The sequence below is a fragment of the Pimephales promelas genome, chromosome 4 (assembly GCF_988280905.1).
Source record: "Pimephales promelas chromosome 4, fPimPro1.hap1.1, whole genome shotgun sequence".
NCBI classification, from domain to species: Eukaryota; Metazoa; Chordata; class Actinopteri; order Cypriniformes; family Leuciscidae; genus Pimephales; species Pimephales promelas.
In genome coordinates, this window is record NC_142772.1 from 719,229 (window position 1) to 863,407 (window position 144,179).

The 144,179-nt window shown below is 38.6% G+C and overlaps 5 protein-coding genes and 1 long non-coding RNA gene across 13 annotated transcripts in view; all 6 read right to left on the reverse strand.

The window, feature by feature from the left end:
* Positions 1-2,085: 2,085 nt before the first annotated feature.
* On the reverse strand, positions 2,086-48,377 carry nup214 (nucleoporin 214). 6 transcript variants are annotated; one of them, XM_089129796.1, is made up of 36 exons: positions 48,193-48,377; positions 46,697-46,892; positions 46,093-46,244; positions 44,594-44,792; positions 44,037-44,107; positions 43,142-43,205; positions 41,513-41,616; positions 41,230-41,336; positions 41,084-41,150; positions 40,610-40,736; positions 39,353-39,511; positions 36,669-37,386; positions 35,962-36,095; positions 35,616-35,674; positions 34,500-34,577; positions 33,076-33,225; positions 32,091-32,249; positions 29,654-29,757; positions 28,655-28,837; positions 28,419-28,504; positions 26,458-26,541; positions 24,608-24,847; positions 24,199-24,360; positions 22,492-22,594; positions 19,782-19,848; positions 19,614-19,680; positions 18,516-18,594; positions 18,306-18,358; positions 15,850-17,307; positions 13,734-13,795; positions 11,818-11,977; positions 11,526-11,678; positions 6,434-6,605; positions 4,357-4,487; positions 2,379-2,412; positions 2,086-2,286 (listed from the first exon to the last, which is right to left on the reverse strand). In XM_089129796.1, exons 1-36 carry the CDS (start codon positions 48,232-48,234, stop codon positions 2,250-2,252), a joined length of 6,021 nt encoding a protein of 2,006 aa, XP_088985922.1. In that variant the 5' UTR covers positions 48,235-48,377; the 3' UTR covers positions 2,086-2,249. The 6 variants fall into 6 exon arrangements, with proteins under 6 accessions (XP_088985922.1, XP_088985918.1, XP_088985919.1 ...); XM_089129792.1 differs by having other exon boundaries at positions 11,818-11,983; XM_089129793.1 differs by having other exon boundaries at positions 44,594-44,795.
* A 959-nt stretch (positions 48,378-49,336) lies between these two features.
* Positions 49,337-84,175, reverse strand: nacc2 (NACC family member 2). 2 transcript variants are annotated; one of them, XM_039662440.2, is made up of 6 exons: positions 84,014-84,175; positions 64,411-65,144; positions 60,633-60,806; positions 57,712-57,817; positions 56,053-56,150; positions 49,337-55,415 (listed from the first exon to the last, which is right to left on the reverse strand). In XM_039662440.2, the coding sequence occupies exons 2-6, from the start codon at positions 65,066-65,068 to the stop codon at positions 54,958-54,960; spliced, it is 1,494 nt and encodes a 497-aa protein (XP_039518374.2). In that variant the 5' UTR covers positions 65,069-65,144; positions 84,014-84,175; the 3' UTR covers positions 49,337-54,957. The 2 variants fall into 2 exon arrangements, with proteins under 2 accessions (XP_039518374.2, XP_088985923.1); XM_089129797.1 differs by having other exon boundaries at positions 84,115-84,173.
* A 2,383-nt stretch (positions 84,176-86,558) lies between these two features.
* On the reverse strand, positions 86,559-89,754 carry tmem250 (transmembrane protein 250). Its single transcript, XM_039661721.2, has 2 exons — positions 89,655-89,754; positions 86,559-87,177 (listed from the first exon to the last, which is right to left on the reverse strand). Exon 2 carries the CDS (start codon positions 87,014-87,016, stop codon positions 86,597-86,599), a length of 420 nt encoding a protein of 139 aa, XP_039517655.1. The 5' UTR covers positions 87,017-87,177; positions 89,655-89,754; the 3' UTR covers positions 86,559-86,596.
* A 5,225-nt stretch (positions 89,755-94,979) lies between these two features.
* On the reverse strand, positions 94,980-96,629 carry LOC120471835 (uracil nucleotide/cysteinyl leukotriene receptor). The gene has a single exon (XM_039661755.2). It carries the CDS (start codon positions 96,606-96,608, stop codon positions 95,697-95,699), a length of 912 nt encoding a protein of 303 aa, XP_039517689.2. The 5' UTR covers positions 96,609-96,629; the 3' UTR covers positions 94,980-95,696.
* Positions 96,630-125,499: 28,870 nt separating this feature from the next.
* lhx3 (LIM homeobox 3) lies at positions 125,500-139,570 on the reverse strand. 2 transcript variants are annotated; one of them, XM_089129798.1, is made up of 7 exons: positions 139,300-139,570; positions 135,875-135,880; positions 132,892-133,063; positions 131,879-132,081; positions 129,676-129,827; positions 128,540-128,711; positions 125,500-127,255 (listed from the first exon to the last, which is right to left on the reverse strand). In XM_089129798.1, exons 1-7 carry the CDS (start codon positions 139,367-139,369, stop codon positions 126,834-126,836), a joined length of 1,197 nt encoding a protein of 398 aa, XP_088985924.1. In that variant the 5' UTR covers positions 139,370-139,570; the 3' UTR covers positions 125,500-126,833. The 2 variants fall into 2 exon arrangements, with proteins under 2 accessions (XP_088985924.1, XP_039517649.2); XM_039661715.2 differs by lacking the exons at positions 135,875-135,880; positions 139,300-139,570 and adding an exon at positions 136,447-136,593.
* A 3,702-nt stretch (positions 139,571-143,272) lies between these two features.
* LOC148981530 (uncharacterized) overlaps positions 143,273-144,179 on the reverse strand; it is a 16,609-nt gene continuing 15,702 nt past the window's right edge. The window contains exon 3 of the long non-coding RNA XR_016168207.1: positions 143,273-144,045. This is a non-coding gene — a long non-coding RNA (uncharacterized LOC148981530). The remainder of the gene's footprint in view (positions 144,046-144,179) is intronic.

Below are 144,179 nucleotides of genomic sequence, written 5' to 3' on the forward strand. Positions count from 1 at the left end.
TGTAACACGTTGGCCCACTCTTTTTTGTAGGGAAAGTGTTGGATTTTTATAATGTAATAAATGCTAAGTGGGATCTCCATATCTCAGCTCTGGAAGGGTCTAGAGCCTCCATTTTGGCACTCAGGTCTAAGTCTCATGGCCCTCTATCAGAATCCAGAGTTTCAAGAAGATCAGAGAAACTCAAAAAATTCGACCCCAAAAAAAATTGACAGTGTTTTCGGTTTTTTTTTTGGGGCGAAAAATTAAGTGTCTCCAATCTTCCCAAAACTCTGGATTCTGATAGAGGGCCATGAGACTTAAACCTGAGTGCAAAAATGGAGGCTCTAGACCCTTCCAGAGCTGAGATAACGAAACTCAAAAATTCGACCCGAAAAAAAAACGACAGTGTTACCCCTTTCGTTTTTTTTAGCATTTATGCATTATAAATATCTCAATATCTCAGCTCTGTACCACTGTCGTTTTTTTTTCGGGTCGAATTTTTGAGTTTCGATATCTCAGCTCTGGAGAGATATCGAAACAATTCGCAAGTCGTTTCCCATCATGCTTTTGATCAGCGCAGTCGGTGGAGACCAACTGCGCGCGACTGCAGAATCCGACAGGTGCGCCTTGCGCTCGCGAGAGTTTTTTGACATACGTCGACATGACATCAGATCCAGGCGGAATGTTCTCGGACACATTTCTAACCGGCATGCATCTCGCGCTGATCACCGGTGATCGGTTCTGCGCAGATTTTGCTCATGTCAAACAAGCCTATTGAGATCCCACGTAGCATTTATAATACACCTTAACACCGACATCAGTGATGCTAATAATGGAGCGCGTTCATGTGGGATCCAAACAAAACCTTTCCATGAAGACATGATTATAAATTCCAGCAAAGACAACAATTAATAACAAAAAATATATCACACTGCTGTAGCCTACTGTACTGAGGGGTTCAAATTAAATTAAAATAAGCTTATTATCTTCCCTGTTTTTGACCCATTTCCTTAATAAGGTTGTGACACAAAAACTATTAGTCGAACTGCTTTTCATGTTTTTTAGTCTTACAGTAATTTTCAGTAATAATCAAATGTAAAATAGCTCTACATAGTCTTCAGTGTTTAAATTAAATATAGGTGAATCCTTATTAAAGTTATTCAGTCAAGAGCAGAGGGATTTTTTTGTTTGATTAGCATTAAACACATTATGCTGCTGTCACTTTAAGAGCTCATACACTTAAACATGTGTTTGGTTCACTTACTTGCGTTACTTTAGTCTGATATTTTCTTTTCATGGTCACACTCTTTAACGCAGGACGGATTTTGATTGGTTGTCATTATTGTTTTTTGTTTTCAATCGAGATAGTTCCTCTGTCGTTATTGTGTGGAGTTCGCTATTCTCTTTAATAATCGTAGCGAGATGGAGGAGAGAAACACGCAGAGAACTGAACTCTGATATTAATAACATTATGTCTGATCTCATGTTCATCTCTGCTAATCCCTCCTGGATAATAAGAGCAGGATTATTGACTGTGCTTCATCATCTTCATCTTCCTCTGCGGGGTCATGTCAGGGGTCAGCTGAGGTCAGAGACGCAGAGACTCCACAGTTCACAGAATCTCTTCTAGAGGAATCCGAGTTCCCCTCTTCAGTAGAGCGGCTGATAAGAGCTGGAGCCACTGTGACATTCCACACACACACACACACACACACACACACACGTCAGATGTCAGGAGAGAACACACAAATATTTGGATCTAGGTGTGGCAGGGGTTGGTTGAGTGTGTGTGTGTGTGTGTGTGTGTGTCTGTCTGGTGTGGATAATCATATTGATCCGCACAAAACATCCACAGCAATGTTCTTCTGCAAAACACATGCAGTTCCACGTTTAACCACTAGAGGGACACACACGTTTCATAGTGCATCTTTAAATAAAACCAAAAATAAGCAAATAATTGAATTAGCATAGTTGCTTTTGAGTGCAGAAATCTGATTTACAAATGTGCAGTTTGTTAAAATGGAGTAACCTATAATTATGATAATTTTATAATCAACTCAAATGCATAAACCTACACGTCAAAACAGTAAAGCACAGACAGACGCGTACGGTACACAGCGCTCGAGTTTATTTCTCACAGTGCAGTTTAAAGCAGAACACACACACACACACGTGAAGATGACCAAACCTCACGGCGTATTCACTCACACACACACACACACACACTATAAAATGACATCAGCGTGTCGGTGGAAGTCAGAGTCCGCGGATCAACTCCTCCAACTGTTGAAGGTCTGAGCCGACGGTCTGGAAGACATCAGAGACGTGAACATGACACGGATGGTCACGTGACCACCGAGATGATCATCTGTCAATCAACCACATGACGTGCCACTTACTGGTTGGTGTTCGCGTTCCCAAAGCCTCCAAAACCTACGAGCACAAGCAACACACACACACACACACACAGAGTTAGACTTCATCACGTAATGGAGTGTGACCAAGCGTTAACCGTCTCTCTCTCTCTATAACCAGCACTGAGAGAGTTCGCCTGCAGTTCCTCCTCTGGCCACTAGAGGCGCTGCAGACGAAAATCACTCCCATAGACCCGCATGTTAAAATGGCCGACTTTACAGCAGAAATAAACATGTTCACAGTCTGATCTAAAAGTGGTTTTGGTCTATATCGCTAATGTTGCCCTTCATGACGACTGTGAGGGGGAATTATTTTATAACTCATCCGTTTAAATTATATTAAGCCTTAAAGTTCTGCATAATTAAGGGTGAGTGACAGGTGGATTGCCGCTGATGTCACTTGTCTGCTAGCCTCAGCTAATCCGTCTCGCTGCACGTTCGTTTATCCGCGAGTGATGCGCAGCCAAGATGGCGACGGCAGGCTCCGCCCACTTTGAGTTCAGAAACACTACGGGTGACGTCACACACACACACACACGTTATACAGTCTGTGTGTGCCACTGAACCGGCTCTCCTGTCACACTGTGTGTCCGTTTACCTGATTACGGAGTGTGTTTACCACTGTAACTGGGAAACATGAGCAACACTCGTGATAAACGACACAGACATCAGCTTTCTGAGAACGAGGACCAGCTTTAAATAGTACATGGCGCAGAAAACAAGGTGTTCAGGTAATAATGTGTTGATTATTTGTTTATTAAAGTCCCCCTGTGGTGTAAATCCAGCATTTAATGTTGTTTATGTGTGTGTGTGGTGTGTTTAATCCGCTTATACACCGTGTGTGTGTTGATAAGTGGACATCATTGCTTAGTATTTCCTCCTTAAAACTGCAGTGAACCAAAGACAGTCTCAAAAACACGCTTTGGTGTTTCTGACGTCACAAACCACCTTGTAACCAATCAGATCAACGTGTGATCGTCAACCGGAGAGTGAGTGAGTGGAGGCGGGGCTCATTTCCATATTCATAGAACCACGCATACTAAATGAGGCGAGGGTGTCGAGTTACATTCAAGATATTTTTGGTTTTATCAAACGATTAATCGCATCCAAAATAAAAGTTTGTGTTTACATAATATGTGCGCACTGTGTATAATTATTTTTTATATATATATATATATATATATATATAAATACACACACACGCATGTATATTTAAAAAAATATATTATTTATATATAAAATATTTATATATAATATAAATTATAAATACATCTATAGATCAGAGATGGGTTTTAAGGTATATACATGAAAATATTTCTTAAATATACACAAGCATGTGTGTGTGTGTATTTATATATATAAAATAGTTATACACAGTGCACACATATATTATGTAAACACAAACTTTTATTTTGGATGTGATTAATCGCGATTAATCATTTGACAGCCCTAATTTAAATATGATTTTTGTGATCAGAGATGAGTTTTAATCGATTTAATGAGTGACTACAGGGGGACTTTAAATTAGATGAAAATTTGACTGAAAACTCATTCAGGTCGATCCGAACCAAACCAAACTAAGCAGTTTTTGTGAGAAAAAAAAACACGAAGAGAAACACAAATCCAGTGTATTCTGAATGAAAACCGTTAGAAACGAATGTCTGACGTTCACACCGATCTCTAAATCAGGCTCTGCTGAAACTATCGAGGGAAGGACAACACAAGCAGTGAGCCTGAACTCCTTTATTTATACAGCTTTACAGAGACAACCGGACAATAATGCAACAGTTTGAGTCCAGAAGAGAATAGCGTCAGTTCAGCGATGCTTCATTTCTGTTGTAAAAGAGTTATTCATTTAGTTGTGGAGTAAAGCGTGATGTCATCGTCAGCTCTCATATAATGCTGTCGATGCAGGAGATCAACAATACTGCTGGATATTAAATTAAATGTGTCGGGATCTCACCTCCAGACGAGCCGAAGCCGGGGAACGCGCCGGTCTGAGCGCCGAATCCCGCCGGGCTCCCGAACGACGGAGTCGCTGCGCTGGGATTGGCTAGACTGCCGAACGACGGCGCATTAGGAGGAGACGCGAACCTGGAATGAGGAGAACAGGCATTGTGTCAGAGGCAGAACATGATGAACAGATGGCAGTGTTTATTTGGGCGAGTTATGCGGCACAGGTGCCAACACACACACACACACACCAGGATTAGATCATAACACAGAAATACACAGCACCCCTGACCCCATCTGTCACTCGACTGCTTTACTACGTGTTCATCTTTCGGTAATGTTGATGTGTGATCATGAGAAGCTCCAGTTCCTCTCTATATCAGAGTCAGTGCTCCTGAAACGCCTCCATTAGTCTCGAATATTCCTCATTATCATAATTCATGCGCACAATAAAGGGGCGGGGCCTGGTTGAGTTAGTTAGTAGTGTGTTAAACTGGCAGTTAAGGAAAGGGGCGGGACATTTCCAAAACACACTCGAAACGCTCGACCAATCACAACACACTGATCCAGCCGACCAATCAGAGCACAGTGTGCTTTTCAGAAGGCGACAGGAAGTAAACAGAGCGGTACTGACAGACTGGGAAGAGAGGAGCCGCAACAATGGAGAATATGAGGAGAATAATCAACATTCAAGCAGGAGAACCTGTTCATTTATGAGACGCTTTTATTGGTTCGAGCTTTACTCTCTTCACTGTAGTAAGAAATTGCACGTTTTTAATGTCTTGTATCTTTATTTCCACCCTGATCATTAGTGTTTACTTTCCATCACACGGGGCTGTTGTAGTGTTCTTCAAACGCTGTGTGTGTTTACTGTGATTCTGCTTGATGATCAATATCTCATGAATTATTCCTCTAGATTACACGTCCCTCAACGCCTCGTCTCTCATCATCACTCGCGTCGCGATGCTTCAAAATTATTTTTTCCTCCACTTTTAATATAACATCCTTTACTGTGGCAATGTCTGTTATGTAGAGAAACTTTCTTTATATATACACACTGTATATATATATATGTAAATGTTGGAAAGGTTCAGGTTCAAGCATTAGTTCACATCCCAATTTTTTATTTCATTTACTCAAGATTATCACATTTATTATAATAATAAAACATTAGTATTCTAATTTTCTAGTAGTTAAAAAAATATTGCATACTCTTATTTACCAGTGAAATATTACAATAGCAATATTTTGTAATTTACTTTTTTTAGTAATAATGTTAATAAAAGACTTAATTATTATAGTCAAATTGATACTCAATCAAATGTTTTATTCATTATATACATAGGCACTGAAATGTGTGTACTAATATATAAATACAAACACATTAATGGTCGATTGATATTGGATGTTTTCTGATTAATAGCATGTTTAAAGAAATACAATTAAAATATATAAAATATTATTTTGCCTGATTCAAGTAAAATCTTAACATTTTGAATTAACAGCTCTCCGACGTGCAGAAGCCACACGTGACACCAAATTACCAATAACCAGAAAATATATTTTATGCATAAGGCAGGACTTTTAATTATAAACAGGCCCAAAATACAATGGGACTTTTATTTTGAAATGTATATGCTCATTCAAACGCACATGGGCCATTAAATATGCACTTTTAAAATCACACATGGGATATATTGCGGATGATGGAGTCGATCCGGTGTGAAGGATCAGTGTGTGTCGAGTCCGCATCGGCCCGTCTGTAATCACACACACTCATAACTGTGTTTAACGCTGAGAATCACAGACGTGTGCTGATCTCTAATCTCACACACAGATAATCTCTGCATAACCTACATCCTCCGACACACACACACACACACACACACACACGACCCTCTGCCGGATGAAAATCACAATAATCCAACATTTAATTTCCCCGTACAGTCAGAGTCAGCCTGAGGTTAACCCGCTGTTTGAGAGTGTGTGTGTGTGTGAGAGAGATTGAGTGGGTGTGTGTGTGTAAGGGTGTGTGTGAGTGTGTGTGGAGATTTCAGCACAGCATTAGAGACGGTAAAGCTCCTCACCCGAATCCCCCGACATTAGCGGCGGTGGTTCCCTCTCCGAACACCTTCCCTCCCGAGGATCCCATTGGTGCGCTGAAGGAGGGGGCGGAGCCAAAACCTGCCGACGCCCCAAACGCCGGAGATCCACCGAACGTAGGAGGACTGCCGAACACCGGCGCGCTCCCAAAACCAGCTGCACACACACACACACATTTATTAACACACACATATATATTTATTACACAGCTTTGTGGAATGCTTGACTCTGATTGGTCGATCGCTCATCCAGCGGTGTATTATTCCCAGATAACAGCAGAAACACACACTCATCCGGTCACTGACATCATCAGCAGCACACACTCGCCAGGAACAGGCTCTGCGTTTGATGAGCTGATCAAATATTAAAAGCCGAATCAATATTTAGCGTACGGTTATTTAATTAAGCCCTCCAGTGTCGTGGACTCGCTTCACACACACACACACACACACACACACACACGACGGCCGTTCTGTGTCTACTGTTCTGTTCACTGTCGGATTATGACACAAACATGTACGGTTATAAAACGGTTTAATCTCAAATCAATATCTCAGATCTCCAGAATCATTTGGTGTTACGACTGTAGACCGTATCTCTTCCATGTCCGTCTAGTTTGATCAGCTCTCAGTTTAAAGAGGTGTGTGTGTGTGTGTGTGTGTGTGAGATTTCAGAATAAACCCCTTCAGGTGTGTGTGTGTGTGTGTGTGTGAGATCTCAGAATAACTGGGTGGATGTACATTATCCCTTACATATCAGCATAGGTTTCTTCAGAAGTGTAGTACACACACACACACACACACACACACACTCGCTCAGGTAGTTGCTGCTGAAGCACAGATGTGTCTCACTGAGAGCGTTCTGAAATTACAGCCAGCCGAACGCGTGTGTGTGTGTGTGTGTGAATAATTCAGCGAGACGCGTCATTGAATTACACTGCGCATCGCAGACCTTAATGTAAACGAGTCACGCTGACGGTGGAGGACTAAAGAAATATAATTATAGTAATAATAAAAAATAACAACATAAAATACATCTAATATTAATAATAAACATCAATAAAAGATAATAATAAAAAATGCATTAATAACCATAAAAAAATTATACAATAAAAGCTATAATAATAGCATATAATAACATTAATAATGATTTAATAAAATAATAAATGACAATAAAATATAATAAAATTCATAATAATAAAAATGAAAAAAATACTAATCATAATAAAAAAATAAAATATAAATATAAAAATAGTAAAATGATTATAATAAATGACAATCATAAAAGCTAAAAAAATAACAAAATAAAAATAAAATAAATATAATAAACTGTAATAATATAATAATATTAAAATATATACACTGCCGGTCAAAAGTTTTAGATCAGTAAGATTTTGATATGTTTTTAAATGAAGTCTCTTCTGCTCACCAAGGCTGCTTTATTTGATGAAAAAAAATGACAAACAGTAATATTGTGAAATATTATGACAATTTAAAATGACTGTTTTCTATTTTTTAAAATGTAATTTGAAAGCTGAATTTTTAACATCATTACACATCAATTTTTCAGTGTCACATGATCCTTCAGAAATCATTCTAATATGCTGATTTTATGCTCAAAAACCTAAATTATTATTTTCAATGTTGAAAACAGTCGTGTACCATTTCCCCCCAAAATTCTATGATGAATAGAAAGTTCAAAAGAACAGCATTTATTTAAAATATAATCTTTTCTAACAATATAAATGTCTTTACTGTAACTTTTGATCAATTTAACTCATCCTTGATGAATAAAAGTAATTTCTAATTTCTGTCCCCCAAAAATAAAAACTAAATTCTGACTGACCCCAAATTTTGAATGGTAGTGATTAATGTTACAAAAGCAGATCAATTTTGTTCTTTTGAACTTTCTATTCATCAAAGAATCCTGAAATAAAAATGTAAAAAACTGTTTTCAACATGGATAATAATCAGAAATGTTTCTTGATAATTTCTGTAGGGTCATGTGACAATGAAGACTGGAGTAATGATGCTGTAAATTCAGCTTTGATCACAGGAATAAATTACACTTTACTATATTCACATAGAAAACCACTGTTTTAAATTGTAATAATATTTCACAACATTATTGTTTTTTTTGTTGTTGTATTTTTCATCAAATAAAGCAGCTTTGGTGAACAGAAGAGACTTCTTTTAAAAAAATAAAAAATCTTACCGATCTAAAACTTTTGACCAGTAGTGTGTGTATATATTTATATAATAATTTGTTTGCTAGGTCTAGATATTTCCCGACTCGGCACCACCAGTCTCCCTCTGTGGGTCTGTTTTGATACCCTGTGGTGCCCCTGTGCTTCACTCGTTTGCCCGACCTCAAAGAAAGTAGTTCTCAGCTTCAGATTCATTCTTTATTGTCCCCGAAAGACAGTACCAGAAGCACGTATAATATTCACATACTGCACAATACACACACAAATATATAGTTTTAATCAAAATTATTCAACCCTCACTGCAAATCAGGTTTATTGGCAAGATTTACAGACTTTCAGCTGTTTGCAATGAACAAATCAAACATAAGTAATTGAAATAGCTCAACACAACAAGTGGTTTCCGCAAATTCAACTGAAAATGCAGCTTTTAATGACTTCAAAATTAGTCAACGCCCTGAATATAATCCCTCACAGCAGCACAGAACTGCTAATCAAGGGCTTCATGAGCGGCACCAGGTGTGCTTGAGCTAGAACACATGAAAAAAAAAGGCGAAAAAAAAAATTATATTAAATTTTCTGCATTTTCTGCTTACGGAGCAAGCCTTTTGAACGGCGACTGACAATTCAGAGCCACCGAATCACCAATACGGAGAAACGCATTCGAAAATTTCGTACTCGGGCTCGTACTCAGGCCGAAAAGTTCCAGTTTTGTGTCATTGCTCCACAGAACTGAATCTTATATGATCTTCTTGTGCTTTTGGGTCAGTAGTGGCGTAGTAGCTTACTGTTCAAGCTCAAACCTGTTGCCATCATTGCCTATCAGGAAATCCTCAGAGAAAACGTGAATGCATTAAAAGCTGCATTTTCAGTTGAATTTAGGGAACCACTTGTGTTGAGCTATTTCAATTACTTTTGTTTGATTTTATTATTTCAGAAAACGTAGTCTATTAATTTTGCCAATAAAACTTGAATAATTTTGATTGCAAATGGACATACTACACAAAAATGGCAACAGAAGAAAAAGCGTTCCTGGAGCTCTAACAGTGGAGTGTTGGAGGTCATGGGTTCGATTCCCAGGGAAAGCAAGAACTGATCAGAATGTAAATGTGTACCTTGAAATGCATCTGCCAAATGCATAAATGTAAATGTAAAACCGTATGAATGCAATGCTAGGCCCCTCGCTAACGCTTTCCCAGGCATCCCATCTTGCCCTGATGGACCCTTAGACCATGATATGATGTTATCTTTGTCCAGCCACAGATACAGGTTTGTAGACTGTAGTGTCCTGTTAGTAATATAATAATAAATAAAATATAAATATAATAAAAATATAGTAAGAACGTTAACGATAATACAAGTATAAAAAAAATAAATAAAAATATAATTAAATTAAAATAAATAAATAATAGTATAATAATATATTAATAATAAAAACTTATGAGACTAAATGTGGTTAACAAAATGCTAAAATGTCTTCAGTTTTTTTGACCAAAACGAGACATGACGACATGTTATTTAACGTTATTTCGTCTCGTTTACGTGCGTTATTATTATTATTATGCAGCATTTCTGTTTCCTGTGTCACTTCAGGGGCTGCGTCAGATCGCACGACATCACTTCCTTCCGCGGCATTATTAGAAGATGCGGCTGCGCGAGTTACAACTGTTTCACACACACTCCGTGTGTAGTGCGTGTTGTGTGTGTGTGTGTGTGTGCATGGATGCATTCTTGAGTTTATAAGGTAACAATAATATAATAAGATAACTATAATAAGATAATATTTATGTTTGAAATGGGTTTGGCTAAAAGAAAATGTTGGTTTTGTCTTTGCTACTAGGCCCTTATACTATATTGACTGGGTTAAATAAAACTGCATTACTAAAAAGAGACTAAAACAATATTAATGGGCTAAAATGTCATCAGTTTTCGTCAACTAAAACTAGACTAGACTAAAAAGAGTATGAACGTGACTAAAACTAATAAAAACTGAAATAACAGCTCGACACAAACACTAGACTAAGGCCGCCAAAAACAACACTAATTGTTAGTTGATGTTAGTTAATACATTAATGTTAACTAATGAACCTTGTTGTAACGTGTTACCATATTATCACATTTGGATTTTATAGATGCATTTCTTATTCAAACTAAACTAAAATCCTCATCCTTTTCACACAAAATGTGTTTTATGTGAGAAAATAATGCATTTTCTGTTCACCGAATGCTTTTTAATCTTCACTATTGCTTGTGCGGTCATGTGTAGCGTAGTGACGAGTGTGTTTAAGTTAGCAGATATGAGCAGATTCTGAGCAATATTTAATATAATCACGATGACTCACGAGTAAATCTGCACGGATCTGACTTGTGCACGAACTTTCCAACAGAGAGAGAGTAGACAACAAACATTATAAATAAGTCAAGCTGATTTTAGAAGTCAAGTGTGACTAACTGACCTTCACTATCAAAAACAGAGCCAATAATAAAAATAAAGAAATACAATAATTATATTAATAATAAAAGCTAAAAAAACTCAAATAAAATTAATATAATAATATATAATATAATAATAAAAATAATATAATAATATTTAAATATAATAATAAAATAAAGAATATAATAATATAATAATATTACATAATAATAATAAAATATTTTATATATATATATATATATATATATATATATATATAAATAAATAAATAAATAAAGAAATATAATAATTATAAAAATAATATAATAATAAAAATAAAGAACTGACAATAAAATATAATATTAATAAAAATAATAAAAATAAAATAAAATAACGTCATGTGCTGTCATGTTTTTTTTTTTTTTTATTGTTTTTTTTATGGTGTGTGTGTGTGTCTGACCTGGTTTGGTGGGAGTGCTGAAGGAGCCGAAGCCCTGAGTCGACACAGACCCGGCTCCGGCGCTGAAGGACCCGCTGGGCTTCTGTTCCCCGAACGAGCTGTTGGAGAAGCTGAAGGCCTTCGCTCCGCTGCTCCCAAACAGGTTAGCCGGACCTGAGACACACACACACACACACCACAGCTTCAGCAGCAGTCTCACACACACACCCCCGTCGAGCTGATGCTTCCCGCGCTCCCGGTCGCTCTGAAGTGCCGAATGAGTGTAATAATCCTGGGAAGTGTGTGTCGATACCTGTGTTACTCTGCTGGCCGAATCCTCCCGCGGCCGGCGCTCCGAACGGGTTCTTGTTGGCGGCGTCTTCGCTGGGTTTCCCTCCGAGACCACTGAAGAACCCTGACCCCGAGGACGTGTTCCCCGCGCTCGAGCCGAACAGACCAGCGCCGGACTGAGCCTGAGCCTGAGCACACAAACACTTCAGATACTTCACACACACACACAGGAATTATTATAGAGTGTGTGCAAGTCAAGTCAGCTTTGTTGTGTGTGTGTGTGTGTGTGTGTGTGTGTGTTTGAGAGCAGCTTTGAGTCCAGAAGAGAATAGCGTCAGTCCAGCTCAAGTCGGTTCAGTGATGCTTCATTTCTGTTGTAATAAAGTTAAGTTCATTTATCTATAGATGTAAACAACACTGGGCCAGAAGCACTTCCTGTTTCAGTTTTTTAACACTACATAAAAGCTGGGATAAAATACAACCAACAGAACATTTAAAAAATCTTTAAGATGTTTTCTTTACACGTGAAATAAAGAAACAGGAAGTGTTTCTGGACCAGTGTTGTTTATATCTTGCAAAATGGTCTATACAGCGGCTCTGGAGAAACCGTGATGTCATCGTCAGCTCAGTTCAGTTCTCATATAATGCTGTCGATGCAGGAGATCAATAATATTTTTGAATATTAAATTAACTTAACCCAAAGGTGCTCTTCGGTCATTTCTGATCGAAAAATTTTCTGTTTTGAATTTTTAAAAATCACAGCTTCATCTCAATGTTACGAAACTTGGTGACTTTTATGGCATTATGTATGCGAACACACAAAAAAAATTGAAATTAAGGTCATGATCCGAGCATGCTAAGTGGTTTAAAAAAAAATAGTCACACTTGTGGTATCTGGTCAAAAATGACCCCCATAGGAAATGAATGGGAAAAAAAAATTGTGAATATTTGTCATTTTTTTTATAAGAAATAGTTTTTGAGATTGTTTCAACTATATATACGAATCCACCACCACCACCACCAACAAAAAAATAATGTGTTCATAAACAGCTGGGGAATTCACATGCTTCTCCATAGAGAGCTGTACATGCCATCTAGTGGTCACACCATGATTCTACACCTTTTCTCAATACTGTAACCAGATGGTGCTAATTTTCTTCAAAAAAATATTTTTTTTCTGAAGGCCTAGACTCGGATATTAAACTAAAATACTGCATTAATATTTTTTTGAAAAAAAATAATATATATATATATATATATATATATATTTAAATGGCAAAAATAAACCATAAATATTGCATAAATATTAATAAATTAAATTAAATTGTCTCAAAATACTAAATTAAAAAGAATAAATATTATAGAACAAAAATAAATTACATTGGTTTTACTGGGATGGAAGAAGTTTCATTTTTAGGTGTCCGGGAGGATAACAAGTGTGACTCCGAAACAAAGAGCACCTGAGGGTTAAACTAAGCAAGTGAAAAGCCAAAGGCGACAGTGACGGAACCAAAACTCAATCAGTGACAGAACAGAGACAAAAACCTTGCTACTGACACACACACACACACACTGTGAGTGACAGCATTGGTTTTCAGTGTGAATGCTGTGGAAAACACACTAAACACATCTAACACGGGAAAGAGCTTTGAGATCCACTGTACAGACAGATATGACAAGAAACCTGAGGTGTATTTTCATACCTATATTTCACCCTATATACTGTGTTTTATATATATACACTATCGGTCAAAAGTTTTAGATCGGTAAGCCAAAAACGGAAGCATCTCATTGGGTTCCTCGAACTGACAGCTCATCAGGTTTCAGAAGCCTCTGTGAAACTGCGTGTGAGACTCGAACACACGTTCATAACTCATTACAGTCAACCTGTGTGTGTGTGTGTGTGTGTGTGTGTGTGTGTGTGTGAGTGAGCTGTACCTGTCCGAAGACGCTGGGCTGCTGTCCGAACACCGCCGAGCTGGAGGTGCTGCTGCCGAACCCTGGATACACACACCAACAAATCAAACATACAGACACACACCAACTGTGTGCACAATCATCACTGAACTCGATGAACGCTGCCGATGTATCTGGATATCCACAACCAAATGCGTTTCTGTGAGATGTACAATTAGATCTGTTTCTTTTGTATTAGTGCATCATAATTAGTGCACGCAACAAGCAGATGTGCATTTGTGGAGCGAGTCGCAATGATCTTTATAGGATACTAGTTATAAAATTAAAATTTCTGGAGCGTTTCAATATGAGTGTAGAGACTGTGTGTTCGTGTGTGTCGGACCCGTGCCGCTCTTAAAATGACCGCACTAATATTCCTGCCGTCTCTATAATCACACACCAGAACACTGAACACACACTCGCTCTACACTGGATATCTTTTATAACGTGTATTTAATTGTGTAATTTTACATTTGATTACAGTTTCTGAACACAAGAAAATCTTAAAACACTGTTTCTTTCAATTGTATCTTTGTTCAGTTTATAAGTGTTTATTGTCTTTAATAATGCTTGAAACGTATATTAGTTTGGCTAGTTGTTTTTTTAAAGTGTTTTTAAACCACAGGAAAAATGTTTGCGTTTCCTCACATTGTACTTTATAAACCAGAAAGCAATGCTAGCGCTGGCGATACGTTAGATTGTTGACCGCTAATGCGCTAATTCAGTGTAGCAGTGTGTCGTGAGCTAGTGTGTGTGTGGGAATGTGCATCAGTCTCGGGTGTGTCTTCCTCAGGATTCCTGTGACGTCCACCTTATAAACAGCTGAGTCACTGACCTCTGACCCCCAGTGCACACCTGTTTATGTTCTGCGTGTTTACGCCCACATTAAACCCTAAAGAATGTGCTGATTGAAATTATGCAAATGTGACTGCATATTACATATTATGTGAATTATTGACGCTTGCCATTGTTTCCAGCCTAACTCACTCAGACTGACCGAGCGAGCGAGCGTTAAAGCCAATGTCCAGTCAGCCAATCCAATCTCAAAATCCAAATGAATTAAAGTTGGGTATCGTTTGAATTTTATCGATTCCTAATTTCGATTCCAATAAGGTAAAACTAACGTAGAAATCATTCACATTTAGTCTCATTTCCAAACATTTAATTGTAGCTGAATATCATCAACATGCTAAATAACTCTTACTCGAGTTTAAGAAAGACAGCTAGCCGAACTAATATACATTTCAAGCATTATTAAAGACAATAAACACAGAGCAAATTAAGATACGATTGAAATAAACAGCCATGTATTTTAAGGCATAGAAACTGTAATCAAATGTGAAATAACACTGCACCTTATAATTAAAATCACATTATAAATAGAGCCCGACTGATAAAGGATTTTGAAGGCCTATACAAATATTTTTTGGTTTTAAAATCCAATATATCGGCCGATATTTTTTTATTTTTATTTATTTCAGAAAGGCACAACAAAACATTAATAGATTTCCCTAACATTAGTTATTTATGAGTTAACCAAAATAATATGATAATGTATTTTAAAGAGAAACTTTCTAAAAGTTTCTTTTATTGTCACAACAGAACAGACTGACGATAGTGGCGTTAGCTAGCTTATTTGAGTTTAGAGAACTGATGCGGATGATCTTTTAATTGTTATTCAAGCAATGTATGTATCGTGCCCAACTCAACGAGTGTTGCCAATGGGAACGGTGTAGAGCGCCCTCTGGTGGACAAACTACACAACACTCATGACATGGTTCAAGCGCGTTTCGTCCGTTTTCATTTTATTTTTGAAATATTCATTTATCGGCCATTATAACCGCCGATACCGATAGTTTGGAAAATGCCTAATATCGGCCGATAATATCGGTCTGGCTCTAATTATAAATAAAGTTAAATTAGTGCCGTCACTTTAAGAGCGGCACGGGTGATACACACAGTCTCTACACTCAGGAATCGATAAGAGGTGTCGAACGTTTAATTTTATAACAAGTATCCAATCCCTGACCCTACATCGTCTTGTGGGAATAAACTACCCTGTGATTGTCCAGTCTCGAGTGCGTTTGTTGAAACCCACCTGATGCTTGCCCAAAACCGAACCCAGAGGACGCGGTGGTGGTGTTGCTCCCGAACACGGACCCCTGGCCGAAGCCTGCGCTGGGCTGCCCGAAACCAGGAGCGCTGCTCTGGGAAAAGAGTCCAGTTCCGGTGCCGCCTGCGAAGGAGAAGGAGCTAGCACTGTTAGCGCTAGCGGCTCCAAACATCCCTGCTCCTCCGCCGGTGGCCGTCGAGGTGGTGGAGGTCGTAGCCGGCGTGCCAAACCCAGGGCTAGCGCTAAACGCCGTCCCACTAAAACTGAAGCTGCTAGCAGAGCCGGAGGCGGCGGGCTGGCCGAAACCAGCAGGACTCTGTCCGAACGCAAGCTTGCCAAAGCCAGGGGTCGAGGTGGCGCCAAACGCGGTGGATCCGAACGCTGCGCTCGGACTCGGAGCGGCGGGTGATTGTCCGAAAGTAGGAGCTGCGCTGGTGGTGACGGCTGTGGATGGCGCGGATGAAGCCGAAGTAGTGACGACTGTGGAGAAACCGACGGTTTGCGCGTCCGACGGCGGGGCAAAGATTGAGCCTGGTTTGTCAGACGCTGAAGTTGCTGGAGGCTCATGGGAAGAGCTGCTAATCGTCTCAACAGCGGGATTAGCGACCGGTTCCGCTAAAGGAGGCTCGGAAACAGCCGTCGGCGTGTCGGAGGGTGGAGTAACTGATGGAGGCGGTGCGGGCGGGACGTCCAGAGCTGGAGGAGTCGGAGGTTTGCTGGAAGTTGCTGTAATGGTTTCTGTAATGATGGGAGCCGCGGCTTCAGTGACCGATGCGATTGGCGCGCTTAAAGCTAGCGGTTTAGGACTGGGCGGTTCTTTAACTTCTTCTTTAGCCACCTCGGGTGTAGCCGCCGCTGCCGCCGTCGTCGGGAGGGAGTTTGTCGGAAGAGTTGTCTCTTGTAGAGGTGCGCGGAGAAGGCTGCCGAAAGATGTGGCGTCCGCTGAGAAAGTCGTCGAGGGAATCGTAAAAGTTGGTTTTATTGCGGGAGCCGCTGCTTCGTGCGGTTTAGCGGCGGGTGTGGGCGTGGCGAGAGCTTGTGGCGTAATCGTTTTCGCAGCTTCTGTTGTGGCGCTTTCTACTTCGGCTGTTGCACTTCCAGTTTCTGCGGGCTTGATTTGCGGGGAACCGAACGTGAACCCCGCGGATCCGTTGCCGGCTGATCCAAAGGTGAAACCGAGCGCGGGTTTGGAGGCATCCTTGAGCTCCTCGCTTTGGCCGACGCGCAAGCCGGAGAAGCAGCCGAGAGTTTCTCCTTGGGCTTTGGGAGCGGGAGGGGGTTTGGGAGTCTCTGGAGGCGGGGTCGAGGAGCTCGCGCTCGGCGCGGGAGAAGCCAGTTTCGGGGTGAAGGAGAAAGGCTCCTCGGATCCACCGGGGCCAAACGGCATCTTTGATCCGGCACCGCTAGCGAAGGAGAACTTGCCGGGCGGGCCAGAACTCTTCGCTGTTTGCAGGATTAGAAGAAAAAGAAAAGAAAGAAATTTACTAAGAAGGCTGTGAAAGAATCTGTAGAAAGTCCAATTTGATTTATAGCTGTTTTCAATGATTGTTTCGTCTATTTTAAAGTCCCCCTGTGGTGATTAATGTTGTTAATGTGTCTATGTAGTGTTATTAATACGTGAGTTTAAGGGATTAAACAGGGAGACTTTAAAGGAGGAGTTCACTTTTAAAAAAACTTTAGCTGATAATTTACTCGCCCCCGTGTCATCCAAGATGTCCATGTCTTTCTTTCTTCAGTCGAAAAGAAATTAAGGTTTTTGATGAAAACATTCCTGGATTTTCTCCATATAATGGACTTCAATGGGGACCAAATGGTTCAAGGTCCAAATGAGAGTTTTAGTGCAGCTTCAAAGGGCTTTAAACGATTCCAGACGAAGGGTCTTATCGAGGACCCTTTGAGTCATGACTCGAAAAAAAGATTTGTTCATATTGATTTGAACAAGAGAGTCACGAACGCGCATCACAGAACAGAGCAAGGTGAGCATTTGAGCTTATAAAACTTAAACTTTGTTATTTATTTTTTAAATGAGCGATCGTTTCGCTTCATAAGACCCTTATTCACCGTCTGGTGTCGTTTAAAGTCCTTTGAACAGTTTGCACTGAAACTCTCATTTGGACCTTGAACCGTTTGGACCCCATTGAAGTCCATTATATGGAGAAAATCCAGGAATGTTTTCATCAAAAACCTTAATTTCTTTTCGACTGAAGAGAGAAAGACATGGACATCTTGGATGACACGGGGGCGAGGAAATTATCAGCAAAAGTGAACTACTCCTTCAAGTCATCTAGAGCCCATTTCTGCAGCACTGACTCCTGGCCATCGGAATGATACTGAAAATTTACATTTTCTGACAATTACAGTGATAAAAAGGAAGTCTAAAATGCGTAAAAATCAACTGTTTGCATCTGTAAATGGAGACGAGACACAAATGGAGACGATACCTTGAGTGCTGTTGGGGTCGGGGGATGGAGATGCGAAACTGAACCCTGATGACCTGTGAGACAGCAAAATATGAGTCTTTTATTTATATACAATTAAATATGAAGACATTGGACATGACATCAGAAGAGTTTTGATGTGACGTTTTCGATCTGTAAGATTTTTAATGTTAGTGTATATAGAGGTTGAGGTAGTTTTTTTTAATAACTCACGCTCCAGAAAACGAGAAGGCCTTCGAGCTCTTCTCACTGACGGATGAAGACGCCCCTGCATCGGGTTTTGCTGCTCCGCCTGTCACACACACACAATATTAAACATACTTTTATTCAGCAAGGATGCATTAAACCCTCATCCTTCCCTCGTGGCCTGTAACAAATCTTTAAGCCCTAAAATTATACTTAATTTTTTTTCTGTCCAAAAAACCTTATTTATTTCATTTTGATCATATTTCTTTCTATTTTTAAAGCAATTTGATCAATAATAATAGGGCTGTGCAAAAATTAATTGCGATTAATCGCATCCAAAATAAAAGTCTGTGTTTACATAATATATTTGTGTGTGCTGTATAGAATTATTTTGTATATATAAATACCTATGCATGCATGTATATATTAAAGAATTATTTGCACTTAAATTCTGTATATATATAAATACATGATCTATATTATATAAATATTTTATATATGAATAACACATTTTCTTAAATATATACATGCATGTGTGTGTATTTATATATACAAAATAATTATATACAGCACACACAAATATAAATATGTAAACACAGACTTTTATTTTGGATGCGATTAATCGCAATTCATTTTTGCACAGCCCTAAATAATAATAAATATAGTCATTTAGAAGCACACACACCTCACATTATTTCAAATTAAATTCAAAATAGCTCACAATTTCATGCAAAACCCTTTTAATTCGGCTCACATTGGGAGTCTTTGATCTCTTGTGGAAAATAAATAATAATAACATGATATTTCCTAACTCTAGATGGGCTTATATCTCTATATGGAGCAGGAGCTGTTCCGCTGGGTCCTAAAGCCAGTTCACTCCAGTGTGCATTCACACACACATGTACACATTATACAGTTTTAGCACTTTTAGTTGCATGTGTGTACTGACCGGGTCAGATCGACCCGAGAGGGAAGGATGAGTTACTTTTGAAATCTCAACCACAAAACTTCTCGAATCCATCTTTGTTTTTAGTTGTGTATTCGTGGTTCAAGAGACAATTTTGCGTGTCAAAGCGACCCGAGGGAAGGATGAATGTTAAATTGCTCAAAAGAACTCGCACTTACCGAACACAAAGCTGGAGGACGTGACCTGGGCCGGCGACTGGGCCTTTAACGCGGCTTGAAAGGAACTCTGTGAAGAAACGGACACACCAAACGCCACACGTTAGACGACGGCCATTTTTAAAAGCAGAGTCCTTGAGGTGTAACTAGAGCATCTCATGCCAGACTCACTTTATTGGCCTCCACCGTAGCCAGAACCTGCTGAACCACCTGAGCCGCCGGTGCTGGAACAGAAGCACTACACACACACACACACACACACACACACGAACAATGATCATTAACACACTATCATCCGAGGGACAGAATTCAGCCATAAAAACAGGATTTTAAGCATAACTGACTCTAAATTTGACCCTTTTTGTATGAATAAATCAAAAGTAGGGATGCACACTTAATCAAATTGCAAGATGGACTCGTGATCGTGAATATTAAAGGCTATTAAAATCTGAAGTTTCACTACATGAGCACATGATGACATGAACTTCATGTACAGCGCTGATCTGAGTCACTTTAGCAGAATTTCATTTGAACACACACACACACACACCTCTTCAGTTCAACTCGCCAAAATACAAGTTCGGTTTAACTTGATGAAATTATGACAGAAATATATTACTGTAGAGCTCAATTTACCTCTCAAATGAAAATGCACCGATTTATTTTATATTTTGGTAAATAACAGGTTTACTGTTCAAATTATAACTTGCAATTGAATCATTTTATGCTTGGTATTGGTAGGAGTATGAATTTAATTTATTTTTGGAAAAATTAATTATGCTTTGATTATTAAAACGTAATTAAACTATTAAAATGGAACCCAGAAAAAAAAAAATAGATCAATAAAAAAATAAAACCGATTTTTATATGCCCCTAAAATGTAAATTGTTCAACTTTTAATAAACTATTGGTAATTAGAACATTTCATTATTTCAATTAGCTACATAAGACTTTTAATTACTAAAATGGAATTTAATGATAAAAAAAAAAATAATCCAGAAAAAAGTTTAACATTTTTTTTTAAGTATTTCAATTGACTCTAGGTCAAAATAGACCCTTAGTGAACAGTGTGTGTGTGTTTGAAAAGCCCATTTTTCCAGATGAATGTCTCTGTGTACGGCATGCTGGGATACATCATAGAAACAGCCGTAATAAAAGCGCTGTGATGTTCTGCGTTCACGTCTGAGACTGACGAAGATCATGCGGAGTGTGTCCTGAGGGAAATCTCTGCCACTGCTCACACACACACACACACACACACACGATGGTCATGTGAGGATGATGAAGAAGATGAAGAGCGGTAACTGGAGCAGAGGAAGAGGAGAGATATGCTCTGATAAACACAGTGACATCATTACACTGGTCACCTGACCCCGGCATGGCGAACAAACCAAACACACACACACACACACACACACACTCTTTCAGCATCAGTGTGAAAGATCAATACAGACAGGAAGACGCTCAGACACACTCACAAACGAGTGTGTGTGTGTGTGTGTGAGAGAGCAAGTGAGTGTGTGCACGCAAGGTGGTGTGTGTGTGACTGCCTGGGTGTGTACATAAGTGTGTGTGTGTGTGTGTGTGTCTCAGGGCGAGCAGCTCGAGCGTTAATAATGCATTTGTCTGGGTTAAAGGTGCGTGGTACACACTGTCTTGAGCATTCACACACAGATGAGGTATATCACGTGTAACTAAACACAGGAAGTGATGTCAAATAATCATCACCACAAACTCTCACATCCTGCAGTGTCTCAATACGCAAACGAAACCTCCAAACACTACACACTCTTTCACATCAGAACTGCAGCAGGAGATATAATAACTATAACCACTATCACACCTGTAATAATAACCATAATAACTACTGGTCAAATATGACAACGATACTGTTAACGATAATATAACGATAACTCATAATAACACGATCTGTGTTATATCCATCTGTGTGTCCATGTCTCTATCAGACTGAAAGACTATAGTTGATGGATCATCACTGCACAGATCAGCACCTGTCAATCATCTCTGATTCAGACGCACACACACAGATTCATAACCTCAACCAAGCTAATGTCACACGTCGAGAGGTCGACACACACGTGACTGTTGTTCATCAGATGCGAGTGTTTGATCGCGGTCTGAACACACGCCTGGGGGAAGATGAGGTTAAAACAGGACACCGCACACACACACACTGACCCTGACCTCATTTTAGAGGATTTCACAGTGCGAGTGGATTCATAGAACACACACACACACACACACACACACACACAGCGCAGCGAAGCGAATGAACATCACATGTGTTGATTTGTAATGAGTGTGTATTTCTGCCGTGAGCGAGTGAACGACGACACAACAACATTCAAGGGTTTCATGATCCTGGAAAAAAATAATATCTTTTTCTGCACACACACACTGAACACATACACGTGTATATATATATATATATATATATATATATTAGGGTGCATCAAAAAACCCACGCATACTAAATGAGGCGAAAGTGTCAAGTTACATTCAAGATATTTTAAGGCGTAAAAAACGTTTAAATGTGTGATTTTGGTGATCAGAGATGAGTTTTAACAGATATAATGATCGACTACGGGGGACTTTAATCATTCCAGGTGCAAAATAAAAATAGCTAAAAAAGCTGTAAAATATATATTTTACTCTTTTAAATCGTGTGTAGAATTAAAAAAATATTTTTACTTCATATAATAAAACAAAAATTTACAATACTAATATTTCTGACTTTCTTCATTCTTCAATGCTGAAGCATCAAACTTTTATTTTGACGGGTTGCCGGCTATCATGCAGCCGTAATGCATTTTCAATCTTTTCTGTTCCGTAAAACCGCCCCATAATGCCCCTCTCTCACCTGATGACGGTGGACACGGGTGTGTGTGGACCTTTATCCTTCAGCTCCTGAACGTTCACCACCTGAGGAACCGTCTTCAGCGTGGACTCGGTCAGACACGCTCCTACAAACGACAGACAGACACAGATCAGATGTGCTCGTGATGTGATGATGATATTAAAGAGTCTCTGATGTCCCCAGAGTGTGTGTGTGTGTGAAGGTTTAGCTCTAAATACCCCACAGATATTTTTATAACATGTTAAAATCATCCCTTTTTGAGGGCGAGCAAAAACGTGTCGTTTTGTGTGTGTGTGTGCGTGTCCCTTTAAATGCAAATGAGCTGCTGCTCCGGCACAGGGGGCGGAGCTACAAGAGCTTGTTTGTGTGCGTTAGCAGCTCTGATTACCTCACACAGACAAACACTAAAATGTCACTGTGCTGATGATATTAAATTAAATCACATTTCAAATCAACTGCATGTTAACGACAGCCATCAACATGAGCACAGGAACAGACCACAATAACTTAATATATAATGCAAATAATCAATTATATAACGCTTGTGTCACGCCGTGTCAATCTAGTGTCCCGATTAAAGATAACGACAGCTCAAACTGAACTCACTGGTGTTTTAATAAATACTCTATAACTGATCGTATTAACAGAGAGAAACACAGAATATTAACACATCGAGTTTGGGATAATTAAGTTTTTAATGCTTTTTGAAAGAGTTCTGCTCACCAAGGCTGCCTTTTTTGATTAAAAATGTGTTAAAAACAAGGAAATATTATTGTAATATAAATCAACTGTTTTTTATGTGAATATATAATAAGTGTAATTTATTCCTGTGATTTTCAGCATCATTACTCCAGTCTTCGGTGTCACATGACCCTTCAGAAATCACTCTGATATGAGGATCTGATGCTCAAGACACATTTATAGTTATTATGCTGCTTCGTATATATATATTTCCATGATTCTTTGATGAATAGAAAGTTCTAAACATCCAAAATATTTAATATTTGTAACATTATAAACGTCTGTAGTCACTTTTGATCAATTTAACGCATCCTCAAATTCTGAAAACATAAAATCTTCTGAGGTGTAGTGTGTATTATAACAATAAATTGAGAGAAAACTAATGTCTTTGCCGTTCAGAGTCGATGGTGTGTGTCGCCCCCTAGTGTGCATTATTATAAAAACCTGATAATAGGGATTTTATAGTATATCGTGTCACAATATATCTCAATACAAAAATTACTGTGTGAGAAAAAAAGTTTCAGAGTTTTAGTGTCAGTACTACATTAAACTATATATAATGTATAATAATGCAGTGGGGGAATACGTGTGTGTCCTGATAATACCAGATGTTTACAGTAAAAGTGTCCAACATTATTCTATATATATCTACTCAGTGACAGATATTAAACATATTCTTCTAAAATAATTCTGTATTTTTAGCTTCAGAATCATGAATATTGTTATTCTGGCGTCTCTATTGGGTTTCAGCACCAAGTCCAAGACCATTCATTCACACACACACACACACACACACACACACACACACACACACACACCCATGTAATACCAAATCTAGCATTTTAAAATCAACTACATTTTTTGCTAACCCTTTATCATGTCTTGAAGTTGTTACACCCCAGCCTGATAATACTAAAGATCAGCTCTAAATATTTTGTTTATTTGGTGATTTTATTGTTGTGTTTGTACCGGGTTTCTGGCTGGTCATGTGTCTACTGAGGGCGGCTCTTCCAGCAGCCTGAGGGGCGGGGACTGAGGTGGGCGTGGCCTTCTCTGTGGGCGGGGCTCCGTGCTTCACTGTTTTTGTGGCTAGCGCTGTGCTATCGGCACTGTCCATGTTGATCTTCGGGGCTGCGAAACATTCAAGAGACTCAGTCAAACCAAACTGGTCACTGGTTGAGCTAAACTGGTATTATCTAATTGTGGAGTTCAATTTAACAGATATTCAACATAATTCATGTGTGAGAGTCCAACAGAAGGTCAAATATCCACTGAGTTCTGCTCACATTCATCACCATTTTCTAAACTCTAGCGCATAAACTGATGATGTGAGATGTGTACGGTTCATGAGTGTGTGTTGAGATGGGACGGGCCGCACCGGGGCTGATGATCGGGACTCTGCTGAAGGGACTGGCACTGAAGCCCGGCTGTATGGAGGGCGTTCGGACCACGGTCGGGTGTCTCGGGACGCTGGGCATCAGAACCGGCTCGTCCCCGTCCTCGGCCAGCGCCAGCGAGTCCTCGGGCTCCAGAACCTGAGACAGAGACGAGCTCGAGCTCACCTCGTCCAGATCCTCGAAGAACTGAGGACACAGGAACGCGGACCGCGACAGGTTGGCTGAGGAACCAGACACACAGAGAGAGATCAGACCGCTTCAAATGCAAAACTATGTGAATTTCAATGAGTTTGATAGACAAATACACAATATTAGAAGGTTAAATTACTCACTGAGTGTTTGATTTGTTCATTTTAAATGAGTTTGATTGACAAACACACTGTATTAGATGGTTAAATTACACACTGAGTGTTTGATTTGTTCATTTTAAATGAGTTTGATTGATAAATACACAGTATTAGATGGTTAAATTACATACTGAGTGTTTGATTTGTTCATTTTAAATGAGTTTGATTGATAAATACACAGTTTTAGATGGTTAAATTACACACTGAGTGTTTGATTTGTTCATTTTAAATGAGTTTGATTGACAAATACACAGTTTTAGATGGTTAAATTACACACTGAGTGTTTGATTTGTTCATTTTAAATGAGTTTGATAGACAAAGTCACAGTAATATATGGTTAAATTACTCACTGAGTGATAATTCAAAACAATAATACAAATGTGATGAGGCGTTGCTGAGAAAACAACGATTAATTAAACCTTAATGCAATGATTTCTCTAACTCATGTGCAATTGCATAAACTGAAAGACTTTCTGAACACACTGTATATGCAATAATCTTAAAACACTGTGACATAAGATTTATAGACAAGCACTTTGTCTGTCCAAATCAGATGCGATTTGCATATTCATTGAACCGCGCATACGAAATGAGGTGAGGGTGTCGAGTTATTCAAGATATTTTGAGGCATTTCCAAGGAAAAACCTGTTAAATATATACTTTCAGTGATGAGAGATGAGTTTAATAGGGTACAGGGGGACTTTAAATAAAGCGCATTATCAGCAGGGTTGGGAATCGAACATCGGATCGGATACTTGCTATAAAATTACAATTTCGATCCCTCTAATCATTTTTTTTTTCTGGATAACTTCTGTGACTATATTTATAAAGTGCAGTGTTATTTTATTTATTTTATTACATTTGACTTGATTACAGTTTCTGTACCTTAAAATACCTGAAAATCTTAAAACACTGTTTATTTCAACCATGTTTTTTTGATAAGTCGTGTCTATTTGTTGCGATTGCTATTTTTTTTTTAATCACTGAGTGTTTATTGTCTTTAATAATGATAAAAATGTATATTAGTTGGGCTAGTGGTTTTCTATGGTGTTTTTAAAGCACAGGCGAACGCTCCTCGAGTAAGAGTTATTTAGCTGATGATGATATTCAGATGCAATTAAGTGTTTTGCAATAAGACTAAATGGGAATGGCATCTAAGTTTTCTTTTTTTATAATTTTATTTTACAATATTGGAACTGAAATTGTTATTCAAACGATACCCAGCCCTAATTATCAGTAGCTGAGATTATCATCGTCATATTTGTATGTGGTTGTTGTTGCTTAAAAATAGAATAAATCACAGATAAAACAAAAACACCAGTTAACATGGAAAAGACTTTGGTCAGGTTAGGACACAGTGTTTGGTGAACCAAATTATGAATAATTTCCAGGCCTTTAAAACAAGTTCTCCATTTCTGGAATCTGATTATTACTTAATCTCTAGATGACATAATAACACACATAATGCAGAGTTCATGACGTACCAGGAGCCGTGGATCGAACCGGTGGAGTCTGTCTCTTCGACAGGAAGTTCCTCAGCTGAGACTGCTTGGCTGGGGTCATTTTAGCTGCACACACACACACACACACACACACACACACACACACACACACACAGATCAACATCTCACTTATCTGTGCAGAAGCGTCATGATTGTAATGGCATTGACATGTAAAGCCGTGTCTCCACCACAGGAACGAGGGCCAAAATCATCGTGATCATCATATTTATCATCATGGTTTTGTTAAAATGAGATAAGTGTTCAAAAAGACCCGATGCTCACACTGAAAACATTTCAACAAGTTCTATAGTTGAAAATCACCAAACAACAAATAAATACGCAGCTCTATGTAGTTAAAAGCAAGATTACGTTCTGTGGCGTTTCTTCTTTATAACGGCCGTCGTCAATAGCAACGCATTATTACACCGCGCACATGCATATCACAGCGGGCGCGCGCTCGTTTCGTTCAAACACAACTTGCCGTCTCCCGTTTTTGATTGTATTGAAAATCAGAGTTGATTTATTGTGTGCACAGTTTGATGATATCTTTGTGATCATCTTGTCTGGACGATTGTTTTGTCCGCTGTAGGAAATGGATTATAATCGGGTAAGATTTAACACTGCGAACTTCTCTTCGCGGAAACTACACGTCTATTTCAAGTGAGTGAGGTAAAATAGTTCAACTCAAAACAACATTTTGTGCCCAATTATTTCCCAGACGTAGTTTTAGTGTTGAGGTCGAAGTTAACTTGCCTTGTGAGACGATCGGCAGATCTGAGGCGTGTTCGCCATCCTCGATCGAGTTTCCCTCAGGACTTTTGTAAAAACCAAAACATGCCCACACTCAGATTTGGTCCTCTTAAAAGGTTCAGGCCTTATTAAGATTATATATTCTAGAATTTGGGATCATTTCTCTAACTCGTTCGATCTCGTTTATCAAAATGAACACATTTTTTTTTCCAAGTCATTTCGTTCATTCAAGTGGCCTTAAATGTGCCCTAGAATGTTTTTTTTTTTATTATTATTTTGTTTCCTGGGATGCCCTTATAATGTTAGTATGTTTTTAGATCAAAAATAACTTTAGTCATATTTTAGAAATAAAAGGCATTTTTCATAGCCTGTAATAAATAAAATAAAATTTTCTCCATATAATGGACTTCAATGGGAACCAAACGGTTCAAGGTCCAAATGAGAGTTTCAGTGCAGCTTCAAAGGGCTTTAAACGACACCAGACGATGAATAAGGGTCTTATCAAGGACCCTTCGAGTCATGACTCGAAAAAAGATTTGTTCATTTTGATGAACGAGTTCGAACAGGAGAGTCACGAACGCGCATCACAGAACAGAGCAAGGCGAGCATTTGAGCTTATAAAACTTAAATGTTTTTATTTATTTTTTTAATAACCGATCGTTTCGCTTGATAAGACCCTTATTCATCGTCTGGTGTCGTTTAAAGCCCTTTGAAGCTGCACTGAAACTCTCATTTGGACCTTGAACCGTTTGGACCCCATTGAAGTCCATTATATGGAGAAAATCCTGGAATGTTTTCATCAAAAACCTTCATTTCTTTTCGACTAAAGAAAGAAAGACACGGACATCTTGGATGACACGGGGGTGAGTAAAATATCAGCAAAAAAAATTTTTTTTAAAGTGAACTACTCCTTTAAATGTTCTGCTTGAAACAGCCAAATTTCCCGAACAACGCAATCATATTCTGTAATGCAGGCAAAAATAATATACAGGGAACAATTACTTTACCTCCCTCCCGAGTACTTTACCTACCGAGGGTGAAACCATAAAGTCGCACGCTACGTCACCGTGCTAACTATTAGCCTATAATCCTCGCGGTGCTTAAGATCGCGGTGGAAACCATTTCCTGGCTCAAACAGTTTGGGTGGAAACGCGGCTTTAGACACATCGTCTCCTCACTCCTGCGACTCTTACACGGGGATTTGTCTTGAGCTTTGGGTGCCGTCTCCAGACTGGCCTTCAGAAGAGCTTCCTTCAAACTCTCCAGCTCGCGGTCCAGACTGAAAACACACAGAAGCATGTGAACCCTGACAAACACACTCCCTCAATATCCTCATGCTTGATTCATCATTGATACATTTGCAATACAAAAGAAATATCATCAAACTAGTGGTTTTAGTGGTTCAGGTGCGACAGAAGTGTGTGTTCACCTCTGTTCTGAGGGTGTGGAGGGCGTTCGGCTGGCGAAGCTCCACGCTGACGTTCCTCTGTAGAGTCTGAGCTTGTGCAGGTCACCTGACAGACGCTCCAGAACCGTCTTCTGCTGGTTGATGATGTCCAGGTTATTGGCCAGCGCTGCAAACAGAGCCTCTCTCTCGGGGACGATCATGTGCCTGCGGGATCCAAAGCTGCGGGATTAGCTTACGCTCGCGCAAAACATTCGTGAATAAAGAGAACAAAATCATCACTTCCTGTGAAACTGGTGCAGAGTATCAGTAATAAAACTGTAAGTTGCTTTAATGTGGCTGTTTTCCCTCTATCATAAACGAGTGTGTGTCGAGCGTCAGACGAAACACAGCAAACGCTGTCGTGTTCTCTGGTGTTCGGGAACACACTCGTGTGTGTGTGGGAATTACACACTTCGACTCCGGCGTTTCAGAAACACCAACATTAGAGACGCTGCGACGCCATTGGTTACTCCGGTTATCCAATCACAGCTGATGCATCATGGGATTTATTCAGTAAATGTGTTTCCATCGCAGTTATTCGCACGTCTTCTTATCGGATAAAAAACATGAGCGCTAGGGCTGTCAACATGGCTGAAGAGCTACATCTGAATTTCTTTATTAAATATTAGCAAAATTCTAATGATAAAGGCAATACTTAATGTTAGAGGAAGAGGGTGCTGTATTGTCTCCTGTGTCCACAAGAGGGCGCAATGAGCATATAATTACCTTCATATACTGTGTTTGTGCATCAGTAACCTGAGAAACACACTTACACACAGCGTAATGAACTACATGAACACACAACAGCATTCAGAAACACACACTTCTACTAGTTCATCAAAAACACCAGACGCTGAACTTGATCCGAGCGAGTTAAATTACGCACACCTTGCTGTTTCCATCCAGCGTTTTTAAATGCGATATCCCGAAATAGATGGCTGGATTCTGTTCCCAGGAAACACAATAAGCACAGCCGCTCACCTCTGCTTCTTCTTCTTCTCCAAGTGCATCTCCCACTCCACGTCTAAAACGCCATTCACGTCCTCCATGGCGAACTTCACGTACTGGTACAAGCGGCGGATCTCCTGTGACACAAACACACTTTCAGGCGGCGTTCTAGGCTAGTGTTTGACAGCTAATAGCGCTCTAGGCTACTGTTGGACAGCTAATAACGTTCTAGGCTAGTTTTAACAGCTAATAACGTTCTAGGCTAGTTTTAACAGCTAATAGCGCTAGGCTAGTTTTTGACAGCTAATAGCGTTCTAGGCTAGTGTTTGACCGCTAATAGCCCGCTAGGCTAGTGTTTGACAGCTAATAACGATCTAGGCTAGTTTTTGACAGCTAATAGCATTCTAGGCTAGTGTTTCAAGGAGTGCTCTAGGCTAGTTTTTGACAGCTAATAGCGTTCTAGGCTAGTGTTTGACGGAGCGCTCTAGGCTAGTTTTTTACAGTTAATAGCGTTCTAGGCTAGTGTTTGACGGAGTGCTCTAGGCTAGTTTTTTACAGTTAATAGCGTTCTAGGCTAGTGTTTGACGGAGCATTCTAGGCTAGTGTTTGACAGCTAAAAGCGCTCTAGGCTAGTTTTTGACAGCTAATAACGCTCTAGGCTAGTTTTTGACAGCTAATAACACTCTAGGCTAGTTTTTGACAGCTAATAACGCTCTAGGCTAATGTTTGACAGCTAATAGCGCCCTAGGCTAGTTTGACAGCTAAAAGCGCTCTAGGCTAGTTTTTGACAGCTAATAACGCTCTAGGCTAGTTTTTGACAGCTAAAAACGCTCAAGGCTAGTTTGACAGCTAATAGCGCCCTAGGCTAGTTTTTGACAGCTAATAACTAGGGGTGGCACGGTACATGAAAAAACACCCGAACCGTTCGGTTCGCTTGTCTCGGTTCGGAGCGCGTGTGCGTCTCACGGTTCGACGCATGCGCAATGTAACCTCGTGCACGTATGTGACGTGTGTTTTCTTTTCGCGCGACATAAACTTGTGCGACTTGGACCGGCGCTCATCAATAACATCAATCTAGCGCGATTCGGCTCCGTATGCATTCATCACTTTCGCGGTATTTGATGTCATTACCGATCGCTCTGTGCAGCGCCGGTTCAAGTTAATAAACAAGCCAGTAAAAGTGGAGTATGGAGCGCTGCAGGTCACGGCACGCGGAGAAATGGCAAGTGGGAGAGATGAGGGAGTTGGAGGATGCGCCAGCGTCGTATAAGTCTATGGTATAAGTCCGGTGTGTGGGAACATTTTGGATTTCATGTTATGATATTTTAATTTAACTACAGTGGCACTTTATGTATAGATAAGAGCTTCAGTCATACGTTTCCAAACCCTGCACTTTAATTTTAAGTGGAAAAAAGTACCCTCACATTTTGGGAATAGAAGCATTGTTGATACTGTTTTTGTGTTGAGGTTGAATTTCAATTTCACTTTATGTTTATGGCCTTTGCTATTGCTATAGCTTAATTATCTATAGGCAATGAGGTTTCATGTATATTGACATTTAAAAGACAGTGTTTTAAGAGTTCCTCTCTTTTTCTTTTAAAAGATAGAATTTTGGTAAGAGCTACAAAAGTTAGCAGTTGATACATGAAAGTTAATTTCTTTGTGTAAATAAGATTTATGTGATAAAAATGCACAAGTTCTTGTAGAGATAGTGATACACATTCTCCTTTTTTGCCAAATAAACAAAAAGCATGTCAATTTCTTCTCTCTTGCTGTATCTAAATCTCACCTAGCTTTCCTCTGAGATAGTCCCCAAATGTGCTTAAAGTCAAAGAGTCAAATTCAGTTTGTGCATGATTGCATGAATATAATATATATTTTTTAATACTGTATCCTAAAGTGTGGATAATTAAGCTATAGATCACATGCTGAAGTACATTTCTGGAGTGTTAAAGATTAAAAGAAAAAATAACAAGAACCGTACAGAACCGAAAACCGTGACCCTAAAACCGTGATACAAACCGAACCGTGGGTTTTGTGAACCGTGCCACCCCTACTAATAACGCTCTAGGCTAGTTTTTGACAGCTAATAACGCTCTAGGCTAGTTTGACAGTTAATAGCGCTCTAGGCTAGTGTTTGAGCGCTAATAGCGCTATGGGCTAGTTTTTGACAGCTAATAGCTCTCTAGGTTTTTAATCTTAATTTAAAATATTATTTTTCTTATCACATTGGTGGATAATTTTGCTCGTTTTAAACAAAAACTCACTTAATTTTTATTTATTCCCCAGAAAACAAGACATAATGTCACATTTTTACAAAATAGACATTTGAACTGGAAACAAGACAAACACTAAGTAAGAAAAAGTATTTTTGCAGTGTGTCCGCTGTTATAAACTACAGCTCAGAATCGGTTCGAGAGAGTATCGTGATGTTTTCGGGAAGCGTGCGTGTGTGTGTGTGTGTGGACACCTTGAGCTGCTCCTCTCGCCGCGGGTCCAGGGGTTTCTTGTAGAGGAGCTGGAGATAGTCTTTGTCTCGGTTGAGTTCGCTCTGAGCTCGCGCCTCCTCGGCTCCAGCGAAACCCTCCAGCAGGCTAGTCTTTAGCGCGCTAATGTCCCCGTGAAGAGACTGCGAACAACAGTTCAACACGGTCAATCACACATCTACAGTTCATCATCATCCACCTTATTCCTGCGCCCCATGATGCTTTGCGAGAATTATGGGTGTAACTTCCGTTTAGCTGTAGACAATCAGTGAAAGGCTCGCTCTACGAACACAATTATACGTTTAAATAAAAATATGTCCCAATACGACGACATTATTGTACTCATCCATTGAACATTAAAGGGATATTTAAAAGTGTAAAAGCATCAACCAAGTATTTCGATTTTTTTATATGGTGCAAAAGTTCAGTAATTCAACTTAAAAGGTGAAACTAATATATTATATAGACTCATCACATGCAAAGTGAGATATTTCAAGCCTTTATTTGTTATAATGTTGATGATTATGGCTTACAGATATGAAAAACTTTTCACAATATTTTAATTTTGAATTTGGGGTTTTCATATCTGTAAGCCATAATCATCACAATTATAACAAATCTGGGACACTGGAGATATCTATATTATATATTAAGCTTCTTAAAATAAGACACAAAAGAGTCGGAATGATCCGATGTGTCGTGTCTTCCACGTGTCCAGGGGTTTACGAAGCGGTTTGGTGAAAAACAAATGTATTATTTAACAAAAATGGTGACCTTGGCCGTTGGTCTTGTGCGTTCATAACACAAGTTGACCGCACACAAGTTGTGTTTAAATCAAGACTAAGAAAAATGTGACTTCAAAATAAAAATAATGAAATAAATTCTCTTTTTTGTGTTCCGCAAAAGAAAGAACAGCGCCAGGGTGAGGTTAGCATGTGATCCTGATCTCCCTGTAGGTGTGTGTCGTACCTCCGTGGTTTCCTTGATCTCCAGAGTGAAGGCGTGGAAGTTCTCCGAGTCTTTCCTCAGGTCTCTCATGTCGTCTTTGCTTCCCACCCGGAAATCAGCATTCCTGCAGCGGGTCTTCAGATCGTCCAGCTCCTTCTGGAAGTGAGCGATCTGAGCAGAGAACACGACCGGCCAATCAGACGCGAGCATGTGATCATCGGCTCTACCTCAGAGCGGGTCCTAACCAGACGCGATAAGATTCAAGCGATACATAATTTGTCTGTCCACACTAGACACGACTGTGTGCGTCAAAATCAATCAAATCCCACAGCCAATCAGAGCAGTGTGTGGGCGGAGTCTCGCGACACCAGAGCGTAATCGTCACAAGAGAATGGATAAGTAGCAATAATCAAACTCACAAATATTACACCATTTAAAAATAGATACTCTAAGTTACTAAAACAATGTTTTGTTTGTTCACAGTTTGAACGTTCTTTTATTCAAACTGTTCACGTTTTACGGCTGCAAAGCTGGACATTCAGAGTCACATGACACGCTTTTAACAGTAAATAAAGCACATGAACAGTGAGGTTATCAGCCACACTTTGTGCTTGTTGTTCCAGCGCGACGTTGCAGAAAAATAAAACTGTTTCTAAATCGTAGAATCGTCGCGTGTCGCGGCTGGTTAGCACAACAGCTCTGATTAACGTGGAAAAGAAGCCTTTTATCGCGTTTTCACAGGTTCGCGTGTTTAAGTTTGTGCGGAGATGATACGTTTGTATTTATTTATTTATTATTTTACATATTTATTTATTATTTAATATAAATGGAGACTGACTTGATAAAACAATTATCGATGCATTTGTTTTATTTTTAAATAGATAATTTCTCACTGTGTGACAAAGTACTTTTAAAGCAAAGTATTTGTAATGAATTTATTTCCACTACATTTTCTCAATTAAACGAATGGAAGTGATTTGGCAATAAATGTCGCGATAGAGTTCGTCAGCGCTGGTCGATCTGCGAGTGGTTTATAACATAAATCTGCGTCGAATTTGAATTCTTCCAATTAGAATTGGTATTAATTGTGCTGTGAATTCAAACGCTGGATCTCCCAGCGCTGAGTAATAACTTAGTGTCGCGTGATTGAGATCGGCCCACGAGTAAACCTGTCCTGAGCTAGCGCTAAACGTCCGCGGATTCGTTTAACACCATTCCTGGAGCTCAGACAGTAGAGCGTTCGCGCTTGCAACGCCACGGTCATGGGTTCGATCCCCAGGGAAAGCAAGAACTGATAAGAATGTAGAGCACTTTTTGCGTTACGTCAACATTACGTTATCAATTAACATTCAGAAAATAGATTATTGACATTTGTGATCTGATTCACAATCGTCCACGTCTGTGATGCATCTAAGAATCAATGAACATGTGATCATGGACTCTACCTCCTCCATAATTCCTGTCATGACGGGGTCCGACTCCTTCTGCTGAAGCGTCCTCTCCTGGGCTTTCACAGACACCACCTGCCATGACAAGAAACACCCTGGTCGGTCAGTGAGCGAATAAAGCGTCCTACTGTCCGCTGCAGTGCTCGATCTACGGCTGGTGTTTGATTATCTCTATCATGGTAGTGTTCGAATGAAGCTGATGTTCTTCATCATCACAAAAGTTGATTATTTTCATGCTTTTTAACCCATTGCCAGTACCAAAAACAGCTTTATTAGGGTGAACGTAAACAGCGTATGTGTATCAGCATATTGGGATCGTGCTTTTGGTCTTAAAGTGACAGCAGCCTAATAATCCTGCAGCTGTCTGTGTCATTACTGTCAATCAAACTACAATCTGCCCTTGACTGAATGACTTCTGTGGCTTTAATAACAATCAATGTATATTTAATTAATGCAGTAGACTATGCAGTTTTATTTTTACGAGTGCTGGGCAACAATTAATCACATGCAAAATAAGTTTGTGTTTACATAATGTATGTGTGTGTGTGTGTACGGTGTACAATTATTTTGTGTAGATAAATACACACATGAATATATTTATTTATATATAACTTATAATATATATATGAAGAGTTCAGATGCAAAAGCCTCTAAATGCCATTTGAAATTTTCTTCTTTAATGATGATTTTTTATCAAACTTGTATATTTAAGTTCAGTCATTTCAATTAAATAACAATTAATAGGTAATTATCATTGCCATTTAAGTGAAATTACTGAACTTAAATATACAAGTTTGATAAAAATCATCATTAAAGAAGAAAATTTCAAATGGCATTTAGAGGGTTTTGCATCTGAACTCTTCATATATATATCACTTAATCACTTATTGTGCATTAACAGTCAAATACACACAAAATAATGTTAAAAATGGCGGTCTTGGTGAGTAAACAAGTTAACATAAAGAGTTGAGAAAGACTCTGGATCTGTGCATCAGGTCTTAAAGTGACAGCAGCCTAATAATCCTGCTCACAAATTATGAGATGATATTAAAAACCACATGCATCAATGATTGGTGAGTAAAGCGTTAATGTGAAGGCTGTTTGGTGGTGTACCTGTGCTGACGCAGGGGTGGCGACTGAGGCGGGCTTATGCAGAGCGGCGCTGCGTGACACTGAAACACAACATCATCATCTGATTTAATGGCTCCAGGGGCCTCACATTTATAAAGACATTCACCGCAAGACCCAACACGTGAAAGTATGACAATTTCATCCATAAAACGTCCCACTTTATTAACAGTTTATCTTAAATTCAAGCACAAAGCATGTCATATCCAGTTTAAGAAATGTAAATCAGCTTTTCTATGTGAAGATAAAGTAAAGTGTAATTTATTCCTCGGATTTAAAGCCCATCATGCTTGCCATTTATAACCGAGGAGCTGGGAATGTGGGCGTGTACCTGCAGGAACGGTTGGTTTGGGCGCGGGTCCCGTCGGGCCGATGACCTCCGCGGCTGTCGGTTTGGGAGTCGAGGTCAAAGAGAACGGCTGGGTAGGAGTCGGGACCGACGTCACGGTTTCCACCGCCGAAAACCTGCCGCAAAACACGCCAAACGCTCATTCAATCATTCAGGATTATCCAGGAAATGAAATATTGAGATCAGGCTAAGCGTTAACCGTCTCTCTCTCTCTCTCTCTCTCTCTCTATAACCAGCACTGAGAGAGTTCGCCTGCAGTTCCTCCTCTGGCCACTAGAGGCGCTGCAGAAGACACTCACTCCCATAGACTCGCATGTTAAAATGGCCGACTTTACAGCAGAAATAAACATGTTCACAAAGGTGGTTTTGGTCTATATCGCTAATGTTGCCCTTCATGACGACTGTGAGGGGGAATTATTTTCTAACTCATCCGTTTAAATTATATTAACCCTTAAAGTTCTGCATAATTAAGGGTGAGTGACAGGTGGATTGCCGCTGATGTCACTGCTAGCCGTTTGTCTGCTAGCGTTAGCTAATCCGCCTCGATGGTGTTCCTTTATCTGGGGGTGACGCGCAGCCAAGATGGCGATGGCCGGCTCCGCCCACTTTGGGCTTCACAAACGTTCTTCAGAAACACTACGGGTCTCGTCACACACACTACAAACACACTTTATGGAACAGGCGCTCACCTGTCGGTGAGGTTCATCCTGACGGCAGGCGTTGCAGGCTCCGCCGGGGCTTTGGGGCCGCTGATGATGGGAGAAACAGCGGGAGGATGCTGAGGAGCAGCAGAGGAAGAGAAGGAGAAGGCAGAAGCGTCTGAGGAGGGTTTGGGAGCGGTAAAGGAGAAACCAGTCGAGGCGGAGCCGAGAGAGAAGCTCGAGGGAGCGGCGGATCCCACAGGAGGAAGAGAGAACGAGAAACCTGAGGAGGACGGATAAGGGGGCGGAGCTGAGGAGGCTGGGGGCGGGGCTGTGAAAGATGATGAGGCTGCGGGGGGCGGGGCTGTGAAAGATGAGCCTGATGAGGGCGGGGCTCCAAAAGATGATGAGCCTGCTTGTGGCGGGGCTGTGAACGCTGGGGGCGGGGCTCCGATAGATGATGAGGCTGCTGGAGGCGGGGCTCCGAAAGATGAGGCTGCTGTGGGCGGGGCTGTGAACGTTGATGAGGCTGGGGGAGGAGCTCCGAACGATGATGAGGCTGCTGGGGGCGGGGCTGTGAAGGATGATGAGGCTGGGGCTGTAAATGCTGGGGGAGGTGCTGTGAATGATGATGTGGCTGCGGGCGGGGCTGTGAAGGCTGGGGGCGGGGCTGTGAAGGCTGGGGGCGGGGCTGTGCCAGGAGGTGCGGAGAACGATGAGAAGATTGAGGACGGTGCAGAAACGGGAGCAGCAGAGGAGGTCGACTCTGAAACAAAAGATTTAAAAAGATATTAAAAGTGCTACAACTGAAAATCAATCAGCATTAGGGCTGTCAAATAAAATTAGAAAAAAAAAATTTATGATAAAATTTGAATTTTAAATATTTGTAGAAAAAAAAGTGCATTTAAAATGTTTGGAGTGAGTGAGTGTGTGTGTGAGTGAAGCCCCGTTCACACCGCCAGCGACACGTAGCGACAAGATCCCATTCATTTCAATGGAGCGCTGGTGACATCCGGCGACACGCGCGTCAGAATGTGGGCGTGACAAGAGACAAAAGTTGAGAATTTTCAACTTTATGCAAATGAGAAGCGATTTTCATGAGCGACAACCAATAGGAAAGAAGACTGTCTTTCAGTGGAGCTCACATCACCGTCTCGAGTGCAGACAAGACAAGAGAAGAAAGAGTTCGAGGACGATTTCACTGTTTTATAAGATTTGACTGTAACCACATACATGGATAATAAAATGATGCATGGAAAAGAAACTGTCGACAGTCTCCGTGAGTTTAATTCATACATTTAACGTGATAGTTCGAGTGTTGTAAATTTATTAATGCACGTTAAGCACTGCTGCAGTTCATTTTACCATTTCCCATGCATTACGTTGACTATAGAGAGCCTAAGTCCCGCCCCTCTGCTTCCGGCTTTTTCCTTATTTTCGTAAAAAATATGAATGGTAGTCAACGGCGAGAGACAACTTATCTTTTTATTCCGACTGAACTGTGCCCTCAATTACACATATGATGTTCGTCAATTTAAAAGATAATTCTGAAAGTCAAAAACGTCGCAGTTTGCCATACAACAGAAGAGTAACATTTAGTTTTATGTGAAAATCGGTCTATGAACTACATCTCCCGGGAAGCGAAACAACGAGCGAGATCTGCTGCTCGTGCGTGTGCACTCAGGTATGACGCCGTAACGTTACGATTATAACGTAGGACTATAGAAACAATGACAGACAATAGCCTCGGTAAAGTTAGCTTCATTCATTGAGAGAAAATGTGCACCTTTGGGGTTTGTAGTCTTTGTAATTACGTATTTTCACAGTCTTATACCTCAACGGTTTTACATCAAACTGTGACTTTCTTTACTTTAAAATGTTTCTTTTAAATTTACAAACATCATATGTGTAATTCAGGGCACGATTCAAACCAGATCAAAATATTTGTGGTCTCTCGCCTAGGGATGCACCGATATGAAAATTTTGGCCGATACCGATAATACTTTATATTTGAAAGCCGATAACCGATATATCGGCCGATAAACTTAAATCCAAATTTTAATCTAATTTTGAGAGCCTGACTACAAAAACAAAAGTCTCACAATTAAATCCATGTCCATGTTATAGTGTTGTATAGCCGATATGACATGTTGTACTGAACCGTATTTTCATTTTTTTTGAAGAGATTTCAATCACATTTCAAGAAATTCAAAAACATAAACAGTGCTCAACAAGTGTCTCAGCTGAAGGGAATATTCCATTTCTTATCGGCTTTAATATGTCGGCCACATTTTCTTACCAGGCTGATAAGGATAACATTAAAAATGAACATATATCGGCCGATACCGATATGCCGACCGATATATCGTGCATCCCTACTCTCGCCATTGACTACGATTCAATATTGGTGGTCGACTGGAAGGGCAGGGACTTAGGCTCTCTATTAGGCACAAGAAAATTGATTATTTGTCAAATTCGAATAACGTTTTTATAATTTGTGCCAGTATGAGTGAGTTTAATTTGTTGATTGATTCCAGCTGATGTAAATGATTTAATCCACTGAACACTGCTGTGGTAATATAAAACACTCTCCCAACAGTCTCTTTTTAGCCTTAAAAGTCATTTATTCCCATAGTTGTATACGTATATCGCTTGTGATGGTCTTTTGTATAGATATGGCCAGAAGTGCAGTCAACCAATAACATCAGAGCGTCATGAGTGTGACGTCTTACGGGCGGCGGGCGCTCTCTCTCCGTCCTCGGGCAGTGGGGCCGCAGGAACGCTCAGCTGTTTGGCCCCGGCGTTGAGGTTCAGTAACGAGAACGGACACAGAACTCCGTCTGTAGACAGCAGCATCAGCGTCGGCGCCGGAGGCAGGCGCTTCTCATCCGCTGAGGACCACAGGAACACAACATTACAAGATATTACACCGTGACGGACAGTTATCAGCTGAGCAGAAGTGTAATCTTTACCTCAGTGTAAAGATTTAGAGGTTTCACATGTTCGTAGAGTTAGTTCCTGGAGTAAATATATCGGCTATTATCTGTGCGTCTTTTGCTGGTGTTTCACGGGCGTTCAGCCAATCAGAGAACACCACCGTCACTGTAGATCTATCGCGCTGGTTTAGACGACTCTGGAGGAGGAGTTAGAGAGCTCCTAGAACTACAATAGATCCCACTTCCTGTGGTGCGAACGCGCCGAATGTTTAAAACTAGGGCTGGGAATCTTTTGTATTCGATTCAAAACGATTATTGGTGTCACGACTCAAAATCGAGAATCAAATTTCAATTGGATATCTGCGTAGTGTTAAAGCTACACTGTGTGATTTTTACCCCCATCTAGTGGTGAAAAGGTATATGACCATCCAGTGAATATTAGTTTCTGTTCCTCTCAATTCTGATTTCGTTTTAACTCCTACGGTGGCCAATGTAGTCCAAGATTAACATGGCTTCCGGTTCGACCTCGTCCATGAGTGTTAAACGCGAAAGGCGAAGCTTGAATTAACGGGTATGTCCCTCTTTGGCTAATGTACTTTCAAGATGGAGGGGCAACATGGCGACCGACATTAGAAGCCCTCACCCGTGTGTGTTTTCAATGGCATATTGAATACTTTATTACTTGAACGAAGTAAATATACATTAATGAGCACATATATTTTTGAGTGTTTTTAGCTACGAATAAACTAAAAGATGTCATTGTTACAGAGTACTTGTATATTTATACGTACTGAGTAATGTTAAGTAACCGCATATACTCACTATAGGGTTTGGTTGAGGGTTAGTTGCATGTAATTATCCATAATTTACTGTTATTCCTATGGTAAGGACACTGCAAAATGAAATGGCAATATATCTTGTAAAATCATGGCCGTGAGATCGAAGGCTCTGCATGTTTTCAGAGCGCTTTGGTTCACATTAAATGTCTCTCCAACTCCTGTATTTTTAACGTGCATTTTGGAGGGCAAACACAGAAAAACGAGGAGCGCTTACGCAGCTGTATGTCCTCCTGGCTGGTGTAGTCGATGGCCACGCCCACAGGAAGTGTGTCCTCATTGTTCTCGGTGACAGGAAGCTCCGCTCGACTGGCATCTTCCAGCAACCACAGCTCCCAGTTCACCTGCACACACACATCACATCAAACCTCAGCGACAAACGGTGTGTTCAAGTCCTCTTAGGAAGTCACGATGTACTTACGATGTACTTTTAATGCATTAATGTGTAACTTTAACCCCACAACCCCTATATAATCCTTACCTTTTCCTCCTAACCATCTCTCAAACTCATTAGCAGAACAATCAAAGAATAATCCAGTCTTGTAATATTCAGTTACGACTGTTTTATAAGCTTACGGTTCACCGCAGGAACTCAACAAGTGTTCAGTTTTTAAAACATTAAAAGGGTAAAGAAGGGTTATCTTTTATTTTTAAACGATAATAACTTTGGTTTTGGAGTGTTTGTGTTTACCTTGTCCTCTTGTTTGGCGATGATGCTAACTTCAATAGCAGCGGCGGACGCGGCCAGCACCAGATCCCTGCGCAGGACAAACCAGTTTCATTGATTTACTCACCGACTCCAGTGAGTGTGTGTGTGTGTGTGTGTGTGAGCCTCACCAGTCCTCGATGTGGCACAGGTAGTAGTGATGTTGCCTCTCGGTGCACGTGCCGTACACCAGATCGTTGAAGTTCAGATAGCGCTCGCCTCTCTTCTCGTCCTTTTTCTGAAACACACACACACACACACAGGTCTGTTTTGCTATTCTTTACATGGGCGTAATGGTTTTATACTGGACCAGGGAAAGCAAGAACTGATAAGAATGTAAATGTGTGCCTTGAAATGCAGTGTAAGTGGCTGTGGATAATGTGACGTGTGTGTGTGTGTGTGTGAGTGACTCACGGGTAACGACACCACCACGAGCTCAGGGGGCGTCTCCAGAGAGCCGTCAGCCGCCGCATACGCCACCGCGAAGGTAAACGTGCTCAGCCACAACACATCCAGCACTGAGAGAGAGAGAGAGAGAGAGAGAGAGAGAGAGAGAGAGAGAGAACAGAATGTTCAGAATGTTTAATTTTTTCATGGCAAAAATTAAAGGGACAATGTGTACTTTATGTGTTTTATTATTTAAAAATCAATATTTAATTTTTTAAATTCATAAATATGTCCTCAATGGTGTACAAATGGTGTTCGCAAACAAACACAACAAGTCATATTATACTTTTTTTAAAATTTTTATGAACATGATTTAAAAAAAAATCCAAACCCTTTTCAGGCATAATCTTACTAAATAAATCCTTAAGGCGAGACACGGCAGGCACAAACATCGATTTTTCATGTAGATTTTGGGCTAGTTTACTCCTTCAATAAGTGTGCTTTCAAGCTGCCATAAAGAAAACGTTGAAAATATACATTAAAATGTTTATTTTATACATTTAGGTCACTCGCGGCAGTAAATTTCTCCCGAATTTATCAAGAAGTTAGCATTCCAGCGCCGTGTGTTTACTGAAGTCTGTCATGAGTGGTGTCGTTGGTGCACAACGCTGTGTAACCCAAATATGGGCATTTCCTACAGTACAGTAACCAATCACGAATGTCCAAAGGGTGATCTAAAGATAATGGCGAACTCTCATTGGCTACTGCTGATGTAATTCGCTCAGACGCATCACATGGTGTACTCTGCCAATGTTAATTCATTGATTTACTGCAGTTGTAAGCCTCATATGCCCTGCCATGTTATTAAATAATCAGTTTTCATGAGCTTGAAATATTATATATTATTATTACTAAGGGCCTGAGCATTTGTTCTGTTTTTGAGCAATTTGTTCCCAATAGAAATGCATTAAAATCCTATGCCTTTTTCTCAAAATGAGTTGGTCATTCTCCAGTAGAAACGTCTCATGCAGCCCCTGTGGACACCAAACTCTCCAGTTGTACACTTAGCAGTCATCTGAAGATATTTTCAGAGCGATTTGTTAATAAATCATTCTTGGCCTGATCTATGTGACATTTTAATTTTTAAAAAATTTGAACTTTTATTTTTCATCTTGTGTGTAAACAAAACGCTAAAATAATTTTGCACCTGCATGGCTTTATCATATGTTCAGATCTATCTACCAAAAATACATTGCGCATATTTAATGAGATAATACCTAATTTGCATGATTAAACACACAAATTTCAAAAACGTATAACTCATTTTTTTAATGCTTTTGTAAGTTTCATGGTGATATATATTATATTATTTAAAAACATTACCCTATTCACCTGTAGCGTCTCACCGTAAGTGAAATAAGTTCATAGAAGAGCATTATACTTATATTAAACCCAGGACGGTCTAATAACATGTTTAACAGAGAAAATCTTACTAAACATGCATAGAGTAGGCACCTTTAACCCCTTAAGGGTCACGTAAATCTTTATTTAGTATTTATAATAATCATTTTTATTATTATAATTGTTGAAACGCAGTTCGATTATTTCCCTAACGATGTTCATACGGTCACGCGCTGCACAGACACACAGTCGTACCTTTGACGGGATGATCCTGGCTGTAGAAGCTGGGACACGGGATCACCTTTTTGGCCTGTAAGGTCTGAGAGACACACACACACACACACACACACACATGAGACAGAATCTGGACAATAACTTTATTCTAGATCTGCTGTAAAACCTAAGTGTCAAAGCGCTGTATAGATGAAGATGCCTTGACACGGGATTAAAAGCCTGTTATTCGTTCATGTTTTATTTATTTGGATGTGAAAGTTCATATTGATGAACGTACAATATAAGTTGACATAAATTCGCAGGATAGCGTTCCAACACATAGAAAAAATAAACATACATAACTAACAGACAGGAATTAAAAGTATCTATACAACATACAGTACTTGATATAATAATTATTTAAAGTGTGTATTTTAAATGGCCTGTGCACAGATATCCCAAAAGGCTTGTTATAAATATATAAATCCACCTCTCTGAAAGGGATTATGCACAGTAGACTTCCTAAATTGTACTTCACGTGATAACAATAAATAACTATGAATGATAACTGTTGATTATAAGATTTATTCCAGCTGAGGGACGATCAGCCAATCAGAATCCATCCTGCTTTAAAGAGCGCAAGCTTTAAAGCGATCTGAAGGACTACAACTCACGGCTGGTAGGAACTACAATGAGCCTCTTCACCGGTTAGTGACATCAAAACTAAAATTTGCATAAACCCCGCCCTCGGGAAATCATTTTAGACGCATTTGCATTTAAAGGGACACACACAACGTTTTTGCACACAGTGACAATTTTAGAGATCTGTGGGGTATTTTGAGCTAAAACTTCTCACACACACTTTAAATAGTGTGAAAAGAGCATTATGGGAGCCCGTTAACAGACGACGAGTGTAATCTGGAGAGAAGACACTTACAGGAGTGAACTGAACCACTGTGGCGTCCTGTTTTCCAGCAGACACTTGCTTTCCTTTGGGACTCCAGCAAACTGCAACGTGAGAGAGAGAGAGAGAGAGAGAGAGAGAGAGAGGAACAAGGGTGTAAAAAGCTCTTTTTTTTAAACCAATATTGCGATTTAATATGCGATTATTTTTTAAGCTCTTTATCATCTTGTATTATTCAAGCAATTAGTCACTGTATAGTCAGGATGGGCATTTTTAGGCACATCCGGATCCAATCTAATCTTATTAATAAAACTTTAAAATCGTTACTTAATTACATTGTCTATATAATTATAAATATGTTTATAATAAAACACTGACACAAGCAACAATAATATTCGCAATTACATATTTTACTGAATAATTAAGCAAACCTAATTTTCTTAATCTTCTTAATCTAATCACTTCCGGGTGCAATTCACCACCTCACCACTAGATGCGCTAAAGCTTCCACACTGCACCTTTAAGCACTTGGAACGAGTCATTACTATGAGATGGCACTAATAATCAGGGTAACGCTAGTTAGCACTGACTGGAGGTGATTCCCACGGAGGCAGGGAGTTGAGCGAACACACTGACGGAGTCCTGCACGTCCAGCACCATCATGCTGCCGTCCGACACACACACGGCCAGACGGGTCGGGTCCACCGGACTCCACTTCAGATCCTGGACCAGCGAGTCTCCAGAGGACGGGGGCCTGAAGGAGGTGAAGGGACGCTTCTCCTGTCGCTCCTGCTGCAGCAAACACACACACGTCAACACACACGCTTTTCTTTAAATTAATGATATTTTATTGCAATGAAATTTATTCTTATCATTGTCCCCCTGTGGTGTGTTTAATGTTGTTTATGTGTGTATGTGGTGTGTTTAATACGCTTTAACACACACTGTGTTTTTTTTTTAAAGAAAAAATGGTAACACTTTACAATAAGGTTCATTAGTTAACATGTACTAAGAATGAACAATACTTCTTCAGCATTTATTAATCTTAGTTAATCTTAATTCCAACATTTACTAATACTTGATTAAAATCTTGCTAACATTAGTTAATGCACTGAACACACAATGAACAGCTGGATTTATATCAACTAACATTAACAAAGATTAACAAACACTGTAACTAATGCATTGCTCATCGTTAGTTCATGTTAGTTAATGCATTTACTAATGTTAACTAATGAACATTATTGTAAAGTGTTACCGAAAAAATGTTTAAATATATAATTTTGTTGATTAAAGATGAGTTTTAAGGGATAACTACAGTTGGACTTTAATATATTGTATTTTGAGGGGATTTTATTATACTACACAATATTCACCACTAAATTATGAACCATTTATTTCTATATAAAAACAAAATATTAAACTCATATTGATGTTTAAAAAAAATTGAGTTTCAGCAAAAATACTTCATATGCAGTGCATGGAAGGCAGATTACAGGGAGAAATAAAGAAAATCTTACGTTAAACAGTGAGGTCACCACTAAATGCCTGTATATAAAAAAATATATAAAAAGGATTACTTCTTAATTTAAAAAATTAACATGTACATGCCTTTTTGTTTTTAAATGTTACTTTTTTAAATTAATTCATTTTTATTTAAAACTTTTTAAATCTGTGCATTCCCTATTTGCATTTAAGAGTATTTTCAGACATAGTTAGTAATATTATTAACTTTTATTACGTTGCGCATGTGGATATATATTTCAGCATCTTTGATATATTATCGTGGCTGTTTGTAGAGGTTTACTTTTACCCCGTAAAAATTATGCATTTTCACATTTAGCATATTTCCTGTTCATTTATCATTTTTTGACTGCAAACATCACAAAAGTGATTGTTTGGCATTTTCTATTTATGTCCATAATATATATATATATATATATTTCGGTCTGAAAGGATATTAATGAAGGTGTAAATAGCAGCACCTCCCATCATCATCATCATCATCACATGGACACATTTATGAAGTCATTAAGAATAAAGGCCAGTCTCCGCAGTGTGAGAAGAGGTGTGTGTGTGTGTGTGTGACCTTTTTGAGGAAGGAGCGCACGTCGTAGAAGTCCAGCGTGAGGTCAGAGGCTTCGCTCGCTCCACACACACACAGCGTGAGCTCGTCGCTGCTCAGGGCTATGTTATGCATCGCCACGGCAACGGTCACCGTCGCGGCGCTCGGGCACTCCACTGATGAAACACACACACACACATCAGTCATGTTTAATATTCTTTCATAATATGCTTTTATTCATTTGTGTTGTATTTTTGCTTCATTTTCATAGGTAAATTAGGCTTGCTTATATTATTTGTCTTGTTGCCTATTGAGCTAGACTATAGCTGGTGTTTTCTCCTCTATTGTGTCGTAGATCGAGTGAAACACTTCTGGAACGAGAACACATGTGGGCGGGGCTTGATTGTGCCCACGTGGAGTTGATTGGATGGTTGTGGTTTGCTATTGGCTGATCTCATGTGAGTGACAGGTTATAGCCCCGCCCACATCATCAGGAACTGATTCTGATTCAGTTATTAATTATTAATTATTTATGACACACACTGTAATCTGCCCTAACCCAGGCCTCATCAGGACCCGCCTCCGCTAACTCCTGCTCCTGTTCGGATGCGTGATGTGTGCGTCTCACCGGTGTTGTTGGGGTTTCCCTCCTGGCGCCCCGCGGCGATGACGTCTCTGGTCCAGAACACCTTGAGCGCCCGGTCCCGGCCCGCGAACGTCAGCCCGTATTTATTGGAGACGGACAGAAGACTGGAGCGCTGCTTCGGCAGATCCGCACTCGCCTCGAACACGCGGATCTTCTTCATCTGCCGGAACTGGAAGTCCTGGAGAGAGACATGAGGACATGTGACCACTTATATTACTACACACCGCCGGTCAAACGTGTTTTAATGTTTCGGAAAGGCTGCGTTTATATGATTAAAATACAACGACAACAAAACAGTAATATTGTGAAATATTCTTCCGATGTGAAATAGATGTCTTCAATGTCACTCCAAATCACTCTAATATGAGGATCTGATGATCAAGAAACATTTATGATTATTATCAGAGTTGAAAACAGTTATTTACATTTTTATTTCAGGATTCTTTGATGAATAGAGAAGACAGTTCAAAAGAACAGCATTTATCCGAAATAGAAGCTTTTGTGACATTAAACACTCCCGTTTGGGGTCAGTAAGAACTATTATTTTATTTTTAGGGGGAAATAAATAAATACTTTTAGTCATCAAGGATTAATTAAATTGGTCAAAAGTGACAGTAAAGACTTTTATAATGTTACAAATTAATCTAGCTCAGATAGATGCTGTTCTTTTAAACTTTCTATTCATCAAAGAATCCTGAGAAAAAGAAGAAAACATTTTCTCAACACTGATAATAATCATAAATGTTTCTTGATTATCAGATCCTCATATTAGAGTGATTTCTGAAGGGTCATGTGACACTGAAGACTGGACTAATGATGATGGAAATCACGGGAATAAATTACATTTAAAAATATATTAAAATAGAACACAGTTTTTTTTTTTTTTGAACCGTCATAATATTTAACAATATTACTTTTTTTTTTTTTGTATTTTGGTATAATCAAATAAACACAGCTTTGGTGAGCAGAAGAGTCTTCTTATAAACATTAAACATCTCACCGATCCAGAACATTTGACTGGTCGTTTATGTGATAATGATCATGTGACAGAAGTGAAAAGAAATGAAACTAGAAGTGAAACTGATTTTATTTTATATAATGAGTGACTTTAAATCTATTACTTTTCTTTAAATTTCAGAGAACCGTGTCAAATAATAAAAGTCATAATGAAATGAACCTACATGTAGAGAAAATATTGTGAAGTTATGACACTTATATATATATATATATATATATATATAGCGCTAATGTAATTTACATGTGTATGTATAATATCTTCTTACTCATTATATTCTCCAAGGATTAAAGCTATTTACAAAAATTACACTAGACCAGTTAACAAGAGACAGTAAACACACTGACACGAACTAAATATATTCAAACGAACTATACCATCTTTATCTGCCAGAGAACGTTGTAATAGTAATACTTATATTATTCAAAATAATAATAATAACACTAGCCGGCAAGTGTCTCACCTTCATCTCTCTCTCTGGAATCGAGTCCGGATCGTCTCCCATCTTCACTAAGATTCCCCCTCGGGTCGTCAACAACAATAACAAAGAAATATGTAGGTAATTCCGTTATTAATGAGGAATTAATACATTTATTCTGCTCATCTCAAACTCTCTGCGTGTTAGCAAGAACCCGCGTTACTTTGGCAGGAAATGACGCGTGTTTTGAAGCGGAAACGTGTGTCGCGAGCATCTCGCCAGACAGTGCCCTCTACTGGCTAAACGCAGATGAACAGGATTTATTTGTAAACAATTTTTATTGAACACTATGTCATGTACAAATAAACAGGAGCTGATAATTAATAACCAATAATAATAAAGGGCGTTTCAATCTTTCAGACACAGATATGAGCGGGACCCCATCCTAAAGTCATATGAGCATAGACAATGTAGGCTATACTGTGAAATATATATATATATATATATATATATATATATATATATATATATATATATATATGTTTATTTTATTCATTTATTTATTTTTTTTTTCTCCACAGACCCCCTAGAAGAACCCATTTATACTGTGAAAAATAATTTGATAAATACAACTGGAAAATATTTAATTTATACAAGTAGAAATATATAAAGTATATATGTGACCTAATTTATACTGTGACAATTAATATCATAAATCTGTGTGTATATATTTTTCATACCGATTATATTACTTTATTTAGATTTTTTTTCTACTCACAATATATAATTTATTTATTTTGAACTTATTTGTATTTATATTCGACAGTTTTACTCTAAATTTTCCCGCTGAATTTCCTGTTTACTGTTTGAAAGAATCATAGCTATATTCACATTATCGGTAGAACTTTATAACATCTTGCGATTTTAAATTCATAATGACGTTTTAATAAACTGTAAAACGTAAGTATTTGTATTTCCATAATGTATGTGTCACTGTTAAAAGTCTATCATTATTAAACTTATGTCTCTGAAGGAACAACTGGTTTTATGCGCCGCAGGATAATCATATTCATCCGCACAGAGCCGAAGCACAACCAAAACAACAGTGTTCTTCCGCAAATGCGTGCAGTTCTGTGCTTTAACCACTAGAGGGACACACAGAAACAAGAATCACACAACACAAACACACTGGGAATGAAATACATTTTATTTGTGATGTATTGCAGTAGACATAATTGTTTCTTAGTTCAATAAAAAAGCAGTTTAATGGTTTATTATAAACTCTCTTAAGGAACCAGTCTTTAATGCAAAGCATGAAGGCGCATCGCTACAGGCAAAGCTCGAGCTATCGTCTTTGAGTCGCGAATCGCGATGTTTGAGTCGTTGTGTTCAGACGAGAAACACACTGAATAGCAGAGATCCTGAAAATACTTCTTCTCTGATTGTCGGCGCTCAAGGCTTTTTAAAGCTCCTAGTGAATTGTTTCACACGAACTGTGAGGCGTTTAAAGTGCTGCCGTTATTTACAAGGGGAAACACACACACACACACAGTGCGCATGCGCAGATGGACTCCAGCATGCGGTTATCAGCAGAGAATTAATGCGCATATTAATTTGAATAATTAAACATTACGTCATTCGGTTGCACAGAGCAATATGCAATTACACTACAATGCTGTGGCGATGGGCGAATCTTCGGGGGGTTTTCACTCCAAAATCAAGGAATAAAACATGAAAGGCTCAATCGCATGAAGAAAATTAAACCCATTTTTTAGGACCATTTTTTTTTTTTTTGCATTGCTGGGTCATTCCTACAGTCCCCATGAATCAATACTGCATATTTTACATGAAATGTTGATCAACCACATGCATAGATGTACCCAGTCAACAAAATTCAAAATTAGTACCTAATAATAATTAAAGCTGCAGTCCATAACTTTATTCATGTTCAAAATTAATATAATAAGCGAGTACAACGTGTGTTTTCATCTTATCCTGAATCACTACGGTACATCTATAATAAGTGTTTATACTTGGACTATTTTAGACAGCATGTGTGACTCGCCATAGACATGAACAGGGAGAAGTAGTTCCGGCTACAATGTTCTTCCGCGATACTAGTGTTTATTAACCGCTAGAGCACCAAAAGTTATGGATTGCAGCTTTAAAAAATAAAAACTTTTTGAAGCACTTGACAGGCAATTTTCCATGTCCTCAATCATGTTTCCTCAACTCCACTTTGAAAAAAACAAAGGCTATATTTTTCTAATAAAATTAGCAATTTTGAGTATTATTTACCAGGAATGAAGTAAAAATATCAGTCATAAACTTATCTCTCTTTCCCTAATTTTTTTTTTAGAAGATCTTATCTAATAGTGTATCCATTTATACCGGATATAAAAATGTTTGCTTGTTTAAATTTTTTATTTTTTTATTTTATACAGCTATTAAAATTTCTAATGTAAATCTTCTGCTAGCATGTTTTTTTCCTAGCTATAATGTGCTTTATGAGCTTAAAACATCCACCCTGTTGCACTGTTAAAATGTCATGTAACAGGGTGAATAGTCATTGGGCGACACTAGCCTGAGCTTGACTAGTTTTTATGATTGACAGACAATTTCTCACAGTGAAAGGACAATATATATATATATATATATATATAAATTTATTTTCAACAATGCAAGAATGACCCTGCCTCGTTTTCTTTAAGGCCCATTCACACCAATAAAGATAACGATATCGTTGTTTATTATGAGCGTCTGTCTCTTTAAATGCTCGCGCACTTTAGAGCAGGCTGGATTCTGATTGGCTGTCAATGTTTGGAAGAAAAAAAATCTTTCGAAGCGATTCCAGTCAGTGACATTTCTCTGTCTAATTATCTCATTATTATTATTTTTTATATTTAGATCGATTTTTAGCACTATCTTTATTTAGATCGATCGATTTTTAGCACTATCTTTATCGTTATAGTTGGTGTGAACGGGCCATAGTGTGTACGTACGTTTTTACTACATTCAAAGGCCGTTTCCGTGATATCTGTCCTCGGGCAGCAGCCAAACAAACACCAAACGATACACATGAAATTATAGACTGATCTCTGTCTAACATGTTCAGATTAACAGAGTTTGCATTTCATATTCATATTAACGTGGAGCTGCTCAGACTCAAACACTCGTCTCTCTTTCTCACAGACAAACTAAACCTCACATCTGTGTGCGCAAAAGCTTTCCATTAGACATTATTAGTGCTGATATCAGGGAAAAGCTCGAGCTCACAGAAATCGATAAATTAGCACACGATACATTCATTCAACAACAACAGGCTGCCGGAGGACATTCTCCCATATATATCCACTTCATCTAGTGCAACATTTTGCATGAATTTAGAGCCACATACTAGGCTTTAAAAATAAAATAAAATAATATACGTAAAAGGTTGGCATAGACACACGTCTTTTTCTTTTCGCAGGGGGTTTCTGGGTAAATAATGGCTTCCGGTTTCATCCATTTCGTTAGTTTTTCTGTACAAACACAACTGGTATTCTGACTATATTATTTTAATGTTTTGTCCCAATGGCCCTGTAGTAGCGCGTTTGATTCCTGAAGAATCGGTCATTCACATGCGTGCTTGACAACACTAGTGTAAGAACTGGCCTTATAGTGATCATATATTAGTTCCAGCACATTTTAGTGACTCTACACCTTTAGAAATGTATTGCGATCGCTCTAAAAAGTCACAAACTACATACACATGAAATCTAATAGCATCTTCAGCGACCCATCAGGCGGTTCTGCTCAGAATCTTCAGGTTATTAAAACAACACAGCTGATAAACAACAAACAGAACTTTTTTTTGCATTATAAGGTTTGATCATTATTGTAAATAAACCCCAGACAGCACCATAGTGTCGGTACCAGATAACATCCACATGTCCCGGATCCGGGCCGACACCGTGCTGAATTTAGATGGTGTCAATGGTCACAATAAGGCACAAGTTCTTCCGTCTCTCTGTGAGATATGAGTCAGCATCTTGATGCTCGGGCCACTGATGATAAAACAGCAGAAGAGAGTGATGATGTTGATTAGAATCATGACAGCTGTCAATCAACAGCACTGACGAGGCACTTTAACAACAAATAAACCAGATCGAATCAAATATAACCCAGATCTCACTGAAGATGGATCTCGACACACCTGGAGATTCTGACGACTACAGCATTAAACGCCTGATAAAGACTGAATATTACTTTTTTTTTTTTGCATCATTAAATGTGTAAGAGGTTACACTACCGGTCAAAAGTCTGGATTTTGTTAAAGAAGAAATATTTTTTTATCAATATTCGGGTTTTTTTGCGGAAATGGTGATACACTAGCATTATTTAAAGGAGTCAATAAATTGTTAAAAAAAATTATATTAATGATTTCTGAAGGGTCATGTGACACTGAAGACTGGAGTAATGATGCTTTGATCACAGGAATACATTTACTGTATATTCACATAGAAAACAGATGATTTGAATTGTAATAATAATAAAAAAAAAAAAGCCTTGGTGAGCTAGAAGACACTCTTTCAAAAACATAAAACTTTCCAAATTATACTCCAAACTTTTGCCCACTAGTGTAAAACACACAAAAAATCAAGTGCTTTCCAACTTTGCTCCTGCAGAACCGCCGACACACACATTCTGGGTCTCTTAAGGCCAAAGATCACGGAGATTTGTGTTTGGATGAAGGGCTCGTTCTATTCAGACTTCAGCCGCTCTCGGATCGCTCCAGCATCCGTGGAGAGCCGGCCGTGCAGGTTATATCCAGGCTGGATCAGATTTGGCATGCATGCAAGCGGTGGAGGAGGCGAGCGCACATACATCCGTTGGTGAGTGATCAGACGGTCAAACACACACAGGAATCTGAAGCGCACGGACACCAAACACACCCTAGACCAATCCAAGAACACCATCCAATGAAAATTAAATCGGATTCTCATTATCAGAATGCTAAATAAATCCTAAAAATACAATAAATATGAAAATAATTATGTTTGCATTGTACAGTAGTGCTCAAAAGTGATGTCCAGTCTTGGAAAACTGAGTTTTATTCAAGTTTTATTAAAAATTGTGTGTTTTATTTGTAACAGGAACTCAGTGAAAGATGACGAATTGTGCATCATAATGTTTGGCCATGCTGTCATACAAAGAACACATGCAGCCACAAATCAAATATTATTAATAACTCATTATGTTGTAATCAATCTATATTTGCATATTTTTTTGCATAGTGATATACAGGTGAAACTCAAAAAATTAGAATATTGTGCAAAAGTTCAGAAATTCAACTTAAAAGGTGAAACTAATATATAGACTCATTACATGCAAAGTGAGATATTTCAAGCCTTTATTTGTGATTATTGTGATGATTATGGAATACAGATTTGAAAACCCCAAAGTCAAAATTAGAATATTGTGAAAAGGTTTTCATATCTGAAAGCCATAATCATCACAATTATAACAAATAAAGGCTTGAAATATCTCACTTTGCATGTAATGAGTCTTTATAATATATTAGTTTCATCTTTTACGAACTTTTGCACCATATTCTAATTTTTCAAGATTCACCTGTAGAACCGGTCACACTTTTCCCCCCTAATATTGTTAGTTTAATACCTCAACCAAGTGTTTAGTGTTTTGTTATTCCCTCATATTTAAAATATATACAATATTTCCCTCATATTTTGATGGTTTAATCCATGCAGGGTCATCACTTTTTGGCCACTACTGTATATATTGTAAAAAATACAATTTATTTCTAAACATTTATGTGTTTATTCACATTTTTTGACCTGTATATTAGATTAATAATACTATAATGGGGCTTAATTGTCATAAATAATGGGTTTGTTTACATGCACTGGAACGAGTCCAGAGATTTATGATTTTATGGACCATAAACGTGTCACGTGCTTTGGCGATATTTATGGCAAAGTGATCGGAAGACCGGAACATGCGTAATATAACGTTCCTCGCGGAGGTTATCGATCGCGGCGACCGTGACTTCTGCTGTCCGGGGAAACGCCACCGTCCGGATGATTTCAACTTGAAATAGTTTCCAGGAAGTGTTTTCTACAGATGCCTGTGTGTGTTTGGCCGTCTGAATACACACACTCTTCCCTTCAGCATGTATTCACACGGTGGATAAGAACTGAAAGGTGGTCACGCTGCAAAAATATGCTTTTCTTACTTTTAGTATTTTTGTCTTGTTTCCAGTTCAAATATCTAAAAATACTTAAATCAAGATGCATTTACTACGTGTAATGTCTTGTTTTCAAAATTAAGCGATCTGTTGATATATTATAAAAAGGATATTTCCGATCCTTGATTCCGATTGGTTAAGCCGTTGTGAATTACTCAACAAACACACATTATATTAGTGTTACTGCGCAACTGCCGTTTGTGATGCTTAATAATGTGTTATAATAACGTTATATTTTTTGTTGCTGGTGTTTATTTTATTTTATGAATATTTTCATGGAGTAACCGTTTAATAATGGTGTGTTTTTCCTCCGCTTAGCTGTTCTAAACTCACGGCTTCAAGCGGTTTACTGCTTTAATAATCTTAATTCAAACAGAAACATTATTTTTCTAACCCCACTGCCAGATAAATTACCTCGTTTTAAGCAAAAACTCACTTAATTTTGATTTATATCCCCAAAAAACAAGCATTTTACTCATCTAGTAGGCTAAATGCAGCTTGATTTAAGAATTTTTAGATATTCGGACTAGAAACAAGACTATTTTTTGCAATGCTAAAGGAACTCATTGTCCGTTTATTCTCAGGCCGTCTACAAACTCCGCCTCCTCCTCGTGCTCATCGGGGGGCGTGGCCACAAATGCCCCGCCCCCAACCCTGACAGGCCCCGCCCCCATTGTCCCATCTGCGCTGTCATTCTGAGCTTCTTCTTCTTCGTCCTCGTCCTCCTCTCCGGGAATATCCACGCCGTCTCCATCCAGCGTTAACACAGTTCTGGCGGGCCGTTTGCGCTCGAGCCGCGGCTCCAGATTCAGGCCCGCGGGAAGCAGGTTCTCGAAGGGCATCTGAACGCCCATATTCACGCCCGCGACCGAGCCCTGGTACACCTCCATCCCGTCCGGCAACATGGACTGGATCTTGGGAAGCCAGCGCTTGCGTACGCGGCGAGCGTTGGTGCACATATCCGCCGCGATCACGTTCATCTCGCTCTCCTTGAAGTTGGGCGCGAAGTTCTGACAGTAAACTGGAGAAAACACACAACGTTATTAGGAGATTTAAAGGGCCGGTTGATTATGATTGCACCTTTTTAACCGTCGTTAGTGTGTAATGTTGATTTTTGATCATAATCTGCAAATATAAAATCGAAATCGACTACAAACGGGTGGTAGGGACTATAATGAGCTTCTTCACAGGTTAGTGACATCACTAACCTTAAATTTACATAAACCCCGCCCCAGTGACTAGAAGATAGTTTGGCTACATAGTCATCAACAAACCATTCAGAAATTTCCTGTCACTCACTCAGTCACTCACTCACTCAGCTCTTGTAGCTCCGCCCCCTGTGCCGGGAGCAGCAGCTCATTTGCATTTAAAGGGACACACACAAAAACGGCGTGTTTTTGCTCGCCCTCAAAAAGTGACCATTTTAACATGCTATATATATATATATATCTATGGGGAATTTTGAGCTAAAACTTCACACACACACTCTGGGGACGTCAGAGACTTATTCATTATAGGACCCCTTAAATAGAACAAAGCGTCCCTGATGAACATTGAGTTTTCTAGGAGTGAAATACAACAGGTTTCCTCACAAGACTAACACCAGCACAAGATCTTCTTCTAGTCTTAAAAATGAATGCATAAGGAGCGTAACGCACGTTTGACGGCGTTTAGGACCCGACTGTCCAGTGGTTTCCGGCTGGGGTCGCTGGTTGAAGACCGGATGCCCGTCCCACAGCTGTTCGCTAACGTGTTTCTGCAGGATCAACAAGCACAGAGCAATGAGGAAACACTCAATATCTCAATAACTGCACTTCAGATCAATCAGCTTTCATGGTTTACTGAGTAAACTACAACTCTGTCTGTCTTTACATAAAAAAGTTGGTTACACTTTATAATAAGGTTCCACTTATTAACATATACTTCAAAAGTTCCGTTGTGGTAAAAATTAGAGCCAGACCGATATAACGGCAGACCGATATTATCGGCCGATATTAGGCATTTTCTAAACTATCGGTATCGGCAGTTATAATGGCCGATAAATGAATATTTCAAAAATAAAATAAAAACGGACGAAACACGCTTGAACCATGTCATGAGTGTTGGAGTTGTATAGTTTGTCCACCAGAGGGCGCTCTACACCGTTCCTGTCATCCCCATCAGTTCTCTAAACTCAAATAAGCAGGACAACATTTGAGACTATCATGTCCAGTTAAAAAATACATAAATAAATAATAAAATAATATATCGGCCGATATATCGCAATATCGGATTTTAAAACCCAAAAAATATTTGTATCGGTATCGCCCTTCAAAATCCTTTATCGGTCGGGCTCTAGTAAAAATCTCATTTTTAATGTTGTTTATGTGTCTATGTGGTGTTATTAATCTGCTTTAAGACAAACCATGAGTAAATTAATTTCATTTTCTCCTTAAAACTGCAGTGAGTGGAGGCGGGGCTCATTTGCATATTCATAAAACCAGACATACTAAATGAGGCGACGGTGTCGAGTTACATTCAAGATATTTTAAGGCATGAAGACATTTTTTTCAATTATTTACTACATGAGGACTTTAAGCATTTATTAATCTTAATTTCCAACATTTACTAATGTTAAAATCAAAAGTTGTGTCGTTAATATGATTTAATGGACCTGAGTTAACATGAACAAACAATGAACATCATATTTTTATCACCTAATGTTAACAAAGATGAATATACTACTTTAAGAAATGTTTTGCTCCTTGTTAGTTAATGCTTATTGTGAAGTGTTATTAAATATTGCAGAAACACTAAATAAGGGAAAGATTTGAAGTGCTCTTACTTTAGGATGCAAAATATTTTAATTGAAAACTAATCTCATTATATATTCACTGCAAAAGTTGTATTTTCAGTCTTTCCACTTTAAAATTTCACGTTTAATCCAATACGTTTCTTGCTGTTTCTTTAGTAATTGTTTGTGAAATTTACTGGCGATTTCTGAGTGTGAACGTTTCTAGTTTTTTCCCAGTGTGTTTTATTCATTGAAGTCTTGAGTTAAGCAGTCAATTATCCATGATCTTTTGACGTATCAGAGGTCACTGTAGAATGAAAACATCCCGTAAGTTCACTTGTAGATCTAAATATATTGCTATACTCGAGACACGATTAGTTCATCTCAGCGGCTGTAATAGTAAGAACAGTAAATGTTTTCGAGAGGGTTCCACATGTATTACTCATTTCATATGCAAAGATGTAAGCCAATCACAGCAGTGAGTCTCGAGCAGACACGCCCCTTCAAACATCACTATTGATTATTATTATTATTGATCACAAACCTGTCGAAGAAGGTGGCGAGGAGCCTCCGCAGCAACACCTTGTGTTTGACGCCGGCGCACAGATGGCAGTTCATCAGCTGACCTCTCGTCATGAACACACTCGTGCCTGAACACACACACACACAACATCAGGAACACCAGTGAGCTAACAGATATCACTATAGTTTGCCTATTACATTCAGACAATTGTTTTGAATTACAAGTTTTCTGGTTAATTGAGTATGTTTTACAAGAAAATACTATTTCAGTCTTTCTACTTTAAAAATGTATTTTATTGCATTACTTTGCATTCATTTATGAACATTACGCGCAATTTACATGTATGCATTTTGTCAAAGTGACTTACATTGCATTTCAAGGCACACATTTTCATTTACATCAGTTCTTGCTTTCCCTGGGAATCAAACCCATGACCTTGGCGTTGCAAGCGCAAACTCTGTTTACGGTTTAGAGTAAACGCATTTCTTTTTATTTATAAAGTAATGTGTTACTTTATTTGTTACATTAAAAAGTAATATGATTACGTAATGCATTACTTTATTTGTTACATTTAAAGTAATATGTTTGCGTAATGCGTTACTTTATTTGTTACATTAAAAAGTAATATGATTACGTAATGCGTTACTTTATTTGTTACATTAAAAGTGATATGTTTGCGTAATGTGTTACTTTATTTGTTACATTTAAAGTGATATGTTTGCGTAATGCGTTACTTTATTTGTTACATTAAAAAGTAATATGATTACGTAATGCGTTACTTTATTTGTTACATTAAAAGTGATATGATTACGTAATGCGTTACTTTATTTGTTACATTAAAAAGTAATACGTTTGCGTAATGCGTTACTTTATTTGTTACATTAAAAGTGATATGTTTGCATAATGCGTTACTTTATTTGTTACATTAAAAAGTAATATGTTTGCATAATGCGTTACTTTATTTGTTACATTAAAAAGTAATATGATTACGTAATGCGTTACTTTATTTGTTACATTAAAAGTGATATGATTACGTAATGCGTTACTTTATTTGTTACATTAAAAAGTAATACGTTTGCGTAATGCGTTACTTTATTTGTTACATTAAAAGTGATATGTTTGCATAATGCGTTACTTTATTTGTTACATTAAAAAGTAATATGTTTGCATAATGCGTTACTTTATTTGTTACATTAAAAAGTAATATGATTACGTAATGCGTTACTTTATTTGTTACATTAAAAGTGATATGATTACGTAATGCGTTACTTTATTTGTTACATTAAAAGTGATATGATTACGTAATGCGTTACTTTATTTGTTACATTAAAAAGTAATATGTTTGCATAATGCGTTACTTTATTTGTTACATTAAAAAGTAATATGATTACGTAATGCGTTACTTTATTTGTTACATTAAAAGTGATATGATTACGTAATGCGTTACTTTATTTGTTACATTAAAAAGTAATACGTTTGCGTAATGCGTTACTTTATTTGTTACATTAAAAAGTGATATGTTTGCATAATGCGTTACTTTATTTGTTACATTAAAAAGTAATATGTTTGCATAATGCGTTACTTTATTTGTTACATTAAAAAGTAATATGATTACGTAATGCGTTACTTTATTTGTTACATTAAAAGTGATATGATTACGTAATGCGTTACTTTATTTGTTACATTAAAAAGTAATACGTTTGCATAATGCGTTACTTTATTTGTTACATTAAAAGCATAGGCGGAAATCGCGGGGGGGTCGGGGGGGTCAGGACCCCCCCTATCTGAGGGTTGTCCCCCCAAAAAAAAACCATTAAAATATGTGTAATTGTAAATAATGTAATGATATATTCTTATAATAATTAAGAAATAAAATAACACAAATGCAAACGGGGCAATTACGTAAAAAGCGTACTAAACATTTTGAGACCCCCCTCCCTTGCCTCACAGTGCGTTGGTCCACCGCCTCCGTCCCTTTTACCTCAGACACACACATTCCGGTGGCGGGAGAGAAAAACATAGTGTTTGAATAGTTGTGGAACTCCAGTACAGTAGGTCGCACACCGGACGAGAAGCGTAGCGGCGCGTCGCGCAGCGCCACGTCTTTAAAATTCGAACACATTATTCTCTATGAGTGTACACACACCGGCGGCGCCGTTCGGCGTCTGTCCGCGGCGCCCAGCAACGGCTCAGGACCGTGTTCAAAACCCTGCTGCGCCACAGAGCGCCATTTACATAGTTTTATATACAATTTTAATTATTTTTGTCTCAAATCGTTGCTAATAGATCCTGACTTCGCCCTATGCTGCAATATACATTTAGTTTTGCATTCATTTACAGAAATCAGCTGCTTGAATGACAATTGCTGATGTTATTGGATTTTTCAGGTGAGATTCTCAATTCATTCAGTTAACGGATGCTCTTCAGACCGCAGACTCAGCAACGATTGTATTTAATTGTACATAACAATAATAACAGACACTATCTTCATGTCATTAAACATTACAATATTGCTGGCCATACACTGATGAGAAAGTCCGGGTGCGCTGTGCATTTAGATTCTAACGCTTTCACTATGATTTAGTTGGTTTATATCATGTAATATAACTTAGTTAAAGAATGAGTCAATGAATGAAATGAAATCGCTGCGCTGCGCGAGGAGAGTATGTAAACAGATTCGCCGCTGGCTTAAACCAGAAAGAAATTTTAAGAAGTATAATGAAATGGTCTCCATGCTACACTAATAATAGTAGTAAGGCTTTCCTCTGTATTTTTTTGCCTGTATTATTGGTGTCCCCTTCAAAATTTGCTCTTGAGAATTGTTATGTTTATTGTCCCCCCCAACATTTTGATGAAATTTTCGCCCCTGATTAAAAGTGATATGTTTGCGTAATGCTCAGTACTTGTAATGCCAACATTAGGGAATGAGTGATTTGACGAACCTCCCACTAGCTCCAGCTTCTCTCCGGGGTCTCCCTCGGTGTATAGTTTGGGATGACAGCGGTAACCGATCTGACTGATGAGACTGGCCGGCAGCGCCACCAGATCCCGGCGGATCAGCACACAGGAGCGGTTCTCCAGAGACACGGGCATCACCAACTCCGGCCGCTCCGACACTGCAGAGGAAGAGTGACAGGAGCGATCAGACCCAAGCCGTCTCTGAGAGATGAGGAACACTGGAGCGCTGCGGCACTGCTGATCTCAGACAAAACATCTTTTAAATTGTAATATTATTTGACAGTTTTACTGTATTTTTGATCAAATAAACACAGCCTTGGTGAGCAGAAGAAACTCTTTCAAAAACATTATAAAAATTCAATTATTTCAAACTTTTGACCAATAGTGCACAGGAGAAGATAAAAATCTGTTAAAATGACGTTGAGAAAAAAAGACTCAATGTGAATCATTTAAGGCAGCAACTAAACAGAAGTTTAACACAAAGGAAGGAGACCTAAAAGTGTTAACAAATGTTTTTTACAGTCACTTTATTCAGGGAAAGATCCGCCGTCTGCTTTCGAGACGCATCCGATTGCAGAAACTCAATAAAGCTCTGCACCGGCACACACACACACACTGGTTAACTATCGTTGTGAGGACTCCATAGATGTAATGGTTTTACACTGTACAAACTGTATATTCTGTCACCTTACACTAACCCTACCCATCACACACACACACACACACACTCAAATAACCTACAATGTGACCCTCTCGAGGGTGACTGATTACAGACAGAGTGCATTTCACAATCTCTGACACCCGAGTGCGGGACTAGAGATGCATGATGGGAGATTTCTACACAACAATGAAGTGGATCCGAATAAACGGTCATCACAAGACAAATCAAACTGAGAACACAGACCGGCGTCTTACTTCATATGCAGTCATCAAACTAGCAAAACATTAAAGTAACTGGCTTATTTAGACATTGTAAAATAAAGTGTTTCTAATAATAGTGTCTTTGCTGCATGCACTTACCATAGTAATAACAGCAAATTATGCATAATTACATGCAACTAACCCTCAGCCAAACCCTAACCCTAGAGTATGCACACGCAGATACTTCATACTATATAATTACACTGTATCAATGACACTTAAAAAGTGTAACCCAAACCCTTTAGTAAGTACACGTTGTTACTTAATATAACAAATCTTTTCCCGAGTCAATTCGTAGATTTCGTTCGTTGAATGAACCAAATGATTCTCGGAAAAAGATTCGTTCATTTTGATGAACAGGAGAGTCACGAACGCGCATCACAGAACAGAGCAAGGCGAGCATTTGAGCTTATAAAACTTATTTATTTATTAAATGAGCGCTCGTTTCGCTAGAAAAGACCCTTATTCACCGTCTGGTGTTGTTTAAAGCCCCTTGAAGCTGCACTGAAATTGTCTTTTGGACCTTGAACCGTTTGGACCCCATTGAAGTCCATTATATGGAGAAAATGATAGAATGTTTTCATCAAAAACCTTAATTTCTTTTCGACTGAAGAAAGAAAGACGTGGACATCTTGGATGACACGGGGGCGAGTAAATTATCAGCAAAAGTTTTTTTAAAGTGAACTACTCCTTTAATAATGTCTAATTGTGTTGAATGATCCTCTAATGAAGCGATGATTCACCAAAAGACGTTCTGCACAGAAACATCAGGTTATGTTTAGCAGTTTCACAGTTCAACAGACGTCAGTGTGTTGTTTGTGTGTGTGTGAGTGTGTGTGTGTGTGTTATCTCTCATAACAGCCGCTTCGACAGCGTTAACTCTCTCGTTCGCTGTTTGATCGCCCATGAGCTCAAAGGGGGGTCGAGACTCTCTCTGTTGCTTAACCACGCCACCCAAATATATAATCATGTGTGTCAGTTTCACTTTTGGCTCTGGCTCATCTTACCCGACTTCACACACTGACACAAAGTCTGTAATGTGTTTAACAGCGGCCTCTGGTTTTGAAAAGATTCAAAAATACATTAAAAACTGTGAAATATTATTCCAGTGTAAATCAACTGTTTTTTATGTGAATATATAATAAAGTGTAATTTATTCCAGAATGTCCATCATCATTACTCCAGGCTTCAGTGTCACATGACCCTTCAGAAATCACTCTAATATGAGGATCTGATGCTCAAGACACGTAATGATTATTAACAATTTTGAAAAGACTCATATTTTGACTTTGATGAATAAAAAGTTAATGAAAAGAACAGTGTTTGTTTGAAATATATAAATATGATATTTTGGAACATTATAAACATATTACTGTCGCCATGATGAATGCATCCTTGATGTATAAAAATACTAATTTATTAACATGAAAAATCTTACTTGCCCCAAACATGAACTGCTGTTCAAAAAAATTATTACTATTTTTAATCAATTCGGTATTAAAAATCAATTTGGTATTTTTAATCAAATAAAAACATAAGAGAAGAGTATATATATATATATATATATATATATATATATATATATATATATATATATATATAATAAAGAATTTTAAATAGTTGTATTTATCATTATTACCATAATTATTATTATTTTGAATAATATAAAATCAGACAAATATTAAACTTCCCTTCAGAGCATCAGAGAGAGAGAGAGAGAGAGAGAGACAGAGAGAGACTGGGATTCTGTAGGAGTGTGTGTGTATATATATATTAGTGTATTATTATCAATTATTTTTTATTAATGAATTATTAATGAATAATTATTAATGAATTATTATTTTTATAATTAGTGCTGTCAAACGATTAATATTAAATTGTGATTAAATCGCATTAATGTCATAGTTAACTCGCGATTAATCGCATTTAATAAACATTTTCATCTATTGTAAATGTCTTTTGATTTCTTTTTGTCCCATTATTTTTTCCCTCATTTTAATGTTCTTATCAACATGGAAAAGTGGATCGGCTTGCTGTGTGCAAACGTTTTTTTATTATGTGTTCAAATTCACACTAACATTCTCACTTGGAGCAAATAATCTCTCACACAATGTAACACTGTCCATCAATAAAAGTGAAAGAAATATTGACGAGGGGGCGGAGAATTCTCATCAGCTGTGAGTGTGTGTGTGTGTGTGTGTGTGTGTCCATCAAGCAGTATTTCAGACTAGACGTGCTGCGATGATGATGATAGCTCAGTTCACAACGACAGAACACACAGATCATTCTGGTCTAGTCCATTGAACCATTTGACAACTTTTTAAAAGTACACTCTTAGAAGAAAAGGTTCTATATAGAACCTTAAAAGGTTCTATCAGCGCTACGTATTTGGAACCCCTAAAAGGTTCTAGACACTCTTAAAAAAAGGGTTCCTCTGGGTTCTATATAGAACCCTGGGCCAATAGAACCTTTTACCAAAAAAAAAAAACGGTTCTATATAGAACCATTTTGGAGTTCCATATATGAAGCGGGGGATGGAACCATTTCTGGTTCTAAATAGAACCATTTCTTCCATTCAAAATCTTATTGGCATCCAATTCGGTGTCTCACACTCGTCATCCACTCAAAACGTAACGTTTACCAACTATTTGGTCGGCTCGCAAACCCAAAGGAGTGTGTGTGGCGTCGTGCCTATTGTTTTGTTTCCGGTCTAGCTAGATCACTCGCGCTTTGGTCGGCGAAACAACAAAACGTCCAAACATCCAAAAAAATTGACGCCGTTAAACGGGGTTAATAACAAACACGTTTAACTGATATAAGAGAGAGAGAGAGAGGGATTACCCCCGTAAGCGTTAGCGGCGCGTCCGCACTGATGGCTGTAGCTCTCCTCGGTGTCGAAGGCCTCTTCCTCGAACTCCTCGTCCTCGTTCTGGTACGAGGTGGGGCTGTCGGTGGTGGGGATGCTGGAGGCCCCGGGACTGGCCCGCTCCCCGACACACACGCGCCCCGCTCGCCGCGGCTCCTCCAGCTTGATCCTGCGGGTCGGCACCAGCGCGGCGGCGTTCGGGCTCTGCGGCCCCGAGTGCGGCTCGTCGATGGACGCCGAGGCCGAGTCGCAGTGAGGAGAGCTGGCCTTGAACATCAGGTCCATCCCGCGCTCCACGATGTGCTGGATCTGCAGATATCCGGCCGTGTACATCAGAACCAGCTGTTCGCCGGCCGCCATGCTCAGCTTCCCGGTGTAGCAGAAGCCCAGGATCTGCTGGAAGCAGCCCGGCGTGACCGAGGACGGCAGCTCGAACTGGGCTTTGGTGCTGGCGCTGAACAGGTCCCGGAAGTACAGGCTGCTGGCCGCCAGAACCGCGCGGTGGGCCTTGAACGCCTGGTTCTTCACCACGATGGACACGTCGCAGTACTGGCCCTGCAGACGCTGCTCGTTCAGGCAGCCCAGGACCATGTTCCCGAAGTTCGGGATCTCCATGTGGAGCATCTGGGACATGATGAGGAGGAGGAGGATGAGGATGATGATGACGGCCCGCGGGTCACACCGTCCACCGGGCCGGGGAGAGGGGCATCTGTGCGCACACACACACACAGGAGAAACACGGTTACACAGCCATATATACATACACACACATTAACATTATTATAGAGAGGGGCACACACACACACACAAGAAACACATCAGTTACTCGTCCACATCAAAACACAAACATTCTGAAACATTTACTGAAATAATGAAAGTTTATTAATATTTTAAAACTAGCTCCCAAAGCCCATATTTCTCATTTTCATTTAGTTTCAACTTTTTAAATTTTTTGTCTGTATAATTTTAATATAATGTACAGTTTTTACTTTTACTACTTCAAGTCAAACTAGAATGAAAACGGGAAATAAAAACTAAAACGTCTGTGTTGGGATTGGGAATCATACTTTTGTAAAGAAAAAAGAGCCGAGCTTAGGCTAGCATTAAACACAGAATACAGTGACTATAACAGGGATGTTTGCAAGGTTTGTACAGTTCAATAATTATATAAACGAATATTAGCGGAATGAGATATGAGAACATTATTACTATTATTATTGCAATTGCATTTCTATTATCAGAATAAACCAATGAAAACACTGATGAGGATCTCAGGATGTCAAAATAAAAGTCCTGCTCAAAACTCTTATCTGCCGAACAAAAACACACGAGTGACCGACAGCAGTGGAGAAGCTCTCAATGGCCTCAACAACAGCTGATAGACACACACACACACACTCCACAGCATCAACACACTTCCAGGAACAACTAACAAAGTGTGTATGTCAGTCCTTCAAGAGCGTTCTGTGTGAGAGATAAAGCTGCTCTAGCTCAACTCAACAGCGCTGTGTTTGCATGCTGAACACAATCAATGCAGCAATGCTGAGAGAGAGAGAGAGAGAGAGAGAGAGAGAGAGAGGGAGAAAGAGAGAGAGAGAGCTTCACTTCCTCACCGAGTGCAGCAAGTATAAAAACATCAGAGACGCTTATTTCACACAAATAGCACAGATTGTACCTCAATTCCAACAAGCGAGCCCCATAAACAAACTGTCTTATATTTTGGGAGAGAAAGAAGAGTGTGTTCACCTGGCAGCGCAGTACGTGTTGTATATATCTTTTTTTTTAATCTATTGTGGTATATTTATGCATAATATGGAAATGTTTTTTTTATTGTTGTTTATTTTTTTATTTTTTTTTATTTTTTCACTTTTATTTATCTACATATATGTTTATATATTACTATTGCTTTGGCAATATTGTGCTATTTTACAGTCATGCCAATAAAGCTCAATTGAATTGAATTGAATTGAGAGAGAGAGAGACAGGCAAGAGAGAGAGAGAGAGAGAGAGACGGGGGAGAGAGAGAGAGAGACGGGCGAGAGACAGAGGAAAGTAATTTCAGGACAGAAGCAGCAAAGAACAGCATACAGCATGACACACACACACACACACACACACAATGCCGATTTCAATGTAGGCAAATCATGCTGTCCTGAAGAGACCATGCGGATGATTTTCATGTCAATTGTTGTGACAATATGAATATGAAATAACTGATACAAAACCTCACATCTGCCAGCGTTACTAGATTAAACTAAAACCTTAAAAAAATGTTCCTCCAAATAAAAGAAATGTTAACTGGAATAAAAAAAATAAAACATAAAAACTAAAACTTATTAAAGCTAGCCGCCAAAGCAACGTTTCTCTTTTTTACTTAGCTTAATTTTATATACTAAAATAAAACATGAAATAAAGAAAACAATAAAAAAAAAAACAATAACTAAAAGAAATGACAAAAATCACAACAAAAAACTAAATGACAATACTAGAATAAAACTCATTCTATATATATATATATATATATATATATATACACATTGTAGGTGGTTTCCAGAAATTATTTAATTAAAAAAATTGAATATAATCCCTGAATATAATCCCTCACAGCAGCACAGATCTGCTAATCAAGGGCTTCATGAGCGGCTCCAGGTGTGCTTGAGCTAGAACACATGAAAAATCAGATCTGGGGAGGTTTGTTGAGCGTCACGTTCGACTACATGTTAGAAATATGGTAAAAGAATGTCCCTGTTCACAAACAAGTAACAGGATACTGAGAGAGAGACTGAGAGAGAGACTGAGAGAGAGAGAGATAGCACTGAAACACTGAATTGATTCCTCTTTCACGTTTACTTTACACACAAAAAGATGTCTAAATCCCCGTCTCGGCAAGTATTCCCTCTGTTCGGTCATAAGTGAACAGTTGAGAGAGAAAGCGGATACGTGTCAGTTTATCCGGTCCGTGCTTTCAGTCTTAAAGTGACAGTAGCCTAATATTCCTGCCGTCGCCAGTGTCGTTAATGTTAATAAAATTAAAATAAAGAATCCTCATCATCTACCATGTTCAAACGAAATGAAGATAATGGGAAGAGCAGTCAGGAGAAAAGTATAGAGTACATATATTTATACACACATACATACTGTATATAAGAGGCAGTGACTTTTTTATGTTTGTCTTTGTTTGTTTTCCATGGAAGAAACAAGCGCTGGTTTGAAGGCGTTTGCAACATTGTAAAGTAATTGTGATGGAAACAATGTATTAAAAAACAATGTTATCATTATTATGGCCTTGATTTCGTGTCTCTCCTCATGATTCTGCAGTGAAACGTGAGCATGATGTGTGCAGATCGCTCATTGGTCTGGACGAGATTTCATGCAGCTTCGGTGAGAACATTCAGACATTTGCACAGATGTGAGACAACAATCATGAAATAAAACGCTGGTGATCCAAAGTGACATTACTATTACTAGTACTTTTGTACTAGTAAATATAAACTCATAAACTCATGTTCCCGGTAATCTTAAATCAGAATCAGTTCCTCTCGCAGCATCTCTTCTCTGATGATGTGGGCGGGGCTTTAACCTGTCACTCACATGAGATCAGCCAATAGAACACCACAACCATCCAATCAACTCCCTACAGACACAATCAAGCCCCGCCCACATGTGTTCTTGTTCCTGAAGCGTTTCACTCGATATACGACACAATAGAGGAGAGAAGAACCGCGCATTTAAATCATTTAAACCGAAATATACTTTATAGGAAAATAAGCAAATCTTAAAGGTTTTTATATTAAGTTAGATCAACAATTGTCTTTGTGATCGTTTATATCATCTTGAAATGTAAATTACGTTCGGTTGAAATATATTACAGTCGAGTTTATTACTATTCACTCGCGTAAAGTGATTTATAACATAAAGACAGATTGTTTATCGTCGCAAAATCTACTTATATTATCACACGGTAAATGTTGCTTTAAGACACGAAGATCGTAGTCAAAAACGTTATCCTTTAAAACTCATCTTTGATCAACAAAATGACACATTTAAACGTTTTTTACCTGTTAAAAAAGTCTTCATGCCTTAAAATCGCTTGAATGTAACTCGACACCCTCGCCTCATTTAGTATGCGCGGTTCTATGAAAATGCAAATGAGCCCCGCCTCCACTCAGAGATCCACTGGTTGACGATCTGATTGGTTACAAGGTGGTTTGTGACGTCAGAAAGTGTGTTTTTGAGACTGTCTTTGGTTCACTGCAGTTTTAGGGAGGAAATACTCATCAATGCTGTCCACTTATCAACACACACATGGTGTATAAGCGGATTAAACACACCACATACACACATAAACAACATTAAACGCTGGATTTACACCACAGGGGGACTGAACATATTATAAACATCATAATTTTGTTGTGTGGAGGCTTGATTCCACTAAAACAATAGAGAAACTGACTCCGCATTATTACTGCAGTGTGTGTGTGTGTGTGTGGCGTGTTGAATGGGACAGGTGTTCTCACACACACACACACACAGGAATAATGCAGAGTCCGACACACTATATATAGACTTTGCACATCTTTGATAAGGAACACACAGACGTGAACTCCATAAACTCAGCCGAACCATTGATTTATCAGCAGCTCACGTCACAACCGGACCATAATGCACTGCAGCAGACACAGAGATCATCAGACGGGGGGAAAACCGGACCATAATGCACTGCAGCAGACACAGAGATCATCAGACGAGGGGAAAACCGGACCATAATGCACTGCAGCAGACACAGAGATCAACAGACGAGGGGGAAACCGGACCATAATGCACTGCAGCAGACACAGAGATCAACAGACGAGGGGGAAACCGGACCATAATGCACTGCAGCAGACACAGAGATCAACAGACGAGGGGGAAACCGGACCATAATGCACTGCAGCAGACACAGAGATCAACAGACAGGGGGGAAACCGGACCATAATGCACTGCAGCAGACACAGAGATCAACAGACAGGGGGGAAACCGGACCATAATGCACTGCAGCAGACACAGAGATCAACAGACGAGGGGGAAACCGGACCATAATGCACTGCAGCAGACACAGAGATCAACAGACGAGGGGGAAACCGGACCATAATGCACTGCAGCAGACACAGAGATCATCAGACGAGAGGAAAACTGGACCATAATGCACTGCAGCAGACACAGAGATCAACAGACAGGGGGGAAACCGGACCATAATGCACTGCAGCAGACACAGAGATCAACAGACAGGGGGGAAACCGGACCATAATGCACTGCAGCAGACACAGAGATCAACAGACAGGGGGGAAACCGGACCATAATGCACTGCAGCAGACACAGAGATCAACAGACAGGGGGGAAACCGGACCATAATGCACTGCAGCAGACACAGAGATCAACAGACAGGGGGGAAACCGGACCATAATGCACTGCAGCAGACACAGAGATCAACAGACAGGGGGGAAACCGGACCATAATGCACTGCAGCAGACACAGAGATCATCAGACGAGAGGAAAACCGGACCATAATGCACTGCAGCAGACACAGAGATCATCAGACGAGGGGAAAACCGGACCATAATGCACTGCAGCAGACACAGAGATCAACAGACAGGGGGGAAACCGGACCATAATGCACTGCAGCAGACACAGAGATCAACAGACGAGAGGAAAACCGGACCATAATGCACTGCAGCAGACACAGAGATCATCAGACGAGAGGAAACCGGACCATAATGCACTGCAGCAGACACAGAGATCATCAGACGAGGGGAAAACCGGACCATAATGCACTGCAGCAGACACAGAGATCAACAGACGAGAGGAAAACGGCTTTGTCGGGATAAAGGAGAAGTCTGGGACATTCTGTTCCTCCTGATGAAGCATCTGTGGCAGAACCTGCAGAACAGCAGTCAATCCAGGACTAACGTGTGTGTGTGTGTGTGTGTGTGTGTGTGTGTGTGTGTGCTACTCTCTTCACATGAAGGATCTGCTTTATAAATATTCAAGCACTGCAGTCGAGCTGAAGTCGAGGTCTAAATGCACAGACAGACACCAGACATTCAGTCCACGTCGAGACCAGCTCCCCGGCAACAGGCCGACCAATCAGAGCCCAGCGTGAGGAACATAAACACAAACTCCAGCCAATCAGAGCCCAGCATGAGGAACATACAGAAACACAAACTTGTTTCATTTCAGAAAAAGCAAAAGCAACATCTCTCCTTTTCATTAGTCAAACATTGTGTATTAAAGATACTAAAACTGCAATAAAAATATGAATAAAAAAGAACAAGAATTATAGACATATTTAAAAACAACCACTTAAACAAAAACACAATTCCTATTAGAACTAAAAAAATAAATTAATAAATAAAATATAAAAAAATGTATGTGTCATTTGGTTCATTCAACGAACGAAATTAACAAATTGAATCGGAAAAAGATTTGTTCATTTTGATGAACGAGTTTGAACAGGAGAGTCACGAACGCGCATCACAGAACAGAGCAAGACGAGCGAGTACTTTTTTAGTACTTTATTTTTTAATTAGTAATAATAATGATTATTATTATTATTTCACACCCATATTGATATACAGTTAAAACAATTTTTAAATGCATTTTAAATTGCAATCATGTTTTCTATTTAGGCATTTTATACATTTATTTAGTAGTAATAGCATTATAAGTAGTAACAACAATAATATAAATTATTATTGTTATTTCATATCCATATTGATATATAAATCACAGCATTTTTGCCAAGTTGTGCAGCCCTTGTGCAGATTGTCTAAAATCACAATCATGTTTTCAATTTTAATTTATTTAGTATTATTATTATTATTATTTATTTAAGTGATTTTTGCATATTTATTTAGTAATAATAATAATAATTTGTACCCATATATAAATCACAGCATGTTTTGCCAGAATTTATTTCAATTGCATTTGATAAAGTTCATCAGGTTTCCCTGTGCTTTATGATTATTAATGCAAGCATGTGTGTGTGTGTGTGTGTGTGTTATACACTCATACATGTGATGTGTAATCTGAAGTGCATGAAACATGTGTGTGAGGATCACATAACAGACACACGCAGATGTCGAGTTATTTTAAGCACATGCGATGGATCATGAAGGATATGTTTATGGATATGCATAACTCATAAACGCCTAAACTCTGTGTACGGAGAAATCTGGGCGTGAAAACTTGAAATCATCTCTCCTGTAAACTCTCTAAACTCAATTCAATTCAATTCAATTGAGCTTTATTGGCATGACTGTGTAAAATAGCACAATATTGCCAAAGCAATAGTAATATACAAACATATGTAGATAAATAAAAGTGAAAAAATAAAAAACTCTCTCTACCGTAAACTCTTTCTTTCCTTTGTCTTGACAATTAATAATAAATGAAATATCTCCCGGCACAATCATTGTCATTTCTTAATTTCAAGTGTACGTGTAAAGATGTCGTGTGCACTCGTTATTATGAATGGGAGAAAACGTGCAGAACACACACGTGGCGGAATAAGCCCCACCCTCTCAATAAAAGAGCCAATCAGCAGATGCTGACGCGATGATGTCACTGCAGCTGCAGAGAAACACAAGCTTTCTTCATTAACACTATTTGTTACTCTCAGCATTAATAATAATAATAAAAAAACGGATAAAAAAAATAAAAAATAAAATAATAAATCAATAAATTAATAATAATAAAAAAACACTATTTGTTGCTTTAGTTTGTTTGAGGCGAGTGAGTGCCATTCACATTCATGCGTGTGTGTGTGACTTACTTTGTGTGAGTGAGTGTGTGCGTGTCTGACTTTGAGTGTGTGTGTGTGTGTGTGTGTGTGTGGCACAGTTTTCAGTTCTCAAGATATCAAATCAAACGTGTCTGAAAGTGACTCAACACACACACACACACACACACCCACGTTTCTAACAAACACTCCTGGCGTGCTCCACAAACACTCTCTCCTCCGGTTATGAATCAGTGTATGAGTGTAGAACTGGTTTGTGAAGTCCAACATCAATATTTAGCCGTCGCTCACACATGAACAAACCCCAGATCGTCACCACTTACATCAAGACTTTCCTTCATACAAACACATTTAATTTATGCTTTTATTTAGTAAACATTGATCAGTGAATGAATATAAAGCACTTAAATATGGTGACCAGAAAAAGAACAAGCAAGCGATCGTGATTAATAAATAAATGGCAAATAAAGAGCTAAATAAAAATAAGTATAAAATAATATTACATTAATTAATTCAATCATTTTAAATATTTTTTTATTTCAAATTAAACTTTTAAAATTAACAACTTTATTATTAAAAGTCAAAGAAATTAAAAAATAAATAAATACAAAATATAAATATAAAAAAGGATAAATAATTAAATAGTTTGTAATATTTTATTCAGTATTAAAAAATTAAATCATTTGAAGTTTAAATAAGTAAAAAAAATGTAAATAAATAAGACTTAATTAGGATGAAACTGTGGTTGGATGCTTCGTTTTATGTAAATCTGAAATCAATAGTTCTTGGTTATTTCCAGGATGACTGGTTTGTGTAAAGCACGTTATTCACCGCAAACACTGATCAGTGTGAGCAAGTGTGAGAAACAGTCCAGATAACATCCAACACGAACACAACGAGTCGTGAGTCTCCCTCCGTAGACCTACAGAATCATGTTAAAGAGCCTATAATGCAGATCTAGAGTTGTTTTGGCGTCTCCTACAATATATTTAAAAGCATTGAAGGTCATAAAGCACTGATTTCCTCCTAATCTCCACTGCAGCATCAGCTCTTTCCTCTCAGTGTCTGAAACGCTTCAGTCTCTCTAAGCTCCGCCTCTCTGAAGCTGCTCTGCTGTGATTGGTCAGAAACCGAACGCTCATTATCATATCTGAATCTCAGCTCTTGATCACAGTGATACGAACAGTAACGATGGCGTGGGTTTCACCGTATCAAACACCAACAAACTCTTCCAGTCTCAGATACACTACAGTGTTTGAGGGCGGGGCTAAGAGACGCACCTCAGCCAATCAACACCAGAGGTGGGCATTATGCAAATTAGGGTGTCAGAAGTGTAAAGAGGACCTGAAAAGCACACTTGAGTAAAAGTACAGATACTTTACAGCACAAATGAGTCCATTACAAGTTACAAATCCCCGATTTCAAGACGACTCGAGTAGAAGTCTTTCTGGAGTATTTCACTCAAACTGAACGTGAGCTCACAGTAAACACACACCAGTGAAAAACAACAAACTTATGAATATGAGAAATATTTCATTACTAAATTCTAAATAAAACTGAACTTGACTAAACTAAATCACAACAGCATCTCAAACGTTCAGTGCTCAGAAAGCCCAGAAGTGAACAACAAATATCATCAATATAACAGATAAATAAAATTATAATAGGTGCCAAGCCCAGCCTAACGAGTAATTGCATTAATCTTCACACGTGTGTTGGAGTAAAGAGTTTATACCTGTTCAAAAACTAGTCAAGTAGAAAAGTTGCTAATATCTTTGATACTTGCCTAAAAGATACTCAAGTACAGTAACTAATTACATTTACTCAACACAACTGTGCAACATTTAACAAGGGATCAGGGCAAAAAATTACACCGAAATCACCAAAAATAAGAGGAATAGAAATGAATGAAAAGTGATGAATTGTAGAATCATATTTAGATCTGCTAATGTTTAATTCCCAGTTTAAACAACCAATTTGTTTTTCATGCCAGTAAAATAATTAATGAACTCTAGATTCTCTAATGCACAAAAAGCAATGAACTATTTCACAAAGGCTGAGTAGTCAGAATATGACTTCGATGCCTTTTACCCTTTTGCAGTTTATTTATTGGCTTAACATTAATATCAACAATGATTTTTGTCATAATCTTGGAAATGAGTTCCAATTTAAAAAGGCTTACTTTATATAAGCCGAGATAAATTACATTGATCTCATAATACCATAATGCAAATGTTGTGCAAATACATTTAAGCCGCATTAAATGAGTGTAAATAAAAACAGACTGACACTGAAGATGCTAAAAACTGTTGATGAAATATTAACCATATACAGCGTTTCAACTGGACGCTCATCCACACAAATATAATAATAATTAAACAAACGGCTTTCACAGTGAACTAAGATGATTGTTAGTTCTGTGAATTACTTATGTTAATCTTGTGTTATTGATCATTATAAGTCCGTAAAGAACATTAACAAGGAACGACACGCGGATCACGGATGCAGACAGTAAAGCAGACGAGAGAGACGGGATTTTTCAGACGTTCTCCAGGAGCTCAACCAAAGATCCGGATCACAGCCGGTGTGTAAAACAGGAGATTCATAATAATATGAAGATCTGTAACGCAGAGCATTACACTTTAGCATTACACTGCTGAAGAAAGAGTGTGTGATGATGTTTGCCCATGCAGATATTAATGTTGAGTCAGAATTTCAGGCTTTCAAACTCAGATTTCTGAAAAAGTGAGAATTGCAAGATAAACACAAAATTCCAGGGAAAATAGTCTGAACTGCAAGATTTAAACTCAGAATTCCAGAAGAAAAATTAATTGCGAGATTTAAAGTCAGAATTCCCCCAAAAAGTCAGAATTCCAGGTTTAAACTCAGACTTCTGAAAAACAAAAAAAAGAGTCAGAATTGCAAGATTTAAACTCATAATTCTGGAAAAAAAAATTGAGAATGCCAGGATTTCAACTCAGAATTCCGAAAAAAGGTCTGAATTGCGAGATTTAAACTCAGAATTCTGGAAAAAAAAAGTCAGAATTTCAGGCTTTCAAACTCAGATTTCTGAAAAAAGTGAAAATTGTGAGATATAAACGCAAAATTCCAGGGAAAATAGTCTGAACTGCAAGATTTAAACTCAGAATTCCCCCCAAAAATCAGAATTCCAGGTTTAAACTCAGACTTCTGAGAAAAAGAAAAAAAAAAAAGAGTCACAATTGCGAGATTTAAACTCAAAATTCTGGAGAAAAAAAAAAGAGAATTCCAGGATTTCAACTCAATTCCAAAAAAAAAGGTCTGAATTGCGAGATTTAAACTCTGAATTCTGGAAAAAAAAAGGTCAGAATTTCAGGCTTTCAAACTCAGATTTCTGAAAAAAGTGAGAATTGTGAGATATAAACACAGAATTCCAGGGAAAATAGTCAGAATTCCAGGATTTAAACTCAGAATTCTGAAAAACAAGAATTGCGAGATTTAAACTCAGAATTCACCCAAAAAGTCAGAATTCCAGGATTTAAACTCAGAATTCAGAGAAAAAAAAGTCAGAATTTTAGGCTTTCAAACTCAGATTTCTGAAAAAAGTGAGAATTGTGAGATATAAACACAGAATTCCAGGGAAAATAGTCAGAATTCCAGGATTTAAACTCAGAATTCTGAAAAACAAGAATTGCGAGATTTAAACTCAGAATTCACCCAAAAAGTCAGAATTCCAGGATTTAAACTCAGAATTCAGAGAAAAAAAAGTCAGAATTTTAGGCTTTCAAACTCAGATTTCTGAAAAAAGTGAGAATTGTGAGATATAAACACAGAATTCCACGGAAAATAGTCAGAACTGCAAGATTTAAACTCAGAATTCTGGAAAAAAAAGTCAGAATTTCAGGCTAACTCAGAATTCTGGAAAAAGTGAGAATTGCGAGATTTAAACTCATAACTCCCCCCAAAAGTCAGAATTCCCGGTTTAAACTCAGACTTCTGAAAAAAGTGAGTGAGATATTAACACAGAATTCCAGGGAAAATAGCCTGAACTTCAAGATTTAAACTCAGAATTCCGAAAAAAAAAAAAGGTCTGAATTGTGAGACAAAGTCACGATTGCCTTGACTGTTTTACCCCATGACAGAAACCATGGTTCACAGTTTTCCTCGTGCACGGTGTGCCACAGAAGAGAGGTAGTGTGTGTTCTGGTCCAGCAGGTGAGAGAACGCTCCATCAGAACACACCTCTCCTCACCGAGGAATCATTCATAATCAATGCTGGACCACTAATGAAAGGGTCACTGTGAGGATTCCTCACGTCAAATATGATGACAAAATCCTGTGTAAACAAACGAAGAACAACCGTTAGCATGCTTGTTTTGGCGACAGCATGTGTGTGTTTGAACATGTGTATCACACACAGATCCCTGTGATAAAAGCAGCTCAAACTGTCCTGAACAACCGTGAGCTCTGCCCTGCTGGAGTTATACAATATACACACACAGTCATTCATGTGGAATTATTCACACACACACACACACACACACACACACACGTGATCATGCCAGGCGTTGTGCCAAAGGCCAGTCATGTCACTTACCAGAAATCACAAAGACACAGAGGGGGAGGGAGAGACAGAAAAAGCCTTTTAATTTAACAAACTATCAAACCTCCAGCACAAGTTTGACCGTGAATCTGTGCCACATTCCTCTCGTATCGTGGTTTAATACGGCCAAAAAAACACACTTATTGTTCTGTACAGCCTTGACCTCCTTCATCCCTGATTTCCCTCTCACAAGTAACACAAGTAACCGTCAGCCGTCGTCTGTGAACGGCACACACACTGTTTACACAACGACCAAGCCACAAAAAAGGTCATTACACACACATTTCATTCCAGAATCTGCCTCAACAGGTTACTGGAGGGACTATACGACTCAGTCAGATATTAATAGCCCTATTCATCAAGGAAGCATTTAATTGATTAAAAAGTGACAGTAAAGACTTTTATTATGTAATTCTATTTTAAATCAATGCTGTTCTTTGAACTTTCGATTCATTAAAGCAGCCTGAAATGTAAAACGCATGACGGTTTCCACAAAAATATCAAATATTGATAATCATGTGTTCAAATCAGCACATGATTCTTCAAAAATCATTAAACATTGTATATTTAAGTATGATTTTTTTAATTAATGTTAAAAAAATTATATTTTTATACATCAAGGACGCATTCAATTTATCAAAAGTTACAATAAAAACATTTATGTCACAAAATATCTCTATTCCAAAAAAAACACTGTTCTTTTGAACTTATTAATCGAAGGATCCTGTAAACTAACTACAATGTTTCAGTTTCCACAAAAATATGAATGTTTTTCAACACTGATAATAATCATAAATGTTTCTTTCTTGAGAATCAGATCATCATATTAGAGTGATTTCTGAATGTGACACTGATGCTGAACATTCTGAATAATTGCTTGAATAATAATGCTGAATAATTACACTTTACTGCATTCACATAGAGAACAGATGATTTACATATTAATATTCCACTGTTTCACTGTCCTTTTGATGAAATAAACACAGCCTTGCTGGGCAGAAGAGACTCTTCCAGAAACATTAAATCATACCAACACCAGACGTTTCAATGGTAGTGTGTGTGTGTGTTTAAAGCAACTGCACTTGATTTGAATTGAAATTTGAATGCAGAGGATCAGAGTCCAGGATCAGAAGCAGCGACAGGTGTGTGTCGTGTCTATTAATACACACGTCGTGGGGTTCAGTGACTGTAAACAACATGGGCTACATGCTATCCGAACTCTAACCCTCTCTGGCCCAGATCTGGCACGACACGCCAGTTTCTCTCTCACACACACACACTCACACACACCAGCCTCAAAACTTCAACTCGGTCATGGGAAAGAAATCCTTTTGTTTTTACAGGAATAATATTGATCTTGGCACAGCGGAAGAATCCTGACTGAAAATAATGATATTTCAACGATATTTGAGAGCTGCGGTTGTTATTCGTTTCTTACATCCATTCAAAAATTTACACTATTTCTCTCATTATAAAAATGTGTGTTTGTGTGTGTCTATATATATATATATATATATATATATATATAGTGCTTGACATTAACACACGCCCAATTTGAAATATAATACATGCGTTCTCAATTGATGTCTTTTAAAAAGGCATCTGAAATATAAATAAACCAAGTGAAATCTAAAATTGATTTTTCGATTCTGAAATATCTGAAATGCTTCCAATTCTCATTTTCCACAGAAAAAAATAAACAAAAGCAGCGTATTGCGCATAATTTGACTTATTCCCAGAGATTTTGAGCTCACACCCAAAGTTTGCACACATAAAGCCTCCTCTCAGGACTATACCAGTTATTTTTGCTGCTTTTTGCACTTTAACGGTTAAATAAACACATAATAATGACAAAATATAGGTAAATATTGGCCGATACGATAATCCTTTATATTTGCAAGCTGATAACCGATAAATTTACAAGCCAATAACCGATATTTTTGCAAGCCGATAACTGATATATTGGCAAGCCGATAACCGATATATTTGCAAGCCGATAACCGATATATTGGCAAGCCGATAACCGATATATTGGCAAGTCGATAACCGATATATTGGCATGCCGATAACCGATATATTTGCAGGCCGATAACCGATATATTGGCAAGCCGATAACCGATATATTGGCAAGCCGATAACCGATATATTGGCAAGTCGATAACCGATATATTGGCATGCCGATAACCGATATATTTGCAGGCCGATAACCGATATATTTGCAAGCCGATAACCGATGTATTGGCAAGCCGATAACCGATATATTTGCAGGCCGATAACCGATATATTGGCAAGCCGATAACCGATATATTGGCAGGCCGATAACCGATATATTTGCAAGCCGATAACCGATATATTGGCAAGCCGATAACCGATATATTGGCAGGCCGATAACCGATATATTTGCAGGCCGATAACCGATATATTGGCAAGCCGATAACCGATATATTTGCAGGCCGATAACCGATATATCGGCAAGCCGATAACCGATATATTGGCAGGCCGATAACCGATATATTTGCAGGCCGATAACCGATATATTGGCAAGCCGATAACCGATATATTTGCAGGCCGATAACCGATATATTTGCAAGCCGATAACCGATATATTGGCAAGCCGATAACCGATATATTGGCAAGCCGATAACCGATATATTTGCAGGCCGATAACCGATATATTGGCAAGCCGATAACCGATATATTGGCAGGCCGATAACCGATATATTTGCAGGCCGATAACCGATATATTGGCAAGCCGATAACCGATATATTGGCAGGCCGATAACCGATATATTTGCAAGCCGATAACCGATATATTGGCAAGCCGATAACCGATATATTGGCAAGCCGATAACCGATATATTGGCAAGCCGATAACCGATATATTGGCAAGCCGATAACCGATATATTGGCATGCCGATAACCGATATATTTGCAGGCCGATAACCGATATATTTGCAAGCCGATAACCGATGTATTGGCAAGCCGATAACCGATATATTTGCAGGCCGATAACCGATATATTGGCAAGCCGATAACCGATATATTGGCAGGCCGATAACCGATATATTTGCAAGCCGATAACCGATATATTGGCAAGCCGATAACCGATATATTGGCAGGCCGATAACCGTTCACAAAAAAATACAAGTCTCACTATTAAAAGCCACAAACACAAACAATGTTCTCATTATAATTGTATAGCTTATATCACTTGTGCTGCACTTTATGAAGTGATTTCAATCATATTTATTATATCATGTAAAATAATATCATGTCAATCATATTAGCTGTAAAAAAATTTAAAAAGCTGTTGTTTAGCAGTCAACTAATGAAAAATAAGACCGTTTCAAGCACGTAATCCCTTTAGAATGCCTTTAATAAGTCAATTTTGAAATACTCAAAATGGTTATCGGTATCGGGCGAAATGCTAATATCGTTGCATCCCAACTCGCAACACTATTCAAAAGATCTTTCAACCCAGTTACATTATGTTTGGAATTCATATAGGCTAAAACATCAAGTTGCAGTCTCATTCAGCTAAATTTTGTGTGCAAAAGAGACTGATAGTGTATCTGCAGAACTTCTACATGCATTCAAGAAGTCTGTCGTCGGTGTAGCCTGTGAATATACGAGCACGAATCACAGCACGTCTCCAGAGACCCGGGATCTCGTTACTGATGTTCAGAGCGAGCTCATTGTATTCAGATAAGGCCCTCAGCGAAGGGGCCCGTCAGGGTTCGGCCCGAGACACCCAGCACACCCCGACTGCCCTCTCGGCCCCATGTGGAATGTGTGGATGAGCGAGGCCTCGGGAAGGCAAATCAGGACACGGTGCAAAAATACAGCTGTGCGCGTCATCAGGCCCTGGACCCCGGCCAAACCAAAGACAGCGCTGTTACAGGCATGCACGGACACACACACACACGGAGAAACACGGCCTTGTGTGCGCTGTGAGGACGCTCGATGCACACACCACCAGAGAAAACTGCACCCGTGCAACTTCATTTATGAAAAACAGTGGACGGACAGACAGGAAAAATACACTAAATATCAAGTCAAGTCGAGTCTCCTGCACTTTTACAGCGGTTCACAGCAGCTTTACAGTGATAAACAGGAGATTACAGGCACAGAGAGTGTTTAGGCTTTACAGCAGATCTGGAATAGAGTTATTGTCCAGATAAAGTTAGATTTGATTGATGCACTTCCGTTGCAGAGATCGTCAGTTAATGCAGAATAATAAACAATGCAACTAATCACAGTCACGCATTTATTCAAAGCGACTAACAAAAGAGAAGAGGAGAGATCAGATATCACAAAACCACATGCACAATATTTATACAGGAAAAATGCATAATAATAGGGCTGCACGAATATGTATAATGGATGTAATCATTCATCGCAGCAATTACAAAAAAAAAGTGTTTTGTGTCTCTTAAGTTTTTTTTTCCCCATTGTTTTTATTTTAGTATAACATTATAATACCATGCATATTTTTTTACTTTGGTTTCTTTAAATAAATAAAAACGTATATTTGACATTTAATGCTATAGAAAAGCAATAAAGGTTTTTCTGGAAGAGTGTTATCAGCTTGTTGATCACAATTCAAAACATAATTAAATGTGGAAATCGTAATTTAAACTTTCAAGGCAATATTTGATAATTATGATTTTTGTCATAATCGCGCAGCCCTGCATAATAATAAATCAATGCAACTAATCATAGAGTTATGCATTTATCCAAAGCGACTCCCAAAAGAGGAACGTCCAAGGCCAGGTTTGTTGGAGGAGAGCAAGAGAAATCACACACACACACACACACACCCTTGGCACATGCGAACGGCTCTGAAACCACATGTTTCCCATGTGCAAAGCGTGTGATCACATGATGGTAGGAAGTTCATGTGTTTTTTCTTTATTTTGTGGATGCATCGTGAATAAACAGACTTGCACAAGAGAGGAGAAAACACTTCCCATGTCTTCAGTTGCCGATGCGAAACACTGAGTTTCCGATCAAACTCTAGAATATTAATCTGCTTTATGGTTATGCAGAAGATCGTCTCATTACTGGGTTTGTGCAGATACTGGATGAAATTACAGGACTTTTCACTTTGGCTTTCAAGGACTTCATTCAGAGATCTCACTTATCAAACAATATTTTATCATCTTTCAAATTCCAAAAAAGAAACAAAAATGAAACAATAGAACAAGTGAACAATGACTAGTAACATTAACCCTTGACACTATAAAAATGAATAAGCTCAATAAAATTGAGGCAACAGATTACAAGCAATATTATTAATTAAATTGAACTAAATAGAATTGAGTAATAATTACACAAATTAATTCCTTAAAAAGTTAAACATTATAAATGAGTAAAGTTTACAACCAAAAATATCTGAATAACAGACAGATGTCAAAGATTAATTAAGAACTATTTATATTATATTTACAACATTGAAGACACCTGATGTTAACAAGCAGAATCACTGAAGGAGAAAACAAAACACCGATCACCACAATGGTGACTTAAATGTAAGTTTTTTTGTAGATGTTGTAAGTTTTACTCATTTTAAATGGTTAAACTTTTAAGTAATTAATTTGATTAATTATTACTCAATTCTAATTTGTTAAACTTAATTAATAATATTGTTTGGAATCTGTTGCCACAATTTTTTTGATTAGATAAAGTGTATTCGATACCACGAGTCAACGACAAATATCTTTTTTCAAGCTGATTTTGTCCCATGAATATATGATTGAGCTGAAGAATGAAAGCTTTATCATATACTTGAATATTAATGATCAATATCACACTCATAACCATGTGAAATGCTCTATATCTATATCAGACGGGCTGCAGAGTTCATTCTGAGTCAAAATATTGTTGTATCGTTAAAATAAACACTAATTTCACATATAGGCCTATTGTCTTTTCAAGTACATATTTATAAATATGGCCTTACATTTCAAATTCAAGCACTTGTATGAACCCTGTAATTAGACAAACGCCAACATCAGACATGTTTGTTGATATGATATGCCCTCATACTCAAAAACCATCAACAGAAGGTCACAGAAAACACACTATTTAATACAGGTTCACATTGTGTGACCACAGAGGAAACCAACGGACGAATATCCCGATAGCTTGAGATAGCCACTATAAATAAGCTCGCGAAGGCCGCGAACACTTATTTAAGATGATATTCACCGTCTTCATATTCAGCACATTTGCAGGAACAGCTGGTGTGTGTTTTACAGCGGTGTGTGTGGCTCGAGCATGGTCAAAAGGCTTCTCTCAATGAAGAATATGACACTATTCTGATGAAATGACTCACAGTGCACACATTAAATATTTGTTAGATATTATCTAGACCGAGAGAGCAATCGTATTCAGGAAATGCCATGGATCACATGTTAGTTTCATAGGAAAGGAGGCATTGTGCACAGTCACATGTCTTGGAAACAAGACTCACACACACTTCATGTGGCTATACACTCTCTCCTCTGACCAAACTTCCTTTCTCTAATTTGGTCATCCACTGAATAATCTTAAAGCAACAAACCCTCCAATCTAAAGCAAGAACACACACACCGGCCTTATCAAACCGTTAGCTGGTTTATCTCGGCCCGTGGCCCTGTTCATGTGGTTTCAGAGTGAAAAATGACATCCGGTTTCAAAGAACACTGAAATCCACTGCTGAGGATTCATGCTACAATGAACTTCACTTATGAATAAAAAAAGAGATACGGTCACAGAATACAAAATCTGTTTTTAACAGTCAAGAACTCCAAGTTCCTTCAGAGAACATCACTGCACATGCCCCCAAAAATGCATGAGAGCATATTCATGTTGCCATAATACAGTATTTAACAGGCACAGCTTGTCAAGCAAAAGTGCAAACAGTGTTTGATTGATTGCCTGCAGTGTGGCCATCATCATCATCATAAACTCACAACAAAACACATCCCACCTGCATTCCTTCACTGCCACAGTTCTAGATATTATTTTAAACAAGTTTCATCAGCCTGAACGTGAGACATTTCGATTAATAAAGCAAGTTTCAGTGCCACTACTAAACATGATCCTCATCAGTGTAACGTTAAATGCTGCTGTACACTGTGAATCACAGAATAAATGAAGTAGAAATAAAAATATGGCCCCATATGCGTCATGCAGTCAGAACTCAAACATGCAGCGTGTCCGATCTCATATTTACCCGGAGAGTCTCTCCTTCAGTCGCGGGTGTCGCGCTGGATGTGAAGAGTTTCCAGCGGGTCCCCGTGTGTGTGTGTGTGTGTTCAGACAGACTGTCCTCACCTCCACTGCTGTCTGTCTGTCTGTCTACAACAACAGCGATCTGCCCATCTCTCTCTCTCTCTCTCTCTCTCTCTCTCTCTCTCTCTCTCTCTCTCTCTCAGTTCAGGAAGTGATTTCGCGTTCAGTCTGACATCATTCTCCAGCGCTTTCAGGAGTTTTTAAAGACACAGTCGGACCGTCCCGTACAGCTCATTTCTACGAACAATACATCAAAAGTAACAATTCAAGCGCTTATATAAAGGATAATGTACAGGCAGATTGGTATTTTAGCAGAATAAACTCTGATTGATCTCATCTGGTGTAAGTGATAGCTACACCATGAATTCAAAATGGCTGTAGATTTCTTTATTGCCACCTTTACTGTTAACAAGTCTTTTCCAAATCGACAAAATTCGTATTTAGAAAATAAAAGCATTCTAAACTGGATCAGTGATTTTGATGACATCACTCTGCACCGTCCAATCAAAGCTCTCCATAAGCAGAAGCTCCGCCCCCTGTATTATAAACTGAAGCTGAAATCGGTCACTTGTTCACACATTTACTATTTTCTACATGGTGAATGGCACACTTGATAGGGGATAGGGAATGATTCAGACTTTCTATCGGGCTCATGAAGTCTGGACCGCCACGAAACACAGAGCGGATCATATGATCGAGTCGCCGCAGAACGGAAAACATATCGCACTGATTTGTATTCTACACAGAATGATAATTTAAAGTCATTAGGAGAAAATCAACGGCTCTGAGAAAAAAAACCAAACGCAATTGGCTATTTTTAAAAGGGGGAGGAGCTAATTCATACGCCCCGCCTTGTTTTTCCGTTTCAGTCGAAATTACGTCAATAATGCTGCACGTTTAAAGGCACTTCAGTGGACATCTTTTTCATCGTTTAGCTAGGCCTATAATGAATGAGTGTGTCATGGATTGCAGAACGTGTATTAATTAATAATGTAATGTATTAATTTAAATAATTTAATTTGCCAAAAACAATGTAAAAATTGTTTGAAATTAATCAGCGATACATCAAATACATTTTAACAGTCACTGGTTGCCATCTACTGGTGCAACAATTGCTGCATCCCAATTCGCCTACTTACACCATGCCCCAAAATTATGTAATGTTTAAGTATATACTTTTGAGTAGCAGAAGAGTATAGGCAAAGTTTGGGATAAACTCTAGGCTACTTCATCATCTTTAACTGACAGCGTTACGTGCTTAAACTGCCCTGTCAATCATTGTATCAGTTAAAATAACCACATTAAATTTAATTTAATTTCCTTGTGAAATGTAGTAGCATGTCATTTATCTGACAGTCGCGGGTCTTTCATATGGAGACTCTCCTCGTTTGTGTGCAATTTGCATACTAATACATTTAAAAGTTAATGACTAAACGTATCATTACAAAAGTTCACTAGATGAAATATAATGTGGAGAACTATGAATAAATATCTTTTTTTGTCAGATTAGATGCTGATAATGAATCACCCAAAACTCATTATCTAAACCTTTACTCCACCGTTGGACTCACGCATCCGCCATGTTTGTAGTTTTTGAACACTTTTTATTCGTGTTTGTAGTTCTAATCGAATCTTCATCCAAAACTCAAAGTAAAGTAGACCATCCGGGTATCCTTGTAATACTTATTTCACAAACTACGATTTGTCGTTATTTTTGTTGTTTTTTGCGCACAAAAGTGTTCTCGTCGTTTGATAACGTTAAGATTGAGCCACTGTAGTCACTTGGACTATTTTAACGATGTCTTTAATGACTTTTCGAGGCCATCAATTGTCATTCCCTGAAGAAGCCTATGGACTAGTATGCAGTAGCGATCTTAATATCTTAATTTGTGTTCTGAAGATGAACGAAGGTCTTACGGGGTTGGAACAACATGAGGGTGAGTAAATACTTACAGAATTTTCATTTTTGGGTCAACTAACCCTTTTATTCAGTGTTTCAATGCTGTTCCTGAGATGTTATTGACCTGTGCTACACCACCACAAGCATCCGAGCGCGTCCGCAGTCGTAGATACGTGTCCCTCCGAGATTTGACACGGGTCACAATCCAGTTATTCGACATATGTACCAGTTCATCGAGTCATTGACCCATCTGGCCTGAGCTCTCCGATGGCTCGTCTGAAACGTCACCGGTGTGAGCATGCTTGGCCAAGTATGAGGCATATGATGTTTGATCCTCAAACAATAGGAGATTGTGCTCACTCACTTTCCTTTCATGCCAGGCTGGCGCCAATAACGCCACGCTAATGCAACACGGGGCTTCAGACTCACGCTCCGATTGGCAACAGACAAATCATATAATCTGAACGCCGCAACTAAGTCCATTAGTGATAAAAATGTATAAAACACACAACATGCACACTCACAACATTTTTATTGAATGTTGGCTCAAATGTTTTGTTGCATGCCGAAAAAACGAATCGATGAAGCATGTCTTGTATCACTTTTATTCACACGATCAGAACGTCACATATCAACAAAGACCATGAAACACCATCCCAGGCCTCCGATCAGAAACATGGTCACATGCATGCTGTATATGAACAGGTCATTGAGGATCCCGAAGTCCAGTCGCCGGTGACCCAGCAGGAGGAGGATGACGGACAGCTTGTACTGAAGGCGAAGGAAAATCCGCACGCTGACGTACTGAAGACAGAAGAGCGCAGACAGCGCCACCCAGAGGAGGGAGGTAAAGAGGCTGCAGCCGAAATACAGAAGGAACCGGATGAAGCTATACATCCATCGAGACTTCAGGTACAGGTCAAAGTTGTTGTATTTGGTGCGTACGAGCTGGGCGGTGCGCGCCGGGCCACAGGCGGAGTGCATGCAGGTGGTGTGAGGGCCGTGGAAGGAGCGAACCCTCCGTGGGATGGGGATGACAGGCATGGGTGGATTCAGGAAGGCCCACGGAGAGGACTCTTCCAGGAGCTCTGCATGTTGCAGGATCACGGGTACCAGCTAAAAGGCAGACGGATGTGAATGTGGCGTCGCTGTGACCGAGCGCATCGCTGCTCTCATCCCGTGGGAATCTCCATAGCACTGGAACTCTGCGGGAATAAACCAACAAAAACAAAGAAATGATGATTAGAGCTTAGGAGAGTGACCGTACGTCCAGGTCACGACTCGGTTAGAGACGCTTTGAACAAAGCCAAAATACAGTTACATTAGTTAAATACAAGAGTTACATTACAGTTACATACAGAGTTACATTGTTGTTACATACAGAGTTACATTGTATGTAACTCTGTTTGTAACTGTAATGTTGTAACTGTATGTACCTGTAAAGTAACTCTGTATGTAACTGTTGTGTAACTCTTGTATTTACTTTATACATAAACTGTATATATTACAGTTACATACAGAGATACATGACAGTTACATACAAAATTACATTACAGTTACATACAAGAGTTACATTACCGTTACATAAAGTTACATGACAGTTACATGTAAGAGTTACATAAAAGTTACATAAAGTTACATACAAGAGTTACAAGACAGTTACATTATAGTTCCATACAAGAGTTCCATACAAAGTTACATTACAGTTACAGTTACATACAAGAGTTGCATGACAGTTACATAGTTACATTATAGTTACATAGAAAGTTACATTACAGTTACATACAGAGTTGCATGGCAGTTATATAGTTACATTACTGTTACATACAAGAGTTGCACACAAGAGGTACATTACAGTTACATTACAGTTACATAGAGTTACATTAAAGGTGCATTAAGCGATGTAGGGTGACGTGACTTCTTGTTGACGTTTAAAGTATTTTCAAACAAAACGGAGGCTAGGTAGACCCTCCCTCCTCCTCATCTGCACTGACCCCCCAAACCCCACCCCCAGGGCCTTCTTGTCAGTTATTGGCTGGAACAGTTTTTGTTGCCATAGAGTGCCAAAGTTACGACGTCACTCTGTAGGCCAAAACGTGGAAGTGAGTTTGCATTTTAGCATTACGGTTCCCTCGCTCTAAAGCCTATGGGATTTTTGAATGGGTTTTTGCTAAATCGGCTGTAATAAAAAGCCTCTAAATATTTTCACGTTTTGATCTATGACATAGAACACACAGTTATAACCTGCTTGTGGTTTTTTAAACATTATTGTGTCTGATTGTGTTTTTTAAAATCTTTAAATAGGCTTCAAAATGTATACATTTTGGATTAACTTGTAAAGATTATCTTGCTAGACAAAACGTGTAAGGGTCACACCCCTTTGTTAAACACAGATCTTATTTTTTGCGATTTTCCAAAAGTCTATGGGGAAAATGCATTGCTTTTCGACCGAGGGAACCCATGCGCGGCGCCGCTAGCTTCCAAGTTGTCCTACAAAGTGACGTCATCACTTCGGCACTCTATTTGTGGAGCCTGGGTTGTCTGCATTGAACGCGTTGTGTTTTACTGTGTGTTTAGGGAACAGGCAGCTGTATGTGACAAAAAATGTTTGGGCCTAAAAAACGTGACATCGCTTAGAGCACCTTTAAGGTTACATACAGAGTTACATAATTTTACTAAGAAATATGATTCTCCCTTCACTGGAAACACTGAAGTTATGCGATTTTACAAAAATATCAATATGTTAACTTACATTTTCACAATTAGCTCTTGTACTGTATCTAACTTGAAAATACAAATGCAGTTCATTTGTCAACAAGGTCCGTTTTAAAAGAATTCAATGTTTCTTACTGCTTTAATGGCCACGTTGAGGTCTATTTTAATCTGGATAGTCTAAACATATTGTTATACTATTTAAAGCTGTTGATGATATTAACATTTCCCCCAGTTTTTTAGATTTCTTGAACCCGTTCAGCATCAGCCGTAACCATGTCTGTTAAGATATGATAAATTATTAGATTTTTTAGTTTAGTTTTCCTCGCGTTAGATCCACATTCTCAGTTCTCCCAATAAACTGGACCATTATACCAGCGGTTGCTCTAATTTCTATTAGCATTGGCCAATAAAAAGCTCTATATTGATCAACTAAATGATAATGTATAAACACAATAACCGTTTCATTTCAATTTATAAATGTTACTAGAACGTTGAGAGAACATTCACACGTAAAATCTCGAAAAATTATAAAATAAAACGTTCCCTTAAAGATTCCAAGTCAAAATGTATTTTGTTAGCTGGGATTTTGACAGTATTATGGTATTACCATCATCCCAGATGTTGATCACATTGTACTGGGCGATTGCCTCATTCATACACAATTGTATTTACACAGAATTGCATGTTACAAGTACACAATTCCTACAGAGGTACAATAACACAATCATCATCATCGTATGCACTTATTGCATTGCATTTACACGGTACGCAACAGAATACAACGGAACGTTTAAAATCCAGAGTAAAAATTCAGACAAACATCTTCAAAATGGTTATTCTATAAACGCAAGGCCACATTTAACGCTGTTCATCACTCGTCATCACTCACCTCTCGTCACACACTTTATATATTGCATATTATATACATTATACGTGATTATAAATGGTATAAGGGAATTAAACTCACATGCGTTTATGTTGCATTCATCTGCTGTGATAATAATGATGTGCTGCGTCACGGAACACGGTCTGTCGCAAAACACACAGGCCCGCTGGTTACCATGACAACTGCCGGATAACTTAAAGGCGCAGGCTCGTTTTTTTGAGTCGCAAAAATATTTTCTGCTTTTTATAGATTTACGACATATTCATCAAAATCCGTTCAAGCTGTTTAATTTAGCATTAGTTACTTGTTCTGTCCCTTGGAATAAATATCATACATTGGTTTAGCTCAAAATCTAGATCACAATATAGTAATTTGATATGTAAAGCTGCTTTAAAAAGATAGATTTGATTAAATCAATTGATTGATTGGTTTTTAATAATAATGTTCTCAAAAAGCATAAAACGTTATTTCTCTGAAATGTATCTGTTGGACTTGGACCTTCATCTAAAGTTTTTAAAATGTTCAGAGAACATTAAAAAACATCATTTTCATAACTTAAAGGGAATGTTCTTAGAACATCTGTTTGTTCGCTGGTGTGTGTGTGTGTGTGTGTGTGTGTGTGTGTGAGAGAGAGAGTGAGTGTGTGTTTGTGTGTGTGTGTTGATCTCATAAAGTTGTTCTGACCTCAGTAAGTTCTGGCGTCTACAGATTTATGGCTGGACTGTATGATATTATCCTGCATATTTGTCAGATGGAGCGACTGATAAATCATAAAGAGAGGCGCTTTTTAAAAGAGTTTATTATGATGGTTAATGGGCGCCCGGTCACTTTGTGCAAGATTTAAAGACATATTATGCAAAATCTGAAAAACAAACCTTATAATACTTAATCAAACACGCATAAAGCCGTCGGCAGGGATAAATACATTCTCTCGATTAACTTGCTTTAAGAGATTGTGATTGCTTTCACTAATTGAATCAACAGTGTCATCGTGTCAGAGTCACCGAGAGAGTCATGTCTGTGTCAATGTGTGTGTGTGTGTGTGAATGGTGTTTTAGTTAAATGCCTGAAATAAAGATTGTGTTAAAAACAATTTCAAGATATTTTTATAATACATAAAATTTATTAGTAATTGTGATTTTTAAAAGCTTTTCCTCATCTTGAAAAAGGTGTTTGCTAACGTGTATCTAATATAGAGTGCCAAAGTTATGACGTCACTCTGTAGGCCAAAACGCGGCGGAAGTGAGTTAGCATTAGTTCCTAATTTTCACTCTTGGGTGAACTGTCCCTTTAATGATGGTGACGGTGAAGTCATGTGACTGAATAGTAGTTACGTCTCACATTTTACTTCTGATGACTGTATTTAGTCTTTAGAGGTTGTGTTTATTGGTGAAGATTAGTGTGATGAATTTATAGCCTATACATTTCTAGCTTGAATTCCAGCAGCTTAATTTCAGCAATGTGGTGCAGCTTCTGTCCACCAGATGGCGCTCTACTCCTGCTATTAAACACATTAAACACAAGGTCAGATCATCAAACATCTCAAGGTCTGCGTCTCTCTCTCTCTCTCTCTCTCTCTCTCTCTCTCACACACACACACACACACACACAAACAATTGCACTTTAAGAGATTTTACGAGTATTTTGTCTTGTTTTCCAGCGCAAGTATATCAAAACATTATTAAATCAAGATGCATTAAAAAGCAAAATATATTAAATCTTGTTTTCTAAAAAAAAAAGCACAAACTCACTTCATTTTGATGCATTTTTTTCATCTTCACTTCTGCTTCTCCAGATCTTGATTTAATAGGCTAATGTTTAGATTTATTTGTGCTGGAAAACGAAACTCTGAGGAAGAAACACTTCTTCTCACTTCTGGAATGCACTACTTTATCTTAAATATGTGATATTGATCATATCGTACACTATTGTGAAAGATTGAATCAAGAAAACAGTCATTTAAAGCATTTCTTTTTAAAATAGACATTTTTTCAACTATAACAATAATAAACCCCTCACATTTTGTGTTAAATTTCCCTTATATTTCCATTAACACACACTCTCTAAAATCCTCATTTCCACCAGCGAGATTAAAGCGGTAAAATGTCAAAATCCTCTTAGCAACCCAAAGTACTGAAGGTTGATCAATTAATTCATTAACTAAGTAGGCTAGAAGTTCAATCCAGCAGCGGAGACAGACGGAATCAATTAACAGAGGCTAATCACAACAAAGGGGACTTTAATTAAAGAAGTTTAATTAAAGCATTTCCAGTGTAAAATGAAGGAGCGCTTAAAATATTCTGGAGGAAAAGACACACATGCACAGGAAATTAAAACAGGAACATTCTGAATAACACACACACACACACACACACACACACACACACACACACTGTCCATCAAATAACAGAACGGCTGCTTTTAAAACATATAAAATACTGAAACATTTTGAGAGTTCTGAGAACTTAAAAGAGTTGCATGAAGTTTCTCGGGTTCAGGACGAAATGACGACGTTCTCATTGTTTTGTAACTGTTCTTTAAGCGGACGATGACTGGTTGAGTTCCTTGTGTGTTTCGCACGAATCGTAAATCCCCAAAATCATCGTCAGTATGGGCCTATCTGCAAATATTGATAGTGTTTTATTCAGTCTTTAAACGAACTCATTCTGTGAGTCACAAGTTCACTGGATTCTACATATGAGCATATTTCTGCATTAATATACATGCAGTGATTTAGAGGGTGAGGACACGCATTTGGCTGCAGTCCTGAAGAGCCTCGCATCAACACCGCGTGATTTACATCGAGGAACAGATGGCTCACAAACCAGAGTGTGCAAAAGATGTGCAGTTTATTCATCATAAGTGACACCGTGCAAGAGTTTAGATCTGCATGCAAATGAGACAACTCTGCGTGAGAATCCAGCGTGAACGACTGAAGACACCGAAATATCGAGCAGATCGCAGAAATATATAAAAGTATATTAATAGGGTTAGGTCTATCAGCTGGCAAAAAACAAATAAAAATATCAACTTTATTCAACTCTTCATGTTCCTCTCTGTGGGCCTGAGTTGAATAAAGTTGGTATTTTTGTTAGTTTTTTTGCGCACAGAAAGTATTCTCGTCGCTTGATAAACGCAAGGCTGAGCCGCTGTAGTCACTCGGACTATTTTAACGATGTCTTTAATACATTTTTGAGCCGTCAGGTTTCAATACCTTCACACTACATGATTCTATGCCCGATTTGCAAATCGTTGAGCTCGCGACAGGTCAGGGTGTCATCCTACCCTATCTCACGACCAAGTCGTACGAATTCGTACGAATGATTCAAAAGTGGCTAATTCGTACTAATTCATACGACCTCACTCGTACAAATTTGTACGATTTGTCTAAACCCACGTGACAGTTATGTTTAGGGGCGGGGTCAGGGGTAGGTCATTCGTACGAATTCATACGAATTGGCTAATTCGTAAAATATGTACGATTTAGCTAAATCGTACTAATTCGTACGAGTGTGGTGGTACAAATTGTTACGAATTAGCCACCTCGTAAAATTCGTACGAATTCCCGTGAGATCGGGTTGGTGTCATCGCGTGCAAATCGCGGGGGATTAGCGAGCAATGAAAGATTTAGTATTAGTATTAGATATTAGTATGAAAGAGCCAACAACGGATCAAAGACGCTCGCAGACGCTTTGCTGAGCCCAGAAAAATATCTAGCATGCTAGATATCCAGAGCTGTTGCACGACTCAACCTCAGTGATGTCATGTCTTTAATACATTTTTGAGCCGTCAGGTTTCAATACCTTCACACTACATGATTCTATGCCCGATAAATCGTTAATGAGACAAATCGCGGGGGGTTAGCGAGCAATGAACGCTCGCCAATATATTAGTATCAACGGATCAAAGACGCTCGCGGACCGTTGCTGAGCCCAGAAAAATATCTAGCATGCTAGATATCCAGAGCTGTCGCACGAGTCACGACTCAACCTCAGTGATGTCATGAGCTACAGCCAATCAGAGCAAGGCATGCGTTGAGGTCACAGAATAAATCTTATTTTTTTATTTTTTTGCGTTTTTCTGCAGCACTAGTTTCTGTCTGACGTTCAATATATTCGCGTGTTGTGTTCTTCGCCTTCTTCGCTGGGTATTGGCGCGCGTGCTGTTTCGCGTGACAAAACGTGGTTTGTAGACAAGATAGAATCGTTGGGTAACAGAGTTGTCGTCAGCTCGTGTAGTGAGTTACCTCCTGTTGCGGATCAGTCACGTTGTGTCGTGTGTGTGAACAGCTCAACAACTTGAACACTCCTGATTTCTCATGTAGTGTGAACCGCACAGTTCAGCCCGACGTTTTAAAATCAGCTCTCAGATTTAATCAAAAATATCGTAATTTGTGTTCCGAAGATTGATCAATCAATCAATAAATCAACGTTTGTTTTGAAACACAGTTTGTTGTTTATTTACAATGCAATGTTCACGGTTACATCATGGATAATACAGTACTAACCAAGTCTGCCACGGGACACTACATTATCCTGCCATGGCACAGTTCCATGTGGAGACTGAAAAATGCCACCAAGTCATTCCGAACAGCCATAGACATATACACTAGACCTCACCTTGGATAAGGCAGTTCATTGGAACGAATGCGTCAATAGAGCCGCCATCTTGAAACAGGGGAGCCCCTCCACTTTAATGCATCAGCGTCAATGTAGTAGACAGGTCTAATGCAAATAAAATCACCATAAATCATCATGAATGCGATTTTTCTTGTTTTTTGGTTTGTTCCAACGGTCAGACATGTATTTATCGTTGATTGCAGAAAGAAAGAAAAATATATATATATTTTTAAAAAACATTCTTCCTAGTTCAGATTTCATCTGTGAACATCATACGCTGCACAAAAGTCCGCCACCATCAATGAATTCGAAGTAAAGGCAGAGATAGCAGCGTTACCTAGCTACTTCCTATGACAAGACCCCTGTTCCAAGATGGCGGCGGTTTTGACGCATTCTTAGAACCCCCAGGTGAGGTCTAGTGTATATGTCTATGCCGAACAGGGTCGATTAGCTCCAGCTGCAACAACATTCTCTCTCTTTCGCTCGCGTTGCACGAAACCAAAACAAACTAGCAAAGACATGCGCCCCCCTCCCCCCCAGCGTTCTGGCGGTGAAATGCACCGTGATGCAACCTGACGCAGAAGCATAAAACGGCCACGACGCTGTAGTAGTGACGACGTAGCTAAGCCGTGCAGTTGACACAGAAGCATAATGAGGCCTTAAAAAGTCATTTTCTCAGACTGATCTCATGAAGTAGCGTGTCTATGACATGCCAATTTGTATTTCCATTTTTGGCGTGCTATCAACACGCATAAACGCTTTTCAGCGTGTTTATGAACGCCGTTGACTTAACGTTATTACTGTATATATAAATATATGACTTACCTCAACCCCGTCCCTAAACTTAAAGGGTTAGTTCACCCAAAAATGAAACTTCTGTCATTTTTACTCACCCTCATGTTGTTCCAACCCCGTAAGACCTTCGTTCATCTACGGAACACAAATTAAGATATTCAAGATATTAAGATCGCTCCTGCATGTCTAGTCCATAGGCTTCTTTAATTTTTGGGTGAACTAACCCTTTAACCGTCACTGGGGTTAATGGCATTTATGAGTGTGCCCTCACCATCCTAGGAAAAAAAAGATCGCTCCCCAGATGTAGATCTAGATTTTGCTTCGTTTCGCTCGTACATTTGACGGCGTGTACAGACACGTGGAATGACGCGGACGTTAATGGCGTAGACATACACGCATACACGCCGGATTGCTCAAAATGCGTAGCGATAACACGCCACTTGACTCGAAAGTGGCGTGTATGTTTACGCAAAAGTCATGATGTCATGTTGCATTTTCTGCCTTTTATCGGCCAAGAAAGACCCAAATTAGAAATTGATGATACTATTCTACTATATTCATGACCCACTTTCAATACATGTTCACGTCTCCACCGGTGGAATTACCCTTTAAGCATAAAACAGCTGCAGGAAGCAGCATTACACATTGTTTACAGTGACCTGCATCATTACAGTGCATCTGATCAGCAAAATACTCCAATAACGGCAACTCAATGGTCGACGGTGAACACACTATCATCCGCAGATTCTGTGTTTCTGAAGGAGCACGGCGGCACACGTCGTGACAGATACAGAACCGGCTGGATGCTGCTGCTGATGTCCACGAAGCTGAAGGCGATGTAGTGGATGTAACAGCGGAAGACGTCCGGAGAGAAATAATCTTGAAACGGAAAGAGAGCCACCGACGGGAAGTAGTTAAACACAATGATGGCCAAGATGATGATGACCATTTTAAAGGCCTTTTTCTTGACGGGATGCCTCTCGTCTCGGCCTGGAGCCGACCGTCTGAGGGCCCTGAGAATGGAGATGTTACAGAACAGCATGAACGCAAACGCCGTCACTATCATGGCGGTGAAGACTTGGTTGAAGTTAGGGATTTTTTCTGCGCACTTCGCTGAGGCGTAGACTAAAGTGACGAGCCACACGACGCCGACGCACACCGAGCGATGCCGCTTGTCTTTGAGTTTGGTGAAGGTGATGGGATGGCAGACGGCCATGTATCGGTCCAGACAGATGCAGGACAAGAAGAGCGGTGACAAATCTTTCACGCCGTAGAAGAAGCGCAGGACGAACCAGATGCTGCTGTCGTTCAGGTACACGATGTTGGCCAGTTCCAGCGGAGGAATGAGGCAGAAGAAAGTGTCCAGCATGGCCAGATGCATGATGAAGATGTCTGAGGTGGACGAGTCTCCCTTATTCTTACGGATGAGCCACAGAACCATGATGTTCGCCGGGATGCCCAGGAACATGTTGATGAACTGCAGCACCAGGTAGAAGATGATGACGCTGGGCATGTGTGCGCATCTGGCGTAGACGGTCTGCTCGACCGGAGAGGCGTTCAGCGGCCGGTGACTGATGAGCATAGAGGAGTTGATGAATCTGAACAGCTCTGTGATTGCCATCGTCCTCTCTGTGTGCTCGGACCAACCCCTGAAACACACAAACGGTGGTCAAATTTACAACCAAACTCTTCTGCTCCTCATTCAAACGGCACTGAAACAGCTTTGACTTTCCCAGACAGCAACATAGTGTCGGCCCAGATCCGGCCCACATCTGGGAATCCATGATTGCCCCTTTTCCACCAAAGCATTTTGAGAGCCGGTTCGGAGCCGGTGCCTGCGCGCGAACCAGTTCTTTGTGTTTCGACAGCCAAAGAACCGGTTCACGGCCTGGAGAACTGGTTCCAAAGCGGCACCAACTCTTTGCTGGACTAGAACCGTTCTTTTACCACGTCATGCTTACGTCAGGGGCTGGGGCTTGTTTAGATGTGTTTTCCCGGCGGGATAAATGCCTCTTGCGCCTGGCGCAAATCTAAAAGGGGTTAGTCTGAAGTAGCTTCATTATTCATAGGTGTGGTCTGGGCGTAACGTGAAATAAACCAATCCGAGAGCCATCCAACATACCCTTTAAGAACAGGTGCACATGTTGCATGACGGATTGGTATTATAACGGCGGGTTTACCAGGCGCGCGCCAGGAGCGTTCACAGCCGATGAGACCGACGTTCTTGTCAGGACAGTTAAAAGACAGAGAAGTGATGTTGTACGGGGATGGGAGAAACCCTCGCACATCAGCGTCGGTTAAACATTATATACGTATGTTTCTTGCCACTATTGGGCAAACAGGTCTGATCCTTCAGTACTACAATTAGCCTTAAAAAATGGGTAATAAGGTTTTTTCATCTTCATGTAAAGCACAATGATTTCCCTCATGTGTTAATATTTTTCCTTGTTATAATGTATGATTTGCAAAAATAAAAACTACTGCATCTGTGTTGATGAGAGAATCAAAGTGTATGCTCATTGTGTACCCGCTACATTTTGGGCAAGCATGCGCGCTTAAAATAGCATTATGAACAACGCGCAACGCGCCACTGACTTTAGACCAGGTTTTTTTTTTGGTCAGTGGCGCAATTGTTTTCGGGAAGTGTAAAATAGCACCAGGTAATGTTTGCGCCGAAACACGCCTCCTTTTTGCGCCGATCCGCCCAGGGAGCGCAAGTTCATTTCCTAGTTTACTGACGTGCATCTGTGGAGGGAAAAATCCCGCTTTGCACGCGTGCAAAATAGGAATGATACATGAGTTTGTGTATAAAGTCATTTGCGCCGGGTGCAAGATAGAGCCCTCGATCTGAGAGCTGGATCACTCCTCCAAAAGCTTCTAAGGGATTGAAACTCGCTGGCCCAGAAAGTTATTAAAGACATGGTTAAAATGGCTCAACCTTATCAACTTCAAACCTGCCTGTCATCTAACAACCACCGTGAATGTTTTCAATCCACTTTCCGCACCCTCCACAGCACTTCTCAAGGTTGTCAATGATCTCCTTATGGCCACTGACTCCGGCTCCACTAGTATTTCCTCTGCTTTCGACACAATCTCTCACAGTATTCTCATCTCACGACTCTCTGCTATTGATGTTTGTGGAACTGCTCTATCTTGGTTCACTTCTTACCTGTCTGATCGCCAGCATTACATCTCTATCCGCCAGACTGCCTCTGTCCCACACGGTGTTCCCCAGGGTTCTGTTCTCAGGCCTCTTCTCTTCATCATCTACATGCTCCCATTTGGTAATATCATCGGTCATCATGGCTCTAAATTCCACTGCTACGTACACATCCATTCACAACGCTATTCCCCTTTTCCTACAGATTCCATATCAGCCTGTATTGATGATTTAAATGCTCGGATGACCAGTCATTTTCTCAAACTCAACACTGATAAAACAGATGTACTTCTTATTGGCTCAGTTTTTGTGTTGACAATGTTCATATTGCTGGAGTTTCGGTTCAACCTTCCACTGCTGTCAAAAACCTTGATTCCTCTTCCTATTGCGCACAATAAGTCTCACTGAATATGAATTGAATTAAACCAGCTGTTACATTTATGAAGTTCCCGTCAGGGGAGAAACCTTTCAGCAGTGTCATCATTATCATCATCATCATCATCTCGTACCTGTCTGACGTTCCTCCGATCTCCAGCCGCAGTGTGAAGTTCATAGAGGGACCGACGGCTCATTTTAAGCTGACGACACCGACGAAGAGAAACGTTCCTGAGGGCAAACCAGTATGGAAATGTGTCGTCTGAACGGTTCTCTTACAGAAGAATATTTGCATATGGTGAGGCTTATGGACCAGATATCATGCTAACATATGAATAGGCTTTGTGAAGAACACGTTTACGGATGGTGGGATTGGTTCAGAAGACGTGTTGAAGCAAGTCCTCATCATTAACGCCATAGAATTTGGAAATGTTGATCAAATGTTCTACTTTATTTTATTTTTAATATTTGTTTTTTATGATGATTGGAAATGCTTTGGCAGTACATTGAAACAATTGTCTTGAATTGGATTGGAAATTGAGAGAGAGAGAGGTAGAGAGAGAGAGAGAGAGAGAGAGAGGTCAGTGCTAATGAGGAGCATGTTAAAGTCCGGCTGTGTTAGACCCGTGTGTGAGGTACGGCTCTATCCACCATTAGCCTTATTGGCCGCAGAGGTCAACAGGGGTCAAATGCCGTGTCGATCGGTTGACCCAACCTATCGGCTGCTCCTTCAGCTGAGTTATGATCGTGCCAGAAAAATCATTTCACTTGTGGTGATTTACAGACATTGAGCCACTGGAAACATTTGAAATGCATGCAGATTTATGTGGGTATTAATTCACAGTATTCAGATATAGCGAATATCGATACCTTTATCGGAACAATGAATATATTCATCACCTATTTACCGTCTTTCTGAACGCTGCGGTCATCATTCACACGGCACTAAACATTCAGAGGAACACATTTGCATGCAAAAATATTGCAAATGCATTAAACAATAACTGCGTTTGGTGCGAAACGGAGCTGGACGTATCGCATGCAGCGTGCTCATAGAAAGTGCTGTGGTCATTCATTAATGTTAATGTCCAGAACCTAAATGTGTGGTGAACCACAGCTTGGCCTAAATAAAGTGAGATAAAAGCATCAGTTTCCACGCTGGTGCTCAGTGACTCGATCCATCACAGAGGCATGGGATACATCTTTATCAGCGCCCATTAAAGATACAGCGGGTACAAACGGATCCCAGCTTGCTTACCACTCTTCCTTTAACCTGTCCAAAACACATCTCCGATATCCCCATGAAAGAAATACCATGAGCTCAGAGGTCAGGGGTTAAGGAGTGCGAGGCGGTGACCTAACCCATTACATCAAGCTCTCGCCAGCCATTGGTTCAGGGCTTCGGTTACGATACTGCGACTGATCTGACAAAACACAGCTGGGCCGTGAACCAAAAGACGTGCATGCAAATGTGCAGAAACAGGGTGCGGATTGTGTCCCATTATCATTTTTATTGCATGCATTCAGCTGTGGCATTTATTCAAAGACACTCACACAGTATGCACATAATGGCACATAATAGTACTTTATTTTACAGTATACTTGTTACATATGTTACATGTACTTAAATTATGCATAATTACATGCAACTAACCCAAAACCAAACCCTAATCCTACCTAGGTTAATTAATATTACTCGGTACTTAAATGTAATTGTAACTATGACACCTTAAAATAAAGCGTAACCCACTTTACAATTAGGAGCCTCCATTAATGCATTTACTAACAATGTTACAGTGTCATTGTTACATGTAGTTACTATAATAAGTATGAATTATGGATGCAACTAACCCTAATCCTAACCCTGTAGTTATTTAACACTCAGTACCTAAATGGATAATTATAGTGCAACAAAGACACCTTCAAATAAAGTGTAACGCAATGAGCAATGCACTTGTTACAGTGTTTTTTAATAATAAAACAAAACAAAACAAAAAAAGCTTTATAATGCTTCTTCTGCTTGGGTTAATTTACAAAATATCTTAAAGTTGACTATACTTGCATCACTAAATGAGTTTAAGTAAATTTTAACACATTATGTGTTTTATCCTTTGGTAAATTGCTGTTGTGGTCCTTGATTGTGTTTCTGGGTGTTCCGATGTGTATCTGCACTCTCAGAAAAAAAGGTACAAAAGCTGTCACTGGGGTTGTACCTTTTCAAAAAGTAAAGTTTTGTCCATTTTAGGTGCTAATATGTACATTTTTGGTGTTAATATGCAGATTTTAGGTGCTAATAAGTACATTTTAGGTGTTAATATGTACATTTTAGGTGCTAATATTTCAATTTCAGGAGCGAATATGTCCATTTTAGGTCATGTCCATTTTAAGTGTTCATATGTACATTTTAGGTGCTAATATGTTCATTTCATGAGCTAATATGTCCGTTTTAGGTGTTAATATGTACATTTTAGGTGCTATTGTGTACCACTAAGGTACCAATATGCAGCCTTAGGTACAGCCCCAGTGACAGCTTTTGTACCTTTTTTTCTCATACACAGAGTGTGTATGTTTAGGTTATTGTAGCTGATTTCTTGGCCAGGACACATTAAGAGTTTTTTTAACCTGAAGAATGAATGAATGAAATAAATGTGCAAAAGCAGGGTGTAGATTGTGTCCCATTACCATGTGTATGTTATGAATTCAGCTGTTGCTTTTATTCAAAGACATTCACAGTGCATTAATCAGAGAGTGTGTTCATTCCCATTGAGAACAAGCATTAATGGGATCTAACGGATCTAGTTTATCTGGAAACACTTTACAATAAGTGCCATTGAGCCACCGTTAATGCATTAACTAACAATGTTACAGTGTCATTGTTAATCTAATCCAAAGAATTGTGGCAACAGATTACAAGCAATATTATTAATTCAATTTAACAATATAATTGAGTAATAATTAATCAAATTAATTCCTTAAATTTTAACCATTTAAAATAAACAAAACCAAAAAACAAAACAAAACAACAACAACGTAAATTTAAGTCACCATTATGGTGATCGGTGTTTATTTTAGGATTGTTTTAGGACATTTTTGTTTAAATTTTGGTGTAAACTTTACTCATTTTAAATACTTAACTTTTAAGGAATAATTTGATTAATTATTACTCAATTCTAATTTGTTCAATTTAATTAATAATATTGCTTGTAATCTGTTGCCAGAATTTTATTGATTAGATAAAGCATATTCATTTTTACAGTGTATAATAACTAAATTCATAATCACATGCAACTAACCCTAATCCTAACCCTATCATAAGTAGTTATTTAATACTCAGTACATAAATGTATAATTACAGAGTAACAAAGACACCTTAAAATAAAGTCTAACACATTAAGCAATGCACTTGTTACAGAGTAAATGATTAATCAAATCTTAGTTAACATTAACTAAGATCAATAAGTCTTTTTGGAAACACCAATGCATTATGCAAACAATTTCATGCATTAATTAGTGATGATCTGAATAATTGAAACCACAATTATAATGCATCATAATACTATGCAACACTCTTAGAAAGTATAATGCATTAAAGCATGACAAAATAAATTTCAGAGGCAACAAGGAATCTGCAAATATTATAATGCATTTAATTATTTATGAAAAGATATAATGCATTCAAATGTTGTAAATGCCTTTATAATGCATTATACATAAAAGCTTTGTGTGAAGTGTTACCATATTGGTCATCATTGTTATGTCATGTGATAAAGTGTTATCTAATATTCGATATTATTCCAATAAAACATATATTTTTAAAATGTAGGATAATGTACATTTAGGTTATGACTGTAGTGCGGCAAACTCGATGAGATGATGAGACGAATCCTTACACAGACGTTTTATTGAAGAAATGTCAAAATACTCAGAAACTGTAAAACAAAACACAAGGAGCCTGACCTGAGACCAGCAGCAGAAGGACCACAAACACTGGAAACACTGGGGTATATACACAGCAGGATAACAAGCAACAGGTGAGAGTAATCAGTCACTATGGAAACCAGGATCACAGGGAGTGAACACAAAAACTACAAACTGACTACAAAATAGTGCAGGAAACAGGAAAAGAACCGGGCAGAACACAACCTAGTCCCAATAACAAAAACACAAGTTACACGATGCCCCTGATCGCGTTTATTTAGCAAGAAGGACCAGATGATTGTTACTTTTACGGGAATTATAGTTTCTTCAATATCTGCAAACCAGCACTGAGAGAAAGATTTATTCAGGCTTACAGCTGCAGTCGTTACTCAGTGTGGCACATTCATGTCTTCAGTTTTTTTATCGTTCCTTGCTAGAAAATAACAAACAGCGAGAGTTTTAAAATGCATTCAGACCAGGTTTATTATCGGTAAATGACATCATTTTTATCTTTCTATTTTCTTGCACATTACGAGTCGGTGTCGTCATGCAGTGCAGCAGTCTCTCTCTCTCTCTCTCTCTCTCTCTCTCTCTAGACTGTAACCGCCTCTGATTGATCACCCTCCACTGAAATATTTCTCCCTTCCCTGGCAGGAGATTACAGACGGCAATTTGTGTTTATGGGATTCCCGAAATTCACTTAACAACTGCCCCGCTATTAAAAGGTCAAGCAGGGAGGAGGTAGAAACATCCCAACATCATTCCTCATCTCCGTTCCTGATCAGAAAACAACAAATGCATGAAATCCAGGATTGGAAACTTTATTATTGCGATCAAACCTCTAGAACTAAGTATTAAAGTCACCATGACATCAAAATCGGTACTTTTAAAACAAAAATACAACGTGGAGGCATTTATCATAAATAATTTATCGGTGCATATCATCATCGTTTTAATAATCTTGAATCAGAATCAGTTCCTCTCGCAGCATCTCTTCTCTGATGATGTGGGCGGGGCTATAACCTGTCACTCACATGAGATCAGCCAATAGCAAACAACAACCAGCCAATCATCCAAACAATTCCTCACAGACACAATCAAGCTCCGCCCATATTGTTCTCGTTCCAGAAGCGTTTCACTCGATATACGACACAATAGAGGAGAAAAGACTATGTTTCACGATGACTTTAAACTGTTTTTACATGTTAGACCATAAAATAGAAGATTAACCGACACAGTTACTCCATCTAAACTCGTGGATAGGATAATAAAGCGGATCATGTTTATATAAAACAGTTGGCTGTAAGGACTACTTGATATTTGTACTACATCTCTTTTTAGCCGTTTCCTCTCCGGTTTCAGCTTGAGTGTCTCTGGGTTTTGGTGGTTTGAGGTTTCATTCTTTCGTACATTATTAACAGCGTCGCACCATTATCTCCCCGCGAGCTCCTCTTACATCAAACACGTCGCGTGGAAAAGCCCAAGCGTTTGTGCGAGAGCCTGTGGGATCAAATATTTATCGTTGTATATCAGTCGACTGTAAGGTGTAAAAGAAAGACACACACACACATGCAAAAAATGAGAGAAATCATCATTGGATAGTAGCGACACAAATATTGATTTATGTCAAATAGCTATGTTGTCTTGTGCACACACACACACAAAAAAAATTAATGTGCATTAATTTTCCGATTTTTCTGTTTTTAATTAAAAACGTCAGTGTTCTGTTATCTTCGTGGTAGTTTAACTAGCGGGTAGTTTTGTCCGAGTCAGGTAGTGACAAAGCGTGTTTTGCTGCTCTTGAATTATCCAGGCCACGGGCAGATGGGACTCCGGTGAAACGTGAGAGTGACACCTGACCCCGCGGCGACCTGCGGATCACCTGCCCAGGTGTGGCCGTGGAGATTCTCAGCTGACCTTTGACCCCTGCGTCTCCACCTGCGAGGTTAAACGGGCTCTTCCACCTGCTCAAACTCGACCCACAGTCGATTACAAGTGCGATATCACTGCTAGAAAAATGAATGAGTAATAGGAACAGAATGGTTTTGGGGATGCAGTGACGCGCTCCGGTCCAATAGTGTGTAATGTTACAGGTGTGCTGTGTGCGGTTACGCTTTGGAAATATGGTAACAAAAATAGGTCTGAGGCCAGGGTAAACATGCACAAATACACACAGATGAAAGGCGTTTGAAAATGAAAGCATGACAGGGGAAAATTGTCAAGGAAAGACAAGCTGCTGGTCTAGGTATTTCTCTCATTTGCAGATTTAACATATCAAAAGTAGTTTGCAATATACAGGTAAAACCCGAAAAATTAGAATATCATGCAAAAGTTAATTTATTTCAGTAATTCAACTTAAAAGGTGAAATTTTATATTTTATTTTATTTTTAGGAGTTCTGATTTTATTGAGATGCACACCTGTAAACACACCTACATTTTCAGACATCAGTGTCCTTCGTTCTGAACTCACACCCGCTTCACTCCTGACTCTCCCCCATCAGCACCTCTGCCTGATGAAAGCATTATAGTACGCAGTTTAGTATGTGCTAAAGCATACTGTGCTATTATTTCCAGCGAGCGTGCATGCATGCATGTTAATTTCTTCCATTTTTAATAGCCAACAGGCTTTAGTTTACTTCAAAATTGTGCAAAATCCTTTGTTATTCGCTATAGCCAGGGATAGTCAAAAATTCGGATACGCCCAAGATGATGTTGTCAATATATTTGGTCCCTTTTATGCATGCATATACATGACTTAAAAACACTTGAGCTCCAGTTCAGTTTTTATTGAGATGCACACCTGTAAACAAACCTACATTTCCAGACATCAGTCCTTCGTTTTGAACTCCCACCGCTTTACTCCTGACTCTCCCCCATCAGCACCTCTGCCTGATGAATGCATTTTAGTATGGAGTTTAGTATGCTAAAGCATATTGTGCTATTATTTCCAGCGAGTGTGCATGCATGCATGTTAATTTCGTCCCTTTTTAATAGCCAACAGGCTTTAGTTTACGTCAAAACTGTGAAAAATCATTTGTTATTTGCTATAGCCAGGGATAGTCAAAAATTTGATACGCCCAAGAGGATGTTGCCAATATACTTGGCCCCTTTTATGCATGCATATACTTGACTTAAAAACACTTGAGCTCCAGTTCTGATTTTATTGAGATGCACACCTGTAAACACACCTACATTTTCAGACATCAGTGTCCTTCGTTCTGAACTCACACCCGCTTCACTCCTGACTCTCCCCCATCAGCACCTCTGGCTGATGAACACTGGGCCGGCTATTGATCGGCGTGCGTGATGGATGATGGCCTGGCGATGACTGATGGGCTGCTGGCGAAGGTGCCGATAAGGGTGGAGTCTCGGACGACAGCATAATACGATCAGACCGTCCCTCAGTAGCGCTCGGCCCGCCTCAACCCCGGGCCGGAGGTGAAGACGTGTAGGAGGTGGAGGGAAAGATGATGGATGGCGGGGCAGGAGGGGAAGACTGCTTCACGGCTCCAAATTGATATCCAGGCAAATGTTTTTGTCTGCTGTGAAAAATGGTGCGGCAGAGACTCTGATCACCGTTCCTCCCCCCGCCCTGCCGTCCCTTTCCTTTCATCTTCTTTCTTTCCTCGGCTGCTGAATCAACAGAAAACAATCCACTCATCCGCGGCAGTCCAGCCAAAGCCATTCCTTTCTTCATCGCGTGTCGTGCCGGGATTTGCCATCAATCCAAAGCAGAATTGGGGGCAAGAGCAATAGCCGCTCTGAAACACCAGGGCTGATTTCAACAATCTCGCGGCTTGTGGCCGAGCAAAACCGAGACGAGGAACTGGGTTTGGCCTCTTTTGTGAATCTACAGTATAAGCTGATCTCATGCACAATCAGCCAACAAACAAACAGTTATTGCAAAGAACCTTAAAGGTCACCCAATCTACAAGGAAAGCAAGGAACGCACTGCTAAAAAAATGTGCACACTTCAGTCCAAATATCGAAGAATTCTTTGCATTTAGTCGACCGAGAGGAACGAATGGATTACACACACCGGGAAGAATACACACACATTACAAACCTTTTCATTCCGATACAAAAAGTGTCACACTCTCGAACTGATTCCAGTAGTCCAGATAATATGATAACGGATCAAGGACTTTCACGCTCTCCTTCTAATTTACAGTTCAAGTGCAGATCCGGAGTCGTTTTGGATGAGTGTGGATTTATGGAGTGTGTGCGGTAGGTTTGGAAGGCCATGACGGCGATAATTATTGTGATGATTTGCTACAGTGGCCCACTGGGGGCGATTAGATTAATAAATCTCGCTTATATGATTAATAAAGACTTTAAGAGAGGGGAACACCTTTTGCAGCTTCATGTTAATACAGTTCTATAATAATAATAATAATAATAATATATTTAATGTATAGCAGCAGAATTTGAATCTGTCTCATATTTGATAATGTTTACGTCATTGATCTTGTTTTCTTTTCCTGTTTATAAACAATTTCTACACTGTAAAAAATATTTTCAAGATTTGTTATCACAACATATTTTCTTTTGTAAAATAAACTTTATAATAATTTATTTAGTTGAGATAACTTATTACTTTGAGTTTCTGATGATTAAATTAATCTCCTTCATTGTATTAACTCATTTTTTCCAGTTCAATGAACTTGAAATTTTAAGGCAACCAGGTTACTTACTTTTTTAAGTTAAACCATCAATATTTTTTACAGTGTATATAAATGCTATATGACCTGACTTTCTGTAATATTAAATAATATTAAAACTAGTGCTGGATAACATATAATTACATCCAAAATAAATATTTGTCTATACATAATGTATGTGTGTGCTGTGTATAATTAATTAGTATATATAAATACACACACACATGCATGTATATATTAAAACAATGGTTATTTATGTATAAAATATTTATATTTATATTTAAATGATGTATATACAGTATATGCATGCAAATATTTCTTAAATATATGCATGTGTGTGTATTTATATATACAAATTAATTATACACATATATTAGGTAAACCAGTACTGATTAAAACATTAAAAAATAATACATTTTCAGTGGCAACATTTTCAAAATGCATAGAGCGTGGACATTCGAGCAAACAGATATGTTAGGCTCATAAAACTATAGTTTGCATCATTGATTATGTACAATTTCTATATAAACCAAACAAAGGTGACCTGCATTGATATGATAGCCTATACAATATTAAAATATTAATGATATATTTCAGTGTTTCCTTTAAAAAAATGCATTAGAGAGCATGCGTCCAACATGCGTTAAGCTTATAAAACTAACGTTACAGAACAATCTTCTATGTATGCATAATAGCTGAAAAATAATGTGTAATTATTAACGCATCCTTCAGCCGAGCTGTGCTTTATCGATCGGCTCGAGCTGGAGAGATGCTGGCCGATTGATTTGAATTTAATTAACAATTTGAAGGAGCCTTAAAGAAAGTCTCTTATTTCCCAGCCTCTCGCACAAGGCTGAGCGGAGCAGTGGCTCATGGGTAATTTATGATGTGATCAATAAGTCCTGGCCGAACATCTATAGTGTGAAATAAGGAGGCAGGAGGAGCTGTCAGATCCGGCGAGGAGAAGATGCGAGAACACTGGAGAAACGCACACCAATGAAAAGGTGAAGAGAGATTATGACCGATGCACTAACAAATCACTCCAGCCTAGCAACTAGCCAGAACACCCTAGCAACGAGTAAACATCACACATTTTTCCTTCAGAAAGTTCTAGCTCTGCATTTATGCGTGCCTCCATTAGAGGGCAATAGACTGTCTTTATATCACTGATCCATATCAGAAGCTCTCTGAACACACACACACACACACAGCAGCTCATCAGAAAACAAGGAAAACACATGCAGCACTTAATATCCTGAATCGTACAGATTTATAAGGATGCTGTGTGTGTGTGTGTGTGAGCCAAGGTGAAGCCAGACTGCGAGTCACACACACACACACTGACCTCTCTATCAGCGCTTACCGACCTGTTTACAGATACAGCCTTCAGATGGAGCCGCTGTGTGTGTGTGTGTGCCACCGCTACCACTGCTTTTACTACCAGCTCATAAAAATGCTTTATATCATATCTTGTAATACGGCACATTAAGGCCGACTGCATGTTGTTTCATGCAAGGTCATTTTAACGGTCTCTGACTCAGATGATCAGGACGGCTGTTTAAGATTATATCAAAACTTCCTTTGAAGGAATATTTATTGTATGGAGAAAATTATAATTCATAAAATTAAGCGTCCTTGAGCCCTGGAAAGGCGGTATATAAATAAAACGTGTTGTTATATTATATTATACATGCATCGCTGATATGAAAACCCTTTAAAACTCGACATAATTAAATGTTTTTTTCCTTATGCCTTAAAACATGAATGTAACTCGACACCCTCGCCTCATTTAGTATGCGCGGTTCATGAATATGCAAATGAGCCCCGCCTCCACTCAGTTTTTAAAACATTTTTTTTTTTTGGTTTTGAATGTTCAGAGAATATTCAGCAGTAATGTTTTCATAACTTATCTTGTTAGCTGGGAATATTAAATCATATTTTTTGACTTGAATAAAAGAGGTTATCATTTTTAGGTTTAACAGTGCTTCAATCTTTAAGTGTGACTTAAGTGTGTGTGTGTGTGTGTGTGTGTGTGTGTGTGTGTGTGTGTGTGTGTGTGTGTGTGTGTGTGTGACGGACCTACTTCTATGTTTCCGCGTCATAATTCGAGTTTGTCATCTTGATATTTTATCATAACTCCTGGTGATATTTAAGTCCTCATAATCTGGTCAGCTCGACCCTTGACCCACGGTTCCACATTAATAAAAGAAATGCATAATCCTGTGTTTTGAAATACCAGATTTGGTTGTTGAAATCCAACCAGTGCTAGTGGGATTACGTGTGTCTGCAAGAAGAGGTCAAAGCATGACCTCTGACCCTTCAGAAACCCTCAGCCTCAACAAGTGTGACATCATCATCCATGAGATCAAATATGAGAAATGTGATTAAATAAGTGACTTTTTTTGTCAAAATGAATCACATTTCTTATATTTTATGTCATTGAATTTTCTGATAATGTAGCAAAAACGAACTCAATACGGTTATGTCTGCATGTGCAATAGTGTCTTGAAGATATGTGTGGAGGAAATGACATCACAATAAATGCGCATTACTGTCTGAATGAGGTTTTGTTCACAACATGAAGAAAATCGGTCTTATTTTAATATTCGTATTTATTTATTTTACAGCTCGCGGCTCATTCCTGTAATGCCATTGCACATGTAAATGCACGCACACACACACACACACACACGGCTAGTAAGACCCTCCCTCTTTTGTTCCACAACATACACACAAGCTTTTTATGTAATGAAATCACAAGGACTCGTATCATGTCCTATAGAGTTATGGGGACGTTTTACATAAAGCTGATATTGGGCTCAGGATGCGTGTGTGTGTGTTTGAAAGGGACATCCAGATCAACATAGATGCAAAGTGGACTGTTTGTGTGTGTGTGTGTGTGTGTGAAGAGGACATCCAGATCAACAGAGATGCGAAGTGGACGAACACATTAAATAAATGTGATGTTTTCCCGCACATTTCAATAATCCATGCACTCAGATTTAACATGCATCACATTTGCAGGTATAGAACAATCTCAATAATTATAATATCCTAAGAATAAGCGGCTAATGTTTACTTTTGGTCTGATCTCTGGTCATCTTTAATATAATAACCTCGCAGTGTTTGTTCTCTCGCTCTATTAGGAAATGAGTTGAAGGTCTCGGGCTTCGCTGCTGTTTGATGCGACTCAGTGAACATGTGACCAGTCTGACCTATGAGTCTCCGGAGACCAGTCTTTGAACCCACACACACACACACACACACACACTTCACAATATGAGCCGTCTCAAGATTGGAAAACACACTGCCATTCATTAAAAATCAGTCTTGTATTTTAAAAAGTCCAACATTTGAAAAACAGCTAAAAATAGCAGCTCAATTAATTAAACTGGGGTTAAGTAACTTTAAACTGGGGTTATTATAGTTAACTAAAACCATTAAAAAAATATGTGTAGCTTGAAATAAATAAAAATACTTTAAACAACAGCTGGTTGACAACATTATATGTCTATATAATCATAAAAATATATAGACATTAAAAAACATTTTTAATGTAATTAAAAATAAAAATATGTAAATAAAATGTTTTCAAAATATTAATTAAAACTTGGCTATTATAAAAACTAAAATAACACTGCCTTAAACTGATGAAATGAGTTACACTGTAAGCAAGAAACACACACACACACACACACACACACACACACACACATGCAATTCTATTAATAAGAAGACTGCCAATCTATAATGTGGAAATCATGTTGCCTGTATCGATCGGTCAGGACCCGTGTGTGTGAGTGTGTGTGTGTGTGTGTCAGACACTTCAGTCTATTGGATTGAGATTCTCTCGCCATCTAAGGGTCAGAGATCGGAGTGTGTCTGTTTGATCAATATCTCTGGCCAACCTGTGCGATCCTTCACCATAAACACACACCAGCGCGTGACAACAACACAGTTAAAGAGACACACACTAGACAACAACATACTTTTTTAAAGCAGTAAATAAAACAAATATTATTGGAGTACGTTTTACAAGAAAACACTTTCATTATTTCTACAGCGAAATATCACGTCTAATTCAACATGTTGCTTTAGCAAAACATTAAAGCAAATGCACACCTTTTAGGGACATTTTTAATGATGTTTATGTGTGTAACCAATCAGATCAACGTGTGATCGTCAACCAGTGGATCTCTGAGTGGAGGTGGGGCTCATTTGCATATTCATAGAACCGCGCATACTAAATGAGGCGAGGGTGTCGAGTTACATTCAAGATATTTTATATTTTTCAAGGAAAATGTTTAAATATTATATTTTGGTGATTTGAAATCTTTATTTCGTACATAAAAAGAAAGTATATAAAATAAAACAATGTTTGAAAAAAAACTCAAAAAATATATATGTATAATTCTTTGCTGTTGACATACTTCTATTATATGTGTGAAAAGGAGTAGGAAGAAGTAAAACTTCTATACTCCTACCCCTTAAATTCTTACAGTCTATTTTATATTATTATAAACATGTTGTTCTATATATCCATACACCTATACAGATATACAAGCAGCAAAACATAAAAAAAAATAATACTAGTAAAAATAAAAAAATAAAATAAAAAGTACAACTAAAAATGACAGAGCAAACAAACAAAGAAAAACAACATAAACAATGGAGTACTCCAACTGTCACTACAGTGCTTCTTGAGTATAGATGGTATATTGAAATTTACAAGCAATTTCTGTTCTGCTGAAGTGTGTTTTCTGTCACACACACTGAACAACATGAAGCATTGCTTGGTCACTGGTTGAGCTAAACTGGTATTATCTAAATTTACCAGCTGACAGATATTCAACATAATTCATGTGTGAGAGTCCAACAGAAGGATATCCACTGATCTGAGACCTGAGTTCTGCTCATATTTCTAAACTATAGAGAATAAACTGTGATGTTGTGAGGTGTTCTTCAGGTTATTCACCGAAACATTCACAGTGTGTCTCAAATCAGAATGATGTCGTCCTTCTCGATGTCCTTCACACACCCTTGAGTTGCAGCTCATTTGCATATGGAGAGTTCCTGCCCGTAGCTCCGCCCCCTCCCTCCACACACACTTCCTCCATGCATCATCCACCTCTTCCTCTCCTCCGTCTTCCCGCTGGATTCGCAGGATGAGGTTTCGATGAACACCAAGGTCAGAGACGAGCAATCTATTCAATGCACTCTCTTATTAGGGATATAAATAACTCGGATCAGGACTGAACCTTGAACTTTGAACTGTTACCCTGGAGACATTCATCTCTCTCCGTCTTCTGTGCGCGAGCGAGATAGTTCCATTAATGAGATGAATCCAGCCACTCTGCATATGCAATATTATAATACCTCTTATACCACACATCTATCTACCTATCTACCTACCTACCTATCTATCTATCTATCTATCTATCTATCTATCTATCTATCTATCTATCTATCTATCTATCTATCTATCTATCTATCTATCTATCTATCTATCTATCTATCTATCTATCTATCTATCTATCCATCTATCAGTTGTTCTCTTTATCTATGTATCTATGTATCTATCTATGTATCTATCTATCTATCTATGTATATATCCATCCATCCATCCATCCATCCATCTGTCCGTCCTGCCATCCGTCTATCTAAGGAAAACTCTCTCCTCAAATATACAGTATTTTAAAGTCTGTGAAACGTTAAAAAGCAAAGCCGCTATACGAGTGCACATGCTCAATGCTGACAGATATCATTGCAAAAACATTGCTATACATTTAATACAATTTCTTACAGTAATAGAAGTCGTACAAAGTACATGTGAATCCCTGAAGAAAAGGTCAACTTTTGTTTCTTCATATGAACATCATCTCATACGCGTTTCTCTGCGTGTCTCGCTCGAGATGGCGGCGTGTGTGTGTGCGGCCCTGATCCACTTTGGAAAAAATGACAAAATCATAGACAGCATGATGAGATTGCTGCTCTATTATTAATCTTCAATAAATACATCTTGACCCGAGGATTACGGCGTGCTCACCCCTCAGAGATAAGACCATCTTACTGACATGAATTATTAAAAAACACAATGAAAATGCCCAACAAATGTTCCGACCTAGATTATTCCAAAATCTGCCTCCGCGAGTCCGAGGGATTTAGAGAGAGTTCAGAGCGTCGCTGCAGGACCAGTGTGGCCTCGATCGCCCCGAAGAACAGCGATCGTGTCACCATAACGTCTGAATGACACACTAAACGCAGGTGTGGCTTTAATCCTGTCCCATGATTCCACACTGCTTCATCTGGATCATGATAATGATGTCCTTCTGTCTGAGTCTCGAGATGAAGGCGTGATGAACACAACGGGACCCGCCACCGGATTGATTTGTTGTCAAACCAACAACAACAACACAAGCGGGAGGAATGAATGGGCGACACGTGCAGCATATTAAGACAGCAAATAATCCTGGCGACTCTAACGGAAGCTAAACAGATGCAGGAGCGGTGTCCCACCATTACGCATCACACTGTCTAATCACTCGGTCACATGATGTCCCTTTACAATGGATATGATCCAAGAGCACATAAATGCAATATATCATTAGAATATGGAATGTGACTCTTGTTGTATATTTTGATGCTCTTCAGATAGTTGCTAGGGTGTTTTTTTGTGGTTACTGGGTGGTTGCTATGTTGTTCTGTCTGGTTGCTAGGGTGTTGCTAGTGTATAGGTAGGTTCTGGGAGATTCTAGGTGATTGCTTGAGTATTCTAGCTTGTTGTTAGGGCATTGCTGGAGATTTCTAAAGGAAGTGGTTGCTAGGTGGGTGCTGGGATAATCAGTGTGGTTGCTTGGGTGTTCCGCTTTTTTGCCAGGTGGTTGCTAGGGTGTTTTGCTGGTTACATGTGTTTGCTATGTTGTTCTGGCTAGTTGTGTTGTTAGATTGTTATAAGTAGGTAGGTGCTGGGACATCCTGGGTGGTTGCTTAGGTGTTCTGGTTTGTTGCTAAGTTCTGGCTGGTTGCTAGGGCATTGCTAGAGTGTTCAAAGTGGTTGCTAGGAAGTTGCTGGGATATTCTATCTGGTTGCTAGGTTGCTCTGGGTTGTTGCCAGGTGGTTGCTATGATGTTTGGCTGGTTTCTAGGGCGTTGCTAGAGTGTTCTAAGTAAGTACTGTTGGTGCTGGGACATTCTGGGTGGTTGATTGGGAGTTTTGGTTTGTTGCTAGATTCTGGTTGGTTGCTATTAGGCTAAAGATTGCTAGAGTGCTCTAAGTGGTTGTTAGGTTGGTGCTGAGATATATCCCATTGTTGCTATGGTGTTATGGCTGGTTGGTAGGGCGTAGCTAGAGTGTTCTAAGTAGGTAGGTGCTGGGATTTTCTGTGTGGTTGATTGGGTGTTTTGGTTGGTTGCTAGGTTCTGGTTGGTTGCTAGGGCATTGCTAGTGTGCTCTAAGTGGTTGCTAGGTTGGTGCTGGGATATTGTGGGTGGTTTTTTGGGATAGGGTTAGATTAGTAGTTAGGTGAGTGGTTGCTTGGGTGTTCAGGTTTTTTTCCAGGTCGTTGCTAGTAAGTTTTGGGGGGTTACTAGGTGGTTCATATGCTGTTCTGACTGGTTGCTAGGGCGTTGCTAGAGTGTGCTATGTAGGTAGGTGCTGGGATATTCTAAGTGGTTTCTTTGGTTTTCTGTTTTGTTGCGCTAAATTCTGGCTGGTTGCTAGGGCGTTGCTAGACTGTTGTATGTGGTTGCTAGGTAGGTGCTGGGAAATTCTGGGTGGTTGATAGGATGTTTTGGTTTGTTGCTAGGTTCTGGTTGGTTGCTAGGGCATTGCTAGAGTGCTCTAAGTGGTTTCTAGGTTGGTGCTGGGATATAGTGGGGGGGTTTCTTGGTTGTTGCTATGTTTTTATGGCTGGTTGCTAAGCCATTGCTAGATTGTTATAAGTGGTTGCTACGTAGGTGCTGGGATATTCTGAGTGGTTGCTTGGGTGTTCAGGTTTTTTCCAGGTCGTTGCTAGTGTGTTTTGGGGGGTTACTAGGTGGTCCTTATGCTGTTCTGACTGGTTGCTAGGGCGTTGCTAGAGTGTTCTATGTAGGTAGGTGCTGGGATATTCTAGGTGGTTTCTTTAGTTTTCTGGGGTTTTTTGTGCTAAATTCTGGCTGGTTGCTAGGGCATTGCTAGACTGTTGTATGTGGTTGCTAGGTAGGTGCTGGGATATTCTGGGTGGTTGCTCAGGTGGTGCTGGAAATTTTCACAGGGTAGACAATATAATGAGCAAGTCTGAATGTGTATAAAATTTGATTCGAAGATGAATTAAACATTGAAGTTTAATACTTACATTTAGAAGTTCATTCGCAGTAGTAAAAGCGATGACTAATTGATGCAAATCCTCTTTTTTGTGTAACACAAAACATTCATTATTGCTTTTGAGCAGTTAAATCACAGAAGGGGTAAAAATGAAACTCTTAAAGCTTTTTATTAATCGTCATCACGACGCCCAGCTGTAATACACACACTGTGTTGAAATGAAACGCTAATGAGCGTGTGCCAGGCCTGTCAGCGCAGCGCTTGCCCTCAGACCCCTCGACTCGGCTCGTGGGCGGCTCAGATCGGACCGATGCCTCATAACACACACCGTGATTTATCATCACATCCGAGCGGCAGAATCAATCAGCACCAACTGCACAAACCTACAGCTGTTGTGTTAAAAAATGACCTCCACGTACAGAAGCACAACTAAAGATTGATATTCTAATGGCATGTGTGTGTGTGTGTGGGCTGCAACAATGTGGGTATTTCACTCTCACACACATACACAGTCTTTGGCAGTGGTGAGGAATGGGCTCTTCACAACGCGGCGTAATTGAAAAGTGTGGCGTCTGTAGGACCATCTGTGTCTGTGTGTGTGTGTGTGTGTGTGTGTGTGTGTGTGTGTGTCGGGGGGGTGGCCCTCGGGGAGCTGTTAACACCTCATAGACATAAAGGGCCCCTGGGGGACCGTGGAGCGCTCAGAAGGGCCTAATGAGATCGCCGAGGCTCTGGGAAATAAATGAGCACGATTATCAGCCTCAGTCTCATGCTTGCATCTCTGTCTCTGAAAATAACACTGCGAATCACTGTAAACGTATTAGGGCCATTCCACCGAATGGGTGACATTTGCTTGTTGTAACTCTTCAAAAATAAACTTTATTTTTGATCGTTTTCAACATTGAATCTAATACTACACATATTTAACTATTCAAAATTTGTATTGGTCAATCTCAGGCAACTTTATTTATTTTTTTACAAGGTTTAAGCAGAATATGGACGCATGTTTTCTCAATCCTGTTACCAAAAATCATGTGTCATTTAAAAAGCAAGTTTAGAAGCATGCCAATTAATTCCTTTGTTTTCCCCACATGAACGTGTTTATTTTAAAGAAACTGTTGGTTATATGTTCAAAAAATTGATATTTGTGCCAATAAAATCACTATTAAAGCAAGGTGTATTCTGATGTAAAAAACACAAAGGCATTTTTTCATTTTAAAGACGACCGAAGCCTCAAGCTTTTTACAATTAATTCATTAAATAATTGTATAAATTATGGGCCAAAAAAAAAAAAAAGATAAAAATAGTGGTTTAATTTTTTTTTTTTTAGGAAAAGAAACAAATAGTAACAGGACTGAAGGTAACAGGATTAAGTTTTTAAGCAAAAAGTTATCAAATATATGGCATATGGCCACATAGCATTGATGCTAATCGCGTGAGGACACTGAGCCATTTCTAGTGCCTTACCAAAAGTTAATATTTTTAAAATAAAATAATTAAATCTAAGAAAACCTTTAGGTAACAGGACTGTATGTTGAGATTGACCTTCTCATTCATAGTTACAATTTAATAAAATATACAGAAACGAAAATGAGAGGAGTGACTTATAGTCGGCCCATTGCCTTCAGAAGATCCAGATGATGAAACTTACTGTTGAAAATGTGTCTTGTGGAATATTCCACGTTATTCAGCGGGGGGATGTAATAGTGTAACAGGACTGAGTGAAAACCTGGAGACATGACTAAAATGTGTATTTTATTTAAAATATTAGATCAAATGTTTTTTCTTTTTTCATTTTAAAGCATTGATTGGATATAAAGTCACACAACAATGCAAGAAAAATCTGATTTCTGAAGGATTTTAATCATAATATTTCATGGTAAAGTTTAGAGATAGAGAGTTGGGACATGCAGAAAATGCTATTTTTTAGTGTTCTGTGTCGTTTTTGTTCATGTTTTTAATTATACATTTTAAATTTGTAGTTAGCTAAATGTGCATGACATTTTGCCTAATAATAAAATGTATTTTAGAGATAATTTTCATGCAATTTTATACATATAAGGTCCTGGGGACAGAAATGTCACCCTTTCGGTAGTGAAATTACAGAAACATCACTAGCTCTCAGTGAAAGTTTTCAACGCTTGACGAACGGACTGGATAGTTTTTGATAAAGGACAACATGAAGCATTGCTTGGTCACTGGTTGAGCTAAACTGGTATTATCTAAATTTAACAGCTGACAGATATTCAACATAATTCATGTGTGAGAGTCCAACAGAAGGACGGACAAAACCAGTCAAATATCACCATTTTCTAAACTATAGCGAATAAACTGTGATAATGTGAGAGATGTCTGAATAAATGTTGGTTTGACTGAATAAACATTCAAAACTTACAGTCTCTCACTTCCGCTAAAATAGATCTCAGGTTCTTATGACATCATAACGTAAGTTTAGTGACGTTTAGCGAATTCTGTGTTATAAAATCAAAATTGCGAGAAATAAAGTCAGAATTGCGTAATATAAAGTCATAATTGCGATCAATAAACTAAATTCTGAGAAAAACGTAAGTTTAGTCATGTGACGCATGTTGTTCCAATAGATATTCATGTTTATAGCGGTATTGTGGCTGTAATGTGCTATTCATTTTTTCACAGTAGCTAAAATATGTTCTTCACACACTCTTCATTTCACAGTCCTGCAACGATGACACAAGATTCAATTCTCACTTCCGCTAAAATAGATCACAAGTTTTTATGACATCATAACGTAAGTTTAGTGACGTTTAGCGAATTCTGTTATAAAATCAAAATTGCGAGGTATAAAGTCATAATTGTGAGAAATAAACTCTTTCTTTTTCTCAGAATTGCAACTTTATAACATTTAATTGGACGATATAAACTCCCAATTCTGAGAAAAACGTAAGTTTAGTCATGTGACGCATGTTGTTCCAATAGATATTCATGTTTATAGCGGTATTGTGGCTGTAATGTGCTGTTCACTTTCTCACAGTAGCTAAAATATGTTCTTCACACACTGCTTTACACCAAACATATAATGCTGAGTGAGAGTGAGCGACCTGAACACGAGATATTCTGCTAAATGAAATGATCCTGTCAGAATAATTGTGTTATAACTTTATAAGTTATTATTCCGTCTGTATGATCTCAGTGAGCTTCTGTGAGGGTTTACGCATGCGCCGTGAAGGGGAATTTAGCGTTTAAAAAAGAGTTTTACGAAGGTTTCTCCTCCGCACTGAAACGTTAACGTCATTTTCAGATGCATCCGGATGAATGTAGACGTAGCCTGAGCCAGCAGGGCATATCACTCATTACCAGAGTTAATTGATTGTTTGCTCATGAAAGCCGTTGAGTGCTGTTGTTTCCCAGAGGTCCACACACACCGCTCTTTAGACCCGCTCCATTAGGCCCGAATGATCCGGTGACGTGTGGCACCCTGGGGACCCGTTACCGCCGCCACTGATTTACTCTCCACATCTGATGCCAAACCAGCTGAGAGAAGCGTCCACGTGTACAGTAGATCCTCGCTCAGCTGACGGGAATCACGAACCTTTGGACACTAAACACTTGATTTAACAGCGGGAGTTCCTCTCTATATCAGAGTCAGTGTTTCTGAAACGCCTCCATTAGTCTCGAGTTTCACTCTCAATATTCCTCGTTATAATAATTCATGCGCAGAATAAAGGGGCGGGGCCTGGTTGAGTTAGTTAGTAGTGTGTTAAACTGGCGGTTATGGAAAGGGGCGGGGCATTTCCCAAACACACTCGAAGCGCTCGACCAATCACAACACACTGCTCCAGCCGACCAATCAGAGCACAGTGTGCTTTTCAGGAGGAGGGGCTTCACAGAGACAGGAAGTCAACAGAGCGTTACTCTATCAAGACTTTGGAAATAAGGATTTCTGATTGAACCCATAAAAAATAATGTATTTAGATTGATTCAGTGATGGTGACTCATTACAAGTAGAGTTTGAGGTTCCTATTTTTTTTTTTCAGTGTATAACACACCAAATAGCACATCTTCTACAAAAAATGCCATCATGGGAACATTGTATAGAATTAGTTTGAATTAATTCATTTACATTTAAATTGAATTTATAGCTCATAAACATATACAAAGTTGAAATAAACCGTTAAACATGAAAGTATTTGTACCTTTTTGGCAATAAGGGGTTCTTTAAAATTAAGTGTACCAATTCTTTATCACGGTTTCTCAGCTCAAAAAATAAAATAAAAAAATAGCTACCATGTTCAGATAACCAGAAATTATATTCTGCAATGGGTTTTTATGTCACAAAAACAGGGTTATGCTTTATTGTAATGTGTAATAGTTATAGTGTAATTATTTAAGGACTATAGGGTTAGGGTTTGGTTGAGGGTTGTTTGCATGTAATTATACATAGCTCAACAAGGACACTGTATAATAAAGTGTCATCAAAAATAGAAATGTGCATTTTAAATTCTCAGCCTGCTCTTACACTGTAAAAGCCAATTAGTTCAGTTTACTTCATGAAACTATAAAGCAACGAGTTTGCATAATAAAATAAAGTAAGCATAACTTAATTGGATCAAGTTATTCTTACTTAATCCATTTTTACAATTTTATTTGGTATCGGGGTTACTTACAAGAGACCGTTAAAAAAAAAAAAAAACGGTACTCAAAAAATTGTACTCAAACTAGTCAAGTAATGTTTACAAGGTTTTTCCTGAGTAACGAAGGCATAGCATGCAAACAGTCCAGATTAGGAAAGAAGATTTTTAAGTAAATTCAACAAATTGTTGGACATTAAGTAAAGTTAACAAAAAAAAATTCTTACTAAGAACAATGTTAGATGCAGTGCACACACACACACACACCTCAGAAAATTGACTTCGCATTAGTGCCCCACGAATCCCCCTGTGTTAATCTGAGTGTGTGAAGGGTAATCTCTCTACTGGTTAACTCGGGACGGTTCACACAGCCTGTGTAATCTGTGCTTTGTCATGTCTCGCTCACACACCTGTCACTGTGGCATCTCCGGTGAGAGAAAAGAGAAAACCCGTCTTAAAACTCACGTTTGTCTGAGTTTGTCTGAAATCCACTGGTGTAAGCGGTCCTGTAAACCGAGCGGAGCTCAGATTAGCTGTGCTTGTACATGTCATTGTCTCTGTGGGACGTCCTGACTCCCACAAGCCTCGAGTTACTGGGTCACAATTAAAGCTAAAGCGAATGACAGGAACAGACGCGTGAGAGTTTAGCACAGTGAAGAGAAAGACCTTGACCAGACTGGAGGACAATCTCAATTTCGTTTGCATTGTTTTATATTCAACTTTTTCTATATTTTTACATTCAAAAGTAACATTCTATAAAGTGTGGATAAAAATCAATCGGAATGTTTAAATAACCAATTATTTTTATTTTATATAATAACCTAATTAACTTAAATAGCACACATTTCACTCGCCACAATGTGAAAAGTCCTTGGGAAGTTCCTTTCTTAAAAGTTTGTAATAAAATGGATGTAAAAAAGCAAGAGCATTGCATATTGTTCTCTTTTGTATGGAAGCTTGTTTCCACCACAGAATAAAAAACAAAAAAAGGTAAAGGGTAATTAAAAGATAAAAGGTAATTAAAAGGTAAAAATTAAAGGAATTGCATGATATAAAGTTGCACTTGTGTGTTATAAAGTCAGAATTGTGAGATATAAACAAGAAACTCAGAATTGCATGATATAATCTCACAATTCTGAGAAAAAGTATTTTTCCCACCTTAAAATTGGACTTTATATCGTGCAATTGCGAGTTAATATCATATAATGTCGCAATTATCTTTTAAAATGTTTTATGGGCTATATGCACGCATAAGTTCCGCATTTGACGCAAGGATGCTCAACAGTTTCCGGTTGTGGAGATTAAAGCGGAGGAAAACCGAGGAAAACGGGATTATGGCAGAGTCTTCAAAATTTACTGTCCTCCCATCATTGAAACGAAACGTTCTTACGTTTAGATGTAATTTTATATATAGTTATGTTTATTTAATATAATTTTAAAAAGAAGCATGAACACAACGAGGGATGTCTGTTTTATCTGTTTTTGTGACTAATGTTTCTTTAGTATAACCATGGAGTATAAAATTCAATATACATTCTCGGTATTGCATTGGACTCTACGATCGGCGGAAGTTATCGAGCATCCTTAATCCTTCACCGGAAATACCACCGTGCATAGAGCCCATTCTCATTCTGTGGCGGAAACAAGCGTCTATAGTTTTGCCACTTCTCATCAAAGAAAGTGTGCTTTTTTTAACAGTAATGCCACAAAAAGATGAGCAAAATACGGTGTGTTCATTGGAAATCCAAGCAATGTCCTCAACAACTGAAGTGTGTTCGGTAACCTCCACCAACACTATAGAGTCTAAACTGTATCAACATTCACAATTTGCCTACTTCTTACATGAGCAACACCACTGAACAAAGCCCAAGCTCACACACACACACATAGACCTACTGTGATTATTTGGAGTCCCTCAGCACGAACTCCATCATTATTAGGGCCTGTACACACCAACACGAGCAGTCATGGCGACGAATTGTTTTGGTCTTCCATCGCACTTTCCGCGAAGAAAACTGTTTAACCAATAAGAGTCGCTGTTTTGGTCACGTGCCCAGAGCTGGACGCCATTGGAGTATGTAAATACCGTTTAGTAAGGGGAAGTCCCAAATGCTATTTCTCCTTCTCTTTTAGCGCCACCTACAGTAATAGCGATAGCGTGCATTTGCATTTTCACGAATTCATCCATCGTCCGTTTTTTACGCATTGGTTAATAAACAGATATATAGATTGCAAAAAAAATTGAACATTTGTGTTGCTGTTAACATGCCTAAATGCAAAAAAACATCTTTGTAAAATATAAAATGATTTGAAACACCATACAATAATAATAAAAAACCCATTGTATTATGTGTAACTTTTGGTCCTCTAGCGGTTAAAAACAAAACTGCATTTTGCGAAGAACATTGTTTTGTTTGTGCTGCGGCTCAAAGTGGATGAAAATGGTTCTTTCTCATAACTAAATTATAATAACTAAAGAGAGAGATTATCCTTCTGCTTATAAAACATTTACTTGGCTTAAGAGATATAACCAGTTTAGATGGAACGGATCACACACACACACACACACACACACACACACCTGCCACTCAAACATGCAGAAAAAGCAGCCAGAGCAACTTTTCTCTATTTTTGGATGTGACGAAACATGTTTGACGTTTATACGCAATTTCTCGCCAAAAAACATAATATGTATATATAATATAATATATTATATTGAAGAAATATTGAAGAGTCAATATTGAAGAAAAAAGTTGCATTCTGTACTTCTGTATCTCCAACACTTTCGAAGGGACTTAGCAAAGATCATGTCACATAGAGAATGTATGACTGTTGGGGAAGTTTCCAGATAGTGGTTTACAATAATTCCTGTCTCAAGATTACCAGACATGAGGAATATCTAGTTAAGAATTTCTATTTAAAACTCTTGAGTTTGATATGGAGGTAAAAATATCTAGTGAAATAGAATATGCATTAGGACCTTCTAGCCCATTTCCAGCACATAATAAAACAAACATGCTTTGGAATCTTATGTATGAACTAAAAAAGGAACTAAAAAAATTTGACATACAAAGTCTTGACTTTTTTTCTGATTAGATTTTTTATGGTTTTCCAAACACGTTTGTTTATATATATATAAAAAAATCATAATCAGATTTAAAAAGTAAAATTGATGACATGAAAGGAATTTTGCCATAGCCTTCTACTTTGTATTACAGATTATGATTTGTATGTCATATTTTAGATTTTCCAAAGCATATTTGTTTTATTATGTGGTGGAACTGGGCTTAGAAGGTCCCATTTCTATTACACCAGATAGTTATGTCCATATGATTATGATTTAAAAATCACAATCAGACATAAAAAGTCAAAATAATTACATAAAAAGTAGACATTCTGATATAGTAAGTCTATATAAATAATTTTTATATAAAACACATTTAGTGATATAAAAAGTCAAACTGATGACATCAAAAGGTATAAATTTTGACATTGGCCTATTTAAGTCTTGATTTTTTTATGTAGGCCTAATTATGAGCTACAAGATAAAATTATAACAGTCACAACAATTAAGACATTAAAAAGACACAATTAAAAGTCTAAATTGTGACTTTTTAAGTAATAATTTCGACTTTGTTTGTCGTGGTTCTGATTTAGTAGCCTTATTTCATAATTTCGACTTTTTTAATTTACAAAAGCAAGATTTTTTTTTCTTATGTGGCTTCCATAAATTGCCATTGTTTGGGTAGGGGTGCTTGCTGTTGCTAGGGTTGGGGTGCACATAAATTGTCGTTGTTAGGGTAGAGGTGCACATAAATTGCCGTTGTTAGGGTAGGCGTGCACATAAAATTGTCGTTGTTACGGTAGGGCTGCACATAAATTGTCGTTGCTAGGGTAAGGGTGCACATAAATTGCCATTGTTTGGGTAGGGGTGCACATAATTTACTGTTGTTAGGGTAGGGGTGCACATAAATTGTCATTGCTAGGGTAAGGGTGCACATAAATTGCCATTGTTTGGGTAGGGGTGCACATAATTTACTGTTGTTAGGGTAGGGGTGCACATAAATTGTCGTTACTAGGGTAAGGGTGCACATAAATTGTCGTTGTTAGGGTAGAGGTGCACATAAAATTGTCGTTGTTAGGGTAGGGCTGCACATAAATTGCCGTTGTTAGGGTAGGCGTGCACAAAAATTCCCGTTGTTAGGCTAGAGGTGCACATAAATTGTCGTTGTTAGGGTAGGCGTGCACATAAATTATCGTTCTTAGGGTAGGGGTGCACATAAATTCCCATTGTTTGGGTAGGGGTGCACATAAATTCCCGTTGTTAGGGTAGGGGTGCACATAAATTGTCATTGTTAGGGTAGGGGTGCACATAAATTGTCGTTGTTAGGGTAGGGGTGCACATAAATTCCCGTTGTTAGGGTAGAGGTGCACATAAATTGTCGTTGTTAGGGTAGGGGTGCACATAAATTCCCGTTGTTAGGGTAGGGGTGCACATAAATTGTCGTTGTTAGGGTAGGGGTGCACATAAATTCCCGTTGTTAGGGTAGGGGTGCACATAAATTGTCGTTGTTAGGGTAGGGGTGCACATAAATTCCCGTTGTTAGGGTAGGGGTGCACATAAATTGTCGTTGTTAGGGTAGGGGTGCACATAAATTGTCGTTGTTAGGGTAGGGGTGCACATAAATTCCCGTTGTTAGGGTAGGGGTGCACATAAATTGTCGTTGTTAGGGTAGGGGTGCACATAAATTCCCGTTGTTAGGGTAGGGGTGCACATAAATTGCCATTGTTAGGGTAGGGGTGCACATAAATTCCCATTGTTTGGGTAGGGGTGCACATAAATTGTCGTTGTTAGGGTAGGGGTGCACATAAATTCCCGTTGTTAGGGTAGGGGTGCACATAAATTGCCATTGTTAGGGTAGGGGTGCACATAAATTGCCATTGTTAGTTACACTGTCATTTTAAATATAAGACACACAGCCACTCACCAAACAGCAGCTATCTCATCCCTGCAACAGAATCAAACTTTAAAGTAGTAAACAGACTGAACCCTGGCACGCTAATGGATTGAATATTTCTGTCCGGTCGGGGCAAACACGCTTATCTCCAGATCTCCGTGTCGCAGTGCCGATCCGCATCGAGTTTCTCGGCTAAAGAGGCGTTGAACTCTTGATACGCATTTGGTCACAAGCCAGACCGGCGATTCGCAGACTCAGCCAGATCCGGGTCCATTATCTGTGCCCTGATATAAGATCAATGTGATTAATCTCGGAAAAAAAAGAAATAAATATCCAAGCTCGTTCTAGCCCTCTCGATGCCAAACGAGCCACTGGAGAGATTGGGATCAAATGGCGGCTGCGTCTTTAACAATGCGCGGCTATAAACAGCACAGAAATCTGCATCCTTTTAGCAAATTAAGGAATAAAAAATAAATAAAAAACACAAGCCAACCGTGTTAAAGATCTCTGCCAGGAAGTGATGGCCGTTTGAGGATTTCACTGACAAATTTATTAAATCACTTAACCATCATCAGAGAGAATAAATAGGACATAAAACATTTTTTTTCCACATAACACATACAAGGACGATTCCAACTGAGTGAAAGGAACGAGACACGTCCGAAAACACACGAATGCATAGAGGTACTTCTACTCAATAGAAAGAGACAACAACTACAACTTGTCTATCCCTGTTGTGAAACATACAAAGTCCTAATGTCTCCGTGATCATTTTGTCCGAAGGGGGGTTGTATAAAAATAAAGACTCCACATTGATAAAATGTTATATATTGTACATAGACATTTGGCAATGACCAAAAACTGGTGATATCACATTTATACACATCAGTAACAGCAATGATGGATGATGACTGGTGGAAATTCTTATTTCTTGGTCTACAACACTTCAACTGACTTGAATTAAGAAAATAAAAAAGAAAACATGTCGTATGATAAAAAGTTATGGTCTTCTAACTATGATAGCATCCACACATCAAGGCATTTAATTCTGTCTCTGTCACTTTAAATTCTCAGGCTGGATTCTGATTGGCTATCGATGTTTTTATGGTTCAGCTGTAAAAAAAACCCACTATAATTTCTCTGTGCCGTTACAGCAACATAGTGTCGGCCCAGATCCGGTACACGTGGATTCACACGGCCCAGATGTGGGCCGGATCTGGCCCGACACTATACGTTCTGGTGTGGATTCTGCTATTCTTTTAAATTTAATACCTATATATTTATCGTTGTGTGGATGTGCCGTTAGTGTGTAAAAGCTCCTCCCTGTAGAACCAAACAGAAGTCCTCGTCGTCGCTAACCAATTCCTAAATGTCCAACTCTACAGAATAATAGAGATGGTTCAAGGTTCGGCATCCACATAGAAATTCCCGTCGCTCTCCAAATGTGCATCAGATGATCAACTTCATCCAACTAGGACGGCGGGCTGGCGGCGAAGTCCGGATATCGGCATGATATCATTTTGTTTATTTCTGTCTCTGCCACTTTAAATTCTCAGGCTGGATTCTGATTGGCTGTTGATGTTTTTATGAAAGTGATTCCAACCATATCGTTTCTCTGTGCCGACATCAACATAGTGTCGGCCCAGATCCGGATATATAGTTCTGGTGTGGATTCTGCTATTCTTTCATATTTAAACCGATTTTTACACCTATATCTTCATCGTTGTGTGAATGCGTAAAAGCTCCTCACACTGTCGTGTCCTTGTAGAACCAAACAGACGTCCTCGTCGAGACTCGAGTCTCCGTCGCCAACCAATTTCCAATAAATAGAGATGGTTCAACATAGAAATCCCCGTCGCGATCAGAATTGCGCATGATCCACTTCATCCAACCAGGACGCCGGGCTCGCGGGGAAATCCGGATACCCGCCGCTGCTCCCCGTGGACAAATCCGAGCTCGGCCCGTTTCCCCCGGCCATCATTCGACTCATGTTCTGGGCCGGGTTCTGCGACACCATGGGCAGGCCGGACTCCGGGAACACCAGGCCGGAGATGAGCGGCGGGTGTCTGGGGAGAGCCTGGAGCGAGCCGGGAGACTGCGGGAGGCTGTAGGGGCTGCTGGCCTGGAGGTCGTGGTACTGGTCCTGCGACGGGAGGATGCCGGTGCCGTGATCCAGTGGGAACGGTGGATGAGATCCGCCTTGCCGACTCAGAGCCGGAGAGCTCTCGCTCAGACTGCTGTAAATGCTGTTGGAGTGACCCAGATCCGACATGGGCGGCTCGTCTGCCAGGAGAAACAGAAGCGAGCGATGGATTTGTCAGCAGAGAAGGTTATAAAAAACAGCTTATAATCATATTTTTTGAAAATGTTTAAATGCAATGGACTACGGCAGTTCTTATCACAATCAAAATGATATAGGAATAGAAGTGAGTGATAACTCGAGTTACGTAATCAGATTACATTTTTCAAGTAACTAGTAAAGTAACGCACTACTTCTAAATTAAACAGTTACTTTTTCAAATAAGTAGTGCAAGTTACTTTGTTTTTAATTATAGTAATTCACAGCATAACATCTTAAGTTATTACTCATTAACATCATTAACTAATGTGTTTGAACGACTAATTTGTGACAATACGGGAAACACACTCCTGATAAACGTGTGATCGTCATGAGCTGAGTGAGTGAGTGGAGGCGGGGCTCATTTGCATATTCATAGAACCACCCAAATGAGGCATGAGTGTTACCTTTTCAAGGAAAAACCTTTGAAATATGTCATTTTGGTGACATATTTACCATATTTAAGGCATGTTTTGACTACAGGGGAATTTAATATTGAGTCTAGAAGTGTAAGGTTTTATAAAGAACCCCATTGAACCTTTTCTTCTGACACAACTTTTTCCGCCCAATCAAATACTTTAGTAATCATCATTTTAACTGGAGATTTTAAACACTATGTTAAAATTGAACATTGCGTTCGCATGGAAACGGTATTAAGCGGCTTAATTTTCTCGTAATCAACTTAACTTGGCATGATATTTTTTAATTTAGCAAATGTAGAATCATTTTTTTTGTCAAATATATATTTTTTGTAATATAAAGGTAACATGAACTAACAATGAGCAATACTTTTACAGCATGTATTAATTAAGTCAATGTTAATCTCAACATTTATGTATGCATGATTAAAATCAAAAGTTGTTTCTGACATTATTTAATGCACTCGGAGCTAAATTGAACACTTATATATTCACTAATTAATAATGTTAATGTTAGTTAATGCACTAGCAAATGCTGTCATATCTTAAATAATCTGCAGAGTGTTTTCTTTAAGAGACCAATAGGTCTGTTTTCCAAAAAAATCTGGAATTACAGCCATTTAAGCTGAGATCTGAGCTCACAAAGGGGCGACAGTTAATGATGCAATAATAAAAATCCTTTGCTATTTGTAATGGACCTTTGTAATTATGAGCAAAAATGGAAAATTGGCGAACACGCTCACTTTTCCCATTCATATTCCAAATAGGCCAAATAGACAATGGAGTCAATGATGCGAGGTCAGTGCTCACCTGTGAAGGAGACCTCGGCGTCGCTGTCCATGCCCTCCTCCTGAGTGCTGTCTTTATCAGATTTGGAGCTGCCCCGGGACCTCTTCATGTTTCTGAAGTACTGACCCCATCTCTGTCTTCCTGCGTCTTTCTTCAGTCTTTTCTCCTTTGCTCTTCTGTTTTGAAACCAGACCTGTGCAGAAACATGGCTTAGTTCTCACCGCATCCCAACTGGACCTGACAAACATCAGCTGACCTGAGCCTTAAAATTACTCTTGTTGGTTTTTGACAGCTAAGAAAAATGTATGTATATAGGCTATATATATATTTATATATATGAAGAGTTGAGATGCAAAACCCTCTAAGTGCCATTTGAAATTTTCTTCTTTAATGATGATTTTTTATCAAGCTTGTATATTTAAGTTCAGTAATTTCACTTAAATGGCAATGATAATTACCTATTAATTGTTATTTAAGTGAAATTATTGAACTTAAATATACAAGTTGATAAAAATCATCATTAAAGAAGACAATTTCAAATGGCATTTAGAGGCTTTTGCATCTGAACTCTTCATATATATATAGGCCTATATATTTATTATTTTATTTCTTCATATAATTAATATCAACACACTGCTAGATATGATGACATACTACTGGATAAAAATGCACAATCAAAACATAAACAGGAAGGAAACCAGCGTTAAAGCGATCATGTTGTGTGTCGGATTTATGAATTCTGTCGCGATTCAGTGTCTAAAAGTAAAATATTCTACATGAAATAATAGTTAAGCATAAGTGCACGAAGCACTTTAAAAATAGTGTAGCTATGGTAGGGAATAAGAGCCTACTTGATTGCATGAAATAAAAATAAACGTTATAATGACACGAGATTTTTTTTTTTTTCAGTGAATAATTGTGTAAATATATGAATACGGAATAGCCTGCTGCATGAATCATAATAGCTGAATAAATGAAATAGTAGAATGATTTATACAGCGGCTGTGCGCTATGCAACATTTCATCACAGCTAACTTAAAAAATGTGCTTCGTTTTGATAACATAACTGGGTTTTAAATATGATCACGGAAAGTAGTGTATGTTCACGAGTCCCGCTGTGTGTTAAAGCTTGTGAAAGTGTGTCAGTGTCAGTGTACCTGCACCACCCGCATGTCGAGGCCGGTCTCCGACGACAGCTGCTCCCGCACGTGTCTCGCGGGCTTCGGGGAGTTGTTGTAGGCGTTCTTCAGCGTCTCCAGCTGCTTCGCGGTGATGGTGGTGCGGGGTCGCTTCGCTGTCGAGTCCGCCTCTGCCCGGGGGACACAACCAAAGAGGAATACACTTCTTATTCTACAATCATTGCGTTTTATGACGGCATTAATATTGAGGCGTATTTGAGGTGCAACACGCTTTATAAAGTATGACGAATCGATGCTTCTGTATTCTCTACTGTGTTGTGAGGTATTTTATAAGTTTACAAATACAAAATCATCATTGTTATAGGTTGCGCGAACAAATGTCAAGTTCATATGGATCTATAAATAATTGCACAGCATCACCACTTTTTCATACCATTCTATTCTATTCTATTAAATTCTATTCTATTCTATTCTATTCTGTTCTGTTTTGAGAGGTATATCAATGGTAAAATGTATTTCATATAAAATATCAAATACAAAATTATCATTAGGTTGCACGAACAAAAGTCAAGTCCAAGATCCTTAAATAATTGCACAGCATCACCACTTTTTCATACCATTCTATTCTATTCTATTAAATTCTATTCTATTCTATTCTATTCTATTCTATTCTATTCTATTCTGTTTTGAGAGGTATCAATAAAATATCAAATACAAAAATATCATTAGGTCATTGACAAATGTCAAGTCCAAGATCCTTAAATAATTGCACAGCATCACCATTTTTTCTATTCTATTCTATTCTATTCTGTTTTGAGAGTTATCAAGGGCAAAATGTTTTTCATATAATACCTATATCAAATACAAAATCATCATTCAATCATCAAATCATCAAAATCGTTGCACGAACAAAATTCAAATCGAAATAAACAACTGCACTTCATTGCAGCAAATAAAATAATTACATATCATATCACCACTTCTTACATTCTTTATAATCGTAATGTTGTTGAAGTGAACATTTAGAATGAAGTTTTGTAATGTGAGTTTATGTGCTGTGTTAAAGACACTCAAGGGTCTCTTTCTCTTCCAGACATCATTCCTCACACTGTAAAAAATGCTGGGTTGTTTTAACCCAACTTTGGGTCAAATATGGACTAACCCAGCCGTTGGGTTAAATTTTTACATTACATTTTTAACCCAACATTTCGGGTTTGTCCATATTTGACCCAAAATTGGGTTAAAACAACCCAGCATTTTTTAGAGTGCATAGTTCACAACCTCGCGTCTCTCTAATGGAAGAACTTTAAAATAGTATAGATTTTAATTTAACGAAACAAATGCATTTCTTATTAGACACTAGAATTTATGTTTCTATTGCGAGATACATACCCATTCTATTCTATTCTATTCTATTCTATTGTTCTAATCTAATCTAATCCATTCTATTTAACACTCTTTAGAATGTTATTTATTGTGATCTTTATTTCCATTAAGAACGTTTGTTATCGCACAAAAGGTTTTTCACATTTTCACAAAAGAGGGAAAATTATCAGATTATTAAAACGTAATTATTAAAATGATATCAAATTATAATTTTTTTAAGAACTGTGTATTGAAAAGTTGTTCTTAAACCCCTGTATTGAGCGTTTAGGACGGAAGTTCATCTCAATGGAGACACTAACTCCTTTCCAGACTCTATTTCCGAATAAACCCCACCGTCGTCCGATTGGTCTAGAATTAAAGCGCTGAATCTGTCTGAAAACTGCGCCGAATGCAGATCGCGTCCGTGTGTGTGTGTGTGTGTGTGTGTGTGTGTTCGGCTCGCTTGTGTTGGCACTTATCGATCCGGAGGCCGGCGGGTTGGCAATTACCCGAGCGGGTCAGATGTTTATGGACGAGCGCGCGACCAGCAAGATTAAGTTCCCAGTTAAAAGCAGCCAGTCAATGCGAGAACATTGAATGCAAGAAATAAAACAATTAAGACTTAGAGAACTGTGCTTGCTCAAACAAAACCTCCCTGCTGAATCAACTCGAGCTCATGCAAATGCGTATCTATAGCACGAATTGTATCTATCGTGCAATTTATACGCAAAAAAAGTTTTTACGTGCATATGATACGCACTTTATACGCACGCAATAATCCCACTCAATGGTTTTTAATTTGCGTGTAAATTGCAAGACAAATACAAATATTTTACGCGTGATGTGCATGACGTACCTCTCTGTTTGGCGGTCTCGTAATCGGCTTTGCACACCAGTCGACTGTCCTCCATCAGGTAGTACTCATCACCTGTGGCCAGCTGCCTCTTACACACCACACACGCGAAGCAGTGCAGGTGATACACGAAGTCCTGCGCCCTGCGGACCACCTGCGTCGGGGGGATGCCCTGCTGGCACGCGGAACACTTGGTGCCGAACCTCCTGCGCGCGCGCACACACACACACACACACACACACACACACACACACACACACACACACACACACACACACACACACACACACACACACAGATCAAACCCCATCAGAACATGATGATGAAGAAATCGCTCGTACGAATTCTAACATGCAAGTTTAAAAATACAAAAGCATCACTATTATAGATTACATGAACAAAAGTCATATCCAAAGCATCACCACCTTTTCTATTCAATTCTATTCTATTCTACTCTATTCTATTCTATTCTATTCTATTTTATTCTATTCTATTCTATTCTACTCTACTCTACTCTACTCTATTCTATTCTATTCTATTCTATTCTATTCTATTCTGTAATATTCTACAACACTATTCTATTCTATCCTATACGTCAAAAGGTTCTTCATTGGCATCTTTGTTCCCATTAAAAAGCATTTTCCAATGCACAAAAGGCTTTTGGGGGAAAAAAAATACTCAGATTATTGAAACGTAATAATTCGTACCATAAAAATGGAGATTTTAAGAATTTTTCAAGGGTGCATGCGAAACCCGAGAAAACCCCCAAATGAAACCTTTATTATTCTATTCTATTCTATTCTATTGTGTTTTGAGAGTCATCAAGCGTAATATAAAATATAAAAAAATCATGATTATTAGGCTATAGCTTGCACGAACAAGTCTAGTCCAAATAATAACTGCACTTTATTGCACTAAATAAAATAAGTGCGCATGGCATCACCACTTATTACATTCTATTTTATATTGTAAGGTTGGTGAAGCGCAGGCGTTGCTGATGAAGATGAAGAACTCACTTGAAGAAGTCTTCTTTGCAGTACACACTGTCTCCTCGACTGAAGCACTTGTCGGCCAGCTGAGACTGGCAGTCGCTGCACTTCAGGCACTTGCTGTGCCAGTGGCGATCTAGAACCTTCAGGATGAAGCGATCCCCGATGTGCTGGTTACAGCCCGCGCAAACGGGAACATCTGGAGGACAACACAGAACCAGCGCGGGGTCACATACTGGGAGGAAACCCCGGAAAACAGGGGTATTTTTAGAGCTGCTTAAGTAACGGGGGTTGTCGATAAAAAAAGCATTTAGAAGAAAGCAATTAGCATATATATATATATGAAGAGTTCAGATGCAAAAGCCTCTAAATGCCATTTGAAATTTTCTTCTTTAATGATGATTTTTTATCAAACTTGTATATTTAAGTTCAGTAATATCACTTAAATAACAATTAATAGGTAATTATCATTGCCATTTAAGTGAAATTACTGAAATATACAAGTTTGATAAAAATCATCATTAAAGAAGAAAATTTCAAATGGCATTTAGAGGCTTTTGCATCTGAACTCTTCATATATATATATATATATATATATATATATATAAGCAATTAGCATATATATATATATATATAAGCAATTAGCATATATATATATATATATATATATATATATATATATATATATATATATATATATATATATATATATATATGGGATGGGGAAACCCGTAATGGTTCTTCTGCGAAAACCGAACCTTTATTTTTAGATGTCTGTTCTATTCTTTTCTTTTCTATTCTATTCTATTCTATTCTATTCTATTCTATTCTATTCTACTCTATTCTATTCTATTATTTTTTATTCTGTTATGCTATTTAATTAGCATATATTCAATTCTACTCTATTCTATACTAAATTAAAAAAGGTTCTTTATGGGCATCTTTGTTTCCATTAAGAAAATTTTTTTTTCATTGCACAAAAGGCTTGGGCCGTAAAGTGGGATTTTTTCTCCATATTATTATCCAATAATTCGTACCGAAATTGTTATTTTAAGAATTGTGTTTTGAAAGGTTTTTCTAGGGTGCACGGAAACCCCAGAAACCCCCAAATAAAACCTTTAGTTTTAAATGTATATTCTATTTAATTCTATTCTATTCTATTCTATTATATTCTATTATATTCTCTATTATAGTCCACGGTTAAAAATGTATTTTTTTTTATTGGCATCTTTGTTTCCATTAAGAACATTTTTCCATTGCACAAATAGCTTTAATAGTGGGAGTTTAATGGGAAACATATTCAGAATATTAAAATGGAATAATTTGAACCATTAAAAATAAAATAAAATTGTATTTTAAGAATTGTGTTTTGAAATGATTATTTGCTAAAACCCACAAATGGAATTCTATTCTATTCTATTCTATTCTATTCTATTCTATTCTATTCTATTCTATTCTATTCTATTCTGTAAACACTTAAACCCCAACTGAACGTTTAGGATGAACATATCCAGTGGTGTTCAGTGTAAGATCATCTTCACAGCGAATGACACGAACTCCTTTCCAGACTCTATTTCCGAATAAATCACGAATTGTCTAGAATTAAAGTTAAATCTTTAAATCTATTAAATTAAATCCCGTTGGTCCTTCTGGACAGTGTTATGAGTAATAAGTGACAAAAGTCACGTGCCATGTTGCTTTGATTAAGTTGCTTTTCATTTGTTTGTCAGTGTTGTTTTATTTACTCATAATGCCCGTTAATATCATAATCACGTCATCATGTGTGTATTCTCGTTCATTACAGTGAACCACATCGAGCTCTGCTTTCAGTCAAACAACAACCCGATAATATTCACAACACGATATGATTGCGCCTTCTGTATTATGCATGAATCAAGCCCTTCTTACTGAACAATTACAATTATTACAACTATGTCTATATCAACACATCACCAAAACATCAAAGACATTGCTGATATTTAACGATACGAAATAAAAATAATTCCAGCATTATAGATTTTTTATTATAAGGCCTATTATTACTATTATTACTATTAAATAAAATAAAGTGTTACATGTAAAATTATCATTTACAATAAAGACCTACTGTATTATTATTATTAGCATTATCCTCATTTTTGTTATTATTATTGTAAATGAATAGTAATAGGATATCGATTCTATTGATTGTATTATTATTATACGGAATTACAGCATGTCTCAGTCTCGTTATAAATCAACTCGATGTTTATTACAGTATTCATTCTACAACTCCAGAACACTTTATGTTGATTCAATAAGTGTTTATGATGTCAATCCAAACTTGCGTTAAAAAAAACAACATTTGTTTTGCTCAGGTGCATAGCCTATCACATCAAATAAAACTTGAATAAATATAACAAAAACAAAGCTCATTATTATTATTAATAATTATCGTTGCTGTTGTTGTTATCTTCAAAACAACAATTTTCATTAGCTCAGCTATGAACATTTCGAAAAAAATAATAATCTTTTATGATATATTTTTCACTGTCACTGTCAAATCCAGATGAACATTTCACGACATCCTCATCCTCTATATACAGTGTCACTCAACTCCAGATATTCTGTTTGCTAGGCTATAACAATGAAATAAACAAGGCCATCGCGTGCGCTGACATCACTAGACACGTCATCAACAGGTGCACGAGCATCAATTATTCAATCAAGCAACATCTCTAATGATTAGTCTACAATAAATGACAGAAATCTCCGAGTTTCTGCAAAACTGTCATTATTTCCCATCACTTAGCCTACATTCAAACAGGGACTTTTCGAAAACTGAGAACAAACCAAACACTGATTTTGCGTCTTAATATCGCTGGTGCGCGTGAGATTTGTTGAAGCGGACATATGTTGTTTTGAGCCGCTGTTTGAGATTTAATCCTCCGACACACACGCATTTAATCCGAGCGAGAAGCGTTACAGGAGAGATGTGATTGCGCTTAAATCAGATATCGGCTGTAATTACCCGCATCTATTAACGTTAAACACAAAGCTGCAATGTTAATACTTTCACACTCTAAAAAATGCTGGGTTGTTTTAACCCAATTTTGGGTAAAATATGGACAAACCCAAACGTTGGGTTAAAAATGTACTTAAAAAAATTAACCCAATGGCTGGGTATGTCCATATTTTACCCAAAATTGGGTTGAAACAACCCAGCATTTTTTAGAGTGTATCATTAAAAATGGTAAAAATGGCTGCAATTTACATCTAAAACAAAAGAAGTGTACATTCGCACGACAACGACGTACTACAAACGGAAATGTTTTTCCTTCACGTTTTTCACTTACAAAATGCTGGGTTGTTTTAACCCAAATTTGGGTCAAATATGGAAAAACCCAAATGTTAGGTTAAAAATTGAATTAAAAAATGCACAATTAAAAGTTGAAGTTGGGTTAAAATTTTAAATTACATTTTTAACCCAACATTTGGGTTTGTCCATATTTGACCCAAATTTGGGTTAAAACAACCCAGCATTGTTTAGAGTGCAGAAAACTGCCAAACTCAAAATCATAACTGCAAATCATGAGTTTGTACCTTTCCGCAACTCCTGCTGTGTGTGTGTGAGTAAAGCCAAGAGCATCTCCGGCGAATCCCGATCCGTTCTCATTATCCCGACGCAGGGCGACTACATGCATGCGACAATAATCCGAGAGTTACATGCAAATCCGAAGTGGAGGAAGAAGAGGAATACACGCGCGTGCCAGAGACAGATGCGTCGCGCGCTGCGCCTTGTGGCTTTTGACGCGCGACAGAAACGCCGCCCCGTTCCTCTGATGACCCTCACCTGGACAAATCCACAATCCCGAGGCAACGCCGGCTTTCTTCTCTGAACAGCGTCCACATCATATCAGGCAAATGCTGGGTTGTTTTAACCCAACTTTGGGTCAAATATGGACAAACAAACATTGGGATAAAAATGCAATTAAAAAATCAACCCAATGGCTGGGTTTGTCCATATTTGACCCAAAGTTGGGTTAAAACAACCCAGCACTTTTAGAGTGCACGTTTTTATTCCCAAACCGAATAATGCATTCAACTATTCACATGTTGAGCAGCGATCATGTTCAAAATACTCACTGTGAATGCAGACGCGCGCGACACATGAAACCCGCACAGGCCTATTCCCCAACCCAACCATAAGCCATAAATGTGTATGATGCATTCAACTATTCACATGATGAGCAAGTGTTTGCTCGATTAGAGTGTTTCCCCACACACAAACACGTGTGTGTCCTTCTGACGAATCCATCAAAACCGCTGCAATTAATGCAGAAGCGCGCGACACATTCCTAATGCACCCAATGAGAACAAAAATGCTGGGTTGTTTTAACACAACTTTGGGTCAAATATGAGCAGACGCAAACGTTGGGGTAAAAATGTAATTAAAAAAATTTAACCCAATGGCTGGGTTTGTCCATATTTGACCCAGAGTTGGGTTAAAATAACCCAGCATTTTTTTTAGAGTGCCATGCATTCATAGATGTTGTTCCTCTATTCACTCAAATGAAATGAGTGCATGCTCAAAAACGGTGCATATCATCAGTTTTTGAATTAGCCTACTTTCGACACTCAGACATTTTCTTCAAATAACACACATCATACGGTGACATTGAGGTAATTTAAATCAAGCCATTTGCATGCATTATTTTTTTTTTACAACAAAAGGCGGACAATAGGATGTGGACACCGAATTGGTTAAATATACGTAATAAATCCAAAATGCAAATGTAAAACGAATTAATTATTAGAGTGACCATTCACTTGAAATGGGTTCGGTTTTGTTGTCGCAATGCTTTTATTTCTGCTCTGTGTAACTTTTAAATCCAGATCCTTCAATTTGCCTACATTGATTCGAATCGGACAACTGTTTGCTTGAGGAAAGAAAAGACAGTTGTGTGAAATGCTGATCGAGCTGATCAACATCCAGATGAATTTTATCGACACTGATCTGCTGTGCCTTGGGAAATCAGCGTTAGTGCCTCATGATAAACTCAAAATCAATGGCACATTTGCTGGTTTTCTGACGGCATGAAGCACGTGTGGGTGAAAGTGCCGCCCGCAATGTCCCTCCTTTACTTCCAGCTTCATCATTTTTATGTCATATTGACCAGTTCGCCTTTGATGGAACAAAATCTGGCGGGGAAAAGCGCGTTTTTGGCACGCCATTTCATTTCGAATTTTTTAAAACGGTTAAAATATTTGTGAGTAACACATTGAACAACTTGTATTTTTTAATCGACATGCTGTCAGTAATGAATAATTATGCACACTTAACACGCTACGATTGTCAAATATGAAAGAAAGCCTCGCGATGTGAGGATATTCGCGTCTTGAAGCCCGTTCAAACACACACACATATACTGTATAGTGTTTAATGTAGTTCTAGAGCAGGTGTGTGTGTGGTTCAGGTGCTGCACCTGTTGAACGGAACCCGATACCTGTTGGGCTTTTAAAGTGCGCGTGGACGAGCCTCGGTCCACTCGTGGGTCTCTCATGGCAACGGTGAAGGCACGCGCTTCACATCTGTTCCGCGCGCTAACAATGTTGCTCATTACATATTCATACGGCATCCGACAGACGGGCGTTTAGACAGAAAAAACACAACTTAGGAAAGTTAAAAAAGATTACCTCATAATCAATTATAAAGTGTTTGGTGTGTAATTCTTAGCTCAGGCTTGTTAAAAGCATTTAAAGAAATGTAAAGAGAGAGGAAAGAACGGTTCGTTATTGGCATATGTGGTTCCATTAAGAATCCAATGCACTGAAGGTTCTTTATGGTGCAAAACGAGTTCTATGGAATTTTAAAATGTTCTTAAAAGTTGTATTTTTTATCTTTACACTAAGAAAACATTAATGTGAGCTGATTGTAATTATTAGCTCTTCAGATCATGGTTTCTTATTAAAACCACAAAGACATTTTAAAGAAATGTTAGCAATAAATAAGAAAAAAATAAATAAAGAACATATTCGTTATTTGCATCTGTGATTCTTTATAGTGGAAAAACGTGCTTTAGATTTTTAAATGTTCTTTACACTTAGCAAACGCAAACCGGCTCTGTAATAATCGCTGCGTAAAACTCTTTATTTTTAAAAGCGCATTTAATGACATCAGGCTGGAATTGTTAAGTTAGTTATTGACATGATAGTTTAACGGTGTTTTTGAAAACATGAACATTTCTAAATAATATCCACTCAAACAGGCCATCGGTGCCGCGTAATGAAACACGTTACACAAGCGCGCTGATATTCAGGGCTGACTGTTGCTCTTGTGTTTGATTGACAGGCACAGATCTGTGTATCATTTTATAAACACACAGATCTGTGTATTATTTTATAAACACATTCCCTGTTGAGTCGCGCAGAGGAAATCAAGCATAGCTCTCTTACCTTGACTCGAGCTGTATCTGCTGTAATTTCCAGCATTTTGACAACTTGATCCCGGATGTTCTAACAACATTCTGACACAGATTAAAATACGCGAATGGTTAAGAAAACAAAATAAAAAAATAAAAATAAAACCCCGAATATTAGTGGGAGAAACAAGAAAAAGAAAAAAGAAGAGCGGTCAAAATGCCCAGCAAAATGATTCATAAAATACGCCACGGGCTCCTCGGTGTGTGTCGGTCCGCCCTACAACTTCTCAAATGTCTCGATTGAATCGTCGAGTTGTTCTGGAGTCCGGAGGAGGAGGAGGAGGAGAAGGAGGAGGAGGAAGAGGAGGAGGAGGAGGAATCCTGGTGACCTGCGCTGGCTTAGCATCACAAAAGAGCCGGAGCTCTGCGTGTGTCTGTGTGTGTGTGTGTGTGTGTGTGTGTGAGTTTATGTGTCTCTGTCCGCGGTGCTGAAGGAGTTCCTGGAGGCGTGAACACAACGCACACACACCAAGCAGCAGCAGCCACACACGCGCGCGCGCGTGCACACACACACCGCCTCCAGCCGCGCGCATCCCCGAACCCGACGCTCCTCCAGAGCGTCTCAAACGGCGCGTGTCCATCTATCTATCTATCTATCTATCTATCTATCTATCTATCTATCTATCTATCTATCTATCTATCTATCTATCTATCTATCTATCTATCTATCTATCTATCTATCTATCTATCTATCTGAGTTATATTAAAACATATCCTGGTTCTTATAAGCGTTATACAGGGAGTGAATGGTACCTGAGATTTTGAAGGCTGATAAAGCGCATCCATCCATCATTACAGTCATCTATGCGACTCAGGGGTTAATAAACGCCCTCTGAAGCGAAGCCCAGCGTTTTTGCAAGAAAAATGTCCATAATTATACCTTAAATTATAATGACTGGCTTCCGGTAACGGTGGTAGCAGACGAGTGACCTATGACCTCATGATGTAGAATGTAAGTAGTGTTTTAAAAGTATTATTAAAGTCAAGAGAGTTGGCCTCAAACTCAAACTGGCAAACAGTCTTTAAATATCAACCCATAAACATATCAAAGCAAACCCTAGTAACCATAAAGAGCACCCTAGCAACCATACAAACACATGAATAACCATATATATCAGCACCTAAAACATCCTATAGACATGGAGGTGGGCTCATATGTTTTGTAAATATTGTTTTGTGTGAATATCACCATGGTAACAGTGTAATCACACCCTAGCAACCGAGTGCTGAGCTTTGCAACTCACATTTTCTTCAGTAAATATATAGGCTACATTCTAGTTTTTATTATAATTGCAAACCGTACAGAGATGACATTAATGATATACAACTTCGTATACAATAAACAAAATATTGTGTATCAACAATATGTTCAGATGACACAGGAGAGAAAAAAGTTAACAATGGTTTGCTGAAAAAAGAAAAATAACAAAGGAAAAATAGGAGAAGATAGAAAAAAAGATATTATTTTATACAGTAGTTAGAGTGTACAAATTAATGTCATTACAGGTTGTTTTAGCATGTACGAGTTTCAGCTCGCAGTTCAAAAAACAAAACTCAAGCTCCTCCCACATAAAAACTTAAGCCCCTCCCACATAAAAACTCAAGCTCCTCCCACATTATCTCTGTAAAAATTCAAGCTCCTCCCATATAAAAACTCAAGCCCCTCCCACATAAAAACTCAAGCTCCTCCCACATTATCTCTGTAAAAATTCAAGCTCCTCCCATATAAAAACTCAAGCCCCTCCCACATAAAAACTCAAGCTCCTCCCACATTATCTCTGTAAAAATTCTCCTTTTAGATTTATAATTCGTGACTGGGTCAGAGGTTACTCTTCCACCGGTACTTAATTCATTAGTAAAAATTAATAATTCTAAAGCATTTATTAATCTTAGTTAATTTCAACATTTAATAGGTTAGCACACTATTAAATCAAAAGTTGTAACTGTATTATTTAATGAGCTGACACGAACTAACAGCAACAAAGATAATACATTCTGTAACAAATGTAGCTATTATTGCTCATTGCTAAAGTTAGTTAATGCATTAATTAACGTTATAACTAATGAGACCTTATTGTAAAGTGTTACCTGTTTATTGAAATAATGCTTTATTGTATTTAATGTTCCGATCTTTTTGTTGTAAGTAAAAAAGTTGTTAAACCTGTTACGTTGATAGGCCTACTTTTGTAGCAACTTATGTAAATATCGTGATAACACCGCATTTTATACCGTGATAAAAATTATCGCAATAGGAATTATCGCACATAGAAATGTGATACTGTCACACACACACAAACACACACACGCGCGCGCCCGCGTCTCTCTCAGGTTCAGCTCTCGTATCTGCTGTGTTCCTCTCATCTCAGTATTGCCGAAGTGTTTCTGCACCTGAGCCCCACTTACAGGCCCATTTCAATCAGGCTTTAATAGACCTGTGTGTGTGTGTGTGTGTGTGTGTGAGGCGTTTGCTCTGGTGGCGGAGCTCGTGCTCATCGCAGACGGGCAGGAACACACACATCCTCGCTGCTCTCCGACACTTGAAGCTCCTCGAGGATCAAAACTATATATCATTCTGGAGTGCGATGTCCAGCTTTTTGAAATGATTGTGCATTTAAGGGCCATGAACATCATACATGTCTTCACGAGGAGCGCCGGATGAGTGATGGAGTCTCTGCAACAGGATCAGATCAAAGCAGATGCATCATATTCTCTATTGCAAGTTTCTTACACAGTTATTCAGATGAGCTGAGTTTATGAGCAATATCATAGAAATCCACTCGCAGAGAGCAACACATCATGCATGTATTTGAGAAAAAAATGTTATGTATATATAAAATATTTGTATTTATATGAAGTATATATATATATATATATATATACTGTATGTGCAAATATTTCTTAAATGTGTACGCATATGTGTGTATTTATATATATTTACATAATGCTTAACGCTTTAAATAAAAACATAACGCTTCATTATATAAGATCTTTATACACCACTAAAAACATAGATATGTATATGATATTGCATTTCTGTCAGCAGATCCTCCTAAATATTACACACTGCAAATAAATCATACAAAGAGTATGATAAATATAAGAGAATAATAAACATTATTGCCCAGAGCTAAATAAAGACAAATACTGACAACAACAGTGTATTGTGTAAATCATTAGATACAAATAGTACACTCTACTCAACCCAAATTTAGGTCAAATATGGACAAACCCAAATGTTGGGTTAAAAATGTAATTACAAAAATGACAGATAAAAGTGAAAGTTGAAGTTGGGTTATAATTTTAAATGACATTTTTAACCCAACATTTGGGTTTGTCCATTTGACCCAAATTTGGGTTAAAACCCAGCATTTTTTGGAGTGGAAGTAAATGCATTTGATAACACTTTACAATAAGGTTAATTATCCCACAACAATGAACAATATTTCTACAACATCTTAGTTAATGTTAACATTTACTAAAGCACTTTTTAAGATCTAAAGTTGCATCTGTTATCAGATGCCGTGAAAACACTTTATTCATGCACTAAATAATGTTAATAAATGAGAACTTGTTATAAAGTGCACATAAGGGGCAAATTATTGTCCAGAGGAAAATAAAGTAAAAGAAGAAATAAGTGACAGTAAATATATGCAACTGTGCAAATCAAATAGAGTAAGAAGTTTAAAGTTAACTGAACAATCTACTTCTACATCTTAATGGCAACATTTACTCAAAAATTGCATTTGCTAACATGTTCACATAAAAATGTATATTGCTTATTGTTTGTTCATGCATGAAATACTCTAAAAAAATGCTGGGTTGTTTTAACCCAACTTTGGGTCAAATATGGACAAACCCAGCAATTGGGTTCAATTTTTAAATACATTTTTAACCCAACATTTGGGTTTGTCCATATTTGACCCAAAGTTGGGTTAAAACGACCCAGCATTTTTAGAGTGTATATGCAATTGTGCAAATCACTAGAAACAAATATAAGACGTAAATGCATAGCTTTTAACGATAAAGTTTTAAGTTAACGACATTAACAAAGATGCTGTAGAAGTATTGTAGTTCATGCTGTATTTACTGAAACAAGTTTTTAAGATCAAAAGTATAAATATACAGCCTATACATTGATGCAGTAAATAACGTTACGAGTTTATTGTTCGTGCATCTTCCCGTGCGTGTGCGTAAACAGGAGAAGTGAGCAGCGCGGTGTCGTCCGCTGGTCAGAGGTTGAGCGGGACGGTCCTGACACCAGCTCTCCATTGTGTGTGTGTCATAATCAATCACGCCTGTGAATGGAGTGTGTTGTGCGGGGAAGGAGGGCACCAATCACACGCCTCATTAAACAGGCTTGGTTCCTCAACGTAGATCCGCCATCCCAGAACTGTTGAGCAGACCTCAGGAGTCTCTGGACCGGTCCGGATGAGGAGGAACCAAGGGTTATCTCTCGTCGAGTTCATGCCGGGGCGTCTGTTGACCCGTACGGCCCTCGGACGAGCGCAGTAAACTCTCATTGTTCTGAAAGTGTGTCCATCTGGCAGGTTTCAGTGGCTTCTGGAGCAGCTGGAGAAACTGTCCAACCGCTCTCCTGAGCGTCCAACGAGAGCTGACCGTTCACAGGGTCATCGGGTCGAGACCGCCGGGCCTTTTGTTCAGCCGTGGCCGACTGTAACTGTCTGGAGGAGATTAGCCGCGGTGCGCAACCCTGTAAAAGCTGACAGTGATACGGATCACACTCCGGGATTCACTGCAATTATTCCTGTCCATGTGGACGAGGTGTTCGACGCCACTTTATTTTAAGGGGACGTAGTCCAATTCAATACATCAGAGTAAGGGTTTGGTTTAGGG

Coding starts and splice junctions, on each gene's coding strand:
- lhx3 (XM_089129798.1), bottom strand. CDS start 139,369: ATGTTGTTAGAACATCCGGGATCAAGTTGTCAAAATGCTGGAAATTAC. Junction 129,828..131,878: donor CGAGACCGCCAAACAGAGAG/GTACGTCATGCA, acceptor TCCCCCGGGCAG/AGGCGGACTCGACAGCGAAG. Junction 128,712..129,675: donor TCGACATGCGGGTGGTGCAG/GTACACTGACAC, acceptor GTTTCTGCACAG/GTCTGGTTTCAAAACAGAAG.
- tmem250 (XM_039661721.2), bottom strand. CDS start 87,016: ATGCCTGTCATCCCCATCCCACGGAGGGTTCGCTCCTTCCACGGCCCT.
- nacc2 (XM_039662440.2), bottom strand. CDS start 65,068: ATGTCCCAGATGCTCCACATGGAGATCCCGAACTTCGGGAACATGGTC. Junction 57,818..60,632: donor GAAGCTGGAGCTAGTGGGAG/GTTCGTCAAATC, acceptor GTGTGTGTTCAG/GCACGAGTGTGTTCATGACG. Junction 55,416..56,052: donor GGTCCTAAACGCCGTCAAAC/GTGCGTTACGCT, acceptor TGTTTTCTCCAG/TTTACTGTCAGAACTTCGCG.
- LOC120471835 (XM_039661755.2), bottom strand. CDS start 96,608: ATGGCAATCACAGAGCTGTTCAGATTCATCAACTCCTCTATGCTCATC.
- nup214 (XM_089129791.1), bottom strand. CDS start 48,234: ATGGGAGACGATCCGGACTCGATTCCAGAGAGAGAGATGAAG. Junction 46,893..48,192: donor TTCCAGAGAGAGAGATGAAG/GTGAGACACTTG, acceptor GTCTCTCTCCAG/GACTTCCAGTTCCGGCAGAT. Junction 26,542..28,418: donor AGCTCAAGACAAATCCCCGT/GTAAGAGTCGCA, acceptor GTGTGTGTGCAG/CTAAAATGACCCCAGCCAAG.